Source organism: Nuphar pumila, chromosome 10 (assembly GCF_984573655.1).
Source record: "Nuphar pumila chromosome 10, dmNupPumi1.hap1.1, whole genome shotgun sequence".
NCBI classification, from domain to species: Eukaryota; Viridiplantae; Streptophyta; class Magnoliopsida; order Nymphaeales; family Nymphaeaceae; genus Nuphar; species Nuphar pumila.
Genome location: NC_143258.1, coordinates 91,111,298 through 91,255,476, shown reverse-complemented (window position 1 = coordinate 91,255,476; position 144,179 = coordinate 91,111,298). Strand labels below are relative to the sequence as shown.

At 38.7% G+C, this 144,179-nt stretch overlaps 4 protein-coding genes and 5 pseudogenes across 7 annotated transcripts; 3 read left to right on the top strand and 6 right to left on the bottom strand.

The window, feature by feature from the left end:
• The first annotated feature begins 31,623 nt into the window (after positions 1 to 31,623).
• Positions 31,624 to 34,628, top strand: LOC149827339 (membrane protein PM19L-like). Its single transcript, XM_090018493.1, has 4 exons — positions 31,624 to 31,750; positions 32,735 to 32,954; positions 33,065 to 33,110; positions 34,533 to 34,628. The coding sequence occupies exons 1-4, from the start codon at positions 31,624 to 31,626 to the stop codon at positions 34,626 to 34,628; spliced, it is 489 nt and encodes a 162-aa protein (XP_089874619.1).
• Positions 34,629 to 46,482: 11,854 nt separating this feature from the next.
• LOC149827338 (uncharacterized) lies at positions 46,483 to 52,869 on the bottom strand. 3 transcript variants are annotated; one of them, XM_090019291.1, is made up of 4 exons: positions 51,037 to 52,869; positions 50,728 to 50,879; positions 49,389 to 50,201; positions 46,483 to 48,183 (listed from the first exon to the last, which is right to left on the bottom strand). In XM_090019291.1, the coding sequence occupies exons 1-4, from the start codon at positions 51,107 to 51,109 to the stop codon at positions 46,615 to 46,617; spliced, it is 2,607 nt and encodes an 868-aa protein (XP_089875417.1). In that variant the 5' UTR covers positions 51,110 to 52,869; the 3' UTR covers positions 46,483 to 46,614. The 3 variants fall into 3 exon arrangements, with proteins under 3 accessions (XP_089875417.1, XP_089875416.1, XP_089875418.1); XM_090019290.1 differs by having other exon boundaries at positions 52,444 to 52,853; XM_090019292.1 differs by having other exon boundaries at positions 50,338 to 50,879; positions 51,037 to 51,079.
• Positions 52,870 to 55,200: 2,331 nt separating this feature from the next.
• LOC149827337 (uncharacterized) lies at positions 55,201 to 62,480 on the bottom strand. 2 transcript variants are annotated; one of them, XM_090019289.1, is made up of 5 exons: positions 62,383 to 62,480; positions 61,489 to 61,628; positions 60,846 to 60,975; positions 56,484 to 56,675; positions 55,201 to 55,634 (listed from the first exon to the last, which is right to left on the bottom strand). In XM_090019289.1, exons 1-5 carry the CDS (start codon positions 62,413 to 62,415, stop codon positions 55,425 to 55,427), a joined length of 705 nt encoding a protein of 234 aa, XP_089875415.1. In that variant the 5' UTR covers positions 62,416 to 62,480; the 3' UTR covers positions 55,201 to 55,424. The 2 variants fall into 2 exon arrangements, with proteins under 2 accessions (XP_089875415.1, XP_089875414.1); XM_090019288.1 differs by lacking the exon at positions 62,383 to 62,480 and adding an exon at positions 62,173 to 62,351.
• A 2,680-nt stretch (positions 62,481 to 65,160) lies between these two features.
• On the top strand, positions 65,161 to 65,697 carry LOC149827336 (dirigent protein 2 pseudogene; annotated as a pseudogene).
• Positions 65,698 to 72,290: 6,593 nt separating this feature from the next.
• On the bottom strand, positions 72,291 to 91,513 carry LOC149827335 (wall-associated receptor kinase galacturonan-binding protein). Its single transcript, XM_090020292.1, has 3 exons — positions 90,227 to 91,513; positions 72,891 to 72,929; positions 72,291 to 72,777 (listed from the first exon to the last, which is right to left on the bottom strand). Exons 1-3 carry the CDS (start codon positions 91,074 to 91,076, stop codon positions 72,653 to 72,655), a joined length of 1,014 nt encoding a protein of 337 aa, XP_089876418.1. The 5' UTR covers positions 91,077 to 91,513; the 3' UTR covers positions 72,291 to 72,652.
• An 11,908-nt stretch (positions 91,514 to 103,421) lies between these two features.
• On the top strand, positions 103,422 to 104,813 carry LOC149827334 (mogroside I-E synthase pseudogene; annotated as a pseudogene).
• Positions 104,814 to 117,529: 12,716 nt separating this feature from the next.
• LOC149827333 (mogroside I-E synthase pseudogene) lies at positions 117,530 to 118,945 on the bottom strand (annotated as a pseudogene).
• Positions 118,946 to 131,554: 12,609 nt separating this feature from the next.
• Positions 131,555 to 132,970, bottom strand: LOC149827332 (mogroside I-E synthase pseudogene; annotated as a pseudogene).
• Positions 132,971 to 135,388: 2,418 nt separating this feature from the next.
• On the bottom strand, positions 135,389 to 136,147 carry LOC149827331 (spliceosome-associated protein 130 A pseudogene; annotated as a pseudogene).
• Positions 136,148 to 144,179: the final 8,032 nt, after the last annotated feature.

Genomic DNA, 144,179 nt, shown 5'->3' with positions numbered 1-144,179 from the left:
TAAGAAATATAAAAATTATTTTTATAAGAAAATATTAATAAAAATTATTTTAAAATAAAAATATAGGATTTTTTCACGATAAATAGCCGTTTAAGACGTAAATATCGCGTTTAAATCACGATATTTATGTTTTTTCATAAATCTCATGATATTTTGAAAATCTCTCGAGAAATTGCCGTTTTAAACTTTCAGGCAATTTCTCGCAATATTATCGCAAGAATTTTTCATAAATCTCGCTATATTTGTCACACTGGTCAAGAATATCAGTTGGTTACATAAGCTGTTCATTTGTAATAACCATTTCTTCCAACGTTTGTCTTTGACTGCTGGCTGAACACTCATTGTCGTTTAAATGAAGTGTTTTTCTTCTTCCCAAAAACTGATCCCCAACCACAGGGTTGACAATATGATTTGAAATCACATGAGAAATAAAATAACCCTGACATGTGATCTATTTTAAATCTTAAACATGCACATAACTCCATTATCAAGGCACGGGAATTTATAAGATACAATCTAATACCCAATTTTATAAAAAGAAAAGAAAGAAAGAAAGAAATGACTCCTCTGCGAGGGCTCAACTTATAATATGGTAAAAGCAACTTATGAATATCACCCAAGTTGATGGAATGACATTGAAACCTACATGAATATAGGCCATTTGCTGCGAGGACAAAGCTGGGTTTACTCCTTGGTGGACAAGGTAAACCTAGAGTTTTATTCCAATAAACTCAATGAACAAGGCAGTTTTTCCTTGGTTATCTAATGAAAAAACTCTAAGGACCTTATAATCTTGTAATTAATAATTATTCACAATTAAAGAATGACATTGACCTTAGATACTAACCAAAATCTAGAATCAATAATAGCGATGGATTAGCATTGCAAGGTTTCCATTGAAAAACTCATCAAGAAATATCATCAATAAGGAAAAGTAAAAATATTTAAAGACTATAATCTTGTAATTAATAATCATTCAAAATCAAAGCCCACAAGGGCTCCCCTCATGTGGTGGTATCCCTTGCTGCAAGGTTGAAGTTGGGTGTACTCCCCAATGGGCAGGGAGAACTTCAAGGGTTTTGCCAACCAGAGGCCAGCTAATGTGGGGTTGGTGAATGAGGGTTATTTTCTCTTGGATTATCCCAAAAATATCATTTACAATTAAAGAATGACATTGACCTTAATTACTGCAGAAAATCTAGAATCAATAATTGAGATGGATGATCATTGTAAGGTTGCTGTTGAAAAAGACATCAGTAAGGAAATGTAATTAATGTATAGATCTAGTTGGAACAAATAAAAAAATTTGTAAAACTAAAGAACAACAAAGCCTTGAAGACACAGACTCTCTCTCTCTCTCTCTCTCTCTCTCTCTCTCTCTCTCTCTATCTATCTATCTATCTATCTATCTATATATATATATATATATATATATATCCCCCTGCAAAATCTCGGACCATGCAGGCCTCTGGTCGGTAAAACCCTTAAGGTTCCTCCCATTAGGGAGTACATCTAGCTTTGATGTTCTGGCAAGGGATAACCTCAATGGATTTATAGAGATAGTTTTCTCATGTAAAGTGACAAACTATGGTTGCCCCTAGCCATGAAGGCCGAGCCCTTGGAGGTAGATGTGCTGAAAAGTTGGCTGTAAATATTAATTATTTCTCTATAAAAAGGTTATTGAGTAGAGCACTGCAGTTACATCACCTTAACAATATTCTTTCCCATGATCCAACATGTTTGTTCACCATTTCTTTTTCTTTGGTAATTTGAAAATCGACAAGTTTTAAGCATAATTAAAAATTGTAACTATGTATCAAAAAATTTTAGAAATGCAGCTTAACTTTGTTATGGTTAATAAGAAAACTCAAGTGCAGCTTTGGCATTAAATTATAATAAAAACTTAAAATATGACTTTTAAAAATTATTAACCTTTTTTTTCTCTTTCAATAAGTTGAACCAATTTTTGCGGGTCTTAAGGCATGAGGATGATGATGAGCAACATATCAATATCTTTTTAGGATAAGTAGAAAATAAAATAAAAAAATCAGGGAGGAACATATCAAATCAAAACTCAATTAATTCATAAATCTTACAACCCAATTTGGCATATGAGCTTAAGAGCATATCTTGATTGTTGGAGGTTAACATAGTAATATCTTCATACTAATCCAAGGTAAGTTAATAGTAACTATATAATTTTGAAAAGGTCCGCTTTTGATCTACATAAACAAAACTTTACTCTCTTTGAAAATTTGTTAATGTTAGGTGTATATTTGAATTATACAAGAATCCTAGGCCCCATTTGAATTTTTTTATCAGATGGTGCACATGTAAAAGCTTGTCCAGTCACAATTCACAAATTAAGTCATCCCTACTTGGATCATCTTAGACACCAAACCCTGAAACCAAGACTTTCCCTAACTTATGCATTTGGATGTATATTTCTTTCTTTAAATAATTTTACTTTTTATCACGCAATTGAGTGACAAACATGTGGTGGGGGGCACAAAAGATAAGGGGAAAGATATGATGGTCACCACGTTATCCAATTGATTAAGAGAGGCCCCGGCCCTCTAGACTTAATTGCTCCCAACACATCCCTACCACACAAAACTTGGTGGGGGGGATGAAATTGACTTGGGTAAAAAATTTCTTCTCATGCACAAAGTCATCATGTTCTGTTTTTTCTATTTCTCGGGATGTTATCAATTCTCCGAATGCCAATCGATTGCAGCCAAAGCACAAGGGAGTGTCATGATACCGGTAACAGTGCTGTGACTTCCTCTCTATGAGTGCACGTGTCCGTTCTGTTGTATTAATTATCAGCAGTCATCATTTTGAGCCCTCATGGAGCACTGGCTCTTCTGAGGGGCTTTACTTAGCCTTAAGCATATCTGTCACACGCCAAATGTGAAGATTGTTGTTATTGTCATATTGTATATGATGTTGTATTCCATCACTGTCACACATCTCACTTGCGTGGTTACTCACATATCACAAGGTTCTCAAGCGAGATGTGCGGTGTGGAAATGATTGGTTGCTATGAGCATCCGTAGGCCTACTCTCAGTAGGGATGGCAGTGGGGGCGGGGCGGGGGACAAGGTCTCCATCCCCGCCCCGTCTCAAAATTTTATCCTCCACCCCGCCTTCATCCCCGTTTCATGTCCTCCATCCCCAGTTCAAACGGGGATGAGGCGGGGCAGGGCGGGGGAAAAGTGCACATTCATCCCTGCCTCCACCCCCGGACGGGAATGGATTTTAACCTTCGTCACCGCCTTCATCCCCGTTTCATACCCTTCATCCCCGGTCTAAATGGGGCGAGGCGGGGCGGGCCCCCGCTTTCCCCCGGTCCACTGCCATCCCTAACTCTCAGGTAGGGGTGTCAACGGGTCAAGTTTGGTTCGGATTCAGGTAGAATCAGACTTGCAATCAATTTTCAGGTATGGTATCGGGTTGAAACTCAGTTCTAATCAGGTTCACTATAAGAGAAACCATACCCAGACCCAATAAAATAATATTTTTATTATTATTTTTACATTGAAAATTTGTGGGTATTAATCAGAACTCAAGTCAGGCCCAAGTCTGGTATAAAATTTCACAAACTAAAATCAGATCCATGTATTAATAGGACCTTTTAGGTATGGATCGAGTCTTCTTATTTATCACCAAATTGAATCTTATAGGGTTTGGTCCAGGTTAGGGATGGCAGTAGATCCAAAGAAAACAGTCACGCCCTACCTTGCCCTTTTTTGGACCGAGATGAAAGACATGAAACAGATATGAAGGCGGGGATGAAGGTTAAAATCAAAACCTGTGCGGGGATGAATGCGAGGATGAACTTATGCTTTTTCCAGACCTGTCCCGCTCCGTCGTGCCCCACCACGATCTTTGTTAGTAAAACAACTAAAAATACCTTTAAGAATGATAGCATATGAGTTTCACCCCCACCTCACCTGGTTTGAACCGAGGATGAAAGCGGGGATGAAGGTTAAAATCAAAATCCATACGAGAATGAAGGGCAGAATTTTGAGATGAGGCAGGGGTGAAGACTTTGTCTCCCGCATCGGCCCCTATCAATTGTCATCTCTAGTTCAGGTAAACAAGATCCATCGACCCCTACTCTCAGGCCTTATAAATGTACACCAAAATCAACGGCCTGCTCTGAGGCTCGTGCAAAGATATTAGGGTTTCTACAAAGTCCAATGCCGTTCTATATTAGGGATGGCAGTGGACCGGGGTGGGGGACAAGGTCTCCAGCCCCGCCCCGTTTCAAAATTTGAACCTTCATCCCCGCCTCCATTCCCGTTTCATGTCCTCCATCCCCAGTCCAAACGGGGGTGAGGCGGGGCGGGGCCCCGTTTCCCCTCAGTCTATAGTCATTCTTTAAAGGATTGGGGACGGGTCGGGATGGGGAAAGGCGGGGAAGGGACGGGACAGGAGAAAGCGTAAGTCCATCCCCACCTCCATCCCAGCACGGGGATAGATTTTAACTTTCAGCCCCGCCTCCATCCCCATTTCATGCCTTTCATTCCCGGTCCAAACGGGGCAAGGCGGGGCGAAGCCCCCATATCCCCTGCTCCACTGCCATCCCTATTCTATATTCGGTTTTTCTCCTGTGTCTAGTTTAGAGATGTTGAGATTTTACTGTCACTTGGCCAGGGATGCCACGTGTGCTGAAAACTGGGCCCACCTCTCAGGCGACTGCCACATGTCTTGGTGTTGGGGCTCGCCCTTTATCAAGTGGGAGCACACTACCCAGATAACTGCCACATGGCTAGAATGGGCCCACTCACTCCCTGTGGTGAGGCCTTGATCCAATGGGTATGGAACCGGGGCTTGGAGCTTTCCCTTAGTTTAGTTTGAGTTCGTCCACGTTAGTGCTCAAACCTAGATGTGTGGTTTATAGCTTGGCCAAATGTCTCAGAATACAGGATTTGGATCTGAACTACGTTACAAAATGAGCCATACAAGGGTCCAAGTCCAACTCAGGGTCCAGGCTGAGATCCATTATTAACCTTCTGGTCTAAATATGTACTTAGTCCTAATTTAAGGACAGATGTGTGGTCTACATATAAACTACTTGCATCATCTATACATCTAGGTCTGTTTTAAATCTGAAGCACTGTCCGTCCGTGTGCGCGGATGCTCGAATACCATTTCTAGCTTTCTGTTACACTTTCAGTGATTTTCTGTGCAAAACGCAAACATGGTAAATGGTGATTTTTTGTGTAAATTACAAAACATTTTTTTGTGTAAACGCAAACGTGGTAAATGGTGATTTTTTGTGTAATATTTTTCTGTATTTTGTGTTGCCTGAGTGTACTCGGGTCCAATCACTGGATCTGCTCTGTCTCCTTAAGGCGTGTTTGATTGCTTGTCCAAGAATAGACAAAATAACAGAGAACATAACAGACAGAACACATGTTCTCTAACAATTGTATTACGTTCAGCATTTATTTAGGTTGGACAAGAAGTTTTTTTCATTGTGTCCAGTGTTTGATTTTTTTGCTGTGCGGATAACTTGGATACATGTTGATAATGGGTTGAATAACTTTGTTTTGGATGTTATGACACCATCAGCCCCACCATATGGGCGGTTTAAAATGTTTATTATGGATTTTAGCCTCCAATTGGATCTAAATACCAAACAATGTTCATATTTTGAGTAATTTAAGAAAAAATAAGAATTGATTTTTTTATATATATAAATGCTTTAATCAGTGTCATATTGGATCTAATTATGAAAGTTTATCAAAAAATTATGGATTTTATCATTGAAAATGGATTTCAAATTACATCCAAGTAACAAAAAATGTTTAAATTTTGGATAATTTGAGAAAAATAAGAATTCCTAATTTTTATATACACATAAAAAAGATAAATAAATCATAAAACCCTAAACAATACAAGAAAATAAACCAAAATCCCTAAACTATAAGAAAAATAAAGCATAAATAAACCATAAAAATCAAAGAACCCATAAATAAATCATAAAACCTAAAAAAGTGCAAGAAAATAAACAAAAAAAAACCTAAACTACAAAAAATAATCTATAAATAAACCATAAAATTAAATATAAAAAGCTTATTTCAAACCCTAATAAAAGAAAATAAAAAGAAACAAACTCTAATCAAATTAACTATAAGAAATACTAATTAAAGAAATTTAATTCAAAGTCCTAATTAAAAGAAAGCCCTAATGAAAACAAAGAAAACCCTAATCAAGTTAAATATCAAAACCCCTAATTAAAGAAATTTGATTCAATGCCCTAATCAAAGAAAAAAAATTCTAATCAAATAAAAAAATATTAATCAAATTAAATATCAAAAGTCTTAATTAAAAATATCTGATTCAAAGCCCTAATCAAAGAAAAACCTTAATCAAACTAAATATGAAAATCCTTAATCAAAGAAATTTGATTAATATCCCTAATTCAAATCTTAATAAAAGAAAAAAAGATTAATCTTAATCAAATACAATATAAACCCTAATCAAATTCGCTATAAATATCCCTAATTAAAAAAAATGATCCAAAGCCTTAAACAAATCAAAGAAAAAGCCTTAATCAAATCAAAGAAAAAGCCTTAATCAAATCAAAGAAAACCTTAAATCAAATCAAAGAAAGAGAGAGAGATTAGAGATCAGGGAGGGTGTCATCGCTGCACAAGGATGAGAGAGAGAGAGAGAGTCGTCGCCAGCCTCTCGTTGCACAGGGGAAAGAGATGGTCGGACATTTTTTTTATCCGTTCTCTCGTTCCTGTTCTTAGCGTAGGGGGGGGGTGTCCAACGGTGAATCACCGTTCTATGGACACGGTCGGTGCGAAGTTTGATTAGTGTGGCATCGCACGCTTTGCATTCTACAATTCAAGGAATGCCTAGATAAACATTAAAGTGGATTCTTATTTATTTGTTGGTGGGGAAGTTGGGGTCAGGCAGACCCCCACCAGTTACACAACATTGGGTTTTGAACTTGCAAAGTCCCAATACATGGTGAAGTGCACTAACAGCTCTTACCAAACAAGCAGAGCCCCATTTGGTATTAACGTGGATTCTGTTTGTCATTTTATCATGTTTTTCTTGTTGAAGTTTGCAGCCTGAAGCTAAGGCTACACATAGGCCAGATTGATATCAGACCTAGTCCAGTTCTAACGATTTGGACCCATTCTGGATCTGGTGTAACGACCCCAATCCAGACCCTGTAAAAATGCGGAATGTTTTTTTTTCTAAGAGTTGCGGAAACCTTCTCAGAGATCCGGGGTCCTCACAGTTCCACTTTCCATTGGATAACCCATCCACCACAAACGAAGTTGCAATTATCATCCATATCAACCAACTAAAACTCTTTTATTAATGAGTAAGAAAATTTCAAAGACAAGATTTTCTTCAACTGAAAGTAAAGTAACAATTGCAGAAATTAAAAGAACTAAAAGACAAAAGAAAGAGTCATTATGTCCTCTACTGAAGCTGACAAGCCCAAATATAACTCATCCATCCCCAGATGCATGTCCAACTTCATTGTTCACCATATCCTGTGAAAAACCAACAAAGTAGGGTGTCAGAACCGAAATTCTGAGTACAACTACTTCTAAAGAAAATAGGTGAGAGAAAGAACATGGATAAGATTTCATGCAGTGATTTGAGTGAGTACAAATATAAAATTTGCAACATTTAAATATCCATAACTACCAATAATTGCATATATTCACCAGTCAAGAACAGTAAACAGTGTCATAGATCAATAACTAAATAATCAAACCTTTCAGCATGATTTCACAAAGTAAGTCATATGCTACCACCAAAAGATGTCATGATATCAAGAATGATTTAAACATGCATGATCTAATGCATAACAAAAAAATGCATGATTATGTGCAATGCATGATTTCTTCTGTTATCCTTTATTTAAGTTCCATCTTTCCATATGCATGCCCTATTAGATGCACACATCTTTAAGTTCCTCTTTTTAATTACCGTGGCCCGCGGATACACCAAACGGGTACAAACCCCGAGGTCAAGTAGGTTCACAGGGTAGCTTAAGACACAATTTGTATTTTATTACTAGGTTTCAACTTAGCCCTCGACCGATATCATGAAACAACACCATCCATCGGAACATTAGACCTCCACATCTAATGTCGGGGACACAAGGGACACCCCACGCCCACAAGTGTCACTTCCTTGGTACCATAAACTCACAGTTGTGACTAACACACCACTCCCGGGTAAAGTGGTGGGCTCTCCCTAAAACCGTGGCCAGAAGAAGAACCTCAATATCGGGTTCAGGGGCAACAACGCACACGGAGTTTTTGTATCCTCACAGTCTCCCCAAGACCGAATATCCAAGATTCTCATACTCCAGATAAGATATCCCATAATGTATATTACACTATTTTTATTCATTATTTTTATTTAAAGTTCATTCTTTAAGTTTGCCACACATATGCAAAAGTAAAGTGAAAACCTCACATCCTCCCTTGCAGGGACCCATTCGGGACTCCAGCCCATGTAAACACATAGAACAGTGTAGTAAAGTGTCAAACCATCTTAGGTGGTTCAAGTGATGCTTTTAAAAACATATGTAAAAGAAAACCAAACCCACGTCTCTCCAGGCCGGTGATGGTCCAATTAGGCCATCGGTGCATCACGTAATAAAACCAAATTAGTGTTTCATTTATAACACTAGGCCAAAATGCCAAAAGCATATATATATTCATGCAAATATAACCCCAAACAGCATGTCATAATTCATTCATAAACATTTTCAATATGTGTGTGTTACCTACATCGCATATGGGTATTAACCAATCCATGGTTTCTTTAAGTGTATGAGTGTACATGTGCAATTTCACATATAAATCAAGTGTACATGTTCAGGAAGAATTAGTAATAATTGAATCATGCTCACACTCATAAATACCATAATCATAACAGTCAAGTGAAAACATAAATCTCCACGACAAGTGTTTCCAAATGCACATCCATATATGCCGATATAACCATGGACATAGAACAACAACATTCACAAGCACGGTTTCCAAGATTCAAGCACAAGGATTCACATATTTATATCAAATGTACGTTGTCATTCCTTGGTTAATTTTATTATATCATGTGAACACCCATGCATGTAAATTCCAGCAATAAATCACTAGTTTCATGATTGCTCATGCCCATGAAAACAACTAAACAACGATATCCCATCAAGCATATCAAATCAAGTTTAAGCCTACGAGCATTTTCATTCACCTGTATGCAAAAAGCCAGGTCTAACATGATTAGCTAGTATTCTGGAAACTTAAAGTGCTAAGCTAAGCTTCCATATGAGCTACCCTAAACATGAACAAGGATTCCATCGACCTGTCATTTGTCCACAAGCATGAACAGTTAAGGATATGGCATTAACCATATTTTCCTTTGTAAAAATATAGTCCAGCACCATTCGGCTGGGCTTGGCAGGGTCCCACACAACCCATGATCTTATGCTATCCTTCCACTTACTACTTATAACAGTTACATATAGTTAATCAAGTTTGAAAAGAACACATACATGCCCCAAGTTTGGTTGCTAAAAGAAAAATTGCAAATCATCTGACACTATTTACCTAATATTGTCACCTGATGATGTAGCCATACTAACATTTTCAACCCCCACACACACACACATACCTATATATATATCTTAAAGAATGATACATGACAGGCCATATGTCCTGATAAAACCAAACCATCCTCTTTCTGCTATTTATAATACAATAGCTAATAAAGGAAACGCAGAAGACACTCACTAGCATACAAGTAAATTTTTACTTAAACAATCATAGCTCAGTCACAGAATGAGTTCGGTCTTGTACTCAACCGAAAGGAACTCCTTGTATTCTTGAGCACTCCACAGAAACTAAATACATTCAATGTTTTTAACACTAAAATTTTTCAGTTTATAATTAAACTTAATCTATATTCACTATTGCTAATAACTATGTTGCAGTACTGTAGGTTTTAACATGTATGCCAACAGCCAAAACAAGTCTCAAGTATATTCATATTGATTTCCACCAGCTTATCTAGGCATATCAAAAGTGATTATACAACGCAACTCAGGGTTGCGTTAAAGGACTAATGCATTCAGCCAGACTGTGACTTAATAATAGATGATTGGCGGGCTATGTTCTGGATCTAGACATGTACCACCGATCTGTCTTTAACACACCAACAAAAACATTTCATAAATAACTTCAAAATAAGCATGTGAGTTCCACTCATGCATATAGTCTCTGGATCAGACATCGAAACCATAAAGTTGCAGTTCATTATATATATACCCTCACGATTTCAGATAAGGTCTTACTGCTATTCTGGGTTTGGGATTTCACCCAGAACGATAACCTCAAACAGGATTTAACATGTATCATGCCTAAATTCCAAATCAAGAAAACCCAAATCGGCTGAATTAGGGTTTTCGTCAAACATCCCCAAATCCCTCCTTCGTGACAACCGAAACCCCAAATCAAAGATTTTGGGGTTTCCATTGTGGGATTTACCAAACTTTGCCCAAAAATTTGAAAACTGAGAACCCCATAATAGGAAGATCCGAAACCCCCAAACCACATAGTTGGGGTTTTAGGTTTAGGGTTGATATAAACCCCAAATCCTACCCTTAAACCCCACATGGAATCGAACCCATGTTCGATTCCTCACCCCGATTCCAATGAGCACCGTACCTCGAGAAGACTTTTACGGCAATCGAAGGCTGGAGACGTGCAGACACAGACGGCTGGTGTTGCTCCCCGCGGCTGCCGTGAAAAAGGGAGCTTGCTGGAAGACTTTGGCGGCTGTTGGTGGCTACTGGTGGCTGCGGGTTGCCGCAGCCTTTTTCCGGCGACCCCTTCTTTCTTCGATGCGCGCACGCAGACAGGGAGAGAGAGACGGGGAGAGAGAGATTGAGTAGAGAGAGATGGGGCTGAGTGAAGAGGGCGAGAGCCCCTCTCCACTCCCCTCCTTTATCGGCCCCAGGCCTCCCCCTTCTCTGCCGAGATGGGCGCGGGGTTGTTACGCTCTGCGTAACCCCCCTGCCCCTGCGCCCCCCTTTCTGTTTGTGTTAGGTTTTATCGGGCAACCCTTATCGGGTTGCCCTTTTCATTTAACAGGGCAGAAAAATTATGGGGTGGGGCTCGGGTCCGAACCCGAGACCCGTAACCCGGCCCAAGTCAAATATGGATCCACAAGTGGATCCAAATGGATCCACTGTGGATCCTCGAATTAAATTAGATTTTTAAAATTTAAAAATTTTATTTATTCATTATTATCATTAAATCAAGGTTTCAAATGAATAAATCCTAATTACCCCCTTTATGGGTCCTAGATCCGTAATGTGGATCTAGGCCCAAATTGAAAAATTTGGACAATTTTATAATCAAAATTTTCGGGTTTTACATCTGGTCTGCATTTAGCTTATATCTATATAGAGCGTTTACATGGAGGTTGGACAAACTTGTGGATCCAGATCAAGTGCCCCGTTTTGACCAGGATACAGGCTTGGACCTGATTACGATTCAGCCACGATGATTTTGTTTATAGAATGGCTTGCAGGCTCAGTGGATGAACCAGGAGTCAGCTAGGTTCCATGTACATTTGAATCACTGAAAGGAAACAAAAAAAAGAGGGAGCCATGCCTTTGGTCTCTTGGGTTTCTATCACTAGGAAAAATAAACTGTGTTTGAGGGAAGATTCAATTTGAGCTCAATCGAGAAGCAATCAGTTCTTACCCTTGAATCAAAAGAACAAAAAAAAATGTGAAATGGTGACTCGATGTTGAAAGGGAAAAAAGAAGAAGAAAAAACAAGAAGACTGGAAAACAAGAAATACCTTGGATCTAGGGATATCAACGGGTCGGATTTACCCAGACCCACCTGACCAAACCATATAGGGTCCAGGTATGGTGATAAATAAGAAGACCCGATTAAGACCTGGGTCGGGAACTGAAGGTCTGATTAATACATGGACCCAGGTATAGTTTGTGGAATTTTATATTAGACCTGAGAGCCTGACCCGAGACCCACAAATTTTCAATGTAACAATGATAAAAAAAAATACTGTTTTACTGGGTATGGCCCTGGTCTGGTTCATGTAGTTCTTATCAGGTCCGGGTATAATTTCTCTTATAATGGGTCCGATTAGACTCAGGTTCGAACCCGATACCATACCCAAAAATCGGGGCCAGGTCTGGTTCCACCCGGCTCTGAATCAAACGCAACCCGTTGGCACCCCTACTTGGATCTGGTGATAGCTTTGATGGATGAAGAAAGAGCTCTGGCGATGGCATCCACACAGCAGCTAATGGCCATAGCAGCGACCATGCCCGAGATAATGGTCGGCTGGTGCAGCAAAAGGGGGGAAGACAAAAACCATAATGGAGAGAGAGAGAGAGAGAAAAAAAATTTGATTTTTTACTCAACAGGGAAAAAAATTAAATATAAATGTCGGCAAAAAAAATGCTTATCATGGTACAAATGGGATATAAAAAATGCAAAGATATATAAAAATATAAAGAAAAAAATTAACTGATTCAAGCAAAAAATCAGCCCACTTTTTTACCTTGCTGAATCAAAGCGGTTTGGGGTGGCTTAGCTTCGAGAGGTTTTTTTAACTCACAAATGAGGGGCCTAAATTGGGGTTGAGGCACTTTATAGGGACATTGTTATTTTTGGCCTCCATACTATGGTACAAATTAATGGGATGGCTGGTGACGCATCTTGTGCCTACTTGTTTGCGAAGACCAGAGAACCCCTTATTATGAGATCGTTATATATATATATATATATATATATATATATATATATATATATATATATATATATATATATGAATGAGTTTCACCTAGATAAAATCTATATGCATACACTAAGGATGTACATACTTACTAAACATTATTTAAAGATGTGGTTTTTATAAAAATATTGGTTCACATATGTTTTTAAGGACTGATCTTGCTTATTGAGATTTTTTAAAAGTTTGAACTATGAAATTTCATTAGCATATTTTTGTTTTGAAAGAAGCATCAAAATAAATTGTTATTTTATTTGATATAGCATAAGCTTAGATATTTATTGTAAAGACATGTAAATAGGATTAAAATTTTTTGTATTCATGAGTAGTCATGTTTTAATATTATCATTGATTGTTGATTAGTGGATATGTTATAAGTTTTGATATGATTGTTATGTTATTCTTATTTTTAACCCGATGGGTTTCAAAAAAAATTTGTATCTCTGAAAATATGAATAAAAAAATTGAATAAAAATAATGAGATAATCTAGGCATCTGAGACTTGATTTTAGAATCTTGTTGTGCTCAATTTGAATCAGATTTGAAGGAAAAATCTCCATTATAATATATCTCAATTTTTATGCTTTGGTTACAGGACTGTTTCAACGTGTTTTTTTTTTTTAAATTATAGAAACTTAACAAAAAAAATAGAGCTTTTCATTAGAAGATTTAGAGCTGACATGGGTAGCAGAAAAATTCTTTATATTTAAAGGTTTATTTGTTGTAAGGCACTATAGAAATTAGGAAATTCATAAACAAACAAACAAACAACAACTACGCCTTCATCCCAAAACAATTGGGGTCAGCGATATGAACCAAAAAAGAAATTCATTTTGGGTCTTCCACATGAATCCTTTTCCTCCAATCATTTCTATCCAACGCCATGTCCTCGGTGAGGTTCAAAGCATTCATATCCTTTCCTATCATCTCCATCCAAGTCTTCCTAGGCCTACCCCGACCTCTTTTAACTAATATATTTTCCCATTTCTCCAACCTTCTAACTGGAGCATCATTAGGCCTTCGCCGAATATGTCCAAACCACCGTAAACGATTCTCTCGCATCTTATTTTCAATGGGTGCAACACCTACCTTCTTACGTATCTCTTCGTTCCGAATCTTATCTTTTATTGTATTTCCACACATCCATCTAAGCATCCGCATCTCAGCTACACTCATTTTTTGAATATGATGTCTCTTGGCAGCCCAACATTCCGTACCATAAAGTAAAGCGGGTCTAATAGTCGTCCTATAAAACTTTCCCTTCAACCGCAATGGCATTCTACGATCGCGCAGCACTCCAGTAGCACTTTTCCATTTCATCCACCCAACCTTTATCCTATGATTTACATCTCCATCAATTTCTTCATACTTTTGAATGATGGATCCCAAATATTTGAAATAATCATTCACCGGTATATCTTGCTCACCAAGCTTCACTACACTCCCATCACTACTTCGTTGCTTACTAAACCGACATTCCATATATTCAGTCTTACTCTTACTCAACTTAAGACCTCTAGCTTCCAATGTCTGTCTCCATAATTCTAACTTAGCATTAACCCCAGCTCTAGACTCATCAATCAAAACAATATCATCAACAAACAACATACACCACGGTACATTTTCTTGAATTGATCTCGTAAGCTCATCCATCACTATCGCAAATAGGAAAGGGCTTAAAGCAGATCCTTGATGTAACCCAACCGTTATCGGAAAATTGGTTGTCACCCCTCCACAAGTGCGGACATTGGTTACTACTCCTTCATACATATCTTTAATTATACTAATGTACTTGAGAGAAACACCTTTCTTCATCATTGTCCACCAGAGAACGTCCCTAGGTACTCTATCGTATGCCTTCTCTAAATCAATAAAAACCATATGCAAATCTTTGTTCCTCTCTCTATATCTTTCAATAAGTTGTCTAAGAAGATGTATAGCTTCCATAGTTGATCTTCCAGGCATAAAACCAAATTGATTCTCCGATATCATGACAACCTTCCTCAACCTAGACTCAATCACCCTCTCCCAAAGTTTCATAGTATGACTCATGAGTTTTATACCACGATAGTTTGTGCAATCTTGTATATCACCCTTATTCTTATATAAAGGCACCAAAGTACTCTTCCTCCACTCATTAGGCATCTTATTTGTTCGCCAAATCAAGTTAAAAAGATTTGTCAACCATTCTAAACCTTTCTCTCCCAAGCATTTCCAAGCCTCGATAGGTATACCATCTGGGCCAACTGCCCTTCTTGATTTCATTTTCTTCAAAGCCTCTGCAATTTCTTTCTTTTGAATCTTGCGCATGAAGTCACGATTTATCTCATGAAAAGGAATGGAGAAGTCTCCAAGATCTTGAGCATGACTATCATTAAATAGCTTATCAAAATAATCTTTCCATCTCTTCTTAATCTCCTCATCTTTGACTAAAACCCTTTGCGTTTCATCTTTGATACATCTAACCATACCCAAATCCTTCGATTTCCTATCTCTCATCTTTGCAAGCCTATAAATATCCTTCTCGCCTTCTTTGGTATCCAACTTGTCATAAACCTCCTTAAATACCTTAGCCCTCGCGTTTCGAACAACTTTTTTAGCTTCGTTCTTTGCTATCATATACTTCTCCAAATTCTCATTATCACGACTCTTACTTAGATTTCTATAACACTCTCTTTTAACCTTAATAGCTAATTTGACATCCTCGTTCCACCATGATGTATCCTTACCTAGTGGTGCACCGCCTTTAGACTCACCCAATACCTCCTTAGCTACTTTTCTCATACCACCCGCTATCTTATTCCACATTGATTCTGAATCCTCCTCGAGACACCAATCAACTTCCTTAACTACCTGCTCTACAAACATTCCTTGTTGAGCTCCTTTCAGTGCCCACCACTTAATTCTAGGATCTATCCTATGTCTATCCCTTTTGCGGCATTGTCTAATTCTAAGATCTAAAATTAAGACTCTATGTTGTGTAGCTACACTTTCTCCTGGTATAACCTTACAATCGATGCAGCAACCCCTATCTCTCTTTCTAAGTAGGAAAAAATCTATCTGACTCGTATTAACCCCACTTTTAAATGTTACTAGGTGAGACTCCCTCTTCCTAAACCAAGTGTTTGCTAAGATCATATCATAGGACAAACAAAAATCTAAAATCCTTTCTCCACTTTCATTTCTTTCTCCTATACCATAGCCTCCATGGATATTCTCAAATCCATCCCTACTAATGCCTACATGTCCATTAAGGTCACCGCCGATGAAAAGCTTTTCTCCATAAGATGTCTCTTGTACTACTCCATCTAAATCTTCCCAAAATTGATGCTTAATGGAATCATCTAAACCTACTTGAGGTGCATAAACACTAATAATATTAATAATATCCGTACCTAATACTAATTTAATAAGTAAAATTCTATCACCCTTCCTACGGACCTCAACTACATTATCTATAAACTGACGACTCATAACAATCCCTACTCCATTCATATTCCTATTTATTCCTGTATACCAAATCTTATATCCCCAAGGTTCTATCACTTTAGCTTTCTCACCTACCCATTTGGTCTCTTGAAGACATAAAATATCAATCTTTCTCCTACACATAACATCTACTAACTCTACCAACTTACCAGTTAAAGACCCTATGTTCCAAGTGGCTAACCTAATTTTATGGTCTTGGACTAACTTCTTTACCCCCACCCGTCCAACAAAGCGAGGGAACCCTTGCCTATTTGACACCACACCCGGGCGCCGGTGTGACGCGTCGCTTCTGGGCGACGACCTAGCAACCCTTGCACATTTATCACTGCCTCCGGGCCTAGAGAGTACAGCGCGTCGCTCAGTAGGGAACGCCCCAACGAAATTCTCATATTGGTTCATTTTCATAGGATATGACAAAGTTTTTATGCTGGCTGTCACATGCCTACCGCAACCCTCCTCCTTTATCCGGGCTTGGGACCGGCAGTGTATAACTACACAGGCGGAGTTAAATTAGGAAATTCATGGAGGTGCATATATAAATAAATTAAGGAGTGTAGATTTTTTTAACATGTTTGGAAACTCCTACAACAAGTATTTTGTATTCAGCTAGGAATGCAATTGCCATTTTCCTAGTTATCTAGAAAATATTTGATGATAAAACTCAGATATTGCATTGCATTGATTGACATATCATAATATTTTGAATAGAATAAAAAAGTTTGTGTTACCTGAAAGCATGTTGAATAAGGAAATAGTCGATGCTGGTCTTCGACAAAACTCCAAGTCTTAGTTGTCAATCTCAATACTTATAATATCGCCACAACTCTGAAATGATATATCCCTCCTTAGCTTACCTTGAATACAAAAATAGCAGTCTATGCATTGTACTTTCTTAATTAAGTAAATCGCATTCAAACTAAAAGCAACTCAACGATAAAAACAATAAAACCAAATCCGATTGCATGAAGTAATAAACCGAGTATAAGGTTCAAATCTAAATATAACTAAAATTAAATATAAAAGAAATTCTATAAATCCTTTTGAAATTTAGAACTAGTGTTAGATTGGACCTTTTTAGATTTTTTATATCTTAAGCAATATTAAAATTGAATGAAAAATGAAGGAGTATAAATTTGCTTAATTTCTTAAATCTTCTCACTCCCATTCTCTCAGTGTGCAATTTTCTAATGTTTTGCTTGATTCCCATATATATATATATATATATATATATATATATATATATATATATATATATATATATATATATATATATATTGAAAGGCAAGCTGGAGTTACGCAGACCCCCACCAGTTATTAGTCAACGTACCACTGGGTTTTGAACCAGCAATGTTCCACCATAAGGAGACGTGGGTAGATTTTAATCAAGGTCCCTCCTCAATGCCTCAAAAAATCCAAATTTTCTAATTTCAAGAGCGGTAATCACTCTCAAAATTGACATTTGTTTGTTGCACTGTTTTTCTACTAGTGACTTTCACCATTGATTTTTTTTCGTGTCCTTAATCAATGTAGGTTTTTCTCTCCTTGTTCTTAATTAAAGACAATTTCCTATCTTACATTTATATGAACCCATAGTCTACATTCTTTTTATTAATACTCAAAATGGATCTTACAAGACACATTTTATAATTCAAAAAAAATTTAAAATCTATCTTTTTGAAATCAAAATTTCTTAAATTAAAAAAATTAAAAAAGTAAGATTGATTTTTTCTTCTTCTCTTGTTTACAAGTTATTATCATTATTTAAATTAATAAAATGGTAATTTTGCAAAAAGGTTGATTTGCATATATATTTTTTTCATTTTCATCTTCATAGTCACTCTTATTGTATTTTTTTGTTTAGGAATGTATTCTTTAATGGTTATAGATGTTATATTTTCCTTACATACTTTGCCAAATCAATATGTTGTATACGTCTTAATTTGATTTGGAATAGAAGTAAATTTTTTATCTTTTCTTAAATTAATTTAAAATGTAGAAAATAATTACATTTGGTATTAGTTTCAATTTGCTATAAGAAATATGATAATTTTGGTTTGCTTTACAAACTTGAGAAATGTAAATTGTTAGCTGAATTTTGTACGCCTTCATAGAATTCGATTATGACAAAATCTATGTCAAAAGTTAGATGCATACTTAATGCAACCATTTTAATCTCTCTACGTAATAATGAAACTTTATTAAGGAAAATCAAAATTTACTAATCATATAACACATTGAATAAATGTGATTCATACTTGTAGTTGATGTTACAAGAAATGTCCATTTTCAAACAATAATACCATTAGAAATGCAAAAAAAAAAAAAACAATCAAATCAAGCTAACAGTTTTGTTATATCATACTTAAATAATGATAAACTAGGTAAACACTAAAAGATATCTAATTTTTTAATGTAACACAATATCATTTTTGTTGAAAGTTTATGGCCTTAATTTGTAGTTTCTTTATCAATATATGAATTATATTTTTTTAAAGTGTTGCTTGATTAAGACTTAAATCTTATCTAATAATGTTTGATATGTTATTTATATGTTTCATGAATTGCAATAAGTAAAAAAAAATGTGTTAAATGTACATAATGGAGTCTATGATGATGTTATCAAAGAAAAGAGAAATCATAATGTGTCCAATCAAATAATATCTAATTCACTTCAGTATGTTACTATTACTTGACATGACACCACAATTTCTTTTATATGCCAATTGATGGTAGAAAATATGGAGGCCTACCTATTAAATAAAAATTAATCTTTTAAGTCATATAATTTAAATAAATTCAATGAGAATTTTTAAATACCCCACAAACTTTTTGGATTGTATTTAGAATTTAAGTTAACATAGAATGACACTTTTTTTATTGGCATAGAATGACATATTTATAATACATGTTAGTCATCATTTAATTTATCTTTTGCTTTGTGGTGGGTGGGCGCGTGCCTCTGTTTGTGTGTACCAATGGGGGCTTAGCTTGTCTGTCAGGAACAAGTAGTGCACATCACCATGTGTTGAGATGTTGCAAGTTTGAATCCCAATGATATATGGTTGTATAACCGGTAGGGGTCAGCCTAACCCCAGCTTTCTCCGTCAAAAAAAAAAATTTGCATGTATGTGGCTATTGTTTATACACTCTTGATGGAAAATCATAGCTTCAAGTTATATCGACTCAGTCTGAACTCATGGACATGCTCAACGTGGTTTGTTTTGCTGGAGAATGCACTTAGGATCATAATTTTTTTAATGTAAAACTATGACTTTTTTGTCATAAAATTTTGGTGCATTGTGGGTTGTTGAATTTTATCGTTGAATAACCAACCTACATGTTTCAAAAACATGATCTAAAACATGCTTTTTGTTAACACGATATAGATTAATTAATCTATAAGATTAAATCTAAAAAAAAGTGAAAAAAGTGAAAATGTTGAAATCTACTTTGCATGCACAAACTATAGCAGGACGTGGTTTTTAACCAAGTTTTGGGTATCAGCAGCTAGATGGAGCCTTATATTTTGGGTTAGGTTAGGGTTTGGATATGGAGCCAACCAAAACTTTGCCCATCTTAGCCAAGTACTGACCTTTTTTTCAATATCTAGGAGAAACCATCATTATGGTTCAGACATCATATTACACAGGAGAGGTGCCACTTTCACTTTGACTGTCTATGTTTATTGATGTAGACCAAATTTTGAAGACCTTGTTTCCAAATTCATTGCCCCAACACCTTGATATGGACCAAATGCTTAAAGATCCTGTTTCAATTATCTAAATCTTGCAAACGGATCCTGTTTCAAGTATGGCTGATCTGGATCTTAAATTCAAGCCACCTCGGCTAAGTAAGACCCAAGACAAGTGTTGCCACATGAGCCATGCAAATCACCTCAATCAGCAGCCAAATCAGCAATGTGGGACCTGGCCTTGGGCACCCTCTCTTGGAGCATTAAATGCAAGTGAGACCCACAGGGGCATCCCCTCTAAAAGGGCTTGGAAGGATGTATGGGCCCCACGCCTTGGGTATGGGCCCCACCCCTTGGGTGCCCCAACCATGGTTAATGGACTTGGTGAACTGTGTAGCTTTCTTAAAGGTTCTCTCCATAGAAATTGTGTAGCACTTTGGATTTTCTTCTTAATGGACGTTGAAAGCCCAAGTATACCTTGTTCTCCGACGTGTCCCCAACTTACCCTTCAAAAATTAATATTACCCCAACCCAGTTGTGCGATCCACATTTTATACCTGAACTTGTCTTAGTCAAAACACAGTCCTGACCCAGTCCAAAACTATAATCCTTGTCACCTATTCTCGAGCTCATATCTCCTTAATGCAGTGGAGTTAAGCCTTGATCTTGCCCTAAAGTTTGATAATTTTTTGTTCAGTAGTTTGAGAGAACTGAGTTTTCTCCTAAACTCTGTCAGAATTAAACTAAACCAAACCCTATCATGTTCTGTCCTCCCTGCCTGTCTCATTCCTAATTTTGTACAGACCTATCCTTGTGTTGTCTGACACTGAAACACTTGGTATGTACCTTCATTAAGGTATCTGAAACAATCGCTCCAAATTTGAGATTTTTTGTTCACATCGTTTGGATGTATGACTGAATCCTATTAATTTACCTATCATGTTTTACTTGGTTTTGACCTTGACCTAATCCTAAACCTAAGAGAGCCTACCTAAACTCTCAAACCTAAATTAGGCCAGTGAGTAACACCAGGGTTGTGAGAGGCGTACGCCTCAGTACCTGAAGCGTACGCCTCAGAGGCAAGGCGCACGCTCAAGGTACTGAGGCGTTGCTGTGATGCGCCCCTCATCAACTTCCAACCAGTTGTGACCACCGACCACCGGAGTTGCTGTGCTGCAGCTGCTGCTCAGTCTTCTCCGACCACCGGCATATCCCTCGCTTCCGTACCAGCTGGGCGGGTGGTCCTTCTCTTACTGCCTCCCCTCCCACCGCTTCACTTCCATTCCAGTTGTGAGAGGCGAGGCGAAGCACAGGCTCAACGCCTCGCTTCGCCTCATCGCATTTAACAACCTTGAGTAACACACTCAGCTGGTGTTAGAACACATCGTTTATGCATCAACAATCTAAAACTTTGTGAGTACTCCCCTTTTTTATATTTATGAGAAACCGCCCTCAAGATCATAGACTCAATCATGCTAGCTCAGCCTGTCATACTTACTATCATTGTCCTAACAACATAAAACTCAGTTGACTTACCCCTTTTTTTCAGAAAATCACCACGCTTCAGCTTGTGCAAGGGCTGATGCCCATAGGATTTGAACCTAGACCACCTGCCTAGTAGCCTAGGCTCCATCCCACTACGCCAAATCCCTTTGAGGTGCGATACTCCCCCTTGCTTACCAGGATAGTTTCTTGTTCCGATCAACCTTGTGGCAAGGAACACTCACCCTACAAATCATAATAAGATATAACCTTATAAGTATGCTTATGATTCTATACATAATACACAAAACAATAACGCTATGTGAGGCTTTATTGTAATATACATTTAAACATCAAGGTGCCAGACAACACCAATATATAATGAGATTGAACGTACAAGTTCTTTACCCCATATATATATATATATAGGGGTGGCAATTTCTGACCCGACCCGCCAACCCGCCTCTTAGGCGGGTTCGGGTTGGGCTTAAGCCAACCCGTTTAATAAATGGGTCGACCCGCGTAACCCGTTTATTAAACAGGTCGGGTTCGGGTTGGGGGTATGCCAACCCGGCTGACCCGTTTAATAAACGGGTTAGGCGGGTGGGTCAACCCGCCAACCCGACCCGCCAACCCGTCAACCCGACCCGTCAACCCGCCAACCCGACCCGTCAACCCGTCAACCCGACCCACCAACCTGCCTACCTGCCAACCCGATCCGTCAACCCGCCAACCCGACCCGCCAACCTGAAAACCCGTTTACCCGACCCAACCCATTTATTAAATGGGTTGGCGGGTCGTGTCGGGTTACCCGTTTATTAAACGGGTTGGGTTCATGTTTGCCACAGCCGACCCGTTTAATAAACGGGTCGGGTTCGGGTTGAGGTATGCTGACCCGCCAACCTGACCCGATTGCCACCCCTGTATATATATATATATATATTCTTCTCATCTAAGAAAGCTAAAGCACAGTTATTAGTTTTTCATTAATTTTGTACAGGTAACTTGTATTCCAAGTTTCATTAGGATCATTATGGCTCAGCTACTGTTTTTCCCTTTAGTTTTTGCTTTATCCTTTTTCTTCTTTTGTTCCAAAGTTAAAAGGAAATGCTACTTTCACCACCCACGGTAGGGAGGGAATGAGAGAAAGGGAAGATGCTTAGGAATTCGGATGATAGGAAAACGCTTCTCTCCCACCCTAACTTTTGGTTACCTACACTAGCCTATAGAATCAAAGACAGCCATCCATCTTTAGATCGATGGACACGTGGCTGTGCAGTTTTACCTTGCAGGCACTAAGTGACCCGATTCTGGGTGAGGGTTTTCCTTCATCATCAAAGAAAAAAAAATGAAAGTTCGATTTATGTGAGATAGTATACATTAATGAGATTATTTTAAGAATAAAAATATATAAATCAAGCTCCTCACCGTCTTACTGCCACCTGTACAACATAAATTGTGAAACAAACTTTGGAGAGGATAAAATTTAAAGTTTGGTAGCAGCTGACCCATCAGACTTGTTTTTCGAACTCACTATTAAGCTGATAATCGTTGTAGCAAAGAGCGGATGTCATCATCACACAAAGATGAAGGCCATGGATGGTTATGATTTCAAAACATAAATAAAAAATTTGTGTTTTGACATATCACCTGATCTGACCTCGCTCGTTGGTGTCAAAAGCCCGTCACCCCCCTTTCCAACCAACGAGCATACTTAGCTTCAGCCTCATGTTAAGGGACACATACACCCATGAGTTTCGAACTCATGACATCCCTTTAGCTTTGTGACATTCAAGAGTTGCCTCTACCAGATGACCAGATCCCTGGCGGACTCTGTGTTTTACACAATTTACACACCAACTAGATTCAACAGGACCTATACTTGCATCAACCCCAGGAGGAGTCAGGGATGTCAATTGGATTGGTCGAATATCCAACCAAATCCTGATCTGATTAGTTGGATTCGGTAAAGCTAGCAGGTATTATTTGATTAATGACTGGATTCGGGTCTCCTTTGCAGCCTTGGATCTGAACCAAATTGTTAGTCTGACATATAATCTGATCTGAATACGTACAAGTTCATTTAGCTAATTGGATCCAGATTGAGTTTTAACTTTTTCCCATTCAATTCCGGATTTGATTAGGTCCAGACTTGATAATGCTTAGATTCAAAACCAAGTTCAACTCCTTTACATTTATACTAAGTGGTCAAATGGCCTGATTAGCTTGTGTTAGTGATGGTCTTACATAGAGACTTGGTCCGGATATTCTTTTTTTTCGATGATGATGAAAACCCTTACCGAGAATCAGGTCACTTAATGAGACTGTTTCCCAGTTAGGTAAAACCTAAAACTCTAGGTTGAGGGTACGTACGAGCAACCAGTCTTAGGCTCCCCAACCGTGATAAAGCAACAGCAGCCCTCATGTGCCAGTAGGATTCGATCCTGGACCTTCAGCTTGACAGAGGACCCCGATGACCACATGGATAACCACTGCGGTGGTCCTGGTCCGGATATTCTAAATTCAAGTCTTGCTCAAAAACCAAGATCCAGTCAAAGTCCGAGTCCTTTTAATTATGCAGACAAAAGGTCCAAAGATGAACCTAACGTTAATTATTAGGGGTTCGACATTACTTCACTCCCCATTAGATGACAATTCGTAGGTCCAGTTAGACCCACCTAGTCCTCCGAAGCTCAGACCCTCAACCTAGACCCACCTTGGTCAGGTCCAAGTGCACACCATGTCGGGTCCGGTGGGGTTTTTCCGGCGAGGCGGCATACCAGACAGCGTCACTGTATGGCGGTGACCCTGCAAAAATCAAAAACAGAAAAACAAGAAATAGACAGCGTACCTGATGCTGCCATTTACGGAGGTTGGAGGTCGCCGGAGAAAGGGATTCTTCAACTCAGCCTGTCCGCAGCCACCACAAGCGTAGGCCTCCTTATGCAGACGGTGAGTCGACCTCTTCCCTCCTCAAATTTCTGTATTTTCGCTCTTGTAAAGGGTTGTTCATGAAACCCTTTTATAAGCCACGAAATGGGAACGGTTGAGTAACCGTTCCCTCTGTTTTCAGGTTTAACGGAAGGAATACTTCATGTGGGAAGCGTTACCCACATCGTGGGTAACCACCACCAACGTGGTGGTTTAACCCAACATTCTCCCACTTGTTCCGACGATAAATCTTTTAACTAGAAATCCTTATGGGAATAACTTGATGAATAGAATGACATTTATATTCTATTCTAAAGGTCCTTAGTTGAATCTCTAATCCTTTGGAGATTAACAACAACCATAATGAGAATCAAAAAACTGAAAGTGATCACTTTATTTATATGCATATGTCAAAAAGAGTTTAACAATCCCATCCTCATTACATATTCGGAATATAATCCCGGTGCTAGCCCTTTAGTAAGAGGATCAACGATCATCTCTTTGGTACCAATATTGACAATATGCACTAAATGATTCTTTGTCCTTTCTTTAACAACAAAATACTTCAATTCCATATGCTTGCATGACGTAGTACTTTTGTTGTTGTTCGAAAAGGACACTGCAGCTTCATTATCACAGTAGACCTTCAGTGGCTTCTCAATGGAATCGACCACCTTTAACTGTGATATGAAGTTATTTAACCATATAGCCTGCGAAGTAGTCTCGTACAATGCAATGAATTCTGCTTCCATGGTGTGGGCAGCAATGGTCGTCTGCTTTCCACTCCTCCAAGAGATCGCTCCCCGAGCAAGTAAGAAGACGTACCCAGTAGTAGACTTTCTACTATCAAGGCATCTTCCTAAATCCGCATCTGAGTAGCCAATGACCTCGAGGTGATCAACTTTATGATACGTTAACATATAGTCTTTTGTCCCTTGCAAGTACCGCAAGACTTTCTTGGCAGCCTTCCAATGGGGTAAACCTGGATTAGACTGAAATCTGTCAAGTACCCCTACTGCAAAAGAAATATCTGGTCGAGAACATGTCTGCGCATACTGCAAGCTGCCAACAACTGATGCATATGGATAAGCACTCATCTGTGCTTTGTCAATATCGTTCTATGGACAATCCTTTAGGCTCAGCTTGTCACCTTTTGATATGGGTGTAGAAGTAGGAGAACAATTCTCCATCCCATATCGCTTTAACACCTTTTCTATATATGATCTTTGGGAGAGGCCTAGAAACCCTTTTGCTCGGTCTCGACGAATCTCAATGCCAAGAACATAAGCAGCCTCACCCATATCTTTCATATCAAAATGTGATGCAAGAAACTGTTTTGTCTCTGAAAGTAACTTCATATCGTTGGTTGCAAGTAAGATGTCATCCACATACAACATCAATATAATGAACTTACTCCCATTTTCCTTAAGGTATATACAATGATCAATAATGTTTTCTGTAAACCCAAAAGTCACAATGACTTGGGAAAATTTAATATACCACTGTCGGGAGGCCTGTTTAAGTCCACATATTGATTTGTTAAGCTTACAAACCAAATGATCATTTTCAGAGAAACCAAGAGGTTGTTCTATGTATACCTCTTCATTCAGATCCCCGTTGAGGAACGCTGTTTTCACATCCATCTGATGTAGCTCTAAGTCATAATGAGCTACGAGGGCCAGAATAATCCTCATTGACTCCTTAGTTGAGACAGGAGAGAATGTCTCATTATAGTCAATGCCCTCCATCTGGGTGAATCCTTTAGCAACCAATCTTGCTTTATGTCTCTCTATGTTACCTTTGGAGTCCTTCTTGGTCTTAAAGACTCATTTACACCCTACGAGCTTTACTCCTTTAGGTAACGTGACAAGATCTCACACTTGATTTTTAGCCATAGAGTCTAACTCTTCTTTCATGGCTTCAATCCAGTGTGAAGATTGTTTGCTTTCAACAGCTTCCATAAAATTCAACGGGTCATCATCCATATCTATGAAACCACCAGGCTCCTGAAGGTACACCATATAATCAGGATGTATGGCAGATCTCCTAATCCTTGTGGATCTCCAAACAGGTCGTTTCTCAGGCTCAGATGAAACCTGATCATCCTGCTCGTGCTCTTCCACATTGTCCACAATAGGTTCACTTTGGATTTGTGCATTAACAATCGAATGATCAACCACACCATCATTAGGAATAACAATGTGGTATCTTTCGATGTTTTCCTTAACAGGTGATGAAACTGGATCCTGTATTTCCTCAAAACCAATGCTTTGAAGTGCACTCAATCCTACTGAACCATCTTCTAGGAATTTAGCCTTATCCGTTTCAACAATCTGTGGTGAGTGAGATGGGCAATAAAACCTGTACCCTTTTGATCTTTCTGGATAACCAATGAAATATTTACTGGTTGTTCTTGGATCAAAGGCTTTAATGTGAGAGTTATATAGTTTAGCCTTTGCAGGACATCCCCATATGTGCATATAAGACAGTGATGGTTTTCTACATGTCCACAACTCGTAAGGAGTTTTAGGCACAGATTTCGTAGGAACCTTATTCAAAATATGCACAGCAGTGCTTAAGGCTTCACCCCACAACTTTATGGGAAGTGTTGAATAATTCAACATAGCCTTGACCATTTCTTTAAGCGTACGATTTCTCCTTTCAGCTACATCATTCTGATAGGCACTACCAGGCATGGTATATTGAGGCACAATGCCTTCCTCTTTAAGAAATCGCGCTAATGGTCTTTCCCTTTGCCCCATCTCAGTAAACCTACCATAATATTCGCCACCTCTATCAGACCTGACTATTTTAATAACCTTATCGGTTTATTTCTCTACTTCTTTCTTAAATTCCTTAAACATCTGAAAAACATCAGATTTTTTGAAAATCAAGTAGAGATACATATACCAAGAATAGTCATCAATAAAGGTGACAAAATATTTTTCGCCTGTGTAACAGGGGGAAAATGGTCCACATACATCCGTATGGACTATTTCTAATATCTCACTACTGCGTTTGGCACCGTCTTTATATGTGTTTGTATGCTTAGCCTTTATGCAATCAACAAATGGTTCATTGTCAGTAAAATCTAGAGATTGCAAGATCCCTTCATTTACCAGTCTCTTTATTCTCTTTTCAGAGATATGACCCAACCTTCGATGCCAAAGCATGTAAGATTTATCATTCATCATGCTACGTTTATTTCTAACTAATGCGTATTCAGAAGTCAAAGACTCCTGAGTTTGGATCTTCATATTCAATCTATATAAACCATCATAAACTGATGCAGAACCAATTTCAATTGAATTTCTGAATATGAACAATTTGGAATTTTCAAACTTAAAACAATATCCAAATCTATCCAACTTTGAAATTGAAATTAAGTTTCTACTATATGATGGAATATAAAAGACATCATGAAGATCTAAAACTACGCCTGTATCCAGAGTAATCCTGCAGGTTCCAACACCCTTCACATGTGAACGCATCTTGTTTCCCGAATAGATGCTTTTCTCATGCATTGTTGGTTCCCTTCTGCTCAGAAACAGCTGTAGACAGTTGGAAATATGAACAGTAGCACCAGAATCAATCCACCAGCTATTTTCAGGAATTTGTAATAAATTACATTCATGAGAAACAAATGACAAATTACCTCTCTTTTCCAACCACTTCTTGTACTTTATGCAATCTGCCTTTATGTGTCCCTTCTTCTTACAAAATAAGCACTTTATGGGAGCAGAGTTGGATTGCTTATCTTGGGATGACTTATCCCCAGTTGGCTTCTTCCTAGCATTTCTCTTAAACGCATTCTTCCTTGGTCCTACCTTGGACGTATGAGAAGCCATATGTGCACTCTGTACCTTCTCACCTTTCATCCTCTCTTCTTCTTCAACACACTTCGACATGAGTTCATTAAATGTTCATTCATCATTATGTGTGTTGTACGAGATTTTAAAAGGTCCGTATTCCAAAGGTAAGGATGTTAGAACTAAATGCACTAGGAAAGAATTAGAGATAGTGAGCTTCATGTCATTCAGCTGAGACGCTATGTTTCTCATCTCCAAAATATGCTGGCGAATGTTTCCCCCTCCAGTATATTTCATAGATATCAGTTTTGACATCAGGGTACTGGCTCTGGCCTTGTTTGAACTCACAAACTGTGCCTCAATGGCATTCATGAATTCCCTCACTGTTCTGCATTGTGGGATAGCACTTCGAATGTTCTTAGCTACTTTAGATTGCAAAAGCAACAAGCTAAGTCTATTCGAGCACTCCTACTTCTCAAAAGCAATCTTTTGATCAGCAGTACTCTGATCAGTGAGGGCAGCGGGTTCATCTATCCTTAGGGCCAGATCTAGATCCATATACCCTAATGCAAATAAAACAGTTTCTTTCCAATCACTAAAATTGGATCCATCTAGAAAAGGTATAGAGCTAGTGCCATCTAAAATCACAGAACTAAAAACTGCATGACAAAAGACACGTATCAGGAAGCATTCATACGAGACTAAAACTTTAGTGGAAAAAGCAAAATAATAAAGGCCCTTGATATGCTTCTTTCCAGGCGAGTGAAGGGGGTCATCGGAGTCCTACTTTGGTAAGAGCTCCGACACGCGAAACCACTTCGCCTACCGACCATATTTGGTAAAACTAAGGTTCTTGTGAAGATAGACCATCAACACAAGGTATCTTTGGATACACATGTGTGATGTATCTCGACACATTTACCTTATTCTACCCTACTTAAATTTCAAACACGATAAAACTACCTTTGGGTCGTCTATCGTTTCATGAATATAAGTATAATGTGCATATCGGCTCAGGAACTATATGATAGTATAAAATTTATTTATGACTCACGTGTATTCAGTCACTTTGGTGACATGAAAACACTGATTCATCTAACTATCCTTAATGCTAATATGCAAAATTATATCTTAAAATGGTCCGTAAAATGAATGAATCAGACATATGACTCTTGAAATGGTTCCTAAACTGAATGAACCAGTCATATGTATCATGAACCGGTCTTAAAGCACTCTGAACCGGTCTTAAACAGCCCCAAACCGGTCATCCAAGGGTCCGAACCGGTTCTGAACCTTATGAACCGGGTCAAATATGAACAAAAGTTCATTAAAACCTTATAACTGTATGCCAAAACCCCTGTATTTTCTTATATTTAAGAAAACAGGGTCTTAGTATCTCGGAACCGGTGAGAAACTGGAAGGAACCGGCCAAAACGGCTCCGAACCGGTCCCGGAAGGGGACTGAGTCAGTCCCTGATCCGGTTCAGGCCAAATAGTGCCTGGACCCTTCTGGATCCGGGTCAGACCCGACTGCTAACTGGATCCGGGTCAGACCTGGGGTTATCCGGATCCGGGTCGGACCCGGTACAGTCCTGATTCGGGTCGGACCCGGTTACAACTGGATCCGGGTCGGACCCGGTTACAACTGGATCCGGGTCAGACCCGGTTAAGACCGGATCCGGGTCGGACCCGGTTAAGACATGATCCGGGTCTGACCCGGTACATACCGGATCTGGGTCAGACCCGGTACTAACCGGATCTGGGTCAGACCCGGTACTAACCGGATCTGGGTCTAACCCGACTCGAATTGGATCCGGACCGAAGCCGGTAATAACTGGATCCGGGTCAGACCCGGTAACCGCTGGATCCGGGTCTGACCCGGGGTTTACCTTATCCGGGTCGGACCCAAGCGGGTCCCCACCTGAATCCCTGATCCGATCTGGGTCACCTTATGGATCGGATTCGGGTGGGCGGGTCCGGTTCAGAAAATGAACCCAACCCGAAAAAACAAAAGATAAGGGTCGAATTAGGGTTTACAGAAACCCATTTCGCCCTTTTTCAAAAAATGCAGGGTGTTGCCGCCGCCTGCCGGCAACCAACGCCGACGCCTTCCGGCGACCAATGCCGCCATCCGCCGGTGACCAACGCCGCCATCAGATGGTGCTCCAACTCCGGCGAAAGCATCCATCCGCCGGCCAAAACCGATGCCGCAGAAGTCTTTTTGAAATCCGACGACTCAATAGTCGCCGACGACGGCTCCCGCAACCTCCTAATGGCAGATGAAGAAGAAGACGCCGATGGGATCCTCGCCGACAGGAAAAACCCCTCAAAAAACCAGAGGTAAGTATTTTTTTATTATTATTATACTATCGCCCAACGGCGACAGTCGCCGGTGCCGGCGACAGGCGCCGGTGACCAGCAGCAGGGTCACCCCACGGTGGCCTGCGTTTCTGGTCAAAACCGGAGCACACCCCGCAACGGAAGCGTGGTGGGCCCATAACCCAATGTCGGGTCCGGTGGGGTTTTTCCGGCGAGGCGGCATACCAGACGGCGTCACTGTATGGCGGTGACCATGCAAAAAACAAAAACAGAAAAACAAGAAATAGACAGCGTACCTGATGCTGCCATTTACGGAGGTTGGAGGTCGCCGGAGAAAGGGATTCTTCAACTCAGCCTGTCCGCAGCCACCACAAGCGCAGGCCTCCTTATGCAGAGGGTGAGTCAACCTCTTCCCTCCTCAAATTTCTGTATTTTCGCTCTTGTAAAGGGTTGCCCATGAAACCCTTTTATAAGCCACGAAATGGGAACGGTTGAGTAACCGTTCCCTCTGTTTTCAGGTTTAACGGAAGGAACACTTCATGTGGGAAGCGTTACCCACATCGTGGGTAACCACCACCAACGTGGTGGTTTAACCCAACACACCAAATAAGGTTTGCCAAGCCCTACATAACCAACTAGCTAGGTGGGTTATAATTTTTATTTCTTTAAGAAAAAAAAAAAACTAGCTAGGTGCATGGGTGCAGTACTCAAGTCTTATGTCAATTGGACCCTGTCAGTGTTCATGCCTGGACCTGGACCCACGGCTCTCTCTTTTCTTTGCTAGTAGTTCTGTTCAAGTATAGTTAAAAGAAAGAAGGAATATGTACAACTAGTAAAGCTTACGAATGCGACATCCCCTAAGAGTATATTTCATATTTGCTTGGATGTCAAGTATCCACTTTACATCCACGCCAACCCTAAATCCCTCAGACTCGAACAAGTAAAGAACATATGGTTGGTCCATATATATCCCTAGCTATAAATCCATCGACTATATTTTGTCATCTTGGCCAGCCATTCTCTCTCTCTCTCTCTCTCTCTCTCTCTCTCTCTCTCTCTCTCTCTCTCTCAACTAACATGGCAGAGGAAGAAAAAAAGGGAGTTGCAGGCATACTTATGTTCCTAAACTTCTGCATGTATGCGATTGTATGTTTAATTGGAGGATGGGCCGTTGATGAAGCTATAGAACATGGTTTCATTATAGGTATGCAATTGTGTGGCCTGCTGCTCTAGACTATTTTAGTTTTGTGGTCTCTACTGTTTCATGTTTTCCTTTAGGGCCTGTTTGTTTCATTCTCATGGAAAGTAACCACATGTTATGGGCCGGGTTGGCATGAGGGTACAATCACATTGCACACTTTTGAGTGTATCGCTACGCCTGATCGTGCATGCTCCACAGCCTACTGTCATCGCAGAGATGGAGGGTGGTCAGGTGCGGCCGCCCACTAGTGTGCATTGTGATTGCACCTGATCTGCCGTCAAAAACTCATGCCAAAAGGTTTGGTTTAGGCCCGGTTGTTTGTTCTCCTTGGAAATGAAGCACATACTCGCACTATCTTTAATTTAAAAAACTCATGTCAAGTGGTCTTTCCCATCAAATACCTTTTCCATGAGGGAAATCATAGATCGGTTTACACATTAAAAAGAGATACATGGGAAAAGCTGTAGCCCACAGACGCCCCCAACCACTAGATGCCACGTAGTGGCTGCCCCCCTTCGTTAAGAATGGGCCCCACGCTTCTCCCCCATTCAAAAGAACATGAATCCCATCATTTTGAAATAGGATGGGTTCCATCCTACATTCAATCCTAGCCATCCAATCAACCCATCCTATTTCAAATGATAGGATCCATGTTCTTTCAAAAAGGGCCCAACACGTTATAACTTATGTGTTTAGCCCGATCACACAACCACGCCTCCACCTATCATTTGTGTGTTTGTTTCACATGGAAAGGGAGTGCCATCATGGCAATTTTCCATGAAAGTAGCCTGAAACAAACTGGCTGTTATGTTAACGGGATAATTGTTAAACCCTTGTATCACCAAAGTTCTTATTATCTTTTTAATTGAACTTTATTCTTTCGGAAAAATTATTTGTAAGATACCTAGACTCTTTATGAGCCTTTATATATTGGTTGCAAATTTTGTACAAATAGTCTTACCATGTATGTAACTGTGGCATGTGCAGGTCCAGGCTTGGTTCTTCCTGCTCATTTCTCGCCAGTGTATTTTCCGATGGGAAACGCAGCGACTGGTTTCTTCGTGATATTTGCATTGATTGCTGGAGTCGTCGGAGTAGCTTCGGTGCTCGCCGGAATCAATCATTTTCGATCATGGAATTCGGTGACCTTGCCCTCTGCTGCATCACCTGCTCTTGTTGCATGGACTCTCACACTTTTAGCGATGGGGTAACCAACTTTACGCAATATCACTATAATTTCCCATGTTTTTTACCATCAACCCCACTAAATTAGCAACTCAAAGTTAACCGGATCGATTCTTAATCTCGATTTGTCAGGTTTGCCTGCAAGGAGATTGAACTACATGGGAGGAATGCATGTTTGGTAATCTCTCTCTCTCTCTCTCTCTCTCTCTCTCTCTCTTCTCTCTCTCTCTCTCTCTCTCTCTCTCTCTCTCTTCCTTGGGCACTTTTCTTTCTTAAAAAAAAACTCGGCACTTTTTTCAAATTAATTTCACAATACATCATGTGGATGTCAATTGATCGAGGGAGGCCCACACATGGGTTGCCCCCATCAGGTGGGCTCTCTCGAATCTGGTTTCAAGCTAGTTTACAGGTCCACAGCCAAATTTTTATGGTTCTGGGTCCAGTTTCAGGTTCTAAACTGGGTGGACCCTAAATCAGCTCTACAACCACCAAACTGGATTTAGACACCTTTTTGGTCCCAACAGTGAGCTTAAGACTGGACCAAATCGGACCCAAACGAAGCTCCAGTTCGGACGGGGTCAAGACTAGGCCCAACAAAATTTTGGGTTTGGATCAGGTGTTAGCCAGACCTTATACCGTCAAACCAGATGTAAAATCTGACCTACTCCATTCCGGGTTTGATGATTCAATATCCTCTTGACCCTGTCGCAATCCAAACGGATCCTTACCAATCCACTTAAACTCGAGCCTGGTTTTTGAACCAAACCTAGCCCAAATCTAAATGTTATCCTACCCATTTGACCTTTGATCCATCCAAGCCTACTTCAATCCATATAAGGTATACTTGAGTCCAATTGATTCTAAATACATCCAAGTGCTTCTTAAGTTAGATCTTCATAATTTGGTTCGTGTCCCAAGTGAAGACTCATTTTTTTTCCTGCTACATCCACTGGAGATCGAATCATCATTCTGTGATTGTTTGGACATTCTCATCAGCATCTGCGCCTCTTAAAAATTGCAATAGTTTGTTGTTTCCTATAAGTGAAGCAGAATGGAAAGAAACGTAAGCAAGATCCAGACTTTGTCAACCCAGAAAGAATGAAGCAGAAGCAGATCTGCATGCAGCTCGGGTCTAAGAGATCCATTTGGATCTAGTTCAAGTTTAGGTCTTTATTTGGGTTTTGTTTAACTTTAGATCTTTTTAATCTAATGGATCCGAAATAGACTTAGGTTTCTCATGTTTCCTTACAAATACTTATTATAGAGATTTTTCAGGGTTGATTAGATTGAAACTTGATTTTTTTAGTTTATGCTTTAATTATTTGTCTTATTTTCTATTAATCTTGCTTTGGTAGCATAAATATGTAGGAGTAGCGTAATTTAGTTGTTTCTCTGCGAATTGAACAACCGAGTTGCGTCAAAATGATCCAATCCCAGTTAGCCAACATTCGATAGTCGGATTTGGTATTCGCCGCATCCAAACCGAGTCCAAACCATCTGCATCTCTTTATGGATACCCATCTAATACTTGGTCATAATCCTTGAACGTAGCTATTTTTTCCGATCAGACATTTGATGAAATGATTTCACGGATATGCAGAGGACAATGGAAGCCTTTGTGATCATCCTGTCAGCAACTCAACTCATCTACATTGCTGTGATCCATGGAGCTTCAAGTGTGCCTTCTCGACAATGAGACCCTCCATTTCATGCCATGTTTGTGTTTTTCTAAAGGGATTGAGATTGGTTGCCATTTTTTTTTATATCTACAAGGAGAAACCGCCCACAGGATCAGAGACCTAGCCGCACTGGCTGTGCCTGCAGTAATTACGGTCACTGTCCTGCCAGCTTAAAACTCCATGAGATCGGTTGCTGTTTGTTTAATGTTGTGTGTTTATTAGATTTGTTTATTTGTCATTATTTTTTTTGGTGTATTGTGTTGTAATTTTTATTCTACATCAACAAATAAAGAAAGGGCGCTTTGTACACAGTTACCCACGAGGGTTCCTCATTGTATATATATATATAAAGAGAGAGAGAGATGGGTAGTTGCTAAATCCATAGGTATTAATCCGTGGTCTAATGCACTGATCGTCCATCACTCACGTTGATGGAGAGCCAGTGCAAAACAAAATAAAAAATCATGTTTTTGACGAGTTTTTTTGCCAAAAAAGGCATTAGTGGCGACAAAATTGTCGCCGCTAATGCTCTGGGCGAAAAAATGAGCATTAACAGCGGTAAAAATCACCGCTAATGACCTTTAACAGCGATGCAATGGACGGACAGCACAATTGACCATCGATTTAGTACCTATGCATTTCGCAGCTACCAATTCTCTCTCTCTCTCTCTCTCTCTCTCTCTCTCTCTCTCTCTCTCTCTCTCTCTCTATATATATATATATATATATATATATATATATATATATATATATATATATATATATATATATATGTGTGTGTGTGTGTGTGGTTAATCTACCATTATACTAGTTGTGTTTACCATTAGATTCAACTATATAAAAATGATTAATTAAAACATATTACATTTACAAATGCATGGCTAATTTTTATGCATTAGACTTCTTGAAAAATCAAATACTTTTTTCAAAAAAATATTTTAATGAATACATCAAATTTAGCTTTTTGACCTTAAATTTAAAAATACTATTTTTAAGATTATTTTATTTATTTTAATATGGATCTAATATTAAACACAACTAGTTTAATGTTGGATTAACTCATATATATATATATATATATCAAAAACAGTCTCCAAGAGAATGAAGAAAATGCTCAAATGTGTGAGCACATAGTTGGTTGATGTGGAATAGAATACTATTCTCTAAGCGGATTCTTTTTTTAGGCCAGTTTTTATAGAGGAGAATCTAATACTCAAAAATCAGGAGGAATCCCATACAAGAAAAAAATCATTGGTTGGGGAGATCCTATATTTGTCATACTTTCAACCGTGTTAGGCAAAAACACGATTGGCCTACTGGGATCAGGTGCAATCACATTGCACTATATATATATATATATATATATATATATATATATATATATATATATATATATATATATATATATATATATATATATAAAACTTACAAAATGGGCATGGTGCTAAATTAAACCTACCAATAGATTTTTAGTATTTTTTTTAAATTCTGGCCCCATAGATGTGTTCAACATGATTGATTTACTAGAAAATTGACACTTGGATCATGCATTTTGGATATAAAAAAATAGTATTTGTCGCATCAAAAATTTATAAAAATTGTAGGTCATTGATTTTCGAAACTTTATAAAAACAATTTATCCAATAAGTGATTCCTATAAAAACAAGCATATACATCACATATATACTATCAAAATTTCAAAAAAAAAAAATCAAAAATCCATTATCTTGTTTCATTTAGCAGATCACCCACGTCCTTAGGAAGGTCCCTTGTCATAAAAGAATTTAGGTAGCCTATTCTATCTTTCATCTCTTGTTACGGTCAGCAAAATAAATAAACAACGCTTATCTTATAGAGTCAATCAAACCTGTAGTCAGGGCTGCACCCGAGCCGAGCTTGGGTCATAAATATGGCTGTTCAAGCTTGAGCTGAGCTTGGACACTTCTTGTCTGAAACCGACTCTAGAGATCAAGCCAAGCTCGGCTCGGCTCGAGCTGAATAAGGTTCTTTTAAAATTTTGTTTAAAAGCTAAGAGATGGGTTGGGTCTGTTGGGAATCAAACTCATCACCACTCGTGTAAGGGCCCAACGCCTTAACCATGCATTAAGGAAACAATTGTTTTACTCAAGCTCTACTCATTTATTTTCTTGGACGAGTTCAAGCCGATCTTAAACTGGTTGAGCCTTAGCATTGCTCGACCTAGCCCAGCTGGTTGTGCAGTACTGGAGGGCTTTCTTTGAAAGCCTTGTTAAAGTGCTCTTTGAGTTTAGTCTTTTAATTTGCTAAATATCGAAAACTGCTATCTTCAGTGTTACTCCAAAAGGGGTACCATCAGGCCGGCCCAGCCCGATTACGGCCCAACAGATTCAACCCATATTTTGTCTTGACCCAGTTATAATTGGCTCATGTCTGGCTTAATTAGACCGGGCCCTTTAGGCCCGACCTTGTGAATGCGCTGGGCTTGTCGGAACCTGTGCATTTTGCACATGGGCCTGGCCCGACACAAGTTTAATTGGAACTGGGCTTCATTTTGCAGCCCGATCCCAACCCGAAATGGGCTGGGTACCCCATAGCCCGCCAGGCACCCGGCCCCATGGCCAACCCTAGGTTCCAGTAGTTCAGAGAAAAAAAATTTGTGTTGAAGAGAGAGAGAGAGAGATTGAATGTAATCTTTTTTACTTGAAAATTCAGTCAACAAAAGAGATCCCTTAGGGCGGTGTTTGTATGTCACGGAAAAGGAAGCTCTTCTGCAGATTCCTCTTCTTCAGAAATAGAATCATATTCCTCTCTCCTACCGGGAACACTTTCTGTGGAAAAGAGAGAACATTTATCATTCAACATTACCAAAATACATCCAACCGAATATTGGATGAGAGAGGAACATAAGAGTAAGACAGCCACCATCTAGATGGTGACTGTGCACGGTTCAGAGTACAAGTAGATCCAAACCCCCGTCTCTACTATGTAATTTAAGAGTCAGATACACATCAAACATAACCCGCTGACGTAGTCTTCCAAAATTGAATTTGATGCCCCTGAAAAAGATATCGTTTCTTTCAGTCCATATCACCCACCATGCTGAAAACAACCATACCCGCCACAATAATCTCCCTTTTTTTTGTTTCGTAAACTCATGGGACCAAACAAGAGGTCCCGAATAACAGAACTCGAACGCGTTTGAACTGGCGGTGCACCCCAAGTTTGAAAAAATAGGTCTAAAACTACCGGGCAAAACCAAAATAGGTGAGTCGTGTCCTCTACCGCCTTCTCGCAAAGAACACACATGCTTGGAAACTGAAGCCCCCGTTTCCGAACATTAATCTGGGTTTGAACACGATCCAAAGCCACTAACCACGCCAACGCCTTTGCCCTTGGAGCGGGCCCCTTACCCCATATACAATCAATGAAAAACCAATCCATCCCGGATGACAACAAGGAATAGTAAACTTGCATTTTGGCATGCCCGTTGAGGTAAATATATCTACGCTCCCACGTTTGTTTCAAAATTTTGAACCCCGCAGAAACGATGAGTTTTCTCAAAAAATGCTCATTTTTGGTGACAGGCAAACGCGCCCTTAATTTACGTCCTAATCTATAACAGTGTGGAACTGCTACATGCATGTTTTCCCGTGATAGATTAACTAATGAATGTGGATGTGCTCTCATGAAATAATTGTGCTGCACGCGTTTTTTTCTTTATTATTAGTATAATCCTTGTTACTATTTATAAATCATTGGCCACAGGGACATGCCATTTTAGTTACGTGTCCCCAGTGATATGATCAGACACGCTGAGATATGGATATTGATATGTCTTATTTTAATATTCTCATATTTTTATGCTTTTTACTTCAATAAAATTCATTTTTAATATTATAATGTCAAAAAAATTGTTGATTAAAATTTTTTAAAAAATGTATGCCCTCTTGTTCTATTTTCGAAAAAAAAAAAATCAAACTTGTGAGTTGATCGAACCCGTGCCATGCGTCCTCGGACGCGTGTATCTAGAAATTACTATTTCTGATGAGAGGGAATCGGGTGATTGGGCCTTCAGTATAGCTCGAGTATAATTGGCCAATGAGAATTCAACATGTGTCAGTGGGGAGGGGGGGGACGGTGGAGAACACAATCCCTCACAGTGACGTGTCATGGGCTCCCATTACTTTTATGGATGGAAATAAAGCCACCAAGTAGAATACTATTGAAGTTTGCATTATAGACACTAAAGTTTTGTGTATACAATAAGATCCTTCGAGATAGTTGTAAACCTTTTTTTATGTGCTCCATCGTGTTCCCATTGAACTAGAAAACGAGATAACATGTTTGAGAAGCATCCGATTAAAAATAGCAAACGTGACACCAATCAAAAGTAGGGTCGGGTTTACCCTGACCCCACTCGTACCAAACCCATTATGGTCTCCGTACGGTGATAAATAAGAAGACCCGGGTCTGGATCCCAAGGTCTGATTAATACATGGAGTCCCGTATAGTTTGTGAAATTTTATACCAGACCCGGGCCCACGACCCAAGTTTCGATTAAGACCCACAAATTTTTTATGTAAGATAAAAATATTATTTTATCGGGTACGACCCGGGTATGGTTCATGTAGTTTTTATTGGGTCTGGGTATGGTTACTCTTATAGTGAGTCCGATTAGAGCTGGGTCTGGACTTGATCGATATCATACCCGAAAATCGGGGTCAGGTTTGGTTTCACCCGAGTCCAAACCAAACTCGACCAGTTGACACTCCTAATCAAAAGTGTAAATTATTTTAAACTTTTATTATAATATCACAAGGCTAGATGTCACAAGTAGGGCTGAAAACCCAGAAGTCATTCATGATTTGGCTCATGTTTGGCTTATAAAGAGCTTGCTCGAACTAGTAAAATAGGCTCGGCAATCCAAAACATGAAAAGGATATAGGCGCACCGTGCATCACCTTGGCTCGACTCACTTATTAAGTAATCATAGATATATTCTAAATATACTTTGTATCACATAAGTGGTGGTAAATAGATAGTAGAAGTGTTTGGCTTGAAAACGACTTTGTAATAATATGTTTTTCTCAGGTAATATAATATTACAAACATTTGTATGTACAAATGCCTCTAGATCTCCAAAGCTCAAGCTGTTTTGATCCAATTGGACTTCATATATGGATTCAGCATATCAGAAATAGTGGGATCATCTATTGAATCATGCTTTTTTTATGAAAAAAAAAATGATATTTATGATCTAAGAATGTACCGCACATTTTAAGTCATTGATTTTTGGAGCCTTATAAAAAATCGGACAATCTAAGAGTTGATTCCCACCAATGTTGTGAAAAGCATTGAGGCCTAGTGAGGCGCTCCACCAAAAATTGAGGAGAGGGGTCGCGCAAAGCATAAGCCTTAAAAAAAACTTTGAAAACTTAAAAAAATTATAAAAAATATCTAAAAATATAAATAAATAAAAAATACTTTATTGATAAAGCAACAACCAATAAAAAATAAAAAAATCTCAAATAAATACTAAAAAATATGAGATTAACATATAAAAGTAACTCCTACTTAATATAACGGAGAAACTGATTATATAATTGAGAAAGTAATTATATAACTTAGAAACAAATTATATAGCTATAATAAAACAAATGATCATATAGCTGTAAAAAAAAAAATACACAGCATAACAGGATTAAAAAAACTATAGAAAAGTAAGTAAAAAATTCTTCTTCTTTGTTCGCACCTCATGCTGGCGCCTTGAGGCACAGAGGGCCTCGTCTCAAGGCAAGGCATGCCTTTTGCACCTCAAGGCATGCTTTTAACAACACTGATTCCCATTAAAAAAAGCATGTAGATCACATGTGTAGGGTTAGTTTAATGAAAAACAAAATGAAAAATGAAAAAAAAATAGCATTTGTTCCAACAAAAGACTATAGCAAACATGGTCCCTGTTTTCCCAGTGCATGAATAAGCTTGAGCTCAATAGGTCTAAAGTTCAAATCCTATTACTTTCAACTTTGAAAGAATGATTTTTTTTTTGTTAACGAGGCCGATAGAATTGGTCATGAGCTCGAACGAGCTGGTCTTGAACGCCTTTTGTTCATTGGGCTCTCGTTTACCTGACCTGGTTATAAGGTAGTTCACTGCTGCATATGTTTGCTTAGCTTATACGGTTGGAGGTCCCCATAATGATAGTGGAGAAAGAATCTATGTTTTTGGTCAAGGATATTTATTCATGACAAGCCTCTTTCTGAAAAATGGGAACGCATCCAAGAGAATCCCCCACAACGGCCTGTCATCTCCTATTTATTCATACACAATCCAAGTTGCATCCTAAAGATCATTAGAGAAGATCAGAGATGACTAAGAGTGATGAGGCAAGTCTCTCTGTTTGGGAGAAATCCATGTCCAGAATGGTTAACATCCTGAAGATATCAACCATTTCAATAAAACAGCTTGGAGTGCATAACAATGGCAAGGTAAGGCCAGTAAAGGGATTCAACGTCGAAGCACCCCCGACAAAACTTGTATGCACAAGCCGGAAGCTGCAGATCGACATCGTGCCATCGTACTTGATGGATCCCAACAAGGCCGAGCTTGTGAACAGTGTCGAGCCCACTGAGATTGATGTCAACAAGCGCTCAACTGATTATATTCAGGATATGAGAAATAGGCTTTCATCAGAGGAAAGTTGGAGTCCAGATGTATCAAGAAATCCATCTGCTTCTACATCCTCTCAGAAGGTGATCAAGTAGAAGTACCTTCTTCCTATATATTTCCCCTACTATAGGAGTTATTTTCCCTTCTTTTTCTTTTTATAATGTATAATTAAGAGTATACTGCCTTGACATAGCAAACATGCAGCTACAGAGAATCCTACTGAAATAAAGACATCATTCAGCGCATATGTCTATAATGACTATGCCCATAATGGCTCGGCCTTCCTGGTTATGGGCGACCATGATTTGTCACATGATATGGGATAAACCAGGGTTATCTGAAACTCTATAAGCACTCAAGAAAGCGCGTTTTTCTGAAATGTGTTTCGAAAGCGCGAAACACGTCATTTTCGGAACATACGAGAAAGCGACTCTTTTAAATGGGAAGTGTGCTTCCTGTTATGCGAAAGCACGCTTCTTATTTTGCTTCTCTGATCGCTTTCAACTTGCTTTTCAATATCAAAAAGTGTTTTTTTTTTTTGGAGGGGCTTGGAGCCTTTAACAAAAAAAAATTGCCTAATTAATATCGAAAAAACTTGATTTCCATTTGCTTTTCACTTGAATCCTACATTGTTTCTTTCTTCTTTTCCTCTTTGCTTCCGTTCGCTTCTTATGCCGCTTCTCATTTTTCTTTTGAGACGATTCCCAATTTGCTTTTAAGTTATCTCGCATTTTCCGCTTCTTAAAATTTTAGAAGTGCCCCGCTTTCAGCTTTCACTTCCTGAATTGCTTTTCGCTCTCGCTTCCTTGATTGGCAACTCTAGGAGAAATAGGATTCAAAACCTAAGGCAGCATCCTTTGTCGCAAGGTTAAAGTAGGATGTAGCCTCCCATGGGATGAGGATAGTCTGAGGCTTTAATTACTCAATTTCATTAAGCTGAAATTTTCAAGACTAATCCACTTTTAGCTTTCTTAATAAGCTGGAGAAGGACAAGACAGAAGTAATAAAAAAGCACGAGACTCACACGAGCAAATGAGAATTTCACCTTTGATGATTAGGCTTTGCACGAAAACATGTAACTTTGAGACAAAACTGTTATTACCATCTGCAATAAAATAATGACTAGGAAACAAAAAAAAATGGAAAAAAATGAGAGAGAAAATATATTGCTATTATTATTATTATTATTGGAAAAGAAAAAAAAAACTATCACCGACCACTGGGTGTAACAGTGGACGAAGGAGCGCAGCTGATTGCACCCACGATCAGCAGCACCCTTTTTTTCCGGCAAAAGTGTGATTTAGTTGACCTCAGATAAACACCTGAACAGAAAACAGTTCTTTACTGGCAGTCAAAGACCGCCACTGATGAGCAAGGGAGCGGTCAAGGGATTTTATCATCTTAGTGATGCTAAGAACAATGTTGGTTGCTTGGCAAGGAAGGTTACCTTTGAAATTATTTGTAGACCTAAACTCTTATTTTATTTTTAGATATATATAGTTTTCTTGTTAGACAGTGTCTATTAGTTTGAGATGTTTGTATATTGCCTTGAGGTTGGTGTATTCTGATTAGGGGTGTCAACGGGTCTCGTTTACCCAGACCCGAACCGAACCAAATCCTATAGGGTCCGAGTATGGTGATAAATAAGAAGACCTGATTAATATCAGGGTTCAGACCTGAATGTCCAATTAATACATGGACCTAGGTATAGTTTGTGAAATTTTATACCAGGCCCAGACTCGACCCGAGTTCTGATTAAGACCCACAATTTTCAATGTAAAAATGATAAAAAAAAATCGTTTTGCCGGGTTTGGTTCATGTAGTTCTTATCAGGTCCGAGTATGGTTTTTCTTATAGTAGATCCGATTAAACTTGGGTCTGAACCCGATACTATACCTAAAAATCTGGTCAAAGCCTGGTTCCACTTGGGTTCGAACCAAACCCAACCAGTTGTCCCCCCTAATTGTGATGACCCATGTTGTTTGCAATACATTAGGTTCGTTATCTATCAGTTTGAGATATTTTTACATCGGAAAATGATTGTTGTATGCAAAAAATGATGTGTTTTCTTAAATACCTTACAATTTTTCAAATTTGTCTGATGTTCGAATTTGCATATTTCTTGCTATAAAAGGACTTTTTTGCCCTTCATATAAGTGAATTTTTTTCAGATATGCAAACTTCTTTTCAATTATGTGAATTTTCTCTCACATATATGATTTTTCTTCTAAATATATGAATTTTCTCTCAAATATGAAAATATGTGAATTTTCTCTTAAAGGCTTTAGTGGCGCTTTACGAGCATTGCTAAAGTTTTTATACCTTTAGCGATACTTTTGTAAATATTAGGTAGGAGGTCCTTTGCTTGAAATTCGCAAATATAATACGACATTCACAACCATGAGTTGCAAAGTGTTCAAAATATGTGATCTCCTTTTACTAAAATCGCATGAGTGCAAGCAAGAGAACATTTGCAAATATGTGAGGACATTCGCAAATGTGAGTGTATTTAGTTAAAAAAGGTGTGCATATTTTAGGACCTTCGCAACTCAGGATTGTGAATGCCCCCAAAATGTGTGAGTTTTCTTTTAATAAAATCGCATAATGGGTACAGGCAGGAGAACATTTGCAAATGTGTGGGCAACTGCAAAAAAAATACAAAAATTGTATAATTTAGAAAATAATGTTTTTTGTCAAAAACCACAACACAATGAAAGAAAAATATATGTGGTTTAAGTTTGTCTCATTTTTTGGTCAATGAAGTTTACCATTTGACGACAAGTAGGATTTTGAGCAACATTTTCTAGGAGATTTTTAACATTTCTTTTAGTAAGCTAGTTACTTGTTTGAGTAGAATTCTATAAACAAAAGTGTACATAGCCACGTTATCTCAATCAATTAATTCTAAATTTATTCTTGGAAATTTTCAATCTTATTATAGATTCGGAGTGTCTTATTATAGATTCAGGGTCATCATCTTGTAACGGGAACATTGCCCTTCTTTGTACACTTGCTAACGTGAGGAAAATAACGTGAGGTAAAGTATTACTATCTATGAAAATTGTAATGCAGTTTTTGAATTTTTTTTTTGCATGACAAGCTTTTTTGTTATTATTTTCTGGTAGGAGGATGGCACGCATTGGTATGGGTGTCAATGGGTCAGGTTTGGTTCGGACCTAAGTAGAACCATACCCAAAACCTGATTTGAGATTATGGTTTCAGGTCCGGACCTGGGTCTAATCGGACCCATCATAGGAGAAAGCATACCCAGATCCTATAAGGATTACATATATGAACCAGACCCAGGTAAATAATATTTTCTATCAGTTTTACATTGAAACTTTGTGGATCTTAATTGAAACTCAGGTCTGATATGACACAAATCATACCCTACTCCATAGATTAATCAGGCCCTTCAGGTCCGACCCGGACTCTAATGGGGCCTTCTTATTGATCACCAAACCCTTACCCTATAGGGTTTGGTACGGGTTAGGTCTGGGTCAAACCCGACCCACCGCTACGCATAGGCATAGACACCAATAGAAACTTGATAATCACAAACAAATTATATCCTCTAACATTTATTAATCAATCTTTATTTCATCCAGAATATATTCATAGGTGCTTACGTGCTCAGATTTTGTTTCCTCAAAGTCTATTTGGTGTAGATTTTTTTTTTTTGCTTGTACTCGAAGAAACCACCCCAGGCGTAAAGACCTAGTTGTGCTGGCTCAGCCTTCCCTTTTATGATGTAATGCCCACTTTCCCTCCTCTATAATCACTTTGAATCTTTCCAGAGAATATGAGAAATTTCGCTCTCATTGGTTCGGAAAAGAGCACCTTCGTAACAAGGTCGTTAATCAATTTTTCAATTTATGATTCTCATTGGATAGGAAGGTCTTCTTGATTGTCGAATTGGCAAACCCTTCTATGAGTACAGCACCTTTCAAGAACATAGTGGTATCCTATAAATAGTTGATTCTTAGGTGAGAGGGATACTTAAACTTGCGTTCGTGTCATGTCTCATTATATACTATTTCTAATGAAAAACTGCCTGAAAGAGGCTTGTCATAGTGGGATGGGGTCTAGACACCCGGTCTAGCTTCAAAACCCATGAGTGTTGTCCATTGCGCAAGCCGAAGGCTGGTGACTCCCTGGGGGCAAGGGTAAGCCCACGGAGTTTTACGCTGTGAGGACAGTGATAGTATGGCAGCCAGAGCCAGCGCAGCTAGGTCTACTATGATCCTGATGATGGTTTCTCCGTGTAAATATAAAAAAAAAAATGAAAAACTGGACAAAAATGGCATGTCCGGTGTCCCTTTTTGGTAGATGCGTGGACATCAGGGCATGGTGGGCTTGACTTGCTTGTGCAGTCCGAAACCTGATAAGACCTGACCTGGCCCAGCTCGAACAGTAAAAAGTGTCAGGCTTGGGTTCGGTTAAGTGGCAATTTATTTGGTATTCGTTGAACCCCACCTCGAACCAGCCTGGTTAGATGTGCATATGAGCCTATGTACCCACCAAAGCCCCAGCCTTCCTACAAAGTTGGACTGCAAATTTTTTTTGATAGGCAGCCTGAGGGAAAACTCGTCAAATTCGAACCCAGTCTAAGACCCCTCGGTTATGATAGTGCAACCTAATCATCCAAAGGGTTTCTGGGTACTTCCATAATGGCAATATCGAAGAGCAATTTAGCTAAATGCCATAGTCCTGTTATTCACAAGCTGGTCATCTAAATGAAGCCTTTGCTGTCTTTGGATCAGATGAAGCTCAAATGACCAAATAGCATAATCAATCACAATTGTTTGGCCTTCTCCAAGCCCCTGCTACCGAGGGAAGCGGATTCACATATTTATAATCAGAAATAAACCAGAATCAGCCACATTGATGGATACTGGTCTGCTCTTATTAGCATGTACTTCAAATGTGGTGATATAGACAGAAATGAAATAGTCAAGTGCCACAAAAACTTCTCGTTCAGGTAGGTTAGGTTCTCAACTGAATCACATTATCTTTCTGGCTCTTCTCTCAGACTGTCATGAGGGATTGATTTGTCGGAGTGGTAATAATTACATGGACCATCAACACTATGTGCAGATCCTACCTCGCTTTCGCATTTTGAAGAAATTAAAACACTTCTTAGGGCTTTGGACGTGCAAATTAAAGAGAAACGTCAATGCAGAATAAATAGACCTCAGCACTAACACTGACAGTAGCCTCATGTAATACAAACAAGAATGACATCATTATAGAGAATCTGAAGTACATATTTATAATAGAGCTCTTCATCTACAACACAAAAACATAGAACACGGTCAACGTGGAAATAAAGTGATCATGCACAAGAGATGTGAATTACATGTTAGCCAACAACATGGCTCGGATCTTTTGCCTTAACTCATCAGGAACCTCTGAAACATTGGAGATGGGGGCATTGGGTGCCTTTAAATTATTTGACTGATTCAAAGAGAGCTCTTTATCATCATCATCAGTTGCAGTCACACTTTTAGCAGGCTGGTCTTTACCACTATCTACCTCTCCTTTGGCATGGGATCGGATATGCTTTTCAGACCTACTTCTTCCAGGTCTGCTTTCATGTCGGTGTCGATGCCTATGTTCAGAATGGCTGTGGTGCCTACTTTTATGTCGTGATTCGCTTTCCTTATCCTTGGATGAGGAATGGTTTCTATCCCACGCATCTTCTCCAGCATAATGTGATGACCCACTGTCCCGATGCCTCTTCCTTGAGTGCTTTCGATCATCTAAATCTTCATTTTCATGCTTTCTGGACGTTGATCTGTGTCTATCCCGTGACTTATTCTTCGACCTTGTGCTATCAGAATCTTCCTCTGACCCTTCCCAGTCATCCTCTTCATCATGTTGTGATAACCTCTTGCTTCGGTGTATCTTCCTGGAGTGCTTATGATCGCCAGAACCTTCAACGTGACTCTTGGACCTTGAATGGTGCTTCTCTGCCAGTCTCTCTTCAGACTGTTCATGGGAATCTTTTGGCTGTGATTCTTTCACTGACGAAGGATCAGCATTAACCAAAACTATGCTACCATCAAGTTCTTTATAGATGGTATCTACACGTTGAGCATCTGAAGGGTTTGAAGTAGCAGCAGCTTGTAAAAAATTGCATAATGTTGGAAGTTTACCAGAGGAACCCAGAATGTCAGAAACTCCTGAATTTGAAAGTGGTGTGGACAATGGCCCACCAGCTTGGTGGCTACCACTCTTTAGCATTGATGCAAACATTTTTGCCCTCCTCAACCTCTCTGCCTTCTGCTTTTGCTCCCTTGTCAAACATGCTTCAGAAGAGTCAGCCTCATTGGCTGCATCAAGAGCTGCAGTTTTTGCCATGGCCTTGGCAACCGCAACATCGCTGCTTCCACCAGCCCCCACAGCAGATGCATGCGCAGGCAGAATTTCTCCACACTCCAAGTTTGAATTTGGCTTAGAAATGGAATCATAACCATGAGATGAAATAGAAACGCTGCCAATACTTTTTGATGGATGTGTGATTTTGTTCGCAGTTTGACCAACATTTCCCATCACACTTGAACCTTCCAGCTTTTTGCTTATGGAAACATTTGATTTATGGTTCCTAAGACCCCTCGTTGCTGCCCAAACTATTTCAGCAGCTGCATCCACACTCATACCACATTGACGCTGCATAGGTTTAGAAGGTTGATCCTGCGCTTCTTTCTTAGGTCCACTGATTACCATCTTAAACTTCTCCTTCTTTTCTAAATCAGATACAGTGGATTGGCTTACAGTAGTTGATTCTCTTCCAATAGACCTACCAGTTTGCGAAACATCTGAATCCTTGGATCTACTAGCTTCTTTGACTCTTTTGGTACTACTTGAATGCCCTTCTGAGTCAGGTTTGCAAGTTTTTGAATTCTTTTCTGGTGTTTTGGACTGCAATAGGCAGACGAACTCTAAGATGAACAGACACAAATGGAACCACAAAATCAATCTGTAGTCAAGAAGTTCATTGACGGATTTAGGTAATTAATATTATATGAACCATATGCAAAACAAAATGCTCTAAGTCATCAGCAAAATTGAACAGACACATGCAAAATAAAATGCTCTAAACCATCAACTACAAAATCAATCCACGCTCTAAACTAAGCCATGATTTTAATAAGGAAACGGAAAAACACATGAAGTCAATGATGTTCATGATGAACAATTTAATTTGGTATCAAAATAATAAGCTACCATTTAATTGATTGAAAAGTAGTGTCACTTCCAAGCTGTTCAACTTGAAGCTCAAGTAGACATCATAAATCCAACAACCTTTATGTTAGTAGCCTCAAAGTAATTCCTTCTTGACATGATAGTCTGAACTTTACATTTAGCAAGTCAATATGACATCATCCAAAATCACAAAATCACAAAATATGCATTGCAGGCTGCTTATGAATCGTAATTACTGTGCAGACAAAATGAAACTCAAATCTAGTAAACTATGCATCCATTTGAAATCTCAAACTGCATATAAAACAAATTTCCTTTAACCCTACGAGATCTCAGTGCTTAAGTGACATTGCATTCTAGTTCCTCAGAAGATCAGGTTCTTGGGATTATTTCTACACTAACATTCACTCTACACCATTCCCCTCTCCTGATGAGAAACACTGCATCAGCTTGATGGAAGAAGACCCTTTAAAACTTCAAGCTCTACAGAATTCCTTGTAGGAATGAAAAAGTAAATTTCATACATGGATAACACTAGGAATAATGAAAATTCCATTTATGTACAGATTAACTGACTACTTGCATAAAGCAATCTAATTTTTCTTATCATTTGCTGGAAGGTAGGAGCAGCCTTTGGTTCCTTTTTAAGCCTTCAACAACTGATGTTCAGCACATACCCAGCAGCAGAAATTGCTACTAGAAGCATTAAATATAGAAAGCCAGTTATAAATATGAGTAATGAAACACAGGAAATGACACATGAATAGCTACAGACTACAGCATAGCAAAAAGGTAAGAGGCCATCAAGTTTGAAGGATAAAGAGCTGGCAAGACAAATAAGAAATGCACAGAAACCTGGATCAGTTGATATATCAAAACAGTTATATATGTATGATATAAAGCATTCAACGGCAACCCACCTCTTGTGCCTCTTGAAGAACCTTTAGATAATAAGGGTGAAAGGGGTTGGACTTCAGAAGAAATGGAAACCTTCCATGTGGTTTATCCTGCTCTACAAGGACTGCTTCAAATTGCTTTCCATTCCTGACAATGAACTCAACAATCTTGTCCACAGCACTTTTTAAGAAGTTCGGAGGCTTTAAAATTGGAAGGCTATCTTCCAAAACACTTGATGAAGTCAACGTCTGATTCTTATTCATGGAAGCAATGGCCGTTCTCGAGACTTCAGGCACTTGTTTTTTGCCATGTGCATCAGATGTCAAGTCTGCAGCAGTAGAAGTTTTCTTCTCGAGAGGGAGGGATTTTTCTTTCTCAACAGCAACAGATGCATCTGCTTCATCCTTCCTAGTGATTTGAGTAGAATGCTCCTGCACATCTGGTGCATCAGTATGGGTGCTTTCAACAGCATGATCAGCATGAGGAGACCCTGTCCTTTTAGAATCGGAGGAAACTTTTTGGGATCTATCCTCATCCTCCTCAGTGCCATAAAAAGATCCAAGCAATGAGAGAGCCCCTGATGTTGCAATATCTTCCACAGTATCTGCCTTGGTAGCATCCTCTTGGAGGTTAGTATTATCTGAGCCAGGTACCAACAGCTCTGGATGATCAACTAGGAATCTGAAGTATGGATGAAGATTGTGATCAGGCATCAAAAACCCAAATGTTGGATTGTCGCCTTGCTTCACCCTCAAGATGAATTCTGACTGTCCTCCAAGCTTTCTCACAAAGAGCGCTGTCCTAGAAATTATCTGATGTAACTTCTCTGAAGGAGGCTGCAACAACAGATGCAGAAACAAACATCATCTCAACTATTGCATAATTCATTAAGCAGAGCATAAGAAACAATTCAATTAGTGGAGCTGACAGAATATCTTAAAAAATAGAAGCACTAGATCTCATGTATTCTACATTTCGAATGAGCATGATGTAAAGATCTGCCTATCAAAAGGCAACCCAATGTTCATCTCTCCCTCAGATCAGCTGACATAAGTCACCTTGAAGCACCGAAATTCTATGATTCTAATCCCACCTGCAAAATGTTTCAGTCATGAATCACCAAAAATAAGGTGTCCGTGATGGCAACCATGTGTCAGAAAGAGATACTTCATTCCTGCTCCATGCATCTGAAACTTAGACACAGTAAGCCTTAGAATAGCATAAGCACTAACACAATAACAATCTTCATTTGGGCATCATGTGGATTTAGCAATTAGCCACGACATTCTTTTTTCCTCCTACATGTTTATAATGTAATGCTTAAAGCATGCAACTCAAAGAAGTAAACACGTCTTTACTTACTAGGCTAGTAAGTAGGCTTTGAGGTACAGGAAAAGGTGGGTGATAACCCGAATACCCCAATCCAGATTCGGAACTCCCTGGATCATTAGATGCATCATGATCATTTCCATATGAGAACGCAACTGCCCCATAAGTACCAGTTTTACTTGATTCTGTGCAAACAAATGAAAAGAAAGTGACAGGTTTTAGACAACAGGATGTGATTCAATCATTAGCATTTGAAAATGCATAATAAGGAACACCACAAGTAATTATATGCACAGCAAAAAAGAAATGAACAAAGTTAGGTATAGTTTAAAGCTTTCTTACCTGTCGCACTGAGAAGATGTGATGAAGTAAACAGACATCCTTCCTGCAAGCTTGAAATATGTATAACAAACATACTAACTTCATTTAAACCATGATCTCCCACCTCAGGAAAAAATAATAATAATAATAATAAATAAAAAATAAAAAGATAGAGAGGAGGGAAGGGAAAAAAGGAAGCAGAACCATATCCTAGGAAGCCTCCAAAGGTCAAACCAAAAAGCTTAACTGATCAAGAACAATGGTATGTTTATGGTATGAGAAAAAATGACCATGTATCATTGATCAATCATCTTAGACGTCCAAATCTAGCCTGCACTTAGATTGTCATACATGCAAAGCCAACCATTCATGCAACTGGTCCTGCAACCAGTCACACCCATTAGGTTAAAAAAAAGCACTCTGATTTGACGACTTTGTGCCTACTTTGCACTGCCAAAGTTTGGTTAGGTCATAGGACCGATTAGAGCACATCTATCACAAAATGAAGCTTCAAAGCTTAAAACGTTAGAAAATTTTAATTCCCAAATAATGAAGGTAGATACCCTGGGATCGCAAAAATAGATGTTCTCTAAGCAATAAAAGTGTATCAAACAACTGGGTCATTAGTCCAACTCCACTTATTCGATGCCCTGATTCTAATGACAACCACCAAAGCAAGACAAGGTCTCAAGCTTGGTACTTTGTGCAGTTCTATCGCATAATAAATCTCCAAAGCTTACAATGTTCAAAGAATTCCAATCCACCAACAATGAAGATACATACACTGAGCTTTGCAAGTATAGATGCGTTCTAAGCAAAAAACAGAATTACATCAATCCGCTGAATCATTAGTCAAACTCCATTCATTTGATGCCCGAATTCAAATGACAACCACCACAAGAAAACAAGGCATCAATCTGGATGACTTTAGACTATTATGCAAGATAACCACGAAGAAATGATAAACCTAGAAACTCGAAGTAAACCTAAAATAAAAACAAACGTAAAAAGAAATTCGAAACCTACACATACCCCAAAAACCCCAACAAAGACACAAAGAGCTACGAACCAAACAACTAAAATGAACAAAAGAAAAACCGATGCGCAATCCAGACAGGAAAGCCAGATTCACAACGGTTAGAAACCCTAAATCCCCTCTTATTCAATAGCTAATCGATCCATATGGGAAAGTTGAACCCACCAAAAGAAAAAGAAAAGAAAAGTGAAACTATAACCCTAGATCTATATTGTCAGTACATAACACATTGTCACTCGGAAAAATCAATTCTCAAAACAAGCAAAAGGTGAAAATCCACAACGGAGAATCTGAAATAATCAAAACCAGGAAAGCCCTAACCCTAGAAATCATTTGTACACACAAAGAGCGAAGGGAAAGAAGGAGAATTAGGCAAACGAACGGAGACGAACCTTGCGACTCCGCCGCGTCTTCGTCACCCTCGTCTTCGGGGAGATCCCGGTACCGCTCGTGGTTTAGGTCGCGCTCGGAGACGCCGGATTCCGCCGGCGAGGGGGGGCGAGGAGCAGGGCCGCCCTTCCGGCGAGGCGGAAGGTTGGTGAGGAGGTGGCGGACGTCGTAGCGGTCGAGGAGGTGGGAGGGGTAGGAGCTCCAAGGGAGGAGGGCATCGACGGAGTTGATGAAGGCGGCGGAGGCATCGTCGTCGAAGAGGAGGGCGTGGCGCCCGCAGACGAGGAGGTCCGCCACCGAGGAGGGCTCAGGGGAGAGGTTCCGCCGCCTCTCCCGGTTGCTCTTCGCCGAAAAATGCATCGTCCCCTTCACCGGAAATTTCTCAAACTCCTGTGGTCCTTGTAAGAAAATTACCCCCAATTATTAGGGTTGGATGATAATATAATATAATATAATATATATATATATATATATATATATATATATATATATATATGAGAGAGAGAGAACGTTGGAGTTCCCCTGGGTATATCCGGGTCGGGTTAAGTGAAATTGGTAGACCCATATGTACTAACGGGTCCGTATATTAATGGAGTCAGGCGAAACGGGCTGGGTCTTAAATAAACTGTTTTTTTTATCGGATTTAAAAATTAGACTCAAACCTGCCCCCATTTTGTTTTGGGTACGATTCCGAGTAGGAGTATAGTTGAAATTGGTGGATTCATATAGGATAACGGGGTCGGGTGTAAACCGGGTCAGGTATAATCAAGTTCAAGTCTAACTTGATTCTGTTTTTGCTTCAGGTTGGTGTAAGATTGTAAGTATATATCTGTTGGATATAAACAGGCCCAATTAGGGCTATCAATGGTGCAGGTCAATGCAGAGTCAGGGTTGACCCGATGCCGCCTATAATTAACATCCGGTTCAGGTTTTGCTGGGTCACAAAAATGTAATCTCAAACCCGGACCTGCATAATTTCATAAATTGTTAATTAAAAATAGATATAAAAAACTGGGTGCCGTTGGGTACTCAGCAAAAAAGTTGGGTCAGATCGGGTACCCTGCAAAAATCATGACTGAAACCCAACCCGCATATTGCTCAGGTCAGGTTTGGATCAGCATTTTGCATACCCAATTTGGGTTCAGGTCAGGTACCCAATACAAACCTGACCCATTGACAGCCCTAGGCCCAATGTTGTCACACTCATTTTTAATCGTCGGTTATTATCTTTTAACTAAATTAAAATAAAACAATAACTTATAAATCTGATGGGATCATGTGCATTAGTATCGGTATAATAACATTCTATTAAAAAAAGAAAGAGATGTGCCTGCGAGGCCAAACACAATGACTTCCCTGGAAATCATGTGTGATCTTAATGATCTTTTTCTTGTAAAAAAAAACACATGAATCAAAAAGCTTATTGGATTAATGCTAATGATTATACACAGGAATTATACATTGTATATAGTTAGAATTTAAAAATAAAACAAAAAAAACTTATAAAGCGCATTTAACATGTTTGCATCTCTCTCACAATATATATAAAAAATATATAAAGTATTGTCGGTAAGGAACCACCTAATCTAAAGCCATAGTGTATAGTAGTTTTGACCAAATCTAACCTCATAGATAAGGATGGGCATCAGGCAGGCCCACCAGGCTTTAAGTGCAGCCTGACCCGGCCCGAACCCAACTAATTAGTGCAACTTATTAGATAAATAATAAATAATTAACAAGTTCTCATATACTCAACTAATTTTTTTTCTAGTTTTCATGAAATTAATGCAACTAATTAGGTGAAATAATATTAGTTATCAAGTTACTATGCAATTAATTAATTTTTAAAATTTTAAATTATTAATAATTAATCAAATAGCTTAGGCTTGTCAGGCTGGCCCAATAGCCCACGGGCAGACCCAAACCCAGCCCTCGTATATAACAGGCTGGGATTCAGTCCAGTAGCTAACAGGCTCAGGCCCATACCTATGACCTTGACCCAACCCGTTGCCCATCCCTACCCATATATGTGGTGAACATGGTCCAAATAGTACAATTGTATACTTTCTCAACATACAAATATAATTTATTGAAGATTAAAAGTGCTGTTAATTTTTTAACAAAAATAACCATACTGCCATTGCAAAATGACATGTTTCCTGAACTGTCCCACAATTTGCACTATCCCCCCCCCCTCCATGTTAGGTGGCCCTTGTAAGAAAATTACCCCCAACTTTTTAAAACTGCTGGGATCTTAAAATAGAGATCAAATCCATTGTATTAAGAAAAAGTTATTTAATGGAAACCTATCTCACCCTGATTCAGTGAGGGAGAGACAAGAACAGTCTTGGACGTAAGCCATTGTTGGGGCCGAACCACATAAACCGTGTCTTCCTTACCGTGTCCTCATGTTCTTGCTCTTACAAAAGTCCCACATACTGTATTCAAACCAAACATAGACCAACTCTCTAGTTGATGGAGAAATTCATTTCTCATGTTTGGCCTGGACCAACCCTAAGAGTTTGTGGAGAGACATCAGCATTCAGTAGCGTGACTTATGGCGACCAAGTAAACATATGGTCGAGATGTCAAACTTGAAAATCAATGGCGTGGATCGACTGCTGTACTTAACTGTTTTGGTTGAACCAAAGATTAACATCGTCCCTGAACAGGAGAAGACTTTCAAGGAAAACCATGATCATTAATTTTCAACCCGAGTTTATCCTAATACTCATTTCATGGTTAAACTAGACCAGTAATTAGTAGTAAACATTTAAGAAAGATCTTATCAATGATACCACTAACACCAAACTTAAGTTCATAAGCTTGCCGCACCAGAATCCATACCTGATGGTGCTTTACAGAGTTCTCAGTAATACCCTAGAAAATCCATGGACACCAAAAAGGATAGAAAAGACTACCACCAACTTCATCATAACACTAATACTTATTCACGTTGACAGTCTGAGAAAGGACTCTTTAATCATGGACACAAGTACTTCTGCATCCAGGACCTGAAGCGAGACCAAGCAAGATCTACTGCTGAATCATCTGGATCTGTAAATCCCATTTTCTTCCCCCTTTCAATCCCTTCTTGAGAAGCATTCATGAACGCATGTCCATTGCCAGGATAAATATGAACCTCATGAGGAACTGCACTTGACTTGAGCTTTTCCTCTAGAGCCTTGGCAGCCTGAAAAATACACAAAAATAACAAATTACAAGATGCAAACATCGAGCGCGCATGGTATAACATCTTCAGTTGTTTTGTGTATGAACTACATGTTACACTTTCCTATTGACCACAGTGCAAAATTCAACAAATCACAAGTTTACACCATTTACACAGGCACTGTTTCAGAGATTGACATCACAGGGTGCCAAAAGGGATTTGTGGAATCCCTGATGTCCTAACCTATCTGAAATGAGAGATTTGACCAAGAATCCTGGAAATGGGATGGAATTTGGCATCACTGAGTTTAATATGGATAACTCTAAAGCTCTTCATGTCTGATGCATAAAGGCAGACATAAGGATCTGTCATACGAAAACCAAATTAAAAAAACAATAATAAAATAAGGTATCTCAGCGAGTTGAAATTTCATTATATATGCTAAAACCTTCATACAGACCAAAGCCTACAATAGCTCTGAGAAAGCAGCAAAATTATGGTAGACACCAGAGAGGACACTAACAATCTAAAGTGCCAATACATGCATATACCGACATGTCTTGAGCAATCACTGGACCCACCACAACCACTTTGCCTACGGTCAATTACATGCATATACGTTTAGGAGGCTCAAGGAATCCATCTATGAAAGGAGAAATTAAGGGAATTCAATAAAATTCCTACTTTCCTTTCTATCAATAGTTGTCATCTTACCCTTGACAATCTATGCAAACAAAAACAGCCTCAATAAATGAATATGAAATAAGCAGCCTTACTCAGAGAAAAGGAAAGGAAAAGATCAAAATTGAATTCAAGAGAAGGAAGCAAATGCCGCAGTTGTGGAAAGAGTCTCGACAGAAAGGACCATACAGTAACATCTGAAAAGCCAACAAAATTATCGAGCTCCCCAAAATGTGCTTGGACAGGGGCTTTAACCAATGAGGGATCTGCAAGCTCTGAAGAAGGAACACCATAGAATGCGACAGCAGCATCAACTTCTGGAACCAAAGCAGCACTTGCAATGGACAGCGCACCACCCATGCAAAAGCCTGTAACTCCTACCTGTGAAGAAAATTTTCTACCGTGATGTTAACAGAAAAAAGCAGTTCTAAAGTTGGTCAACAATGTGAAACTCATTATAATACAAAATTTTCACATCAAACGTGTCCAACCAGACACACAGGCTTCTTAAATGTTCGAAAGATAAAAGTTTCAAACTTTGGCTTAACATCTAGAATGCCATATCTGGAAGAATGAGCAGCATGATTGTTTATGCATTTCAGCAAGATACAATGCATATACATGCACAGAAATGCTCCAGCTTATGAAAGCAGAATCACTAGCAGAGACTGACACGTGCTGACACCATCATTAAGCACTTATGTATAAATGTGTGATATATAGGCAATCACTGAAGAAGTCAAAATAAAATCTGCTTAGGATTTATTTTGATTCTCCTTCAGGAGGCGCATGCCACTGTAGATCAAATATGACAAGCACTAAAAACAACCACCATGACTGATAACCACATTTACACAATTCCATGAAACCAAATCTAGTTTTTTTTCAGGACATAGTACACATACAAAAAATGAAAACAGGAATGAGGAAAGGGCAACTGCCACCTTTTTTTTATAACGCAGTGACGTGTTAGAAGAAAATGGACCACTTAAAATCATGTTCCTTTTCTTTTCACATTGTGAGGAAAGGAGGAAACAGAACTTTATTTTCTTAAATACATTCTGGTTACTGGAGCTGTTGCATGTGCTTGGAAAAGATGAAAAAGCCTACTTTAGTTTCAAGCTATGTCACATAGGTGCGGGTACCGGTGCGGATGCAGCACTTTAAAAAAACTTTGGTGAGGGGGTGCAGGGAGGGTATATATATATATATATATATATATATATATATATATATATATATATATATATATATATATATATATATATATATATATATATATATAGTTTTAAGTTAACACTACGTGTATGTGTGTGCATTTATGTATTTATATATATAATGTAGATAAAAATGGACTTGATTAGGGTTAACTGAATCTACTTTTGGATAGAAATGGACTTCAGTGTGGTTGACTTCACCTAACACAAAGGAAGTGGTGTCCAAGTGTCGCACCTGCCTGGGTGCGGTGCCCTGTTAGAAGAGTCCGTGTTACATAGGTTTCAAGCTTAGCTCAGTATATTTCACCAAACTTGCACATTTCATACTCACTACCATATGCTCCACCGTTTGATTCGGGCCAAAAAATCTTTTTTATCTATCATTTCAAACATTCAGGTTCCACAGATCCTATTGATACCCAACAGGGCGTCCCCTACACTATCTGTGAGTGACAGGAGCAAGAATGAGAGCACGATTTCTGAGATTTCTCATGATAAGACCAAGTTTTGAGCCAAAAGAAAACTTATCTACAAAAACAGATATCCACAAAAAGACCAGCTTTTGAACCACCCTTTCAAAGTGATCAATTTGCCACCATCCAATCATGATAAAAAGAGCCTACATGGACATCAAGGTTATTCACCTTTAACCCAACAAGAGAGACATTGTAATAAATTTGTCCACAAAAAATGCATGGCAGATGTTAAGAGTTAGACAAGTGAAGGTATTAAACAAGATATAGTAACTAGCATATGACAGAGACAAAAACACATGGTGGGAGGATCCAGGAAGAACAAGTAGGGGTGTCAATAAACTGGATCCTAGTCGGGATCCAAACAGATCACATCCAAATTTGTTTGATACAGGTTTATAGGTCATGACTGGGAATAGAAAAAGAAAAACAGGCCAGCTATGATTTCAAACTTTTTAGCCTGATTGGATTTTGATTCAGCATTTATTTATCCTGAAGATCTAACTGGTTAACAAATAGGATAGATATTCTCATCAACCAGTTACAAGGGAACCTAGACCATCTTGAATGTTCTTCATTTGCTGTTAGCTGGACTCAAACATGAGCCTACAGCAAGTGATGATTGAACCTAGCGTCTTGCTTGTAACAAGATGTGTGTTCAACAAATATCATGGATATAATGAACCCCTATTTCAGATTGTGGTGGGTATCCAACAAGGGAACCAAACTCTATCAGATACGTTCTGATATGTAACATTAACAAAGATTAGAGATCAAACTTTGTATCACAAGGAACCAAATTTTTATCAGATATGCTCATACATGGTCATACAAAAAGGATTAGGATTCAGATTTGTATAATAGATCATGCAACCGGTTTGATCTAAATATGAATTTAAACCTGAATCCACCCTATTAGAGGGTGAAGAATACGGTTGTCCATGATACTACAGCCAACCCATTGACAGCCCTAATAGCAAAATACAGAAACCAGACTACTGCATAAATGATTAATGAGGCAGACAAGTTACAGAACAGTGCATAAAAACTAGATTGACGTCCACCAATTGGACCATTAACATTGATTTTAACTTTAAACATCCAGTAACTTCCAGAAACCCACAACATGCTAAAAGACTCAATAAATCATTTCATAGATAGCATCAAGCTCTTCTAACATATGTTGTTGCCACTTTGGAGATATTTAATTAATCCTGAGGTCCTGAAGTTAAATGAACTGCTTGTAAGAAGGCTTATTATGGAGGAGAGAAGGCATAAAAAAATTACAGGAGGAACAAAAACAGTGTTACAATTAAGATTATGTGCATGCCAAAGATGAGCGTAGACTGTGAGGTTTCAAGGGAACACTGGAAAAATAGTCTAACTCATGGAGCGACTCTAAGGAGCTGCAATTAATTCTCAGAAGTATTTGAATTTTCATCTTGTTAAGTAGTCTGTCCTTTTTACCAGTTTTGATTTGCTAACTAACACACAACCCTTGACCTTCTATAGTGCTTCCCATCAGCTTCCATGAGACTTTCATCCACGGGTCACCTACTTCAAATTCATTTAACCAATTCATGGATGATCTTCAAGAATCTCAGCTTCTAGTGTTGTTACTTAGAGGCCCTCGTTTTGTATTTTCGCATATTCATTCTATGATATCAGAGCAATCTCACAAATCACAACCCATTAGGATTTATGCACACAACGTAGAATGGGTTTAGGCACAAAGGACCAGACATCAATCTTAAAATATATATATATATATATATATATATATATTAATGAAATGTACATAAGATGCATCAAATTTTATCAATAAGCATTTTTCCATACAAGTAAAAAAAGTTTAGAAATTTTATGGAGAGATTTTAAAAAATCCCACATAACAAAAAGAATGATATTTGCATATCTCAACAATAGTTCGACCACCACACACAATCACCTTACTAAACCTCCAAACCTCAAAATTCAAGTGTATCAGCTACTAGAACAAGAGCACAATCACAATGCTGCTTATCGGATTAACAAACACACAAAAAATGTGAAAAACCAATGGCTGCACATAACTCACTATATTGAAAAACATCTTTTGTCTACATAAAATGACAAGCAAAGCTATATTCAACATGCAATTAAAGCAACCTCAATGAAGTGTTTGTCAGTTGTCATGCATTTATTTCATAAGAGGCCCACTATTTCCAGTATGACTATGCCAATCTACAAGTGCATGAGGAACATATGACATTTGTTCAGAGGAACCATATACTACTATGATGGATTTGAAGCCCAACCATGCTTCCCCTACTTAAAATCATCTCTTCACCTGAAGTACCAAATGTGCTATTGATTTTGCATACTTATCCAAAAATTGCCCCCAATGGAAGAGGTTAACCCCAGCATGTTTCCCTTTTGGAGAAGTCAATAGAAACTTGGAACTTGCTGTTGTTTACTTATAACTTTCAAGCACCGAGTTCTAAGAAAGAGAAGCAGGAAGACCCAGGTAATTACTCAAGTCATTTATGGATCTTATCTGGAGGTCCGCGCAAATCCAGTCTAGTGCCTTTTTCACATATTCCATTTCATTTTGATAAACCCGTTCTTACCATAACATTAACACCATTATGGATATTACAATGAGGAGCAACAATCTCTATTGTTTGCATTCACGACCCAATTGCAGAATTGCATTAGTTTAAATTCTAAAACTTATCCAATAATCAAATAAACTAAATGAAAGCCATATTTGAAACAAAGTTCATTTTCTCCATACAAATAATCATTTATTATAGAACACATGAGAGGGTTCAAAGCAGTTTTTGTGATCTAGACAGAGAAACAATGCATCAGATAATAACCTTTTGTGATCCATTAGCCTTCAGCCAGTTAACTGAAGCACGTATATCCTTAACTGCACCTTGCCAATCAAGACCATCCATCAGATGCTGTGCTTCTGCAACATCCAGTCCAACCTTTCCACGGTACAAACTGGATTTAAAAATAAAAAGAAAATTACCATGGTCATCCGCAAAAAAAAAAAAGACAAACTGAATAATGGTTTATAACATGAATAATGCCATCTTTCATTAAGATTATTAATCGAAGCTACTTCTTTAAGGATAGGATTGGATGCACCAATTTATGCTGAAAACCAGGATAAGTTGGGATATTGCTTTGCACTCCATACACGATATCCCAGTTTAACTGATTTTCTGGATAAGTGGGATGTCTGCAAACATCCCTTTAATTAGGAAACACTAAGCATTGATCCCATTAAACTTTTACGCTCAAAACGTGAATACTGGTGTTCAAACTGCGCATTCTTTGGAGTTGAACACCACCGAGTCTCGCAAACTCGGTGGTGTTAGCCCCCAAAATATTTAGTTCACTCAGGCGATAAACGGATGCAGACACGCAAATGTGGACAGCAGGACGGATGATTGATCCCAAAAGTTTATCAAAAATTTCTTCAAAATGCCATAAATTTAAGGATGTTCTTACTCTGGGATAAGAGCCTTAAAACCAGGATCCATTTTAGCAATATGCTGAGCGTGGTTCTTGACCTCGAAATCAACACCCCACCACTCCTGCAACACCACTATCCCGGGGCCATCTTTGCCAATAACGTAAGCATCAAACGTCTGAGAAAACCAAAAGTGGCCTCAGAGAATCAATGCAACTAACCAGTGATACAAAACCAAGCAAGAATAAGTAGAAAAACCATGGCATGTTATCATGGTGTAGCACCAACAACAACTATCAAAATTATTCCTTCCTCTACAAACAAAATGGCACCAAATATCAAAATCACTAACTAGAAATCAAAAACTCATGAAGGGGGGCATATATAAACTATTTAATGGACTTTTTCAATACACCCACTTATCCAAATAATCCGATAACTTGGCAAATTGCATCATTGAAGCAAACTCTTAACTTTTCTCACATTTTTGGAGAAGAGGGTGCATCCAAACACCTAGAATGACCATTACCACGTAATGCAAATGAAAACGAAAGAAAAAAACAGCAGGAAATAAAGAAATAGGGACACCCGTCAAGAGGAAGCCAATCATGTTCGTGATCAAAAGAAAAACAAAAGAACAAAAAACAAAATAGGCATAGAAACCATGCAGAAATGAGAATTAAAAATAATGGAAATGGAGGGGTGAAGATGACGGTGCTGACGATGTCATCTCTTTGGATTTGTATTTTCTGGAATTGGGGAGATGCGGAGGTCGCCATTGATCGAACAGAGAGAGAATGGAAAGTAGAAGAAGCCACGCGAATGAGACGCCCAGGGAGAGTGGGGCTCAAGGGTTTAAAGAGGAGTGTCTTAGCAGCAAGTAAGACTAGTCCCATTTTGTCAAACAGCAATTTTTTGCAGTATCCCTTCACCTCTGATATTTTGGTAGGGGGGTAAAAGCACATTCGGAGGCCTGGTGGCTACGTGCAAAACCTCACAAACCAAGCCATTGTGAGTTGCTATGTGTCGGTGTGGTTACCCATGTCGTCAGCGGGATCCCGTTTCAAGTTGAAGGCCTAAGATCGAATCCTTATGGCACATAGAGATTCAAACGGTTCTAATTTGGGATCAGAAAATATATTGGGAAGTCGAATCTGTTTGGATCCGAGACAGCTAAAATTTGCAAATGCCCCTTCTAATCCGGCCAGTTTGCAACCCTAACGACACATGGAGGCTGCCATTGCTTATCACCATTATAGCACAGGGTGGTTGCGTGCTCAACCCGAAGTTTTAACTAGCAGGAAGAAGGAAGAGATCTGGTTTTTGATGAGATTCCTTTGTCCAAGAAAAACAAAGATACTTGAATACAATGACGTGATATGCAGTTTGGCTAGTTAATTTTTTTTTTCAACAGTAGGGCACGAGGACATTATTTTTTTTTATTTTTATAATTCAAGGGAAAACCCTTATCACCTACAGCACATTAGCTGACCTTCAACTGGTAAAACCCTTGAGGTTCCTCGAGCCCGCCAGAGAGTATCCTCAGCCTCGACCTTTCAGCAAGGAACGCTACCCATGGGTTTCACAACTTGGTGACGTTCACGAGTGAACCCCTTGTGGGTCAATGTTTTTAATTTTTTACCAATTAACAAACTATATTTTGAAATTTTAATAGTAAAATATGTATTTTATTAAAATAATATGAAAATATGAAAATATTAAAATAAAGGTTGTATGTGTTGCACCAAAGATGACGTGTAGTTGTCATATCTGCGGCAATTCTTGTAAAATTGTGGTAATTCTTGTGAAATTTTTTTGCTGCATTTCCATGAAGTTTTGATATCTTTCACATAAACTTTGTAAGTTAGGTTGAAAGGTGAATTGTATAGCCCCTTGTGTATTTGTGTTATTTCATTCTAAACTTTTTTTATATGAACATTTAATAGCTTTATGTATATTGGTGCTTGGTTGTTGTAGATTTTTTTTTATGTTTCTTTGTGTTTTATTTAATATTTATCATTAAATTTATCATTTAAGGTTTATATATATATATATATATATATGTTGTAGATAATTTATATTTATTTATTTGTTTTTTAGTTAATTAATATGTTGTATTTTTGTGTTAGTGTAACGAGACAAGGGTTTATTGTGCACAAGCATTGAGTAAGAGTTTTTAGAGTGGTTATTATAGGTAGTTATGTTAATTGAATATATGAAATATATATGAATAGTCTTTTTTCACACGCTATTTTCATTAGATAAATAATGTGTTATGAAATTGATTTTTAGTGTATATGAATGGTCTTTAGTTATATTCCAGTAGGTATGCTTTGCAAAATGTAAGAATTGTTAAGAGTTAAATAAATTATTTCTTTGTATTTATCTATTATTTTTTAATGAATTGCTTCAATGTCTTATGTCTTATATATATGACCAAATGAGAACTAAACATCCATTTCCAGCTCAAGTAATGAACCAATTATAGTACATGAGGTATAATCAATGTTCTGAGTTATATGTGTATATTTGTTCTATGATAAACATATGTGTTTATATATAATTTAAATTAGTGATGAAAACAAGTTAACGAGGAAGAAGATGTTGTGCAACAAGACACAATCTAGTATAAAATTTGACGAAGAAACTATATTGGCAAGTGATGCAAGTGTTAAGTTAGCTCATTTGTATAGTTATTATTTTGTTACATTTGTATACATATTTATTTGAATTTAACATAAATGTGTCATATACTTTTACTATATAGCATCTAGCAAGATTTATAAAAAGTTTTCAAGCAGCCCGCAACGAAGACATGAAAAAAAATTTATGAATGACCCATTACCTTACCTCGTATTTCTTTGTGAGTCTGAATAACAAAGTTTTTATTGTTTTTCTATCACTAATAAAAACTAATTGAGAAATCTTTTTTGTTTACAATAAATAATCGCAACTAAAAGGCAGCAAGATGGGACAACTGGGTGCTTGGAGAGCAGCCAATTGATTTATTAATTTTTTGAAGCTAACAAGATATTTGTTGGACAACTTTGCATACTTACAAAACTTATTTTTTTAGAAATGAACATTAAGTTATTTGAGAAATGAACATGAAGTGTTCAAGCTATACAATTTCATGAGGTTTACATGTTGTGTAAATTAGAATGTCATACAAATAGTATGATAATATTTTTTATTTAATAATGTAATTTTTTTTCATATATATGTTAACTTATTTTTTTTATAAGTTCATGATTTGGCTACAACTATTACAACAATTGAACAATTGAGATCAGGGTATTATTCAGTAACAAATAAGTAATTACTTAAAATATGTCTGTAACTCAATTCATAGCAAAAAAAAAAAAAAAACTTCAAAATTACTACAATACCATACATACACCAGAAAATGCCCTGCTCTTTGCATACAGGTCATAATTCTTAAAAAAAAAAAGCTTGAAAACATAAATAAAATTACAACTTTGCCATGGTAAAAGTAAACAGACAAGCCTTCACTTGCCCTCAGCGTTGCAACCCCTAGAATCTTTAACGTTTTGACAAATCCAAAAAAGACTTTCAGCCCCAAAAAAAGAACCTGTCATTTTTCCAGATGTTTACAAAGAAGAGTAAATTTGCACGGACCTGCCCCTCTTCCATTCTCAAGAAAGTGTATATATATAGAGAGAGATGTGGAAGCCATTGAAGCTCAGAAGATGGGTTGCCGTAACAAGCTGATATTGGTGCTCATGACATCAATGGTGATGGTGCTTGCCAATGCACGCCACCATAGGAAAATGGTAGAGACCAACATGGTGTTCTACATGCATGACTTGTTATCAGGTAGTAATGCGACCGTCGTCTCTGCAGCAGGCATCAACGGCTCAGATTCAAGCGCTGCAAGATTCGGCACGATCTTGGTGTTCGATGATCTACTGACAAAGGGTCCGGACCCTCGGTCTGAGCAACTGGGCAGGGCTCAAGGGATCACCACCAACTCTGCGTTGGATGGCTCAGGCTTCCATCTAACCTTCTCAATCATCTTTACTAAAGGAAAATATAAGGGCAGCACCCTAGAGTTACAGGGCGCCGATCAGGCCCTTCAGAAGCAAAACGAAGTCTCAGTGGTCTCTGGTACAGGTGCCTTTAGGTTTGCCAAGGGCTACGCCATATTGGAGGTTTCATCGGCTGACACCTCTTCCCTCAATAGTGTCTTCAAGTTTAGTGTTACTGTTCTTCATCTCAAAGCATAGCTTCCTAGCTTCATAAGACTTAATAAGTCTTGAACTTTATGATTGTATTGTTTGTTTGCTTTCTTTTGAGGAAGAATTTCATGATTGTATTGTTACTGTCATCTTTGTTTGTTCATCACATCAAATGGTTGAAGAAAATAGTTGGATTGGTCAATAGCTGTGTGCAGGGAATGAAAAGCCAGCAAAAGGCTTTTTTTTTGGATAATCTAAGCGAAAACCCCACCATCACATTGGCTGCCCCCCCCAGTTGATAAAAACCCTCGAGGTCCTCCCTGCCCACCCGGAGTACACCTTGCTTCGCCCTTGCAGACTCATCTTGGTGACATTCACAAGTCGCCCTTACCAGATGAGCATTTTTGTATGCATGTTTTGCAGAAGATTTTTTTTTTTTGGATAATTCAAAGAAAACCCCCAATCTCTTCAAATTGGTAAAACCCTTGAGGTGCCCTCTGCCCACCAGGGAGTACACCCAGCTTTGATCTTGCGGCAAGCGACACCACCCACAGATTTCTAACTTGTGATGTCCCGCCAACTTGGTGACATTCACAAGTCGCCCTTACCAGATGAGCAGAGCCCTTGTGGGCAGGGGAACAAAAGATTTATTACATAGAAAAGCAACAAAAAAGCTACCTAAACAGCCAGGAGAGGTTGGAACTGGCAAAGCAAAACTTGATGTATGTTTCAATTTTAGAAATTTCTGAGGATAAGTAATTGAATATCATTATTAATATGGCCGAGTAATTGAATATTATTCCATCTTTTTTTTTTTTGCTAACTGCACGCCCAACTTGATTGGCCAATCAGATATACCTTATGCCTATGATGGGATTAATAAGCATGTATCTACTTCACACCAGGCCAACCGAAGTAATATTTTTTCTAGGATAAGATAAGAGAGCATCATTCTTCAGTGCAATAATAGATGTCTATAAACTTTAATATGTGGTAAATCTATGAGTCTATTGAGAGCTATCCGCAATATATGATTGGCAATTAGACCTAGATCAACATTGAACAAGGCCCGAAAAATAGTTCCTTCCCGGGGTGAGTTGGCAACAAATCTAGACGGTTTAAATTATTTTGTTCATGATCATAATATTTTTTATTAAATGGTTTCTGCAACTAAACTTCATTTGAGTGGCCATAATCACTCCAACATATTGGAGCAAGGTGACCCAAAATGGGATTTTGAAAATTTTGAGTCTAACACCTTGATGCGTACCTAAACACACAATTTTTTTTTTATGACAAGAAACCTTCGCCGAAGCGAGAAAAACCCCAGGTGGAGCCCCACGACCAGGCCCAACTCTGAAAGCTATGCATTCTGGAAAACACACATTAATTTGAAACATCAATAATGACTAAGTTTTAATGATAAAATTAAAGACGAACTTCTTGGGAGCTTTTGCTTTAATATCATAGAAGAGCGGTCATATTTACAGTCCTTAGATGGAAGCCCCCACATCTAAAATTTTGCCTCCATAGCTGGTGATCCAACTCCCATTTAAAGAGGCAAACATCAGAAAATGAGTGGTGAGAAACCAACTCCCATTTAAAGAGGCAAACATCAGAAAATGAGTGGTGAGAAACCAACTCCCATTTGCAAAGGCAAGTGAAAGCTGTTTTCTCATTTATGTGAGAATCAGGACCACGAGGGGCCTCTCGTGACTCTGATTCACATAACTCCAAAATTTTGTTTCTAGTTTTTTTTTGGTTTTTTTCGACAGAGAAAGCATGGGTTAGGCAGACCTGCACCAGTTATACAACCATATACCATTGGGATTCGAACTTGAAACGTCCTATGATAAGGTGACGTGCACTAACTGCTCTTGCCAGACAAGCGGAGCCCTGTTGGTAAATTTTTTTTTGAGGATCCCAATGAGGATAACACAAGTCATCTGATGGCAATTCTCAACTGTCATATAACCTCATCTTTAAAACTGGAACTTAGGTCACTCTCCAATTTGCACCCATTGCCAAGCTCATGAGACCGTTACACGCACAAATTTAGTGTCTTTCCCTCATCTATCTTTCGTAGATTGTGTTTGCAAATTAAAAAGTTTATATACAAAAATGGATAAAAACCTTATTTTTTTAATTAACTAAAAGTCTTATTCTTGTTTCATTGTCATTTACATTTACAACAAGCATTAGCTCGCAATTCATTCCCAACCACAATCAATTTTCGGGCACTCCCAAATAGTTGGAATTTCATTTTGCTGAAATTAAAATGTTCTGATCACATATCCACATTCGCCAAGCAGCTTAGAAGAAGCTAATGTGAACTTGGTGCATTACAAATGAATTCCAACTTGTGGTAACATGGTAAATATCATAGTGACGATAACGGCAGTCAAATTCTCATGAAATGTATTTTTTTTTGTTTTTCTGACATTTTTATTGGTAAAAGTAAGGTAAACACAAACAATTCTTCTGGAGAAATAATTGACAAAAAAGTAATATCATAATAAAGGCATGATATTTTTGTTTAATATATCAACAATATTTTGAAAAATGGTACAAGCACTTAGGGATGCACACCAGCCAAGCTTGAACCCAGCTTGGCATGTTCAAGCTCAGCTCACCCAATTAACATGGTGCTCAGGCTCGGCTCGAGCCGAAACCATTGGTGTTCAAGCTCGACTCGTGTCAGACCAATATCTGTTAGTTTAAACCAGAGCTGATTCGTGAACCAGCAGAGTACAGGCTCGGCTCAAGTTCGGTTTGAGCCTGAACCGAGCTGAGCCTAAGCCAAGCTTGGGTTAGTGACTCAGTGTTCCACACTTCTAAGCACAAGAGATTGTGCTGGCCCAAACTCGATACAGACTCAGAGAAAGAGAGAGAGAGAGAGTCGAATCAAAGATATCAACATTATGACAGGTTCAACAGACGTTGAAACCGACAAACAAAATACACAGGACCCAGGCCGACAAAGAACGCATAAGCCAAAAAAGAGAGCACAAAATATAAATCAGAAACAAATGCGATCAGTCCGGATCCGGGGGAGGCCTCAGTGGCAAGTGGCACTGAAGATCAAGAAGACAAATGTGTAACGAGGCGTATATATCCGCCAGAATATAATTTACTAACTTGTTGAAATTAACCGGGATCTGCCTAAAAATAGCATTGTTGCGCGATATCCAAACAGCCCACCAGGAAGAAAGCAACCAAGTTCTCCAAATGATCCGCTAACTTTTACATCTATGAACTGGCTGGGGTCCCCACAAGAGGTCCACAGTGAAAGACTCCTGACGCACGCACACTACCAGCTTATTTCAGGTAACCTTAAAGATATTTTGAAAGACCTGACATTCCCAGAATATGTGCAACGCAGATTCTTCGACCCCCTCGTAGAGAGCACATTTACTCACAATACAGAAACCTATAGACTTGAGGAAGCTATTTGTCTACACCCGATCTTGCAAAATAAGCCAAGCAAGGAAGCACTCTCTCTCGGAGGACCTTTGCCCCAGATAATCCTCATATGGAACCGATTCACACTTGCCGGAAGGAGAGAAAGGTAGGTGTCTCTAGTGCGGAAGGAGTCGTTCTGGGTCATCGGTCTACAAAGAAACTGGCTCTGAGCGACGTTGTCGCCCTCACCACCCCACACAGCAGACCAAGCTTAAATCCACGATCTACGCAGATGCGAGAGGGGCGACCTAATTGTACGCTGACCACCAAACAAAGACTCCATTGATCCATACTTAGCCTGAAAGAGATTTGCACAAGAGGACCCCGGTTGGTGCTCAAGCCAACTTTGCTTAACAACTAGAACAATACTTCTTAACCTAGAGTTCGAAATCCCCAACCCCCCTCTATTCTGCTGCAGCCTTATAGTGTCCCAACCCACAAGGTGACGCTTTTTATTGTTACCTTGCCCAGACCACAGAAACCTGGTTAATAACCTAGAGAGCTTCTTATTGGTTCTCATAGGCATAAGGAACATAAACATAAGAAATTCTGGCATCGCATTTAAAACATGCTTGATGAGGGTAAATCTGCCTGCAATCGAAAAGTAGGAGGCTTGCCAGGTCGAGATCTTAGTCTGAACCTGAGCAGAAAATGTTACAAACTTGAACCGGTGGAAAAGATGGAGGCAATCATTGACAAAAGGGGTGGTGGTGGCTATCCTCGACGGCACCAGTGGAAGGGGTGATCCAGCCGGTGGTTGCCGACCGATCGAGGCTTCGAAGAGAGGGATTCGAGTAAAGAAACCCTCAGAGAGAGAGATAGATAGAGAGAGAGAGAGAGAGAGAGAGAGAGAGAGAGAGAGAGAGAGAGAGAGATCACCTTCGTCTCAAATGGGAAGTCGGGGAGAGATGGGTGAGGAGAGAGTCTCAGAGAGAGAAGGCCCGAAAGGGGATCAACTCGAGGGTTGATGCAGGGTGGGGGCCCGAGTGAGATGGGGGCTTGAGGCAGGGCGGGGGGCCCGAGCAAGTGGGAGACTCGAGGCTGGGAGACATTTTTTTAATTAATATATATTATATATTATATATTTTATAAAATATAAGTTGTGCCTTATCAAGCCTACTGAGCCTTATCAGCTTGGTAGGCCGATCAAGCTTGGCTCATTTACTCGATCGAGCCTCAGAGTTTAGTTTAAGCTTGACTCATTTATGGGATGAGCTGAGCTGAGGTTTACCGTGTCGAGCCCCAAGCCCAAGCAAGCTCGACTCGTTGTGCATCCCTATAAACACTAGTTAGCTAGCCTAGTTTGGGAGATCGGCCAGCCTGGGCAGGTCCATAGGGGTTTGGGTTGGAAAATTATGACACGTTCAACTATTACCATACCTCCATTTGGTCTGTAACAAAAATATATCTATAATGTTTGTTTTGTGAGTAAAATATCAACAACAGCCCGTTCGTTAGCTCGTGCTCAACCAAAGAGCTTATTCAGACTCGTAAATAGGTTCAACAAACAGAACATGAACAACAACTTAAAAGGTTAAAATCATATCACTTCTATCTTTGAAACAATGTATTTTATCTATAAAACAGCCAGGTTGAACTTAACAGGTCTAGAGTTCAAAACCTATTGTACTTCTAGCTTTGAAGAAATAATGTACTTTTTAGAAACGACCTAGCTCAAACTCAGTTCACTTAGCTCGGACTCATCATGGGCTCAAGCTCAGCTTGACTTGTCTTATAAGTAGCCAAGCTTGAACACCTCATGCTTGATTCGTTTGCTTCTTTACCAGCCCTACCAATCAGTTGTCTACGAACACAACTTCTCAAGCTATGCAAAGAAGATGCAGACAGCAAATCTACCTGGATTTACCTAACCCTAAGGTGCCCATACTGTTCAAATGTTAACCACATGTGTGTTCTCACCCTAATTCATTTGGCCACACATCAATGTTCACATCCATAAATCTATGGACCGCCAGCTTCCGTGCCATTGAAGAAAATGTACGTTTATGTCAGCAAATTACCCTTGTTTCAAACACGATGCAAAATCTAGACCACAACTTCCCAAGTAGGTCAGTAAACATTCATTGAGATCACGTGTTGTACTTTTAATTCAGCCACTGCTATTCAACCATTACCATTCATTGAGATCACATGCTGCTTTCAATCATGGGGAAATCCACGTCACCTATTAATGAAATTTTACTCTTTGAAAAAAAAAATCTCTACTGTATAAATCTTTCTCGACTTAATATATATATATATATATATATATATATATATATACTAGAAGCCCGTCCTTGCCGACAGGAAAAAAAGAGAGAGGTGAAATTACATGTGCAACACACACAAACACGCAAAACATAATAAATTATGGGGGTTACATTGTTGAAACGTGTACCTCCGAAGAAAGAATCTGATCAGTATAAAATGTGGAAATACATAATGCGATAAGAGTGACCAACTTGTAAATGTCCAATTTTTTCAAATCAATGTGATGGTAGAGTGGCTCATCATACGAAGCATTATTCTCTTATTCACAATAGATCCCAAAGGAAAATGCTTAAGAACTAATTGCCATTATAATGCTTAGATTCTTGCCATATATTTGGACACTTACCATAATCATGAAAACTGTTGCTGACTGCACCAAGCTTCTTTTGATATCAGTGTTGAACCTTGGAAACTTGGAATATCATAAAATTCCCAGCAACGGTGCTGCTGCCTAAGGGGTTCAGTACTTTATGGAAAAAAATGTAGGGGATCCCATCATATCATACTCTATCATCATAGAGATAGGATTGGATGCCGTTGATCTCAAGATGAACGGCATCAAAACCTGTGTGAATGAGATGCTCATGACTTGGATTACACATTTTTTATGGATGCCGTTCATGTTCGAGATGGACGAAATCTGAATAGTTTAAAATGAATGGCTCACAATGAGCCTTTTTCCCTGTTTGATAGGTGCCACTAATTTTTAAGACGAGCGACATCTAAGGCGTCTGAGGTGCCTCTGACCTGATCCTCTCTCATCATCATACCGTAACATCACTAATCAGATAAGCAATTTATAATTGAAAGCATACAGATAGTCCCTTCGAGTAGCTAGCAGCATTGCCATTACTGGGTTATGTTCACGAAAACTAGTTAATCAGATAAGCAATTTCAATGTACAAAACTCACTAATCAGATAAATGATTTATAATTGAAAATTACTTTTGTGTCAAACTTGGAATTCAGAGGACAATACCTATGCATTAGCTGTAAAAGAGGAAAAACGTGGAGAGAGAGAGAGAGAGAGAGAGAGAGAGTTATCTCACTTCAAGCAGTACCTACACTAAGATGGTCCTCTCACATTGATGTCCTGGTGAACACCAAGCACGAAAAAGCTTCGGTCATTGCTATGATCTGTGCAACCGAGTGCCACCCTTAGAACTTTAAGAAGCATTTGATGTTGTATGAAATCCAGTATCACCCTTACAACTACTGAGAAGTCATTGAGATGGACAACCAAACAAACTTGGTGGGCTGTGAACAATGTTTAGAAAAGCCGGTTTTCACTGCTCTGAACTCCACATGTCACAGTTCTATTTGGTCGTACTTTCTTTAAATACCATACGACCACACCGATCATCACCCCACCAATGAAAACAGAAGCCAGTGTTCCTGCTTAAAATATAAAAGAGCTAAGCATAACTGGCAATAGATAAGTGAGAAATCCAATAATGCAGGGAACAACATATTGAGAGCAAGTTAGTAGAGGACTATAGTGAGCTTACCTGCAATAAGACCAGGTCTATGATAAGAGAATGCATAATCTGCAGAAACAAAAATCTATGTAATTAGAAACCCTTGTGCTTCAAGAAGAAAATGAATTTATGCAACACCAAAACAAAAATTTTGATCTGACAATAATCTCAGTAAAAATTAACAGTGAACTGAAAAGTTGTATCTGGACAGGTTACTCTTCACATAACCAATGTAGCCCTCTCAAAATTAGGTCATGCAATCCTAAGGACACTCGATCTAACCAACTTGTAATTTTCCAGAAAAGAAGCCAATATAAAAATGTTTTACTTATCTTCTGCACCTACAGGATATTTGCACAAAGTAACAAATTGAGAGTTAACTAGCAAAAAGAGTTACATAAGCTAACCAGTGTAATAGAAAAGCGTGACAAGAAGATAAAAATTTTCAAGCACCACAAAGTTGCCCAAGTTAATATAATAATTAGTGCTTCTGTGTGAACAGAAGGCATGCCAGAATCCTGGAATCCCCAGAAACAGTGATAGGTCAACCATGCTATCATGAAATTTATCCACAGAGACAGATTTTCTTTTATATTCCCTCTTAACAGTTCTATATAAGATAAGCATTCTAGAAAAATTTCCCAATCTGATGAGACTTCTGGTTCAGCCAGGTTTATTCAACAAGAAACTCACAAAGAGATCACAGAAAAGGTGCATCAGCAGAATCTCTAAGTTTGTATAACATAAGGCTGCTTCCAAAGTCTCATAGATTCTTCCTAAATTGCCAGTAACAAGTGATTTCATAAGTAAAGAAATGAAGACCCAGAATTTAGGAAAATCACCCCATTTCTGATAAATGAGCATGAAATAAAGCATAGGTCCAAGATGTCACCTACAGCACATTTCTCTGCCATCCACTAAACAGATGATGGAAACAAAATAAAACGCCTCCAAAAGTCTTCCAAAAAGAAAAAAATTAATTGAATGAGGAACTCAAAGTAGCATAACAGATAACATAATGTATGTGGAATATGTTATTTTTCAGTATCTCTGAAAAAGATACAAGACGAAAGAATCAAGACAGATCGCACAACAAAGAGGATTCATCCAAAAGTAGATGAGATTAAAGCAAACTACATATTGGTCTGTAGTTCATGATACAAGCATCTCTTACCATATATAATTTTCTGTGACAGTGAAAAAGAAAACGTTGAAACTGGATGCTTATCTGGTGCCAAATTAGTTTCCGAGAAGAGCAAGATCATTCATACAAACCATTCCCTGAAAGCTGTATCAGCCATCAAGAGAATGGTATTTACATTTCATGTTAGCAAGTCTTTTCCAAAGGCAACATATGCATGGGCATTGCCTAAAAAGTGGCACCAATGCTTGATGGATCTATTGTGCGTACAAGGAAAGCAATATGGACTAATAAAATAGGAAATTGGGAATTATTAGTGATCTGAAAAGCATTTAAGCAGGAAAACTCTTCAGGTTTGATTAGTGATAAAAATATGACAAAATACAGGCTTCCTTTGTTTCAAGCAAACGTAAAACTAATAAATTGCAATAATACATGTCAACAAACCAAAACAAAAACAAAAACAACACCAACAACTATGCCTTCATCCCAAAACAATTGGGGTCGGCAATACGAACCAAAAAAGAAAATCATTCTGGGTCTTCCACATGAATCCTTCTCCTCCAATCATTTCTATCCAATGCCATGTCCTCGGTGAGGTTCAAAGCATTCATATCCTTTCCTATCATCTCCATCCAAGTCTTCTTAGGCCTACCCGACCTCTTTTAACTAATATATTTTCCCATTTCTCCATCCTTCTAACTGGAGCATCATTAGGCCTTTTAACATGTCAACAAACCAATTCCAAAAATTTGCCATTGACTAAACTTCCATACAATGATATCCAAATCATGAATTTCTTTTTCCATAATACAAATATAGATTGAAAATATTAGATTCAACTGTTAAAATGTATCTCTTATATATATATATATATATATATATATATATATATATATATATATATAATATAATATAATATTGCATCAATACCCGATAGGGGTATTTTTGTAAATTCACATAGTTGTTTTAGAAAACAACTATTTTCAGTTTTTTGTTAAAATGTATTTTTCTTTTCTTATTTTTTCATTTATTTTTTTTGTATTTTTTAAAGGCCAAAAGGGGCTCCAACCATAGAGTCGTTGGAGCCCCCAACGATCACAAATGTGACCGTTGGGGGCTCCCAACGACTCCATGGGAGCCCCCTTTTGAGGCATTTTGCCTCTCTTTCTCTCCTCCCCCTTTTGTATAAATAGGGGTGATCCCCTTGTATATTATTCATTCTTGAGAGCTCTCTCTCTTTTCAATAAGAGGCTTTTTATATTGTTGCCTTCTTAAAGGCTTGTGCTTGTATTGTCTCTTAGTGGATTTGTGATATTGTCTCTTTTATTCATTGTTGTAAGTGCTTGTATGCACTTTTTATATTTCCGCAATATCTCATTACATGGTATCAGAGCCACTCAATTCTTGAAGGAAAGGTGTGGTTCGTGTATTTCATATTTGGTGAATCTCTTCTCACTTCTTTGGCAACATCATGGAGGCAAAGATTGACCTATCCTTCAAGCTCAATGGAAAGAATTATATGATGTGGGCATCGACAATGGAAAATAATCTCAAAGGAAAGAAACTTTGGGGTTTTGTCATGGGCATCGTTCCGGAACCTAAGCTTATGCTCACAAAAGACGAAGAAGGTCAAGAAAAGGCTCTTGAAGGAGATGCTCGCCTCAAGGCCAATGAAAATCATCAAAAGGAAGTGGAAGATTGGAAAAGCAATCACGCAAAAATCCTTGCGTGGTTTATGAACAATGTTGAGCTTAAGGTATGTGCTAATATAGCTAAATTTCGTAGAGCCAATGAGGCTTGGTCCTTTATGAAGGGTATGTATACCCAAAAGGATCTTGCAAGAGCATATTTCTTGCAAGAAAAGATTAGAACCACCAAACAAGGTGATTCTAGCATTCAAGACTATTATAGTGCCCTAAACCCACTATGGGATGAATTGGCTCTCTTGGAGCCAAAATGGGTTTCTATGGAAGATATTGATTTAAGACAAAAACAAATGGAACAAGAACGATTATTTCAATTCCTTTTTGGGCTACGTCCCGAATTTGAGCAAGTGAGATCCTCACTTCTCCATAGATCTATTTTTCCTCCTATTGAGGATGCTATTGCCGAAATCACTCAAGAAGAGACAAGGCTTGGCATGAGTAAACATGTTGATGAAGTACTTGCCGTATCAAAACCAGGTAACAATGTTAGAACCTATAAACCTCCTCATTTTAGGAAACAAGGAAACTACAATGGAGGAAGAAAAATGATTGTTTGTCATCATTGCTATGAGTCGGGGCACATTAAACCCGCTTGTCCAAAGCTTAATGGAACTTTCAAGCCTAAGGTGGTCTCTCTTGAAGAAACTACCACCAAAGAAGATGAAGGCAAGAACAATGACATCAAAGAAACTCTTGAACAAATATCTATGGCTCTCCAACAAATTCTAAAAGTTTCTTCCTCCACATCGGGTGCGGCTATTGCTTCGTATTTTCATCCGGTACGTATTCTTGGATCCTTGACTCCAGAGCCTCTTTTCATATGAACCCCCATGAAAATGCACTTATTGATGTTTGCACCAATTCAAAGGGCTCTTGTGTCTCTACGGCCGATGAAACTTTTTTAAAAATTTTAAGTATTGGCTCTTTTAAAGATTCTCAAAATTTTTGTGTTCCAAAAGTAAGAGTTGTTCCCAAACTAAATTTAAACCTTTTTTCGGTCTCTCAAATTGCCGACCATGGATGTGAAATATCTTTCTCATCTAATGGTTGCTTTGTGCAGGATCTCCGGTTCGGGAAGCGGATTGGGCAAGGCCATAGAAAGGGAGACTTCTATTATATGGACCATCTCGATCTCCCTACAAATTATTTTTGTTCTTATGTCCAAGAAAAAAACATGGAAACTTGACATAAAAGACTTGGTCATCCAAGTTATTCCAAAATGTATCTCTTTCCTTTTGGAAACAAATTTTGTAAGGAAAAAGAAATTAATTGCAAAGATTGCATTTTTGGAAAAATGAAGTCTATTCCATTTCCAACTAGAACTTTTCTCTCATCAAGACCTTTTGAATTGGTGCATTCAGATGTTTGGGGGCCTTCTCCGGTTATGTCTAAAGGGGGTTATTCATATTATGTTACTTTTATTGATGACTTTACTCGGTATGTTTCGATTTATTTTCTTAGTCATAAATCAGAAGTATTTACTTCCTTTAAAGTTTTTCATAAAAAGATTCAAAATCAATTCCAAAATAACATATCTATTTTAAGATCCGATTCCGGTGGTGAATACTTATCCCACGAATTTCAAAACTATTTAACCCAAAATAGAATTTGCCATCAAAAGTCATGTCCTAGGACTCCTCAACAAAATGGCTTAGCGGAAAGGAAACATAGGCACATTATAGAAACCGCTAGAACGTTACTTGTCGCTAGGAATATTCCAAAGAAGTTTTGGGCCGAAGCCGTTCTAACCTCAACTTTTCTAATCAATAAAATGCCTTCTTCCAAATTAAAAAATGCTTCTCCCTATGAAAAACTCTTCAAATTTTCACCTGATTTCAATCGTCTTCGTATTTTTGGTTGCAAATGTTTTGTCTTATTACATAAAAGGGATAAGTTGTCTTCAAAAGCAATTGAATGTGTTTTTCTAGGATATAGTGAAAATAAAAAAGGGTATAGATGTTATGATTTTAAAAATGATAAACTATATGTTTCAAAAGATGTAACATTTCTAGAAGAAGAGAACGGTTTTGATAAAATAGAAGAAACAAATGAAATTGATTATATATTCTTATATGATCTTATTGATGACATACAAGAAGATTTTCTTGAAAACATAGAAGATACACGTGAAGTGTCCCATCTTGATATAACATCCTCAAATGATAGTGATTCAAATATAAATGATAGTGATACAAATATAAATGTTTACTCAAGAAGAAATCAAGAAAATCCTATTAGTGCCTTTGAAAAATACTCTCAAATTTCTGAATCTACTGAGGAACCACAAGTTAGACATTCTTCTAGAATATCAATACCCCCAAATAGGTTTGTATCCTATGATTCCTTAACCCTCAACTATCGGGCGTGTTTAATAACCTTACATTCTTATTTTGAACCCGCTCACTATAATCAAGCTAAATCTATACCACATTGGGTTGAAGCAATGCAAGTTGAACTAAATGCATTAAAAAAGGCTAATACTTGGGAAATAGTTAATCTGCCCTCACACAAAAAACCTATTGGGTGTCGCTGGGTCTTTAAAGTTAAAACTAAAAGCGATGGCTCTTTGGAACGATATAAAGCTAGATTAGTCGCTAAGGGATACTCCCAAGAATATGGCGTTGATTATGAAGAAACATTCGCTCACGTAGCCCGAATGACCAGTGTCAAAACCTTAATAGTTGTCGCATCAACAAAAAAATGGCCTATTTATCAACTTGACGTAAAAAATGCATTTTTAAATGGCAGTTTAAGTGAAGAAGTTTACATGGATCCGCCACCCGAAATTAATGTTAAGCAAGGTCAAACACTTCAGCTTTTGAAGGCATTATATGGCCTCAAACAAGCTCCTAAGGCTTGGTATGATCGTTTCAGTGATATCATGGTAAAGTTAGGATTTTACTCTTGTTATACTGACACTGCTCTTTTTGTTAAAAATGCAAGAACTAGTATCATAATATTGTTGCTTTATGTTGATGATATGATTATCACTGAGAATAATCAAAATAGTATTATTGATGTTAAAAATATGTTAAAAAATAATTTTGATATGTTTGATTTAGGTTTTCTTAGATATTTTCTTGGAATTGAAGTTGCATATTCTTCTCGAGGATATATTTTGTCACAGATGAAGCTTGTTGCAGATATCTGTTCTAAGTCTGGGATTTCTGATGACAAGAAAGTAGAGACTCCGGACGTTATTAATGCCAAATTACGGTTGGAGGATGGGGTTCTTCTGGAAGATCCCACACCTTACAGACAACTCATTGGGTCTCTTACCTATTTAACCATCACCAGACCAGATATCACCCATGCGGTTCACTCAGTTAACCAATTTCAGCATGCTCCTGCAACTGTGCATATGAGTGTTGTTCTCTGAATCATCCGCTACATTCGGAATACCATCAATAAAGGGCTATTTCTATCCTTCTCTTCTTCCTTGAATCTTCTTGCTTATACTGATGAAGATTGGGGAGGTAATCCCAATGATCGAGTCTCAACTACTGGTTTTTGTGTCTTTTTAGGGGACTCTTTGATTGTCTGGCGATGCAAGAAGCAGCAAAAAGTTTCACTGTCATCCACGGAAGCTGAGTATCGGGCTATGGCAACCACGACAATAGAACTTGTATGGCTTCGCAGTCTGCTTAAAGACATGGGGGTTGATATTACCGAAGCCTCAAAATTATGTTGCGACAACAAGAGTGCCATCTATATTGCGAGCAATCATTCATTCCATGAGCGTACAAAACATATCGAAATGGATTGCCACTATGTTCATGACGAATTCTTACGAGGAACAATTACCCTACCGTATGTCACTTCAGAATATCAGTTGGCGGACTTCTTCACTAAAGCTCTTCCGGCTCCTTGCTTCATGTTCCTTCTTGGCAAACTTTCCGTCATTTCCCCGTAAAGTTTGAGGGAGGGTGTTAAAATGTATCTCTTATATATATATATATAATATAATATTGCATCAATACCCGATAGGGGTATTTTTGTAAATTCACATAGTTGTTTACTCTGAATTCATCTAAGGGATAAAGTCTACCGCACAGTCTCAACCTCAAAATTGTTATATGAAAAAATGTGTAGGACAATTTATGTAAGAAGCATGAAAAGCCAAAAAACTTATAATTAGAGCAGCTAAACAGCTGCAAAAATGGGTCAGCAATGAATGGTTCACCATAACTCCGCCTGTGTATAACTGTTTAGTTATCCACTGCCGGTCCCAAGCCCGGATAAAGGAGGAGGGTTGCGGTAGGCCTGTGACAGCCAACATAAAAACTTAGTCATACCCTATGAATATGAACCAATATGAGAATTTCGTTGGGGTGTTCCCTACTGAGCGACGCGCTGTACTCTATACGCCCGGAGGCAGTGATAAATGGGCAAGGGTTGCTAGGTCGTCGCCCGGAAGCGACGCGTCACACCGACGCCCGGGTGTGGTGTCAAATAGGCAAGGGTTCCCTCACTTTGTTGGACGGGTGGGGGTAAAGAAGTTAGTCCAAGACCATAAATTAGGTTAGCCACTTGGAACATAGGATCTTTAACTGGTAAGTTGGTAGAGTTAGTAGATGTTATGTGTAGGAGAAAGATTGATATTTTATGTTTACAAGAGACCAAATGGGTAGGTGAGAAAGCAAAAGTGATAGAACCTTGGGGATATAAGATTTGGTATACAGGAATAAATAAGAATAGGAATGGAGTAGGGATTGTTATGAGTCGTGAGTTTATAGATAATGTAGTTGAGGTCCGTAGGAAGGGTGATAGGATTTTACTTATTAAATTAGTATTAGGTTCGGAGATTAATAATATTATTAGTGTTTATGCACCTCAAGTAGGTTTAGATGATTCCATTAAGCGTCAATTTTGGGAAGATTTAGATGGAGTAGTACAAGGGATATCTTATGGAGAAAGGCTTTTCATCGGCGGTGACCTTAATGGGCATGTAGGCATTAGTAGTGATGGATTTGAGAGTATCCATGGAGGCTATGGTATAGGAAAAAGAAACGAAAGTGGAGAAAGGATTTTAGATTTTGGTTTGTCCTATGATATGATCTTAGCAAACACTTGGTTTAGGAAGAGAGAGTCTCACCTAGTAACATTTAAAAGTGGGGTTAATACGAGTCAGATAGATTTTTTCCTACTTAGAAAAAGAGATAGGGGTTTTTGCATCGATTGTAAGGTTATACCGGGAGAAAGTGTAGCTACACAACATAGAGTCTTAATTTTAGATCTTAGAATTAGACAATGCCACAAAAGGGATAGACATAGGATAGATCCTAGAATTAAGTGGTGGGCACTGAAAGGAGTTAAACAAGGAATGTTTGTACAACATGTAGCTAAGGAAGCTAATTGGTGTCTCGAGGAGGATGCAGAATCAATTTGGAATAAGATAGCGGGTTGCATGCGAAATGTGGCTAAGGAGGTATTGGGTGAGTCTAAAGGCGGTGCACCGCTAGGTAAGGATACATCATGGTGGAACGAAGATGTCAAATTAGCTATTAAGGTTAAAATAGAGTGTTATAGAAATCTAAGTAAGAGTCGGGATAATGAGAATTTGGAGAAGTATATGGTAACAAAGAAGGAAGCTAAAAAAGTAGTTCGGCACGCAAGGGATAAGGTATATAACGAGGTCTATGACAAGTTGGATACCAAAGAGGGCGAGAAGGATATTTATAGGCTTGCAAAGATGAGAGATAGGAAATCGAGGGATCTGGGTATGGTTAGATGTATCAAAGATGAAACGCAAAGGGTTTTAGTCAAAGATGAGGAGATTAAGGAGAGATGGAAAGATTATTTTGATAAGCTATTTAATGAAAGTCATGCTCAAGATCTTGGAGACTTCTCCATTCCTTTTCATGAGATGAATCGTGACTTCATGCGCAAGATTCAAAAGAAAGAAATTGCAGAGGCTTTGAAGAAAATGAAATCAAGTAGGGCAGTTGGCCCAGATGGTATACCTATCGAGGCTTGGAAATGCTTGGGAGAGAAAGGTTTAGAATGGTTGACAAATCTTTTTAACAAGATTTGACGGACAAATAAGATGCCTAATGAGTGGAGGAAGAGTACTTTGGTGCCTCTATATAAGAATAAGGGTGATATACAAGATTGCACAAGCTATCGTGGTATAAAACTCATGAGTCATACTATGAAACTTTGGGAGAGGGTGATTGAGTCTAGGTTGAAGAAGATTGTCATGATATCGGAGAATCAATTTGGTTTTATGCCTGAAAGATCAACTATGGAAGCTATACATCTTCTTAGACAACTTATTGAGAGAAATAGAGGGAGGAACAAAGATTTGCATATGGTTTTTATTGATTTGGAGAAGGCATACGATAGAGTACCTAGGGACGTTCTCTGGTGGACAATGATGAAGAAAGGTGTTTCTCTCAAGTACATTAGTATAATTAAGGATATGTATGAAGGAGTAGTAACCAATGTCCGCACTTGTGGAGGGGTGACAACCAATTTTCCTATAACGGTTGGGTTACATCAAGGATCTGCTTTAAGCCCTTTCCTATTTGCTATAGTGATGGATGAACTTACGAGATCAATTCAAGAAAATGTGTCGTGGTGTATGTTGTTTGCTGATGATATTGTTTTGATTGATGAGTCTAGAGCTGGGGTTAATGCTAAGTTAGAATTATGGAGACAGACATTGGAAGCAAGAGGTTTTAAGTTGAGTAAGAGTAAGACAGAATACATGGAATGTCGGTTTAGTAAGCAACGAAGTAGTGATGGGTGTGTAGTGAAGCTTGGTGAGCAAGAAATACCGGTGGATGATTGTTTCAAATATTTGGGATCTATCATTCAAAAGTATGGAGAAATTGATGGAGATGTAAATCATAGGATAAAGGTTGGGTGGATGAAATGGAAAAGTGCAACTGGAGTTTTGTGCGATCGTAGAATGCCATTGCGGTTGAAGGGAAAGTTTTATAGGACGACTATTAGGCCGACTTTACTATATGGTACGGAATGTTGGGCTGTCAAGAGACATCATATTCAAAAAATGAGTGTAGCTGAGATGCGTATGCTGAGATGGATGTGTGGAAATACAATAAAAGATAAGATTCGGAACGAGGAGATACGTAAGAAGGTAGGCGTTGCACCCAATGAAAATAAGATGAGAGAGAATCGTTTACGGTGGTTTGGACATATTCGGTGAAGGCCTAATGATGCTCCAGTTAGAAGGATGGAGAAATGGGAAAATATATTAGTTAAAAGAGGTCGGGGTAGGCCTAGGAAGACATGGATGGAGGTGATAGGAAAGGATATGAATGCTTTGAACCTCACCGAGGACATGGCATTGGATAGAAATGATTGGAGGAGAAAGATTCATGTGGAAGACTCAAAATGATTTTCTTTTTTGGTTCATATCGCCGACCCCAATTGTTTTGGGATGAAGGCGTAGTTGTTGTTGTTGTTGTTGTTGTAATGAATGGTTCACCATAGACAATAGGCTTTTATCTTTTCCTCACATTTCATACTTTCTATAAATAGGCAGGTACTAGAAATAAACCCAAGATCCTGGGTGGTGAAAACAGCAACCACTTGCTGCAGCTCAATCTACAGTCAGAAAGTTGCATGCTTTCATGAGGAGTTATGTCAGCCGACTTTGTGGAATGATGAGAATACCAAAAAATTTCTATGCAAATTTCCGCAGAGAACATTGAAATATTAATCAATACGCTAGCATGATCAAATGTGACAAATCATGCATTTGATATCTAATTTACTCGGTTAAATTAACATGCTTGTATGCCAAGTGGGACATCTATAAGAAAAAGCACACTCAATAACTATGAAAGCATCATATTGAATTTTGGAATGGCAATCCTGAAAAAATACATATTTTTTAAAATTTCTGCTAAGAGTGAACACCATCAGAAACAAGCATTTGAAGATGCTGTAATCGTTATAGTGTACAAGAATGGAACACAAAATGGTTAATGCTTGGCTTGCTTTATAACATTATGTATTCTGCATCTATAGTTCCAAAAGAATATAAGGAATGGCTTCAAAGTTAAAAGGTATGTGACTGCACAATGAACATCCCTGCTAATTCGTTTGTATATGATTGTGATGCTTTCCATGATTATTTTATTTTGGGCAAGATTTATTTCAGTCTTTCTTTATGTTAAACTGGAATTAAAATGCATCAAGTTGAATATTAAATACTAGCTTCCAAGGACAAAAGGTGAAGTTCCTGTTAGATTTTGAATCTCCAGGTCCTTCCATGCGTGAGATCTGAAAAACAGAGAGAGAGAGAGAGAAAGGGAGAGAGAAGTTGGGAGAAACCGATACCCCTTCAGCAATAGGGTCGGCTGCTGTGTATTCCTTCATATTAACAAGTGATTACAAAATTTTAGGGTACTAAAATACCCCTCATTACAATAATCAATATTACATAATGCCATTAATGAAGAAGTGGATGTCACGGGTCCTGGATCTTCAGATCCATGACCCGTAACCAAGAAAACACTTCTTTTCACCCTCCCTCAAGTTGTACATGATCTTGAATCATGAACAACTTGCCTTTTAACATCCAAAATCTGTCTTTTGTCAATCCTTTTGTAAATATATCCGCCACTTGATCTGTAGTTCGAACAAATTCAGGCTCAATCTCTTTCTCTTCTACCTTTTGTCTCACAAAATGCTGGTCTATTTCAATATGTTTGGCACGACTGTGATGGATTGGATTAAAAGACATACTAATGGCGCTCTGGTTGTCACACAGAAGAAGTGATCGAGATATCGATTCTCCGACTTCTGTCAGTAGATGTCTAACCCAAGTAGCCTCAGCAGTGGCGGCTGCCATTGACCTGTATTCAGCCTCTGTACTGGATCTGGCAACAACCTTTTGTTTCTTACTACTCCAAGAAACCAAATTCATCCCAACAAATACACAATAGCCTGATACTGATCTGCGTTCATCTGGATCTCCCGCCCAGTCCGCGTCAGAATAAATAGTGATCTCATGTGCACTTTGCCCATTTGTCTTTCGCTTATATGTGAGACCATCCCCAACCGTTCCCTTCAGATATCGTAGTATCCGTTTAACTGCTTCCATATGCCCTTCACATGGGGCATGCATAAACTGAGAAACTTGATTCACCGAGTAGACTATATCAGGGCGAGTAAAAGTGAGGTATTGTAACATACCCACTATGCTATGGTACTGTGTGGGATTATCAAATGGATCTCCATCTTGAGAGCTAAGCCTTTGATGAAGAACGCTAGGAGTGCTCAAGGGCTTGCAGTCTTTCATACCCAATTTATTGAGAACATCAATGGTATACTTATGTTGAGTGAGAGTCATTTTTTCAGAGGAACTGTCGACTTCAATTCCAAGAAAGTACCGTAGTTTGCCAAGGTCCTTCATTTTGAACCTCTGATTCAAGAGATGTTTGACTTCTTCAATGTGCTCATTGGAACTGCCAGTGATGATAATATCATCCACATATATCAACAACAGAGTAATTGTGTCTTGATTCTTAAATATAAATAAGGAGTGGTCAAGAAGAGATTTCTTAAAACCATACTTTTGTATTTCAAGAGAAAAGCTGTCAAACCAAGATCGAGATGCCTGCTTCAATCCATATATCGCCCTTTTTAGTCTGCAGACATATTTTGTAGGATTACCTTCTGCGTAACCAGTGGGTTGTTCCATGTAAACTTCTTCTCTCAAATCCCCATGAAGAAAAGCATTCTTCACATCAAGTTGGCTAATGGTCCATTGGTGTTCAATGGCTAAAGAAAGTATGACTCGGATTGTCCCCATCCTCACAACTGGACTAAAGGTTTCATCATAATCCTGTCCTTAATCCTGTGTAAAACCTTTGGCTACAAGTCTCGCCTTGTATCGCTTTATAGTCCCATCCGGTTTATACTTTATTTTGTACACCCATTTCGAACCAACAACGTTTCTGTCAGGTGGTCTTGATACGACATCCCACGTACCACATTCATGTAGAGCTTTCATCTCCTCATTCATTGCTTCAATCCATCTTCTGGAATTTGATGCTTGAGAGAACGTTGTGGGTTCATCTTCTTTATTCAAGGCTGTTAGAAAGAGTTGAAAATCTAATGAGAAATTTTCATAACTGACCCACCTTTCAATTGGATGGCGAGAACGTGTGGATCTTCTAGTATCAACAATGTTGGATGTTGAGGATGCGTCCATGTCTGAATCAACTATGGTGGATGACTCTCTTCCTTGTCGAGTGTAGACAAGACCTTTATACCTTCCTGGATTCAAAGTTGAGTCTGTATTTTCATGATCAATCATTCCATCAGTAGACACAAGTTTCTTATCCTTTTGAATGCAATTTGAGCAAGCATCACTAGCTCCTGAGAGAAGTTCATAATTCAACCAAGGATAATAAGCCTCAACTCTATGTTTTGATTCTGAAGAACTAGTACATCGACAATTAAAATTCAATTCATCGAAGATGACATTTCTTGATATTTTGATGTGCTTGCTCACCGGATCATAGCACCTGTACCCTTTATAGTCATCAGCATAACCCACAAACCTGCACTTTAAAGCCTTGTCCTGAAACTTATGTCTCCTTGAACTATCAACATGAACATAACATAAACATCCAAAGACATGCAAATCATAGTAGTTGGGGTGTATACCAAAAAGAGACAAGTAAGGAGACTTGTTTTCCAAAATAGTCATGGGCAATCGATTTATCACATGAACTGCAGAATGAAAAGCCTCTATCCATAAAGTGATCGGAAGATTACTGTCATGCATCATGCTCATCGCACTCTCAACAATATGGCAATGCTTCCTTTCAGCAATCCCATTCTGCTGAGGTGTGTGTGGGCAAGACACCTTTTTTCTTATCCCATTACTTTGAAGAAAGTTAGTAAAGTCAATGGAAGAGAATTTACCTCCTCCGTCACATTGGAAACTTAGGATGTTTTCAGAAAATTGGTTTTTGATAAAGGAATGGAAGTTACGGAACAACTTGAAAGTCTCGGATTTATGTTTCATGAAAAATATCCAGGAATATCGAGAATAACTGTCAACAAATAAAAGATAATATCTAGTTCCAGACATGGAAGCAACTGGAGCAGGCCCCCAAACATCAGAACAGATAGTCTCAAAAGGTCTTGAAGCTCTTTTATTGATAGAATGAAATGGTAAAACATGACTCTTACATAAGAGACAACTAGAACATTTATTGTCATTGACATTTATTCCTAGACTTGACTTGGGAATAAGATTATTCGAAACAAGCTTTTCAATGAAACTACTACTGCAGTGACCTAGACGACCATGCCAAAGATTTGGCTTATTGATTTCAGAGACACTAAAAACGCAGGTAGGATTTTCAGAAGACAACGATGATTGGAGCTTCAAGTTTGGATCTGCAGAGCTAACATGTGCTGAAGGATCTTCTTGAAAAACATACATATTGCCTTGTCGTTTTCCTCTAGCGAACGTCTCCTTCGTGTAGAGATCCTTAACAAGAACAGAAGAAGGAGTAAATTCAACCGAGGCTTTGACATCATCAACAAGTTTAGAAACTGAAACAATGTTTTTCTTGATATTAGGAGCATAAAGAACATTTGAAAGATTGATGGAAGATTCGGGCAAGGGTATGATGGAGTTTCCAATATGCGAGACAGAGTGGTGTGATCCATCTCTAGTAACTATACTACTTCTACCAATGTAAGGAACAAGTTTTAGGAGCTTACCTGCATCACCAGTAACATGAGTCGCTGCGCCAGAGTCCACATACCAAGTACCTTGCTCATTCTGTTTCAGATTCAATTCTGCTAAGGCTGACAACAACAACTCTTTTACTTCTCCATTGGTCCTTGTACTGTCTGTGCCTCTTTTTGCTTCAGTTTGTGTTGATTTTCCTTTATTTAAGGGATTGAACCAGCAGTTGGCTTTGATGTGCCCCCTTTTATTACACAGAAAGCAAGTAGGGATTGGCCTCTGTCTTTGTGAGTTGGTATATGAGTTGGGTGTAGGCAATAATCCACGACCGCCATGGCTACTTCTCCCTTGTGCTCCTTTTCCCTTGATATCATAGCTTCATCGTCCTCGTGCATAAGTAACCCCTGTAGCAAGAACTTCTTGTGCCCCAGTTTGCATAGATGATTCTTCAGAAAATCCCTTTAGATTCATCTCATATTGTAACAATTTTGCGCGCAGATCTTCAAAGTTGGGCAGCTCAGGTAAACATAATAGAGAAGTGACAATCATATGATAGTCGTGTCCCAATCCACTGAGGGTTTGTTGTACCAAATCTTTATCAGAAACTGTACTTCCAACAACTGCTAACTGATCTGTGATAACCTTCATTTTGTTCAAATATTCCATGATGGATATGGAATCCTTTCTTAACATTTGAAATTCTCTTTTAAGAAACATAATCTTGGCCTGAGAAACCTGTGAGTATGTCTGAACTAGTCTGTTCCAAAGTTGCATGGCAGTGCAGTCATCTGGAATGGCTACAAGAACCTCTTGTGACAGTGTTGATGTAATATAAGCAACAAGCGCTTGGTCTCTTTTCATCCAAGCCACAAATTCAGGATTTCTAACATATACAGTAGTAGCTTCCCCTTTGCTGTCCCTTTCTTCTTGTGATAGGAACTCAGGAGGAACTGGAATAGATCCATCCAGGTGTCCAGAAAGATCCTGACTCCTAATGAAAGGTATGATTTGCCTCTTCCAAGTCAAGAAATTACCATTATTTAATTTTTCAGACACGAGTTGACTGAGAAAACTGGAAGAAAGAACTGATTGACTAGGAAGTGAATTCATGTTTCACAGAATTAAGAAAGTATTCAGCACAATCTGCTTACACCTGCAGTTTTTTTTTTGCAGGAACTAACTCAGATCGATGCTATCAGACTGCAGAAACTAATTCAGATTGCTGATATGAAACAGAAATTGAATGTCAATCAGATTTCTAATTTGATATGAATAAAACAGAAAATGAATGTATCGGCTTGATTAAGGATGCAGGTGAATCAAAATAGGACCCTGCGTGATTAGATCACGCTGCTACCAACAGCAATAAACTAGGTATGTGAGTGACAGAATGAGAAATAGGACCCTGCGTGATTAGATCACGCTGTTATCAACCGCGATAAACTAGGTATTTGGGTCGAAAATCTGGATTGAGTTATTCAAGGGATAGAAAGAAGGTTGTGGAGTCGAAAATCCAAATCTGGATTGAGTTACTCAGGGGATAGAAAGAAGGTTGTGGGGGAACCGAGGTTCAGCCACCACCGAGGTAAAAGAAAAATAGAAAGAGGCGAAAAGAAGACTGTGGGAAGAAGAAGTCAGATCTGATTATCTTCAGATCTGATTGATATCAGATCTGATAGAGAAGAAAGGAATGTGGGGAGACAAAAATGGGTCGTTCGTGAACCAAAAAAAAATGAAAATAGGGAACGGAGGGATATGTTCTTGACTTAGAAGAAGAAATCGAGAAGGATAGATCTATCGGACGTACCTTTGAGATCGATTCCAGTTTCAACTGAAGCGTGGCTCTGATACCATGTTAGATTTTGAATCTCCAGGTCCTTCCACGCGTGAGATCTGAAAAACAGAGAGAGAGAGAGAAAGGGAGAGAGAAGTTGGGAGAAACCGATACCCCTTCAGCAATAGGGTCGGCTGCTGTGTATTCCTTCATATTAACAAGTGATTACAAAATTTTAGGGTACTAAAATACCCCTCATTACAATAATCAATATTACATAATGCCATTAATGAAGAAGTGGATGTCACGGGTCCTGGATCTTCAGATCCATGACCCGTAACCGAGAAAACACTTCTTTTCAGTTCCATCAGCCATTGATGCATATAGGAAACCATCAAGTGTGAGGAGAGCTTCGCTGAAATCTGCCTGGCGTGGAGAAATTTCTTTAGATGAATCATTGGAAGTTTACAAATTCATGACCAAACACTGTACAGGAAACATAATGCTATTTTTGCATTTCACAGTCTCAGACTTTTATGAGAAAAAAGTACCAAGAAAAAGTCATACTGAACGTGGGTATAACTATAAGTAGCAGATACTGAAGATGCTAGAAATAATATTTTTCTAATTACTTTCGTGCTAAGTTACCGCCTGGTTATGAGCACTCAAAGCGAAGTCCAATCTACAAGAATAAATAGCATGTTCATCCTTCAAAACGACACCTTATTTTGTGTCAACTAAAGTAGGAATATAACTATCAAGTCATTCTCAATGTGGTAACATACTTGTAGACCCAAGAAGTTCTACGCCGATTTGTCTGCTATCAAATTTGGCATCCAAATGCAGTATGCATTCAAAGAAAACCAATTAGAATCTAATCAACTGATACAGTCAATCATCATGCTACAGACACAAAATCGAAGAGCAAGCACAAGCAAACACATCAGCTAGAATCTAATCAACAAATAAAACGTATACTAGGAAGCTCTACATCAAGCATGAACAAGAATGAAAATGAAGCAACCCAGAATTCGATTATAAATTCTGATTGAATACCATTGCAATATGCGGTACTATTCCCTTCATCACAGAGGCACAAGAATTGCCTTGATTGAACATCAAAACCACAGATACCATTGCCCTTTGCAGGATCCTGACACTGGAAGCAGTGAGTAGTCACAGGTATATCATAATCGACCCGAATTCCATAATTGGCAACCTGATTGTAAGGAGGGGTGGCTCCAACAAATCTCCAATACACACTAGTATAAGATGCACATTGCGCTAGCATCAAACGCAAAGATTCAGACGCCTTGGGGTAGTAAGAGCAGCACTGGCTCTGCCCAAGAACAGAGGGACAATCCGGCAAATTGCGACAGAGATAGCTGGAGCTATCGCACGAAGAATCGCACTGGTCTGGATTCCGTTCGCAGAAGCTCGGCCGAGGCCGAGCTATAACTGAATCACTGCAATTGAAGAAGAGGAAATTGTTCAATGGGGACAGGGAGAATGGGGTGCTCGAGTCGAGGCTGAACGGCCGGCTCGGAGGGAAGATGTTGATGTTCAAGCAAGTCCACATGAAGGGGTTGGAGATCACAATGTGGGGATCAGAGTAGCTGATGTTGGTCACCGGGAAAGTACCAGAAGGGGTGCGGAATTCAAGCCTTGTGTTGTTGGTGCAAACAAGGATGTTCCTGAAGTAGGGGTTGCCACAGCCATCATCTATCCCAAAGGGGTAGTTAATGGGCAGCTCACCACATTGTTTTCTGCAAAGAGTGGATTGAGAAACACCACTGTGGCTGAAGTAGTGAATGATGGTGACAATGAAGAGTGGGGTTGTAAACAGTACTCTGCTGTGAGTATGCTTAACAAGACATGGCTTGGTCGCAGTGAATAGAAGAACCATTTTGGATGACAAGGGGACAGAGAAGGAGAGTGGTAGTGTCTTTGGTTATGGGGTGAGATCATGGGGTTCAAGTGGAAAGCAGTTAAGGTTTGAAGGGGAGAAGAAAGCAGAGGCATGTTTTCGGCTTTCTTTTGTTCTTTTGCTTTAGCTTTAGCTTTAGCTTTTGTTTTCAAAAGAAAAAGGGAGGGTAAGGTAGACTCACAGCTCATGGAGCTCGTGTAGTGGGGTGTGATTTTAGGATGGTGGAATGAGAGATGCCTTGAGAGTAGAGGAAAGAATATAACCTGCGAGTATCCCCTTTAAAGGTTGAGAGAGAGAGAGAGAGATGGGTCTTGAGTAGGGATGGCAGTGGGGCGGGGGACAAGGTCTCCACCCCCGCCCCGCCTCAAGATTATAACCTCCATCCCCGCCTCCACCCCAGCCTTCATCCTCGTTTCATGTCCTCCATCCCCGGTTAAAACGGAGATGAGGCGGGGATCGTGACGGGGCGGGGAAAAGTGTACGTCCATCTCCGCCTCCATCCCCGAACGGGGATAGATTTTCACCTTCGTCCCCGCCTCCATCCCCGTTTCATACCCTTCATCCCCGGTCCAAACGGGGCGAGGCGGGGCGAGGCAGGGCCCCGCTTTCCCCCGGTCCACTGCCATCCCTAGTCTTGAGGATGAAATGGGTGGAAGAGTTGCAGGAAGCCACTTGACCAGAAGAGAGAGTAAGAAGGCACAGCTGCTAAGCGAGCCGGCCAACCCGAACAGAGCTCAAAGCAACCAGGGGATAACCCTCTGCGGGTCCCACTTTTACTGAGCTAAAGTACAAGTGGTGGGGTTTACTCTCCTCTGGTTTGGCCCCTTCAACACTAGACCCAGCTCCAGCTCATGGTGAGCTGAGTCGAACATAACCTGGCCTCTGCAAAAAAAAAAAATCTAATATTAAAAAAGAAGTGAAGGGAAAGTGAAAAGGATAAATTAAGAAAGCAAAAGAGAATCAATTTGAGAAACGAAGATCTCAACTTTATACTAAAAAAGAATCATGTTTCTTATATTCTAGAAGTGGGTTTCTCAAAGCTTCTCTAATGAGTTTCCTACTTTCTAAACGAGTTTAAGAACTTCTCATGTAGCAAGAAGCTTTTGATAACTATGGAGGCTTAGAAATGCTGCTTGTGGCTTGGCTTGAGTTTCAGTTTGTAAAGAGCTCACTCTATACTACCGTGTATTTTCGAACTTAGTCATTTTATGAGATTTTCGAAAATTTAGTTAGGTTTGAGAGAAAAATCGTTTAAGGCTCGATTCTTAGACTGATGTCTTTGAGTCTGGGCTTGGCCCAGGTTCCATCGATAAGGTCGTAACGAGCCAATCGAAGTGTGAGAAAGAATTTTATTTTTGACCATTAAATTCAAGCAAAATTCAAGTTATTTTAAAGCAAATTTTGGAATTTAATATTAGTGTAATATGTCGTTGGATGCGTCTCAGAATTTTGAGCGCAACGATATATTATTTTTATTGATTCGGGCTACGGTTGACCCAAAAATCATATTTTTTAAAAAATTGAGCAGTTTATCGAAATGGATCCGGAGTTGGATCAGGTTGGATCCGATGCATATGATCCAAATTATTATGGATCTGAATCTTATTTAAGACCTACTTTAATCTGGATTTAATCCAGATCTTGATCCGTTTTCGTTTTGGATATAGGTTTGGATTTGTGAATCCGGATCCAAATCCAAGTTCCACGTTTTTTCAGCTTTAAATTTAATATAAAGCTTTAATTTGGGGTTTAATAAGGTTAAGAAGTCTCTTAAGTCAATTTGGCTATTTTTGGAAACTCCTAGATAATTACTAATTATTCAATAATAAATAATTAATTAAATAATTACTTAATTTTAATTTATTTTGAATTTTATTTTTATGGCTGGTTGGGACTTCTTAATAGAGTCCTTACTTATGCCTAAAAAGGCTTGAAAAGTTTTAAGAAAGGACTTTTAAAAAATTAGGAAACTTTGAAAAAAAGTCAAAACAAGAGAGTTGAGAAATTTTTAAAAAGATTGGGAGAGAGTCTTAAGAAGGAAACTCTCCTTCTCTAGCCCATTTAAAGAGGGCTGGAGAAGGGAGAGGGCATAACCCCCCTTTTCTTTATAAATAGCTTTAAAAAAAAAAGAAGGAAAGAAAGAGAGAAGGAAAGAAAAGAGAGAAAAATAGAGGAAGTAGGAGGAAGAGAGGAGGAGGAGAGCTGCTCCAGCCCTCCACCCACTTTTTTCAACATTCACCCTTATTTTTTGTCACTTTTTTATTCAAGGTATGGGTTTTCTCTCTTGAATCAAGTGGAAAATTGATATAGATTGGATTTTCATGCAATAATTTGATGAAAATTCATGAAAAAGTGTTTAAAACTACGTTTTTGTAAATATACTTGAAAGAGGATGCATGGATCCTCGTCCATGGTAGAATTCTTGACGATCTCTATTCTTTCAAAAAATTAAAATTCTGTATATGTAAAAACAAAATTTTTATTGGTGGTAAAAGTATTTATTTAGATGTTTCTTTTATAGATATCAATTTTCATGGATGCGTTCTTAGTTCATTTCATCATTTCTTAAATAAAATCCTGTACATGTCTATTTTATGATAACTATAGTTTGTTACATGCTTGTTGATGTTTCATAAATATCCTCTTGAAGAAGCATTTGAATGCTGGTTTAATTGCTAGATTTAAATTCTGTTTATGCATGCATATCACTTGAAAAAAAATCTGAATATTTTCTTCTAATGTATTAGCATGCTCATGCTTGCATAATAGTTCTTGAACATGCATAATACATATGCTTGCAGGCATGTAACGAATGAATGCATTCATAGACTTTTAAATCTGAAATATGCATGCTTTCAAAAGCCCTGTAAAATTTCTGTTATTACTGACCATGCTTACTTCTTTTGATAGTCAATATTGGGCTCAATGATAGTTCGACCGAGTCATGCTCGGCTGGCCTGTCATAGCATGGCAGACCTGCACAGGTGCAGCTTGTGCAGGGCTGCTGCCATGATGTTTTGTAAAAAGGAAAGGGATAGTTCTGGAAAAAAAAAAAATTTTGCCTAGGGTTACGGTTTTTCCCTGTTGGGCTAGAACCATGTCGAGCCTCACAAGCAGGCTGGCAGGGCATGGCCAAGTCTGGCAGCACTCGTAGGGTGCTGCTAGACTAGGTTGGCTGGTTGCAGACCCTGCTGGCCCTGCCAGGCTTGACATAACCGGGCCTAGCAGGTCGGTTCTGTCAGGCCTGTTGGGCAACAAGTTAAAAAAAAGAAAGAGATTTTAAAACAGTTTTTTCCTGCAGTTCTGGACTGACTGGTAGCTGACTGCCAGGCCATGGTAAAACCCCTCATACAAGCTCGGGCTGAGGTCTGCCAGTTAGATGGGTCAATCACCTGATCCTACCTTCAATTTTGAATGTGGTCTCTAAAGCCTCATTTAGGTCTTTGCTAATTTATTTAAGATTGCCTGAATGACTAATAATTGAAGATAGAATGGCGAGTCCTTCACCCACCAATAACCAAGCTTAGACTTAATTCACTGTGCATTGACTATGGTCAGTAAGTGTCCATCCATCCAAATCCTTTAGTTTTATGCATAACTAGACTTGTAATGGTTTTAAGGAATTTGCGTAGTATACTAGCTGAGTTTAGGAATCACAAAATGTAAATCAGGTTGTATGAACATGAAGCCTGAATGTGTAACTGATTAGTTACTTAGGCCAAGCAGTTCTCGTTTGCAAATTAATTTCTGTATGTCCAGTACTTATGCTGTTGTGCATAAGCTATTGCATGCTCTTACTGACAATACTTTCATTATAGTTCGCCAACGATCGCATCTTTACAACTATGATGTCATTGTTCCAATGGGAGATATGGACACCTATAGATGCATTTTTGATTTTCTGAAGATGTTTATTGTGGTAAAGGTAGTAAAGTATATGTGATGTAGAGCATCCAAAGATAGAGGCAGATTTGAATTCCAATCCAAATATCCAACCCCATTCCGGACATTGCTACCCAAGGCGATCCACACGCTTGCAAGACATCCCTGGTCCTACTGGATCTCCCAGTTAGGCGATGCTCGTCGTGCTCCTTTTATTGTTTTGATTCCATTGTGGAATCATACTTTGGACTTTGTTTTAACAATAATTATTTCATGTATTTTTTTTATAAATTTTTTAGGAGCTGAATTCTACGGATCCGGATAGTTTTGGTACCCTGTAGGATCTTTTTGTGGTACTAGAGGGTGTATGGGGTCCAAGGATAGTTTTTATTTTTTCGCAAATTCGCTTCTCTCTTGGTGTTGGTGCAGAATCCAATTCGCAACCTATTTGGATCCGAATATTGATCCATCTTCATGAGAGGGGGTCCTAGGTGGCACCACTTTAGTGTGGTCCATCTTGGACCTCATTTGAATTCATGTTGATCAGCCCAGAGACACCTTCAAAGAAATGGTTGTATCGATCTCGATACGGATCCGATTTGGATGTTTTTTAGCTTCTTGGAAAGCTAAGAAGATTGTATCAAACTTTGTAGTTGAGACTATTTCATTATTCAATCATTTAAGGCCCTGAAAATTACTGTCAAAGTCTCTGACTGACAGCGACCCACTGTGATTAATTTGGTTCAAAACACTCCTAGTAGTGTTTGGTATTTTGCCGTTATCCGAAGATTCACTGCATGAAATTTAGAATTTTTTGATTATGTGAAAAGCTAAGATTGTAACCTACAACTTTTATGTTTAAAGATTTTGCTGATTCATTGTCGTTGTGCTATAAAAATATCAATTTCTGTTGTTATCGAATATTTGAATTTTTATTCCTGCAATATATTTCTATATCATTTTAGATATTCAAAAATTCGTAGAGTATTATAGAAAAATAATAAAATTGCGATCTTTAGTGTTATGGAAATGTCTGGATCTGACCTTTATTTCGTCAGTTGTGATTTTTTCCAAACTCCAATGTTTGAAGGGTCAAAAATCCCCTCAAACAGTCTGCCCTTGAATTTCGATAATCTGTGTTGGACTTGTTTAGCAGTCCCAGTGTCGAGTTCATGGAGCGGCCGATCTTGCTCCGAATCTGGTGTTTCTGGATTCGTTGGAAAGCTGTGCGAATCACACACAACTTTAATTTGGATCTCCTCTATCGAAACAGAGTGCATAGATCCCAAAAAACAGTTTCTAGAGTTCTATTCGGACTATGCATCATATCAGCTTCTGCATGCGTTTAGATCTGTTTGGATCTTGGATCGTAGATCGGTGTGTACCGAGTCCACCGTAACATTTCATCATTTTGGTATCAGAGTCAGGTTGTTGGATTTTTCAATCTGACTTGATTCTCGATGTTGTAGGGAGTCTATTTTTTTTAGGTACCATTCACCATGGCGGGTCGAATGGGCGGACGAGGTCAAAATAATTGTAATAGGGAAAACGATGATCGTGACCACCGATATAAGGTGCGTGATTTGCAAAGATAACTCACCGAGGCTAATCGTCGAGTTAAAGATTTAACTTGTTAAATGGCCAAAAATATTAGATTTAATGATCGGCGTGAGGAAAGGAGTTCACACAGTTCTCGAGAAAATCGTGAAACCCAATCATATGATTCTCATGATGACGTTGAGTCACATCGACAAAGTCTAGAGAAGAGAGATAACCTTGATCCTAGGAGATCCCATCGGGATTCAGGCTTACGATTTGATATCCCAGAATTCAAGGGGGTTGAAACTTCTGAAGAATTCTTAGATTGGATTAGCGAAGTTTGCAAAATTCTTGAATTTAAGGAAGTCCCGGAGGATCATCGTGTGGGATTGATATCCCTCAAATTAAAGGGTCGAGCTGCATCCTGGTGGCGACAACTCAAGCAAACACGCAGACATCAGGGTCATGCCCTGATTGAGCGTTGGGAGCACATGGAGCAGAAACTCCATGCTTAATTCTTACCATTGAACTATGACCGAGAACTTTATCAGAAATATCAAAGTCTGAAATAAGAAACTCGTTCGGTGGACCAATAAAGATTTTCATTATCTCATTGCTCAGAATGACATCCGTGAAAGCGAAGAACAGTTAGTATCAAAATATATTGGAGGTCTGAACTTTCAATTACAGAATATGTTTTACTTCGTTGAGTGTTGGACTGTATTCGAGGCTTATCAGAAAGCGCGTCAATGGGAAATGTCTACTCAATGAAAGACTTTGGCGAAATCTAGTCAGACTACTAGAACCCCAGTGCGGGCCCCAGTAGTCCCAAGTTGAAAAGTTGACCCACCCTATCGACACCCCAATGAGAATAACCCATCTAGAGTTACGAGTCAGAATGCTCAGTTAGGAACCCAAGCTCGAACTTCTAGTTTCAATAATCTCATCAAGTGCTATACTTTTGGGAAACCCGGTCATAAGTCCACAGAGTGTTGTGGCAAGGCCCTCTTCATCAAAGGATCGCAAATTGAGGATGATTCGAGATTCGATCCAGAGTCCAATCCTGTTTATGATGAAAAACTAGAAGATTTTGAGGGAGATATTGAAGAAGAGTTTGTGGAAGAGGATGCGTTGTTGCCTGATAAAGGTGATGCACTCATTTTTAGACGAGTTTGTTTAGCTCCGAGACAAGAAACGAATGGTCGATGGCTAAGAACACACATCTTTGAGTCTGCTTGTACCGTCAATGGGAAAGTATGCAGATTCATCATAGATTCCGGTTGTTGCGAAAACATGATTTTGATCAAAGCCATGACCAAGTTAAGTTTGAGTTATAAGACATCCTCATCCGTATCAGATATCTTGGCTCCAAAAGAGCATCGATATTCGTATCGATCGGCAATGCTTGGTCAAGTTTTCTATTGGAAATACCTACTTCGATCAAGTCTGGTGCAATGTGCTCCCTATGGATGCGAACCATCTTATTCTCGAAAGACCTTAGCAATATGACCGAAATGTCATATATCATGGTAAGTCCAATGTCTATTCCTTCACTTTTGAGGGTAGAAAAATCAAGTTGCTCCCTTCAAAAGATTTGCCTCCTTTGTCTTCCACTTTGTCATCTGTGGTCCAAACCACCAGTTCTGTTATGGTTCCTCCATCTTATGCTGTTACCCCCATTTTGCCTCATGAGTCCCTTAAGATCGTTGCATCTCAAATCAAGGGACCCAGTGTGTTCATAGTCAGACATGAACCTCAAGATTTATTTAAATCTCATGCTGTCGCAAAGGATTCCCTAGCAAATCCTTCTCTTAAAGTCGGTAGTGATCCTATTGTTGAAGTTAATGAGGAATCCATGATTGAACCCTCACCTCTATTTGAGAAAGTTTCAATGAGTGTGTACATTTCTGATTTAGTCTTTGAAAAGTTGAGTGAAAGACCCATGCTTGTTAGAGAGTCCGATGAATTGTCCGACCTTTCTTCACTTTTTGACATAGAAGATCATGAAGAACGATCTCACTTCATTTTTGACAACCCTTTATTCATAGGGAACCCCAAAGGTTGTCTAAGCTGATTCGAGGACAACTTCATCTTTGATAATCCACTCTATGGCGATGTTGATGAAGACATCAAAGATGAAGAAGCATTTGCGTGTGAGGATGTCATCGATGACTTCACACTTATCATTCATAATTCCATTTGTGAGGCTGATATCAAAATTGAAAAGCTCAATCCAAGCCTTGATGAGTTCATAGACATCCTTATCAATGAACCCAACATTTTTGAAAACTCTCATGGTGAACCAATGGATGTTACAATTTACCCCCGCGTTGCGTCTGTCATGATTGTTGACATTGTTCTGACAAGTCTCATTAGTATATCCATTGTCGAGTCAATGGTCAAAAAGGTATATTTAATTGATAAGAATCAACAAGACATGTGTGTCAATGAACGCTTAGATGTTGAAACTCCTTCTGTGGAGTTGAATTTAGAGTCTTATTTTAGTCATGAGGCAATAGGTCTAGTTGGCATAAAAACCCCAAATCTTGTTTATGACCACCAGGGTTTAATGGATAATGTTGATTTTGTCTCTTTGATAAATCCAAATAGTACATTTGGTATGTTGTTACTTTATGTTGCTTGTGACTCATCATATGATTTTCAAATTAATAGCTCAAATTTTGCAATTTTGAATCACATGCTATATAGTCAATTGATATCTGTTTCTGACCCAAATTTTGGTATTATCTGCAGAGCGTTGATGTAAGGTAAGGTCATTAAATATAATGTCTTAGATGCTTTTGAGATTCAATTTTATTGTTCTGCTTTGTATTTGTCTGAATTACATTTTATAGATCATATTGCATTGCATTGCATCAAATATTTTTGTCATTCCAATATGAATCTCTTGCCATGTTTACTTCACTTTTATTTGCCTTGAATAGTGTCTACGCTGTTTATATTTTGAACTTGTGCAAGGATTATAGAGTGACGCTTGAGCAGATACATGCTCCGAGGATGAAGCCTTTCGACCCAGGGAGGAATGATGCAGAACATCCAAAGATAGAAGCGGATTTGGATCCCAATCCAAATATCCAGACCCGTTCCAAACATTGCTACCCAAGGCAATCCACACGCTTGCAGGACATCCCTGGTCCTAGTGGATCTTCCAGTTAGGCGATGCTCGTCGTGCTCCTTTTATTGTTTTGATTTCATTGTGGAATCATACTTTAGACTTTGTTTTAGCAATAATTATTTCATATAATTTTTTTTTTATTTTTTAGGAGCCAGATTCTACGAATCCGGATAGTTCTGGTACCCTATAGGATTTTTTTGTGGTACTAGAGGGTGTATGGGGTCCAAGGGTAGTTTTTATTTTTTCGCAAATTCGCTTCTCTCTTGGTGTTGGTGTAGGATCCAATTCACAACCTATTTAGATCCAGATCTTGATTCGTCTTCATGAGTGGGGTCCTAGGTAGCGCCACTTTAGTGTGGTCCATCTTGGACCTCATTTGAATTCATGTTGACCAGCCCAAAGTAAAAAATGGACTATTGGTGAAGTTATTAGTTCGCTTCTCTCTTAGTGTTGGTGTAGGATCCAATTCACAACCTATTTAGATCCAGATCTTGATTCGTCTTCATGAGTGGGGTCCTAGGTAGCGCCACTTTAGTGTGGTCCATCTTGGACCTCATTTGAATTCATGTTGACCAGCCCAAAGTAAAAAATGGACTATTGGTGGAGTTATTAGCATTTGACAAAGTCTAGGCTTGCACACTCATTTTTGGTGCAAAGCTTGGGAAGGCCCAAGGTCTCCTTATTGTAGCTCTTCCCAAGCAACCTAAGCCCTTAACTAGGGAGGTCGACCAAGGGGTGAGGGGCTTCTTGTGTGGCTGGTGCTAGAGTGAGAAAAATCAAGTTTTTGGTGTGGTTGGTACTTGAATTCTCAAATGTAGAATACGTAAATTCATGGCTATTGTTTGTGTGGATCTAACCAACACATGTTTTAACATGGTTTATTTACTACATTAGAAGGCTCATCATTTGTTTTTTAGATGATAAAAAATTGACAGCTCACAATTCATTAAGATAAGGACCAAAGCAGGTTATATGTTCCCCCCCCGAACAGGGGAGTTAGCTATATCTCATGTTCGGGAGTCCCAAAGAGCACCACGTATGTAAGCATGTGCGTCTCGTATCCCCATGTTTGTCAACATTAATTAGCATTGGAGTTTGATGCGATTGCAAAGACTTAAGTACCCTCTCCTCCATTGGTGCAAAAAAAATGATGATTCTTGAAAAGGAGTGGTTGTAAAGACTTAAGTGCCCCGAAGATGATTATTTAAGACCCAGTCTCTGCACTGCAGGATTATCTGAGAAAGAAATCTCTCCTGGAGGAGGCCATGAACATCAACCCTCTCACTCTCTCTCTCTCCCTTCTCTTTCTGCTTCTATGCACATCCAACAGAAGATCTTACATTGCTCCATCAAGCACCGACTGACCTGCACATTGACTGTAGTGGAGCCTGATTCAAAGTTTTTACCCTTACAGGAGGAGGGTTTGGGGGCTCCTCCCAGCGTGGGTAGCATCATTCAACTAAATGAGTTGTAGATCCTGATTCAGAGTTTTTACCCTTACAGGAGGAGGGTTTGGGGGCTCCTCCCAACGTGGGTAGCATTATTCAACTTGAAGAGTTGTGGAGTTTGATTCATAATTTTTACCCTTACAGAAAGGGGGGTCTGAGGGCTCCTCTCAGCGTGGGTAGCATCATTCAACTTGATGAGTTATGGAGTCTGATTCAGAGTTTTTGCCCTTATAGGAGGAAGGTTTGGGGGCTCCTCCCAGCGTGGGTAGCATCGTTCAACTTGATTCGTTGTGCAGCCTGATTTCGAGTTTTTGCCCTTACAAGAGGGGGGGTCTGGGGGCTCCTCCCGGCACGGGTCCCGAGTGTCGTGGTCAAAAAATGCACAGGGTATCGTGGTGAGAAAGACATATTTTTGTTCCAAGAAAGGTTGGAAGAAATCAATGGAAAATCCAACAAGGAGCATGCCAGAATCAAGATGTGGATGTCAAGCGAGAATGGTGTTGTGCAACTCAAATAACACAAAATAATAGGGGTCTGGTTTTTAGTTAAAATGAAGAATGAAATGAAAATAGAAATCGATGAAAATTTACAGAAATAAACTAGATTCAATAACGAAGACACCACGTTTTACGGATTTGAAATATGACCTCCGGTTAGGGAGATATGACCCTAACAAGTTTGTCCTAATTCGGGTAGCGATTTGCTTACTGAATAACACTACAAATCGCTATAGTGATTTGCGGAAGACACTACAAATCGCTATAGCGATTTGCTGAAGAATCTACAAATCGCTATAGCGATTTGCGGAAGGCACTACAAATCGCTATAACGATTTTCGATTTGTAGTGTCTTCCGCAAATCACCCGAAAATACTACAAATTGTTGTAGAAAAGCCCGATAATACTACAAATCGTTGTTGGAAGGCCCAAAAAAAATTTGGTCCGGAGGGCGCTGCCTGGGGGGAACCCCCGGACCCCCTCCTGTAAGGCCAAAAACTCTAAATCATGCACAAAAGTAGAGAGAGAAGGGAGAGAGAGTGAGAGGGTTGATGTTCATGGCCTTCTCCAGGGGGAACTCTTTACCTCCCTTGATTTCTTCTCTAGAGAGAGAAAGAGAGGGTTTTACAGTGTTTTACGGAGAAGGAAGAAGAAAAAGATGACGATGGAGCAATGTAGGATCGTCTGTTGGATGTGCACAGAAGTAGAGAGAGAAGGGAGAGAGAGTGAGAGGGTTGATGTTCATGGCCTTCTCCAGGGAGAACTCTTTGCCTCCCTTGATTTCTTCTCTAGAGAGAGAGAGAGAGAGAGAGAGAGAGAGAGAGAGAGAGAGAGAGAGAGAGAGAGAGAGAGAGAGGGTTTTACAGTGTTTTACGGAGAAAGAAGAAGAAGACTTTGAAGAGTCAACATCATCCTCGACTTTCTGGATGGACGACATGTTTGTCCTTTTTTTGAACTGTTTGTTTTTTCTTTTTTGAATGAAGGGCATTTTTGTCATTTTCTCAAACCATCACTTTATAAGAAGAATACCAAGAAAGGGTACTTAAGTCTTTGCAACAACACCAGAGTCCGATGCAAAGTTATGTCAACATACACGAGAATACGAGCCCCATGTGCTTGTATACGTGGTGCTCATTCAAAGCCCCGAACACAGACGTGGGATTCAGTGAATCATCGGGGGCGAACATACACCACCCTCTCGATAAGGATGGTTAAAAAATGGTACAAACATGACGTACGAGTCAACTTTTAACACATGAAAATAGTACCTTCGAGTCTCACACTAGAAGATTTGCTTTTTGAGATGATAAAAAATTGACAGCTCACAATTCATTAAGATAAGGACGGTTTAAAAATGGTACAAACATCACCTTAGAGTCAACTTTTAACACATGAAAACAGTAAATAAAGTATGTAAACATGATCTAAAGGTTAGTTTTAAATCAACAAAGGTGAATAAAGTACGACTGGAACCAAGGAAAACAGGGTTCCATACCAACCCTTGAAAGGATAAATAGATAATAAATGCTTAGGATAAGGTTCCTCTCACATAAAGAGATGAAAAAATATCAAAAGTATAGGATGAAGTGTTTGCTTTCAATTGTTTGCAGCAAAAGTCAGGAGAAAGCAAGCCACTGATTTTGGTCAGCATGAACGAGGTCGATTCTAGCACCCAGCCAGAAGTCGTGAAAGAATGGCTTATCGAAAAAAGAAATCGTGAGAAATGAGTGGTCATCAGCAGCCTCGTCCCATCATGCTCTTGCTATACATAAAGGCTTGCAACTAGCAAACAAGAGAGAGATCGCAGAGATAACCCAAAGAGATGGCGAGAGGCAGAGTCACAACCCCACACATCTTCATTGTTACCTACCCTGCCCATGGCCACATCAACCCTTTGATCCAGCTAGCTAACCGTCTAGCTCACTCTTCCCTACTGGTCACCTTCATCTCTGCAGACCATGCCATAGATTCAATCCTCAGATCACAAACCAACAAACTTCCATACCTCAATTTTGAGTCCTTCTCTCTAGGCAATACCAACAAAGATTCATCCACCATAGAAGCCTACTTTGTACGTTTCCGTATTGAATCATCTCTCTTTCTCTCTAGCCTCATCAAGCAGCACAAGCCCACATGCATCATCTATGACTTTGGCATGCCTTGGGTGCTAGAAATTGCAAAGACACTAGGCATACTCTGTGCATCTTTCTTCACTCAATCTTGTGCAGTCTATGCCATATACTACCTCTACTACCATGGTCTTGTTTCAAACAAGGCCTTACTTGAATTGGGCAACTTGGCAAGCCATGACATCCCTTCTCCTCTGCAACCTACCAACAAGTACCCTGCTCTCACCCCACTGCTTCTTGATCGGTTCACCAATTCTAGTGAGCCCACTTGGGTGTTTGTCAACTCCTTTGATGAGCTTGAAGCTGAGGCAGTACAATTCATTCTTCCCAAGAGAGCTCTCAAGACTATTGGCCCTTTTCTCCCTCCTGGGTATTTCAACAAACACTTCAGTGAAACCAGCATCAATGCATATGATGGTGGTGATGAGAGGGTGAAAGATTGCATTCAGTGGTTGGAAGGGAAGGAAGAAGGCTCTGTGGTGTATGTTTCATTTGGGAGTATATTGGGTTTGTGTGATGAACAGATGGAGGAGTTGGCATGGGGTTTGAAGGATAGCAAGAAGAAATTCTTGTGGGTAGTGAATATCCCAAATGAGCACATAGAAGTGCAGGGGAAGAATAGGTTGCCTGAGGGGTTTTTGGAAGAAACAAGTGAGCAAGGATTGGTGGTGCCATGGTGTCCCCAATTGGATGTGTTGAGCCATCCCTCAGTAGGGTGCTTTGTGAGCCACTGTGGGTGGAACTCAACCCTTGAGAGCCTGTGCATGGGGGTGCCCTTGGTGGCCATGCCACAGTGGATGGACCAACTTACAAATGCAAAGTTTGTTGCTGACATTTGGAGGGTTGGAGTCAGGGCCTTGGCTGATGAGAGGGGTGTGGTGAGCAGGGAGGAACTGGTGAGGTGCCTGAGGGTTGTTATGGATGATGGGGAGAGGGGAAGATCAGAGGTGAAGGTGAATAGCAGTCAGTGGAGAGATACGGCAAGGGCTGCAGTCAACGAGGGTGGGTCCTCATGCAGAAATTTTGAGGAGTTTGTGAACCAGATTCGGAACCACGCGTCCAAGGTTCAAGCGTCTTCTGGATAGTGCAGTCTTTTCATAGGAAACCTCTCTCTCTCTCTCACAAAGATAAGTGGATAAGTACACTCTTCTTGTAGACAATCTATGTGGATAATGTAACCTTTTCATTGACAAAGTTGGTGGATCTCTCTCATACAGTGACAAATATAGACGATATTCTGAAAATATTTTAAAAATAATAATTCATGTAACCATTTTAATCAACCAAAATATCACCATATTTTCAAAATATTGTGATATTTTTGTTAAATATAAAATTTAAAATCTCTTTTTATTAGTTATTTTCATAAAAATAGGTGCTTTTATTTTTATATGTTACTGTCGGTCATGGGTGGTTTTTCCCTTGGATGATCTACAATATATATATTCATTTATTTTTTGATAAAAATACCAAAAAATGTGATATTTTTTTTAAAAAATTCTTATAAAAATTTGTTTGCAGTTGTTTTGTCGTTTTAAACGTTTGTCACTGTGCATACAAGTGCAACAAGATCCGATCATCAACAATGTCATAGGTAATATCATAACGACTGGCAGAATTACTATCAACCCAAATAATCAATAACATGTCTGCGATCGATATTAGGGAACTACTCATGTTTGGATTCAAACTCACCACAAATAGACTTATGGAAGCCACAAGTAATCTCTCTTCAGCACCTTCAGACTGGCCTATCGAGCTCATCATGCTTTTTGAGAAACTCAATTGGGTTTCTGTCAAGAAAAAGGAAACCAATTGGGTGGATACGGGAATTAAAGAGACGTTATCCTCAACTAGGGGTGATAAACCAGATGAGCTCCTCATGGCTAGGCTTGTGTTAATTTGGCTGTGTCACATGGATACGGGATAGGGCCGTTTTTAGTAAAGTACCTAATGTGATTAATATATAGGAGGATATGTGTGACATAGGTCTTCGGCTGGTAAAGAGCTCGTATGAGATCTAGGGATGTCAATGGGTTGGGTTTGACCCAGACCTGACCGGCACCAAACCCTATATGGTCAAGGTTTGGTCCTAAAAGGGAGGTCCGATTAGAATCCAGATCAGACATAAAGTGTCCGATTAGTATATATATGGAGCTGGATATGGTTTGTGAAATTTCGTATCCGACCCAGACCTGATTTGAATTCCGATTAAAACCTGTGAATTTTCAATGTAAAAATGTATTTTAGTGGGTATATATGGGCCAGGTCTGGTTCATGTAATCCATATAGGACCTAGGTATGGTTTCTTGTATGTCAGATCCGATCAGACCTGATCTAGAACCAGTATCCGCACCTCAATGTCACATTCAGGTTTGCATCCACCCTGGTCCGATCCAGCTTTGACCTGAACACACCCTTATGAAATAGGCTCGGCATGCCAAACATGAATAATGGATGCTGGATTGAGCTCAGTTTGTATTGACATGTTAACTAGTAATAGAGATATTTTATATGGATGGTAGAAGTGTTTGACTTGCAAGCAATAAGTTGAGTTCAAATCCTATTGCTTACAGCTTTGGAAAAATGCATTTATCTATAAATAAGTTAGTTTGAGTTTTCCCAAGTTTAGAGTTCAATTTTGAAGAATATTTTTTTTTTGTATATGAGCCAACTTGAGCTCCTCTCTTGTAAGTCCTGTTTGCCATGAGATCAAGCTCAGCTTGGCTTGCCACAAGAATGAGCCAAGCTTGAACACCTTATGTTCGGCCCATTACCAGCCTTATCTCCCACTAAACTAAGTTCACCGGCTACATTTGGTATTTCCAAATAGTTTGTTAGTGTTAGAACTGCACTTTTTTATTCCAAACTTCAAAAAACCCAATAATTTCAAAATCAAGATTTTACTATCCAATTTTTTGAAATATTGACAAAAGCCAACTAAGTTATGTTGGGATAAACCACCAGCTAGTGGTGGTGGTTACCCACGATGTGGATACCCTCCACGGAAGATGCTCCTTCGGATAAACTCACACAGAATCAGGGAAACAATTACGCAAACCGTTCCCACCCTGTGCCTATAAAAGGGGTATCATGAGCGACCCTCGAAAATAGAGAAATACAATAAAAATACAGAGGAAAAACAGAAAGGGAAAAATAGGTCAAAAGCCTTACCTTTCATCCAGTGTTTTCTATCCGGTGAGGGAACAAATCCTGCTCACCGACTGCATCCAGCAGCCTGTGCTTGTGGAGGGCAGCTAGCAGTCCGACTGAGGAGAAGCTTTTCCCTGTTCAACCACCAGCAGCAGCTTCCCTTGCTCCAGCCACCGTCAGCCATCGATCCCAATTCACCGATGGCGGCATCAGGTACGCATTCCTTCTATTTTTTGTTTATGCGCAGGCTGAACCCAACAAATTAACCTTATTAATCATGATAAAAGTGTCTCTTTACTCCTTTAACTAATAAGGTTGATACTATTTTTTTTAAACGAAGATAAATTTTATTCAAATGGTAATCTTTTTTTTTAGTTTTTAAAGCCAATTGGACTTGGATATAAAGTTCTTTTAAAGACGAGTATGACCACGGGCTTTGTTATGGTGGAAAATGGTATTCAAGCATACTTCGATTTTTGTGTACTTCCATGCAATCTTGGAATTGGAATATCATAGGAAAGGCAAGTATTCCAAAGGAAATTGACAAGCCCCATTGGAGAAAATATTTAAAAGCAAAATTTCAATGAGCAACCTTTAATCTGACTGGGACAGGTGCTGAAAGGTTGAGATTTAATTAATTTTTTTTAACAAAAGTGTAATTTTCATAGTTGAAAATAATAGAATTTGGACATAAACCTACTAAGCCAAGCTCAAACTGACTAATTTACAAAATAAATAATTATTTCAAACTTGTTAGCAATAGGATATTGTTTGCAAGCCAAACACTTTTACCTTCACTTTATGATATAAAACGTATGTAATATATAGTTGATAGCCTATACAAGCTAAGCCGATCGGACATTGGTTGTTTATGCTCGAGCTTGCTAAGCCTATTTCATGAGTTTGAACAAGCTATTTATGAGCTGAACATGAACTGAGCCACGAGTGGCTTTTCATCTCGTTTGCTGGCCCTACCTACCTCTAGATAACTCTTACTATTGATAGTTTTAACCCTTCTTTAGAAATGGTCCAACCTCTCTCTCTCTCTCTCTCTCTCTCTCTCTCTAAAAGAAAAGCAGTTTAAAGGTAATGTTTATTGTTGGATTTCATAAAAAAAGTTGCTTATGATTTAAAATTATATAAAATAGTGATGATTTAATATGAAGAACCGATAAGATCGGAATCATGGACTAACGTATGTGCAACTTATCATATAAAAAACAATACCTAACAAAATAGACATATGCTTGTCCTGCATCATATCTTCCACAAGGAGTTTTTTAAAGGTAGAGGACATAAAGTTGAGCATAATGCTGGGCATGAGATGGTGGACCTCTCAATTATCCATTACAAAATAGCGCAGCACTATGCTGGAACAGGAGCTTATGGAAGTGGGTGAGGTTTCCTTTTTTTTTCCTATTTTATAATCAACTATGACAAGAGCAATTGGCTATCCCCTATTTTTTTTTTTTGAAAGGCAAGCTGGGGTTAGGCAGACCCCCTACCAGTTATACAACTATACCATTGGGTTTTGAACCTGCAACGTCCCAACACAAGCTTATGGTATCAGATCCAGATCCACATGTGTGTGGCTGATTACCTTCACATAAGGTGGTGTTCTTCAACGTCACGATGTGTTCAGCATTAAGACAGGCCTGAAATCAGGTCGTGCCTCTCAAGCGGTGGTAGTTCACCACCGTGCAGCATCAAGTTTGGCGCGGTTTGAGTCAACCTTCTTTGCTGCCTATTGACACTGTTTTTTTTTGCTGCTGCTGGACCATTTATCAGCCTGCGGTTACCTAGCTGAGCATGCTTCTCACTTGGTCTGTCTCAGTTCAGTGTTCACTAATCAGCAATGGAGTTCAGAAAAATGACAATGGTGGAGTTGGTATGTCGTCCTTGATTCCATCAGCTACCAATCTTCAATATTTTTCGTCGACTAAGTTGTCTAGTGACAACTACTTATTGTGGGAATCTCAATTTGTTTCCCTTTCCTGCTAAATAAAAAAATGAATTAAATACAGAGCCAAAATTATGCAACTCAAAGGACAGTTGCAAGATCTTAAAAAGGAAAATAACAATGTAGATGATTTTTTTGAGCGAGCAAAGTTGATGGAGCATTAGCTGGCCGTGGCCTCTAGACTTGTTTTCGAAGAAGAGATGGTTATGCATTTGATTAGAGGACAGACAAGTGAATATGTAGCCTTTTAAGACTTCAATTTCTTCTCGGCTAGATCCCATATCTGTACCTGAGTTACATAGTTTGTTACTCAATAAAGCGGTGCTAATGAAAGATCAAGATAACAAAGAAGCTATAAATCCATCAGACAATGTCACCCAGTTTCAAAATCAGAGAAACAAAAAATAATTACCAAAATTAGAGAAATTTTAGAGAGAACAATAACAATTATTGTTCTTGGGGTTGTGGTAGGTCTCAAGGTCGGTCAAATTATCAGCAAAAATCAGGAAATCTCCAATGTCAAAACAAAGGTGGTTCTCCTTTCGATAAGGTGATATGTCAAGCCTATGGCACACCTAAGCATAGTTCTAGGCAATGCAGTACTTTTAGTGACGATGGTTGATTCAGGTGCAACACATCATGTCACCAAACACCTGAGCAACTTATCATTGTATTAAAAAGATTAGTGTAAAAGTTGGCAATGGGGCAGGTTTGCAAATTCAACACACTAGATCTTCTATTATTTGTTTTTCAGATTCTTTTAATATTTTACACATTCTCAAACTAACTCAAAAGTTACTTTATGTGAGCAAGTTTACTGAATATAATAATGTTTTCACACATTGAAGAGGTTTTCACTCAAAAGGAAACTGCTCAAGTTGAGAAAGATAGAAAGAGAGGAGATCAACTTGGAAACAAAGAGAATAACATGTTTCCTAAGAAAGAAGACTTATTAGTTATTAAGAAATCCTCTTGTGAAAAGGATTCTAATTGTGAAAAAATATTTTTTCTTAGATGAGAAAGTTTTCATGCCCAATATGTACCTCTAAAATCTATATAATGGAACCTCCTCTTTTTAGAAATCAATGAGAGAGAGAGAGAGAGAGAGAGAGAGAGAGAGAGAGAGAGAGAGAGAGAGAGAACTTCACTCGTGGACGTAGGCCTAAAGAGCCACACCACGTTATATTTGCTCAGAGAGAGAGAGAGAGAGAGAGAGAGAGAGAGAGAGAGAACTTCACTCGTGGACGTAGGCCTAAAGAGCCACACCACGTTATATTTGCTCTTCTTGTGAGTGTGCGTGCACTTTTAGATTTCTATGGGTATGTTTGATGGCTTAAGACAGATTGGATGAAACAAATGAGCAAAACAGAAAGAACACGTTCTGTCTATTCTGTAACAACTGTACTCAACCCTATGTTTCGACTATACACGAAAGTTGTGTTCTTTATGTGTGTTATTTGATTTACACTGTACTGACAACTTATACACATGGATAATGAGTCATAGGACCCCATCCACCCCACCGTTATCCATGTTTATTATAGATTTTAGCCCTGTATATGGATCTCAAATTAGATCTAAAAACTAAAAAATATTTAAAATTTGGGTAATTTGAGAAAAAAATAAGAAATGCTATTTTTGTGATATATAAATGCTTTAATTGGCGTTATGTTGGATCTAACTATGAAAGTTTATAAAAAAATTGCAGAACTTAAACCCAAATATGGATCTCAAACTGGATTCAAGTATGAAAAACAATGTTTAAATTTCAGGTAATTTAAGAAAAAAATAAGAACTCATAAATTGTTATATACAAATTCAAAAACACAAAAACAAATCATAAATAAATTATAAACCCATAAAATGCAAGAAAATAAATTAAAAATAAACCAAAAAATCCTAAACTACAAGAAAAATAAACTATAAATAAGCAATAAAATCAAAGAAATCATAAATAAACCATAATAAAAAATATGTAAAACCCTAATTCAAACCCTAACAAAAAAAAATCAAAGAAAAATAACCCTAATCAAATACAAGAAAAGCCTTAATCAAATTAACTATAAGAAGCCATAAATAAACCAAAAAATTATAAATTACAAGAAAAATAAATATAAATTCAAACCCTAATAGAAAAAACAACAACAACCCTAATCAAATACAAAAAAAGCCATAATCAAATTAACTATAAAAAGCCATAAATATACCCAAAACCCTAAATTACATGAAAAATAAAGCATAAATTCAAACCCTAATCAAATAAATCCAAAGAAAAACAACCCTAATCAAAATACAAGAAACACTACAAGAAAAATGTTAATTAGCGACAAACATTTGCGACAATTTTTTTCCGTCAACGACAGATTGGCGAGAGAAAACAATCCATCGTTAAACTCCGAAATATTTACAAAATTAGCAACAGAAAATTTTTTGTCACGATTTCGTCGCTAATTAGCGACGGACTCACGACGGGAAAATTTTGTCGCAAAGGTCCATCGCTAGCTAGCGAAGAAATCGCAACAGAATTGCGACGTAATATTTTTGTCGCTAAGTCCGTCACTAGTTTTTGATAAAAACTGAGCACGAAATTCTCCCCTGCCTCTTTCTCTCTCTGATTAACCCCAAATTCGTGACGCCTCGCCGTAACCACCACCGACCTGCAAATGTCTGTCGCCCTCAGCTCGCGATTCTCCTCTCAGTTTTTTGCCAGAAGGCAGATCTTTTCGATGGCACTCCACCGAATGGAGACCGACGGCGATCCGGGAGCTGAGATGAACAGGTTGATCATCGACTCAAGCTCCTCTGCATCCATGCTCTTCAGAAACCCTAGAATCTCTTCCTCCTCCTCTTCCGACGATCGTTCCTCAAACACCAACCCTACCTCCAGCTCCAGCGGAGAGGCAGCGGTGTCCCGATCGGCCTTGTCAGATCCAACCAGAATCGAGGCGAAGCGTTGGAGCTCTCGGACGACCCAACAAGAAGAAGAAGAAGAAGAAGAAGAAGAAGAAGAAGAAGAAGAAAGAGAAGAAAGAGAAGAAAGAGAAGAAAAGAGGGCAATTTTCCTCCTCTTCCTTTCATACTCCTTGCCTCCAGAGATGCTCAAGCTCCATGCTAGGATATTCCAAAAAACTCATCAATCCTTCACGTCGTTCTCTCCAAAATCGATGCCGCAACAAGTAGTTTTTTTATCAAATCTCTGCTCTCTTCTTGCTTTTTTGCACTCACTCGTTTGTTGCCCTTTGTTCTCTTGTTCTAGTGTTCTGCACAACCGTTTCATCTTTGTTGATCATTTATAGTGCTCTCAGTGTGATGGATAACATGTGTTTGTTTGTTTTGTTGTTTGGATTTTTCTTTTCATTTTATGTACAGGTGAGAGAGAAATCCAAAAGACTTACTGGATCGAGCACTCTGTAGATCTGACGGTCCAAATGATGATGCTAGACTCCAAGGTTGTCGATCTTGACAAAGAAGAGTGGCCTGAGGTCTTCCTTCCCTTCTTTTTCTTGTCTTTGCTGATTTTTCTTTGTTATGTATTTGATACTTTTGGTAATGTTTTCAAAATTTGAGTTTGACGAGTCTGGTAGTTTTTATTTTTTTGAAGCTCAGATGCTGTAATGTTAAGGCCTGAACTTCAAGTCCTGTATATAGCATATCAGCTATTCTGCATTTGATTTATCTTCTCGCACTTGCTTACAGAGAAGTGTATTATTTTGTAGTATTGCACAACTACCTCTCAGTTTGGTATTAAGTATTTCATGATGGTGAGTTGAAATTTAATTTAATTCGTGGGCATCACGGAATGAGGTAGGGGAGCCCACGAGCCGGGCGAGGTCGATGTCTCCAGAGTCGGCGAGCGACAAGGCATAGGAAGGCGAGAGATCGGCGTGGAGGAAGAACTTGGAGCGCAGGGTCCGCATGGATCGAGCTCCGGTGGCTTTGGACTTTGCCAAATCGACGACGGAGCATGCTGAAATCTGCGATAGGGAAACCATGGTCTCAGAGAAAATGTGAGCTCAGTCACCCAGTTTCGGACTCGAACAAGTGATCTCTCGATTGTTTGGTACACCCTCCTCCTCTTCCTCTAGCGACTCGGACTCGACCTTGTGAATCTGCTCGCTCGATTGTAGTTGCAGGTAGACCTTTGCTTTTGCTTTTTAAGGTGCCTAAGGTGTGAAACTGTAACATATGAGCATACACTATTAGTATTCTCCGATTCCATGGCCATGTATAGTGTGTTATTCTTTGTTTTTTATTGGTTTGGTATCTAAGATTGTTGTATATTTGTGAAGACTTGTTTTAGAATCTATAATTTACCAACATATATGTTAGTAATGATCGGTAGAATGGATTATTTCTATCATGTTCTAAGTAATTGCCTTTTTCTTCTCCTATTTTCTTATTTTTCTCTTCTCTTCTCCTATCTTCTTATCAATAAGGAATTGATTTTGAATGGAACATTTTTTGTTACCCAATTTTGTCCCACCAAATTCCTGATTTTTGCTTTCCTTTACGGCTATACCCTGGCATTATAGTATTAAGATAAAACTTTAGTTAATTTTTTATGTTAAAAAAAAACTTCAATTCTTTTCCTAAGAGATTTTGTTGTATAGGTCCTGATTTCCAATCAATCTTTTTTAACATAGTTATATTCATATTGCAGATGGTATCTAGTCGTAGTTTTTTGTTTCTTGTCTGATCAGAGGCAATTGTTTGGCAAAAATTAAAAAAAGAAATAAGCTGAAAGACATAATATGCAATGGAAAAGGAAATGGCAAAGACATTTAATTAAAAGGATTGAATTGTTAGGATGAGATAACTTTCTATACGATCTTTAGCCAGTGGTGACATGAAACATATCGAATCATGGGTGTTTGCTCAGTTTTTTTATTTCTCAAAATTTTAAATGATGATATTTCCTGTTAGTGGAGAAACACAACCTTTTTGTCTCCCCTCTGAAGTTGGACTATGCAAATCAAATTTGCTTGTTTAAAGTTGGATCAATATTTTGAAGTCATATGAGCATGATGAAATCATATATAAGGTTTTTTTACTGCCTTAGAACACATATTTGCATGATAGAATCACATATAAAGTTTTTTTACTGTCTTAGAACACATATGAGCATGATTGAATTAATATGCAAGTTTTTGACTGTTTTATAACACATATGAGCATTTTGTTTATATTTTGTTTATAAATATTAACAGTTTGGTTCTCTTGTAGGATGTTGGAAATGATCAGCGTAGGATGGATGTATGGAGGGAGGGGTAGATCGAGAAAATGAAGAGGATGATGCCCCGAATCTTGACGACGATTAGTTTTATGTATTTAATTTGTTTGACGTACTTGTAATTAATTATAACTTCGCAAAGACTGTATTTGATTGTTTAACTTAGAACCTGTGTTAATTTTGTTTCACCTGTATATGTATTCTGTTTTTTATAAGCAGGTTATATGAATTGTATTACGAGAAATTTTTCTTGAGTTTCATAATTCAATTTTTTTTTAAATTAGCGACAGATTAGCGATGGATTATTTCCGTCGCCAAGCCGTCGCCAATTTCAATCAAGCGATGGTTTGCGACGAACTTTAATCTGTCGCTAACTTGCACACAAAAAGTTAGCGATGAAGTTTATCCGGATATAGTTAGTCGCCAACCCATCGCTATTTAGCGACTGATTAAAGTTCGTCGCTAATCCGTCGCTAAATAGCGACAGATTGGAGACAGATAAATTTTGGCATAATTTAGCGACTAAGATTATGCGACGGACACTATCCGTCGTGAATCCATCGCTAATCCGTCGCTAAACACATTAGCGACGGAATTTGTGACGAATAGCGTCCATCGCGAATTGGCGTTTTTCTTGTAGTGAAAAGCCATTATCAAATTAATTATTAAAAGCCATAAATAAACCAAAAAAACATAAATTACAAGAAAAATAAAGCATAAATTCAAACCCTAATCAAAGAAATTCAAAGAAAAGCAATCCTAATCAAATACAAGAAAAATCATAATAAAATTAACTATAAGAATCCCTAATTAAAGAAATTTGATTCAAACTTAATCAAAGAAAAAAACCCTAATCAAAGAAAATCTTTGATTCAGATCGATCCCTAATAAAAAAGAAAGAAGAAGAAGAAGAAAGAGAGGAATGAAGAAGATGAGAGACAAAGAGAGAGAAACCTTTCACCGCTAACCTTATCGTCAGACTCTCATTGCCCGACTGCTGCACAAGAGAGAGAGTCAGGGTTAGACCCCCCCTCCCCCCATCATTTTTTTTATGTTGTTTCCCCGTCCTGTTCTCAACATAACTGGGAGGGGGGGGGGGAGTGGCTACTAGATCAATGAAAAATGGATGCGATAAATGGTTTTCTGCGCATCCGTCGTTTGATGGCTCCCCCGTTCCCAATGGCCGCACTGTCTGAAAATGTGCGTGGGATGGGGGATCAAACCACCCCTATGGGAACCCCTGCACAAGCCAATGCCTAGCATAGGGCTGGTGGCGAGGGTTCAAACCTTGGAGCTTTATGCATCTAGGATGACGACCACCATAAGTATGGCAAACTGAGCTAGCACGACCATGTATTTGATCCTAGATGTGGTTTATTGGAGTAATAAAAAAAAATGCCTCATTAAGTTCCTCTTGTCCACCAGGAGTACACTTATTTAGTGGTTCTTAAATTGTTATAGTAAAAAACGTGAAAGAGAGCTATGCCGCATGTAGGGGTGGCAAAATCTGACACGACCCGCCAACCCGCTTCTTAGCCGGGTTCGAGTTTGGCTTAAACGGGTTCATGTCGTAAACGGGTCGACCCGCCTAACCCGTTTATTAAACGGGTCGAGTTTGTGTTAGGGGTATGCCAACCCGCCAACCCGGCTGACCCGTTTAATAATTGGGTTAGGCGGGCGGGTCAACCCGTTTACCCAAATCTGACCCACCAACCCGTTTACCCGACCCCGACCCGCCTGCCAACACGAACCTGACCTGCCAACCCGCCCGCTAACCCGCCAACCCGCCAACCCATTTATTAAACGGGTTAACCGTGTCGTGTTGGGTTACCCGCTTAATAAATGGGTCGGGTTAGTGTTTGCCACAGCCGACCCGTTTAATAAACGGGTCGGGTTCGTGTTGAGGTATACTGACCCACCAACCCGCCGACCCGACCCACCAACCTGACCCGATTGCCACCCCTAGCCGCATGCCATATGTGAGACCCGCCTAAGTCAATGGGTCCGAACAAGATTTCATCCACCCAATTTTTGTTGGCCCAAACTTGACCTAAACTTGAAACGAAGCAGTCCGGACCATGATCCTAAGATCGAACCATCACCGGCTTCATGCATATGAAAAATAACGACGATGACATCCAAAATTTTGGTTTTTATAAAAAGGCATGATGAGCTTTCAAAGGATACACAATGAATGAAATGCTAGACACTGGTGGTGGAAAGAAATCCATGGCTGGTTTTCAAAATAAGCTCCTGAGGCCATATGCAAGGTCAAGGTGTATTTGGAAAATCATAGTTGCAATTGTATCCTCTCAATCTGATCTCATAGATCGGTTAAGCATGGTTTGTTTAGTAGGGATCACACCTTGTAGAGAGAGAGAGAGAGAGAGAGAGAGAGAGAGACAGAGAGAGAGAGAGAGAGAGAGAGAGAGAGAGAGAGAGGAGTCCGATCCAGATCTAAAATATATTCTAATGCTAGGTCCAAAACTGATTCAATAAGAAAGTTTTTGCTTGCCTCAAACCGTTCACAAACATGCGAAGGTGAATCACATGTGAGAATGAGAAATACAGCCCAAAAATCACAATAAAAAAAAACATGAGAAAGTTATACTTGTGAATGTTTATCATGTGAAACACTTATCCAAGGAGAAAACTATCACAGCTGAAAATCCCTGTGATCAAAACAAACATGCCCTTGTACTTGGTACTTCGGTTCTCAGAACCAATGTTGTCAGAATCAAATGGGATTAGCTTTTCACAGATTTTCTTAAAGATTGCCGGAATCTGTTTTCTTTTTACTTTTCAGTTTTTCTTGATAATTATTGGTTATTATATTGTTTAGGTATTAAATGCTTATTTTAGAATTTGATCGGTTCCTCCGTTTTTAGATTATTTTTGTTAAAACTGTGTTTTTTATTTTTTGATTAAGAAAACAAAATTTTCAAAAAGGTCCATTCAGAGCCACAAAGGGGTTGGCGTAGTGGTATCTGGCCTAGGCAGCTATGCAGGCAGTTAAGGTTCAAATCCCATGGACGTCATCTCTTGCGCAAGCCGAAGAGTGGCGACTCCTTGGAGGCAAGTATTAAGCTTAGAGAGTGTTTCAGGCAGAGCACGGCTAAGTCTCTGATGGCAGTTTCTCCATGTAAATATAAAAAAAAGGTCGATTCAGAACGTCTCAATTGGATGCTTATAAATTCAACAACGATGTAACTAAAGCTTTGGAAAAGAGTAAAGCCAGCCACCGGATCAAGATGCACAAACACCGACTTTCGCATTGTGTTAGTTGAGCACTATATCTTACTAAAAGAAAACGAGAGAAGATGGAAACAGAAAAAGGAGCCGCGTTATGGCAGGGTCCAATGTCGACTCCTTATTTAGAAAAAAATCATGCCTAAACCCTACGAACCACAGCACCGAGGTATCACAAGTTCCACGAACACTGATGCCACACAGGGGTACTAGACGGATGAAGCTTGAACCATGGCTGCACGGGCACGAATTTCCTTAACAAAATCTTCCAAGTTTCTTGAGGACGACCCTCCCTCTCTAACTGCCATTCTTGCCAACTCTCTCCACTTTGCAGCCTTGCTTCTGACCTCCAAGCTCTTCTCCCCACCATCCATAACAGCCCCTAGACATCTAACCAACTCCCCCCTACACACCACCCCCTTCTCATCCACCCTAGCCCTCACCCCAACCTTCCAAACATCAGCAATAAGCTTTGCATTGGTAGGTTGGTCAGTCCACTGTGGCATAGCCACCACTGGCACACCCATGCAGAGGCTCTCCAAGGTTGAGTTCCACCCACAGTGACTCACAAAGCACCCCACTGAGGGATGGCTCAACACATCCAATTGGGGACACCATGGCACCACCAATCCTTGCTCCCTTGTTTCTTTCACAAACCCTTCAGGCAGCCTATTGATCCCCTGCCTCTCTGACCCCTCCTCTGGCCTTTTCACCACCCACAAGAATGCCTTCTTGCTCTCCTTTAAGCCCCAAGCCAATTCCTCCATTTGTTCTTTGGACAGCCCCCACTGACTCCCAAATGATACATACACTACATAACCTTCTTCTTTCCCATCCAACCACTGCATGCAATAATCATTTGATGTCTCATCTGCAGCATTTCTACTTGTGCTTTTTTCATCACCATCATGATTCAAATAAGCAGGAGGCAGCAATGGGCCAAGAGTTTTTATAGGTTGCAAAGGGAGCATGAATTGTATTGCCTCTGCTTCAAGCTCCTCAAATGAGTTGCTGAAAACCCAATTGGTGTCACTCAATCTGTAGTATCTATCCATAATCACTGTTGTCAGAGAAGGGTAGGGGTTAGAAGGGTGCAAAAGTGAAGGTATATCATGAGTTCCAAAGCCCCCCGACCCAAGCAACTCTTTTTGAACATCGTCATTTTTGCCAACCATGCCATGGCAGTAGAGGTAATATATGGCATACACAACACATGATTGAGTCAAGAAGGAGACAGAAAGTATGCCTGAGGCCTTTGCAATTTCTAACACCCAAGGCATGCCAAAGTCATACAGGATGCATGTTGGGTGGTGTTTCTGGGTGAGGTGGGAGAGGCAATGGGAGGACTCCATTTGGAAACGAGCCAAGTAGGCTTCAATGTTTGATGCATCTCCCTTCATGGTCAGGTGGTTGGTCCCCAATGAGAAGGACTCAAATTGGAGGTGGGAAAGCTCACTGGGATCTTTCTTGAGGGTTGGTTCTATGGCATGGTCTGCGGAGATGAAGGTGACCAGAAGAGAGGAAGAAGCAAGGAGCCTTGCTAGTTGGATCAAAGGATTGATGTGGCCTTGTGCAGGGTAGGCTACAATGAAGATGTGTGGTGTTGCAGATCCCTCCTTGGCCATCTTCTCCTTTGTTGTTTGTTTCTCTTCTGGTTTGTTATGGCAGGGCTTTATGCGGAGAGAAGATGATGCCAAGGGTAATTGTTATGGAAACGTGTTTGGTTAAACTTGGCATGATTTTTGGGTATGTGAACCAAAACCAACAGCATCCATTTAGACAAAAGAGCCATGTTTCCTTTTTACAGGGAAAACTTTGATTGTGATCTTATCCTAACCTCGAAGGTGATGTACTTTCCGGATACACCATTTATGAGCCTTGGTCAGGTTATTATCCTACCTATCTCCTAAATATGTTAAAATGAAAATTGATATACATTACAATTAATTTGTCTTTTAGGTATTCCATTTTAGAAAACGCAGATAGTGCAAATGTGCCATTAATCTGAGAACCCATTCAGGTGTAACTAGGACTGGTAAACAAGCTCAATGAACCGAACAGGGGCAGTTCACGCTGGGATTGTTTAAAGACAGGTAGTGTTTGGGCTCAGCTCAACTGACTTTTGCAAGCCAAGCTTAAGCTTACTCATTCAAGTAAAAAGGGCTTTTATTGTCAGAGTCCACAGTGAGCATGAAACCATTGACTTGGTGGTTGCAAGTATATGCATATGCCTAATGTTGAGCAATCATGAGTAAGATTGAAATAAACCACAGCAATAAGGATAATAATCAAATAAGAACACAAAATATACATGATTGGGTCTATGACCTACATCCAAGGGCAAACAGAAGCAAAGTTGCATTATGATGAACCAATAGGAAATAACATCCATAACCTTCAATGCCAAAGACCCAAAGAAGCTCTCTAACCTCCCACCGAAAGTCCCTTCTTTATAACTCTTAGACGAGGCAGCAAAGTTTAATTAAGACTCTCTCATCTCATATGGGTGACACTCTCACATAAGGAATCTAAAAAAACCACAAAAAATGACTTTTACAAGTGCTACTTAAGAATGACACAACTTCCTGTGATTAGAAAAATCAATCTCCTTGCTAGATTAGGTCTTCATATGAGTTTAGGAAGCTTGAGTTGTCATGGGTTTTCTATCTTAACATTCTCCAAAATTATATCAAAATGAGGCATGGAACGAAGATGAAAATTCATGGCACACAAAACACCATCTAACCCAATTGAGCTATCATGCTTACTTCTTTTAACATGTACAATACACAAATACTATAAAACCTATATAAATGAGCCCATATGAGTTGATCTGAGATGAACACCATGTCCATGCACAACTCATTTTTTTTTTGAAAGGCAAGCTGTGGTTAGGCAGACCCCCACCAGTTATTATTCAACCTGCCACTGGGTTTTGAGCCTGCAACGTCCCACCACAAGGATACGTGAACTGACAACTCCTACCAACCACGCAGAGCCCCGTTGGTAGTCCATGCTCAACTCATTTATCTATAACAAATGAGCTCATTCTCAGGTTGCCATCTAAATAAACCTAATACAAATGAGCTTGTACAAACTGAACAGACTCAAGCCATGACATGCTCAGTTCGTTTTCCCAGTCCTACTTGGTAAACAATGGAATTTTTACTTGAAAAGTTAGGTTTAGATATGGACATTCAAGCTAAGTGTATCTCAATCTATTTCCCACCTAACGGTTGATTTACTATGCCAAGGGATCTCCCCCAATATAATTCTGGCTGTGTTAAAAAGAGTAGGCACTGATTTTAATTAGGGCCCGTCCCTTCTCTTTGTGGCACTATACCCGCACCATGGGAACTGAAAACCGGCATGGTTTTTGGTCAACAATATGTTCGCAACAGCTCGCGCTTGTGCTAGACCATATTCTTTGCAGCATTAATTTTCAATGAATCCGGCATCAGCGAATGAAAATTTGGTTATCAGATTTTCTTGGCATGATTTTTTTTTTATTGAGAAAGTATTGATAAGATATAAAAAATGAAGGATAGTTCTTTTAATATAATGGTATATTCAAAGTAGGGAATGGAAATTCTATTTTTGAAAATTCTGCTATATATATATATATATATATATATATATATATATATATATATATATATATATATATATATATATATATATATATATATATATATATATATATATATATATATATATATAGAGAGAGAGAGAGAGAGAGAGAGAGAGAGAGAGAGAGAGAGCTGTGCAACCCTTAGGTGAGCAGCTACCTACGCGACCCTGCTGAGCATCCATCACGGCCATGATGGACGCTCATCATTTTTAACGTGAAAAAATGCTGAAACAGCATAAAAAAATGCCAAAAAGGCAGTTTCACTGGGACCTTAAGCACCACTAAAGTTCTTTTTAAAAAGAAAGAGTGCATCCTTTATAGGCTTTAACGGCAGTTTCGAGTGCCACTAATTCTTTTTTAATGCAAAAAAAACTTGTTTTTCAGCATTTTTGTGCTAGCCATCTATCACGCTTGCGTTGGACGGCCAACGTGATCCCATAGGTAGCTGCGCACCAAACGGTTGCACAACTACCACTCTCTCTCTCTCTTTATATATATATATATATATATATATATATATATATATATATATATATATATATATATATATATATATATATATATATATAGAGAGAGAGAGAGAGAGAGAGAGAGAGAGAGAGAGAGAGAGAGAGTATTGCTACGGTGCTCTAGGAGCACCTACTCCCACATGCTAGAAATCATAGTTGTAGGTTGTATTTTCTCAATCAAACCTTATAGATGTATTTAATACAATTTATTTGATAAGAATCATATTTTGGATCATGTTTTTTGGACATCAAAATAGGTTTTTTTAAGTCATGAAATTTTGGTACATTGTGGGCCAATGATTTTTGAAGATCTTAAAAAACTTACATATATGCCATAATCACAATCCAAAACATGTTCAATGGAAAAAGCACTCAAAATTTGAAAAATTGAAGCTCCTATTAGGTGGGAGTAGGTGAGCACCCTATCATTACTAATATATATACTTCTGTACATATTAACATCCGAAAAAAAATGTATCAAAACTCAAATGATCTTTCACAAAACCCACATCTCTCCTCCCCCACCCCACAACTGCATGCTCCATCCATTCCTTTACCTGCAAAGCTAATTAATGAAACCATACACTACAACAAACCAGCGGATTGGCGACAACCTAAATCCGTCGCTAATCCGTCATTAACCTATTTAGAGACAGATTAGCATCGAATTAGCGACGAATATCTTTCATCATAAATTTTTTGACGCTAATAAGCGACAACATATATCTGTCGCCAATTCTGTCACTAAGTAGCGGCAGACTCTATCTGTCGCCCGTTCCGTCGCTAAATTTTGACGGAATAACAAATGACAAAATTCATCACAAATCCGTCTTTGCTAAACGACGGCTTCAGTTTCGCAACAGATTTATCAACGTCGCTAATAAGTTGCTGAATTCAATGCCCATACTAATTGGCGACAGATATATCCATCACAAAAAAAGAAAAAAATTTTAAAAAAAAAATTTGAAAATTAAATATCGAGAAAAAATTTCTCGTGATACAATTTATATCTCCTGTACAATTTTTATTTCCTGTGAATAAAAAGCAAAGTACACATCAAAATACATATACAAGGAAACTAAAACAATTAATCGATCCACTTTAAAATTTGCAAGTTTTAATTATTTACAATTCAACATTTACATTTTTGAAACAAAAAGAAGGTAGAACAAATTCAACATATAAATCTAATTATCGCCAAGATTTTGTGCGTCCTCTTGTTCAATGTCTCTATCTGTCCCTTCAGTTCCACTACGCTGATTATCGCCATCAACCTACACGAGAAAAGAAATGTCAGTATTGATAAACAAAATATACTGAAATATAGCCTACTCTATATGTGATTCTATCATGCACATATGTATTCTAAGGCAGTAAAAAAACTTTATACATGATTCTATCATGCTCATATGTGTTATAAAGCAGTAAAAAAACTTCATATGTGATTTTATCATGCTCATATGTGTTCTAAGGCAGTTAAAAAATCGTATATGTGATTCTACCATGCTCATAAGTGCACTAAGGCGTTCTAAGGCAAGCAAAAAACTGCATATGTGATTTTATCATGCTCATGTATACTCTAAGACAGTAAAAAAACTTTATATGTGATTCTACTATGCTCATATGTGCTTTAAGGCAGTAAAAAAACTGTATATGTGATTCTACCATGCTCATATGTGTTTTAAGGTAGACAAAAAACTATATATGTGATTTTATCATGCTCATATGTACTCTAAGACTGTAAAAAAACTGTATATGTGATTCTACTATGCTAATATGTGCTCTAAGGTAGTAAAAAAACTGTATATGTGATTCTATCATGCTTATATGTGTTATAAGGTAGTAAAAAAACTTTATATGTGATTCTATCATGCTCATATGTGCTCTAAAGCAGTAAAAAAACTGTATATGTGATTCTATCATTCTAATATGTGTTCTAAGGCAGTAAAATAACTTTATACATGATTCTATCATACTCATATTTGTTATAAAGTAGTAAAAAAACTTTATATGTGATTCTATCATGCTCATATGTGCTCTAAGGCAATAAAAAAACTGTATATGTGATTCTATCATGCTTATATGTGCTCTAAGGTAGTAAAAAAACTTTAGATGTGATTCTATCATGCTCATATGTACTCTAAGGCAGTAAAAAAACTGTATATGTGATTCTATCATGCTAACATGTGTTCTAAGGTAGTAAAATAACTTTATACATGATTCTATCATGCTAGTATGTGTTATAAAACAGTAAAACAACTTTATATGTGATTCTATCATGCTCATATGTGTTCTAAGGCAGTAAAAAAACTGTATACTTTTCGGGCACCAGAGCTCATGTTGAATGCAGACGAAGTTTCTCTGTTCTGAAAAAGTTGCACAACTCTTTATGGACAATGTTGGGAATGTCTTCATCTAAAAAGTACTACAGTTTGTTCTCAAGACGCTAACAGACACCATCCCAAGACATAGCAGGGTCATTTGAACGTTAAGAGTTGATGCTAGCGGGAGAACTCTATGGGCCTGGGCTGCAGGAGGCAACGACTGGTGTGGTGTTCATATGACTCTCAAACCCGAACACACGACCCTTTTTGAGTTCTCCGGTTGCAGTCACCCATGCTGCACGATCAAAAGGCGAATGTTGAGTGGAGTCATCGCCATATCGCTGTATCATTTGTTGCTCGTATGACTCCTATAATGTAATGATTAGAATATGAATTAATAATTAGGAATTACAATATTTGTGATAATGTAATTCATAGTAACTTGTCTATTATAATGTTTATTTATAAAATAAATACATACCGCTGTCGCTCTCGCCTTCTCTGATACAAACTCTCGCGTGATCTTATGTTTATGTGTTTCAACAAACACATCCTTGTATGACACAATGCGTCCTTTTTCTGCTTCCTGCAAAGTGAAGTGATAAAAGATTTAGTTAATAAGTATGCAACAATACTTATAAAATTAACTATATATATTGATGAGTTACCATTTTCTTCTGGTGGCTCCCAAAAGTCCTAGATCCAACTGTGTGTAGATGGGCTTCGGGCATTTTGCTCGATTTTGTGCAGCTTTCGCTGAGCGGTTTCGAAATGCATCATCTGCCCACTTGTCGCACATTCCCTCCCAATAATCTCTCCTGATAGTAATAGGGCCATGACCCTTCCACTGTAATGGATCATCTATTCTACCAGATGCTTTTTTGGCTGCAGTCTTCATATTGTGCAACATGTCTGCAAATCGATTGGCAACCACCTTCTCCCACACCTTTCTTGCATCATGTTCCTCCACCATAGTCGCGAAGCGATTCAAAACCTATATATTTTTAGAAAGTTAGTAGACATGACTACAACAAAAAATTAATTATGAAACACATTAACTATGACAAACAACTATATATCGTGAATGAGGACCACAATCTGTCTATCACCTCTTTTGAATACTCTTTTCATTGAGCGATCGATCCTGGTAGATGTTGAAGTAGTGAATTTCTAATATCGCGTACTACTTCTTGTGGCTCAAACCTCGTGTTGTACACAATAGATATCAATATACAATATTTATAAGATATGCAATAAGTGAAAATAAAATATTTATGGTCGATTATCGATATACACTATTCAAATGAGTCTTCTTGTGCCAGATTGAGAAGACCCTACATCATGTGTTGGCTCCTGACTTGTATGATCAACTGGTGTAGGTGGGTCATGTACAAGCGCAACATCATCTGTAAAAAAATATGTTAGAAATTCTCAGAATGCACATTTCAACTAATCAAGTATTCAATTAGTTAAATGATATACCTATCAAAGGAGCCCGTGAAGATGAAGACTGAGACTGGCTAACACTGGGTGATCGACCACTGTAACCTTGATGAACCATATTCTAATAAATATAAAATGTTAAAATATACATTCAAACTGTTTCAAATCAATCACATGAAGTATTTCAATACATTCAAATAATTCAAATCAAGTATTGCAATACATTCAAATCATTCACATCAAGTATTGCAATAATACATTCAAAATATTTAAATCATTCACATCATGTATTGCAATAATACATTCACAACATTCAAATCATTCAAATCTAGTATTATAATAATACATTCAAATACAGGTTTGTATTACAAGATTTTGCTCACTAGCTCGATAATTCTTCCTCATCACTTGTTTGCCTTTCATATTCTTCTTCATCATCATCTTCTTCTTCATTGTTTGCCCATACACTTGGTATATTATTTGGATCACATTCTTTTATGAATGTTTCATCGACCAATGGCGATATGACATGCATATCATGCGCAACATTGTGACCATAAGAGAAGTCTTAGATATCATCTGATTGATAGTAATCACTCTCTTCAGTTAACTTGTCTTCTTGTAATTGATCATACTCAGGGTATAGTTTGGACTTCACATTGCAAACTGCGCATCATTCATTTGTATTTGACTTTTTTGTACTCAGATACGAAGTATAATAAACTTCTTGAGCTTGCGAGGCTAATATGAATGATTCATATGTTTCAAACCTTGATTTGTGATTCACTTCCACAATGCCTGAGGCTTTGTCGACTCTTGTTGCAGCTGGATCAAAACAATGACACTTGAATAAATTTACCCTATTATTTATGCTTAAGTAATTCAACTCCATTATTTCCTCTATAACACCATAGTAATCATGTTCATTTTCACCGTAGCTGCTACCCTTGACACACACGCTACTATTTATCATTGATTTGTTTATACCATAGTCTTTTGTATGAAATCAATAACTATTTGCGATGTACTCATTGTAACATTGCACAACTTTGGTTGGACCATTTTGTAAATCACATATTCTTTCATCTTTAACATCACCATGGCGGACCTACACACAAACATAAATAATGATTGTGATCATGACTAATTAAGTAACTTAGTGTTGTTTACAAGTACATAATTTATGTGAGCATCCTTACCAACTCTTTCAACCACTCCACAAACTTAGTTTCACGTTCTTTTTGTACTTCTGCATCAGTGAGATGTGAAACTTCTCTTCGTAACTCCATATTAAATCGTCTGCAAACCACAAATACTTATATTACCGAACCATGTATGCATGTATAACACATAAAAGGATTTAGAATTATGTTGCGTTTACATATACTTACTCGATGTATGGGTCTATCGTTGAGCAATTAAAAAGAATATAGATGTGTGCTGCGTCTTGCTCTCGATCGATCTGTCAAGAGTCTTGATCGACAACTACCAAATGAATGCCCAAGTGGTTAAAATATCGACAGTTTGTCAACTACAGTTACTTGTTCTCCATCATCGTTACGAGGCGGGCATGTGTAACGTGAGGTTCAAAGTACATAGATGAGAAATTTGAAATCTCTTCTAAAGTGTACGCCTCACAAATAGAGCCTTCTACTCTTGCTTTATTACGAACTTTTTTTTTGAGGTCAAACATGCATCTGTAAAAAATATATATTTCAAATTTGAAATATCTGTCATTAAAGACACAAATATAAGAAAACATATTCCTTTCAAATAAGTATATCCACCGATATTGCATAGGACCACCAACCCTTAGTTCATATGAAAAATATATGATCAAATGTTTCATAACATCGAAAAATACTGGCAGAAAAATCTTTTCTAGCAGACAAACAGTAGTGATGACAGAGTCCTCAAGATTCTTTACATCAGATACTACGACTACCAATGTACACAATGTTCTAAAAAATTTGCTCAACTTAGACAATACCCCCTATATAGGTTTGTCTAACATATCATGGAATGCTAGGGGTATCAATTATTGCATAAAGATATGACAATCATGGCTCCTCCACCCATATAACTGTCCATCGTTAATCTTCACAACACGAGCAATGTTAGAGACATATCCATCTAGAAATCTCAACTGCCTCAACCATTGACATACCTGCTTTATTTGATCAAGTCCAAGCACATACCTTGCCTTTGGTTTCATTACTTTGCCTTTATACTCTTTGAGTTCCAATTCTGGTCATTTACATATTACTTTTAAATCCATACGTGCCTTCAGATTATCTTTTGTTTTTCTTTTAACATTCATTACTGTATTGAACACATTATCAAACACATTTTCTCCATATATATCACATCCAAATTATGTCGTATCAATTGGGTCGACCAATATGATAGTTCCCAAAAAATAGATTTCTTTATCCAATTGTGATCATTTCCAAATCCAAGGAAGGGCGTCGGACTACGGGCATCTGTTAATACATCTGAAAACTATCACAATCTTCTTAAAATCTCTATGTCAGACAATCTTGTGGTTGGACCTTTCATTTCAGTTGTGCCTGCTCGAAACACATTCCTTTGTCATCGTAATGGATGGTCGCTGGGTAGAAATCGATGATGACACTCAAACCAGCAATGCTTCCTTTCATGTGTCAATCTAAAAGTTTTTGTATCCTCCATGTAGTACGGACATGCCAACCTCCCATGTGTGCTCCAACCAGATAACATACCATATGCATGGAAGTTACTGATTGTCCATAGAACAACGACCTTCATATTGAAATTTTGTTTTTTGTGGGCATCATACATGGTAACACCGTCATCCCACAATACTTTTAGTTTATTAATTAATAGCCTTAAATATACATCAAGATTTTGGCCTGGTGAGGTCGGACCAATGATCAATAGAGATAAGAAAAGATTTGGACGCTTCATACACAAGCTTGGTGGAAGGTTGTATGGAGTTACAAATACTGGCCAACATTAGTATGGAGTTGATCTACCCCCAAATGGATTAAATCCATCTGTACATAGACCGAGTCTAACATTTGTCACCTCCATTGCGAAGTTCTGATGAGTACGATCAAAGTGCTTCCAAGCTTCAACGTCAACCGGATGCGTGATCTTGTCTTCATCATGTCGAACTTTATTTGCATGTCATATCATGTGTTTAGCTGTCCTTAAAGACATATACAATCGTTGCAATCTAGGAGTGATAAAAAAATAGCGGAGTGACTTGTATGCAACTTCTTTTGATCTCGTGTTACCATTGCCTCTTGTCTTTGACTTGAACCAAGAATGGCCACATGACAGACATGATATATTATTTTTCTGATCCTTGAAATACAACATACAGTGATTTGGACAAGCATCTATCTTTTTATACCCCATACCTAAAGCATTGACCATAACTTTCACATGATATAAATTTTGTGACAATTTCTCATCTTTGGGCAACATAGCACAAACAGTCAAAACATGATTGACTCAAATTATACTCAGACTTCAAATTCATTAGTTGAAGAACTGCAAACAAGATAGTGTGACTCTTGCAACCGTTCCAAAGTGGTTCATTAGCATATTTAAGTAAATCATAAAATCTACTAGCTGCATCGTTTGATGATTCTTCATCTACTGCACTTCTTACATCACTAGGACCCATAGCAGAACCAAGTTTTGTTCTTGCGACATCAAATATCAAATCCATATATAGATTATCGTGCACCACATTCACTCGTGCATCAAAATTGTTTCTAAATTTTTCTCCATGAAATATCCAATTCTGATAATCACTCACAAAACCCTTCCTGTATAGGTGATGTCTAATGCCATGAGGTTCTACAAATCGATTATTCATACAAATCTTGCAGGGACACCTAATCCGACTTGTGAGATCCACTATACTGACATTTGCAGTTGCAAATTTAATAAAACTTTCAATACCATCCATATATTCATGCGATAACTCATTGTCAACTACCCTACAATAAATTCATTCATGGTTTGCAGTCATTTTGTCGCATGATGTTACAAAATATATCCTAACCAGTTAAAAAAAAACCATCAAAATGCTATGATGAAGAAAATATTAAATTTATCATGCAATATATGAAGTCATACAATCACAAGAATTATGATGCATGCATTGATAACTTAATATTTTCATATGCAAAACTATTCATAACACAATGTATTAATTCGAAGCATACTATCATTATACAATTTCACATGGAAGTCATAATTAAATTGAAATTAACTACATGCAAGCATGAATATAATCACATCAAATATTGTAATACATAAAAATTATTCATATAAAAAAATGTCAAACATGTACCTGCAGCAAACACACTTCAATATATTGCTAACTACTACCATGCCTAGCATGAAATCCGCACTCCAAAAATAAGAACACTTCTATTCTTGTACATTAAAATCATGCTCAACATGATTTCCAAACTCCAACAAAGCAGTCCTAGATATCAACAACTAAGTGAGTGTGTGAACAATAAAGTGTTGCATCCAATAAATTAAATAACATGTGAAGCGCTTGCATCACTTACTAACTACGGGTATTTACCTGATTTGCATAGTTTTTGTCAATTACTTACCACGGGTGGCGGAGCACAAGCAGAATACGTTGAGAAATCTGCAAGAGATACTGTGTTAAAATGAAATCACATTGTGTTAAAATGAAGACACTCCAGAGGCAGTGATCATCTCTCGAAGTGGCAGGCACAGGGTGATGATGTGGTTTAGGAACCCGACGAGCGTCGGGTTCCAGAACCACGACCCGTCGCCCCCTGCTGAAAAAAACACAGAGGCCGGAGGGGGGGACCACCTACCGCAAAAAAAAAAAGAGGCAGGGTCGTCCCCCTCCACCCTACCAGAGGATCACCGGGGCGACCCCCTGCCCGAATAAAAAAATGAGGCAAGGGGCGACCTCCTGGTAGAGAAAACAAACGAGGCAGGGGTCGCCCCACTGTCGAAAAAAAAAGAGGCACGGGGGCGACCCCTTGATCGAATAAAAAAATTAGGCAGAGGGCGACCCCCAGCCTGAAAAAAAAAGGAGGGGGTCGCGCCACAGCCTGAAAAAAAGGGGCAAGGGGCGACCCTCTGCCGAAAAAAAAAGCAGGCAGGGGGTCGCCCCACATGCCGAAAAAAAAAATGGTAGGGGGCGACCCCATGCCAGAAACAAAAAAATAAACGGCAAAAAAAAGGGGCAGGGGGGCGACCCCCTGCCAGAATAAAACAACGAGGCAAGGGGGTCGCCCCCCTGCCAGAAAACAGAAAATGCGGCAAGGGGTCACCCCCTGCCTCGGTTATTTTTTCGGTAGGGGGGTGCCCCCTCTGCTGGAAAACAAAAAATGCGGCAGGGGGGCGACCCCCTTGCCAGAAAACACAACACGCGATAGGGGGTCGGCCCCTCTGCCGAAAAATACTAACAAGGCAGGGAGACCGACCCTGTGCCGGAAAACAAAAAATGCGGCAGGGGGGTTGCCCCCTTACCAAAAAACACAACACGTGGCAGGGGGTTGTCTCCCCTGCCGAAAAACACAACACGTGGTAGGGGGTCGGCCCCTCTGCCGAAAAATACTAATGAGGTAGGGGGGCCAGCCCCCTGCCAAAAAAACTAAAAGGGGCATCCTCCCCTTTTATCAGAAAAAAATGTGTCTTTTATCGGAAAAACCTGGGAGATGCCGGTCGGGGGGCGGCGGACCAGGGGCAACAGGTAGGGCTGCAGGCTGACAGGCCGGGGAGCGACGAGCGACGGGCGGTGGGGGTCGGGGAGAAGCCGAAAGGCAAGATATGGGGCGGCAGGAGGGAGAGGACGGCCAACGGGAACAGCGGAACAGAAAAGAGAAAGAGGGTTCTGATTAGGGATTTATGCGATATTTAGCGACGGATGTAGCGAAGGCGACTCCTTGGAGGCAAGGATTAAGCCTAGAGAGTGTTTCAGGCAGAGCACGGCTAAGTCACTGATGGCAGTTTCTCCATGTAAATATAAAAAAAAGGGTCGATTCAGAACGTCTCAATTGGATGCTTATAGATTCAACAACGATGTAACTAAAGCTTTGGAAAAGAGTAAAAGCCAGCCACCGGACCAAGATGCACAAACACGGACTTTCGCATTGTGTTAGTTGAGCACTATATCTTACTAAAAGAAAACAAGGGAAGATAGAAACAGAAAAAGGAGCCGCGTTATGGCAGGGTCCAATGTCGATTCCTTGTTTAGAAAAAAATCATGCCTAAACCCTACGAACCACAGCACCGAGGTATCACAAGTTCCACGAACACTGCTGCCACACAAGGTTACTAGACGGATGAAGCTTGAACCATGACTGCACGGGCACGAATTTCCTTAACAAAATCTTCCAAGTTTCTTGAGGACGACCCTCCCTCTCTAACTGCCATTCTTGCCAACTCTCTCCACTTTGCAGCCTTGCTTCTGACCTCCAAGCTCTTCTCCCCACCATCCATAACAGTCCCCAGACATCTAACCAACTCCCCCCTACACACCACCCCCTTCTCATCCACCCTAGCCCTCACCCCAACCTTCCAAACATCAGCAACAAGCTTTGCATTGGTAGGTTGGTCAGTCCACTGTGGCATAGCCACCACTGGCACACCCATGCAGAGGCTCTCCAAGGTTGAGTTCCACCCACAGTGACTCACAAAGCACCCCACTGAGGGATGGCTCAACACATCCAATTGGGGACACCATGGCACCACCAATCCTTGCTCCCTTGTTTCTTTCACAAACCCTTCAGGCAGCCTATTGATCCCCTGCCTCTCTGACCCCTCCTCTGGCCTTTTCACCACCCACAAGAATGCCTTCTTGCTCTCCTTTAAGCCCCAAGCCAATTCCTCCATTTGTTCTTTGGACAGCCCCCACTGACTCCCAAATGATACATACACTACATAACCTTCTTCTTTCCCATCCAACCACTGCATGCAATAATCATTTGATGTCTCATCTGCAGCATTTCTACTTGTGCTTTTTTCATCACCATCATGATTCAAATAAGCAGGAGGCAGCAATGGGCCAAGAGTTTTTATAGGTTGCAAAGGGAGCATGAATTGTATTGCCTCTGCTTCAAGCTCCTCAAATGAGTTGCTGAAAACCCAATTGGTGTCACTCAATCTGTAGTATCTATCCATAATCACTGTTGTCAGAGAAGGGTAGGGGTTAGAAGGGTGCAAAAGTGAAGGTATATCATGAGTTCCAAAGCCCCCCGACCCAAGCAACTCTTTTTGAACATCGTCATTTTTGCCAACCATGCCATGGCAGTAGAGGTAATATATGGCATACACAACACATGATTGAGTCAAGAAGGAGACAGAAAGTATGCCTGAGGCCTTTGCAATTTCTAACACCCAAGGCATGCCAAAGTCATACAGGATGCATGTTGGGTGGTGTTTCTGGGTGAGGTGGGAGAGGCAATGGGAGGACTCCATTTGGAAACGAGCCAAGTAGGCTTCAATGTTTGATGCATCTCCCTTCATGGTCAGGTGGTTGGTCCCCAATGAGAAGGACTCAAATTGGAGGTGGGAAAGCTCACTGGGATCTTTCTTGAGGGTTGGTTCTATGGCATGGTCTGCGGAGATGAAGGTGACCAGAAGAGAGGAAGAAGCAAGGAGCCTTGCTAGTTGGATCAAAGGATTGATGTGGCCTTGTGCAGGGTAGGCTACAATGAAGATGTGTGGTGTTGCAGATCCCTCCTTGGCCATCTTCTCTTTTGTTGTTTGTTTCTCTTCTGGTTTGTTATGGCAGGGCTTTATGCGGAGAGAAGATGATGCCAAGGGTAATTGTTATGGAAACGTGTTTGGTTAAACTTGGCATGATTTTTGGGTATGTGAACCAAAACCAACTAGAGCAGGTTGTATGTTACCCCCTGAAGAGGGGGCCGCGTGTTGGGGGTCCGAATGAGTGCCACGTGGCACTTATACGGCTGTATGGGTGTGTACGAAAGAATATTGGGATCTTCCTCTGTACATAAACAAACCCCCAAACACGCAGCCCCATGCTCAGGAGGTAACATACAACCTGCTGGGCAGCATCCATTTAGACAAAAGAGCCATGTTTCCTTTTTACAGGAAAAACTTTGATTGTGATCTTATCCTAACCTCGAAGGTGATGTACTTTCCGGGCACACCATTTATGAGCCTTGGCCAGGTTATTATCCTACCTATCTCCTAAATATGTTAAAATGAAAATTGATATACATTACAATTAATTTGTCTTTAGGTATCCCATTTTAGAAAACGCAGATAGTACAAATGTGACATTAATCTGACTTTAACCCATTCAGGTGTAACTAGGACTGGTAAACAAGCTCAATGAACCGAACGGGGGCAGTTCAGGCTAGGCTTGTTTAAAGACAGGTAGTGTTTGGGCTCAGCTCAACTGACTTTTGCGAGCCAAGCTCAAGCTTACTCATTCAAGTAAAAAGGGCTTTTATTGTTAGAGTCCACAGTGAGCATGAAACCATTGACTTGGTGGTTGCAAGTATATGCATATTTCTAATGTTGAGCAATCATGAGTAAGATTGAAATAAACCACAGCAATAAGGATAATAATCAAATAAGAACACAAAATATACATGATTGGGTCTATGACCTACATCCAAGGGCAAACAGAAGCAAAGTTGCATTATGATGAACCAATAGGAAATAACATCCATAACCTTCAATGCCAAAGACCCAAAGAAGCTCTCTAACCTCCCACCGAAAGTCCCTTCTTTATAACTCTTAGACGAGGCAGCAAAGTTTAATTAAGACTCTCTCATCTCATATGGGTGACACTCTCACATAAGGAATCTAAAAAAACCACAAAAAATGACTTTTAAAAGTGCTACTTAAGAATGACACAACTTCCTGTGATTAGAAAAATCAATTTCCTTGCTAGATTAGGTCTTCATATGAGTTTAGGAAGCTTGAGTTGTCATGGGTTTTCTATCTTAACATTCTCCAAAATTATATCAAAATGAGGCATGGAACGAAGATGAAAATTCATGGCACACAAAACACCATCTAACCCAATTGAGCTATCATGCTTACTTCTTTTAACATGTACAATACACAAATACTATAAAACCTATATAAATGAGCCCATATGAGTTGATCTGAGATGAACACCATGTCCATGCACAACTCATTTTTTTTTTGAAAGGCAAGCTGGGGTTAGGCAGACCCCCACCAGTTATTATTCAACCTGCCACTGGGTTTTGAGCCTGCAACGTCCCACCACAAGGATACGTGAACTGACAACTCCTACCAACCACGCAGAGCCCCGTTGGTAGTCCATGCTCAACTCATTTATCTATAACAAATGAGCTCATTCTCAGGTTGCCATCTAAATAAACCTAATACAAATGAGCTTGTACAAACTGAACAGACTCAAGCCATGACATGCTCAGTTCGTTTTCCCAGTCCTACTTGGTAAACAATGGAATTTTTACTTGAAAAGTTAGGTTTAGATATGGACATTCAAGCTAAGTGTATCTCAATCTATTTCCCACCTAACGGTTGATTTACTATGCCAAGGGATCTCCCCCAATATAATTCTGGCTGTGTTAAAAAGAGTAGGCACTGATTTTAATTAGGGCCCGTCCCTTCTCTTTGTGGCACTATACCCGCACCATGGGAACTGAAAACCGGCATGGTTTTTGGTCAACAATATGTTCGCAACAGCTCGCGCTTGTGCTAGACCATATTCTTTGCAGCATTAATTTTCAATTAATCCGGCATCAGCGTACGAAAATCTGGTCATCAAATTTTCTTGACATGAAATTTTTTTATTGAGAAAGTATTGATAAGATATAAAAAATGAAGGATAGTTCTTTTAATATAATGGTATATTCAAAGTAGGGAATGGAAATTCTATTTTTGAAAATTCTGCTATATATATATATATATATATATATATATATATATATATATAGAGAGAGAGAGAGAGAGAGCTCATGATGGACGCTCATTGTTTTTAACAGTGTTGTGAGAGGCGTACACCTCAGTACCTGAAGCGTACGCCTCAGAGGCGAAACACACGCACAAGGTACTTAGGCGTTGCAGTGAGGCGTTTCAGGGTTGAAACACACTCTTCACTCATGTGAAGCGCACACCTCAAGTCGAAACACGCTTCGCTTCTTAAGCGTACGCATCTGTGTAGTACCTACAAACTGCCACTTTCCTGCCAAAATCCGCCGCCGGGGATGGTGACAAGTAGGTTGGCGCCATTGTCAATGGGCTCGAACCACTTGCGGTTGAGCCGAGGTCAAGTTCGTAGAAGGTGAGATGCTTCTGAGCGTCAATGGCAGCATGGCCGGAGAGGTCCTGGTCGACTTCAGAGTAGTCAAGCTCGATGGCGGCAAAGGCGGAGTTGTCGCAGTCGACGACAGCGATGGAGTAGACGAGGGTGTGGGACTTGTGAGCCTCGAGAGGGGAGGAGATGGTGAGGCGGGCAACAGTGTCGTGGTTGAGGACGTAGACGAGCTTCTGCTTCTCGCAGGCGCTGATCATGACGGCGCGACCCTTGGGGTTGGCGGCGAGGAATTGGCCAGGGACTATTCGGCGGCAGCCGGACTTGCCGAAGGTCTCCTGGTGGACCTTGTCGAAGGCGTTGCACTCCTTGTTGTACTCGAAGATGACGATGCGGTCGGAGTCGGACCCAACAACGATGTAGTCCTTCTAGGAGCCGGTGAGGCAGAACTGGGCGAGGGAGCGGCCGCCGCCGAAGACCTCGATGGAGAGGAGGGTCTAGAGCTTGCCAGTGTCGTCAGGGCGGAGGAGCTCCAACATCTTTCTTCGCGCCACCACAATCTCCTGCATCTTTTCACCCACGAAGCTGCCATGCATCGCGCACACCATCCCAGTCACCCGCTGCAGCGTCAGGCTATACAGATACATCCTTCCTTGAGCCCCTCTACCCTCCCAAGACCACCTTCACTTTACTCCCTCCTTTTCTTCTTCTTCGTTCTTTGTTTCTTTCTAGGGTTTCTTTTTTCTTTTCTTTAGGGAAGAAGAGGATTTTGCCGTTGCTTCCTATGAGTTGTTCAGAGAGAGAGAGAGAGAGAGAGAGAGAGAGAGAGAGAGAGAGAGAGAGAGAGAGAGAGAGAGAGATGAGGATGCCCTAGGGGTCGGGGACTCGGGGGTGAAAATGGATCGGGTTGGATTGGACCCCGATTGATCATGAAGCTTACGCTCCAACGCCTCGAGGCTTACGCCTCGCTTCATAACATGCTCAACGCCTCGCTTCGCCTCATCGCATTTAACAACCTTGGTTTTTAACGTGAAAAAAATGTTGAAACAACATAAAAAATGCCAAAAGGCAGTTTCACTGGGACCTTTAGCGTGCTCGAAAACACCACTAAAGTTCTTTTTTAAAAAGAAAGAGTGCATTCTTTATAGGCTTTAATGGCAGTTTCGAGTGCCACTAATTCTTTTTCAATGAAAAAAAAACTTGCTTTTCAGCATTTTTTGTGCTAGCCAACTATCACGCCTTGCGTTGGACGGCCAACGTGATCCCATAGGTAGATGTACACCAAACGGTTGCACAACTGCCACTTTCTCTCTCTCTCTCTCTCTCTCTCTCTCTCTCTCTATATATATATATATATATATATATATATATATATATATATATAGAGAGAGAGAGAGAGAGAGAGTAATGCTACGGTGCTCTAGGAGCACCTACTCCCACATGCTAGAAATCATAGTTGTAGGTTGTATCTTCTCAATCAAACCTTATAGATGTACTTAATAGAGTTTATTTGATAAGAATCATATTTTGGATCATGTTTTTTGGACATCAAAATGGATTTTTTTAAGTCATGAAATTTTGGTACATTGTGGGCCAATGATTTTTGAAGATCTTCAAAAACTTACATCTATGACAAAATCACGATCCAAAACATGTTTTCTACTAAATAATGATAGTAGATCATATCTATAGGATCTGATCAATGAAAAAAGCACTCAAAAATTTGAAAAATTGAAGCTCCTATTAGGTGGGAGTAGGTGCTCCGGGAGCACCCAATCATTACTAATATATATACTTGTGTACATATTTACATCTGAAAAAAAATGTATCGAAACTCAAATGATCTTTCACAAAATCCACATCTCTCCTACCCCACCCCACAACTGCATGCTCCATCCCTTCCTTTACCTGCAAAGCTAATTAATGAAACCATAGCAACATAAGAGGGATCCACTAGAAAAATGGTAAGTTTGCACCACAATAGGGGTGCCATTTCTCACAGTTACAGCTTGCATAACACTTGTATGCTCAAAGAAGAGTCGTCACTCATAGTCAGTCGTAGCTCTTAATTATGTTTCAAGGTTCCTCAGTCTGCTTGTCAAAAAACTCTCTCTTACATTTTTCTTTGAACATGTTTAAGGTGCAAGGAAATCAAAAGAAAGAGTTGCCCAAACTTAGGAAATTTTTATGCAAAGATAGGAAATATTTTCTTTATTTAAAAATGCTCATTGAAATGTTTTTCAACCCTGTGCTCCATCACAATGTTGTCAGTATCGGAATAGACCCTGTATCGTTTGCCCAACGATTCAGGTGAATCGTTCTGAATCGGCCAAAAAATAATAAAAAAATATTACATATCAATCAGGACATGACACATGTTAAATCCATTAAAATAATGTCAAAAAATATTTTTAAATTTTTTTTTACATTTATTAAAAAATAACCGATTCAGGGGTGAAGGGTATCGATTTTCTTCCTATACACACCGATACTGACAACATTGCTCTCCATCACATACATGCATTTAGAAATATCTTTTGTTATACTATTTATTTTTGTAATATATTGAGTTTCTAATAAATTATAAGTTTTACTTGTATTTTGAACAATCGATCTGCTTCAATCGTCTTTTGGTTGAAGGGAGACCAAGTAAATTTGGCATTCCTCTCACGATTGAAAAAGTGGCTGTCCATGACTTTGAAACCAACTTTTACAAAATTATAATGAAACTAAAAATCTCTCCATATGCCGTAGAATTACAACACATGATTCATATAGAAAGCCATCTTGCAACTTAAACTTGATTCTAAAGGCATATATTTTTTCCTACAGTGAGATATCTTCAAAAGAATGATGTGTATTCAACTTAAACTTTCCATATGTAGCTTAAATTTCTTTTTTTGTTAGTTTAGGGCCAAATTTGCATTTCGAGTGGATAGGAAGTTCGCTTTAGGTAATAATGATAAAGAACAAATCATGAAAATGGTATAGATATGGTATCCTTGTTAATTGGTCTGTGTTAAAAGGACTAGTAAAAGGAAAAGTTTGGTCAAAGCCAAAAAGTAAGATGCAAAAAGTGTTCTCACAGACTATGCTATTGTTGTTGAAGATCACAAAAAAATAAAGTATAGGAACCACAGTATCCAATAAGGGTTCTGACTCGAAACACGACGTTCACTTCTTTAAAGTAGTAAATGTCCTTCATAATGGTACAAGAGGTTTTGGCCTCTACCTTAGGGATTCAATGAGCCAGTCCTACCTACTTTTAGACTTGCACGAATATTTATAGAAGTATTATGATATATCAAAACACTTTGATATTGTGTTGTTTATGACGATTTATCAGACACCCTTAAAGACAACCTCTTTACTGCAAATTAGAGGTTAAGCTTTAATAAATCTAATGCAAAAAAAAAAAAAAACTAATTTGAATTTGAGTAGGAAACAAGGGAGTCATCATAGAAAGAAGGTGACAAATACAAGTCTTGTTAACTTACTTCATTATGTTGTGTTTATATAGAAATGCACAACAATAATGTCAATGGGTGTTGACACCCAATTAATCACGATGAGTGTCATAATCTTTTATGCTATATGGACGGTAAAGAGACACCAACCGTCGCTTTATTTTAAATTTGACACATATCATCATAACAATTGATTCTCAAAATTTTAAGTCAAATTTCAGGAGACACAATTTGAGGAAGCACCACATGAATCACACTTGACAAAAAGTTTTAATTATCACTTTACCCTTCTTGTGCAGAGGTTTCAATAATGAACAAGTTTAACTCTACACTCGTGCAAAAGTCTATAGTCATAAGACTTGAACAACTATGACACATGCTACAAATGAACAAATTACAAGTGTTTTTTTAAATAATTTTTAGAAATTATATTTAACCTCTAATCAATATTAGAAACCACTGGTGAATGTTTTTATAAATGATTTTGAAACTATTTTTATAATATTTTTCTGTAGTTTTAAAATAATGAAAAATAAATGTCATTGGAGGCATAAAATAAAATAGCATGCATAAAAGAAGGCACTTGGAAGGTTTGAACCTTAATGTAAATATGTTAAAATTCATAAAGTGAACCATCTTGAACTTCAGAACCTTATATGATGAACTCAGATATCACACACATACTATTTTTCAATGTTCATTAAGGCATTTGTTAAACTCCATACATTATGGCCTTGTGCTAATCCTTATTTAATTGACACTCTAGAGATTTCACAAGTCTCATAAAGAAGCGTCCCCACTTTCACATCTACGCACGTAAATTTATCAAAAGAATCATCAACCATGCAGGCCTATAGACTTATTAAGAGAAATAATTTTCAAGCTACTTTTCTAGTTAGAGTCACATGAAACACTTTCTTTCATTGACAAGGTTTGAAAGTTCTCTATATTTTTTTAAGAAACTCTTTAATTTTCTGATAATAAGTGATTAATTTTTCAATCACCCAATCACTTGTTTTTCCCTTTAAACCTGCGCTTTGAGGTCTTCAAAAACTCTAAGGTTGCCATTATATCCATCCAGAAATATGAATTAAATTTCTATTAAGGCATTTTGTTAGTGGATAAGCCATGTTTTGGCTCGATTTCACATAATTCAAACTAATTACTCGAGAGATTTTTTAAATAGTTTTTGGAAATTATATTTAACCTCAAATCAATATTTAAAACAACTCGTAAATGATCCTATAAATTATTTTGAAACTATTTTGACAACAGCTAAACAACCAAATGGGACTCAAACTCCGACACTATGGGATCCTTTGATGTGTGGGTCGTGCATCATGAGGCACACCCGTGTTGTACGAGTATGTACCTCGAACAATGGAGTCACAACCCTAGGAGTGCGATTATTTTGTCCTGCCAAAATGGTGTGGAACCCACACTTGTACGTGTCTCATTTTGGTAGGAGGTGTTTGCTAGAATTGGTTGGGTTTTCGTTGGGGCTAGGGATGTAAATGGTTTGGATTCAGATGGGATGTGGAAAACACCATATCCAACTAATAAGATGTGAGCTAAAGGATTTGAATTTGGGTTTGAATTTGGATGGTGAAAAGCTCATACTAGATCCACTTTTTTGCATGTAAATGGATTCAGATATCCATCAAATCTGGATATTTTATGATTCCGTAGCAAAAAATCAAAACCACATCTGCATCCAATTATAATGAGATATGGTTTTGGCTTACCAAATGCAACTAAATGGAATCGATTTATAGGATATAAGATAAAATCCCATTAATGACAACCTTGGGGAGTTGGGATCAATGTAGGACAGACACAATGGTTCCAGTAGACCCTCGTGTCCCGTGTATCAAAGGCACCTATATGTATGGGTGACATTCATAGTGGAAGTTAGTAAATTTTTAAGATTTTATGTTATGACTGGAATTAAAGATCCATTCCCCTCATGAAAGTTGAGAGCCATTCTCCTTCTAATGTAGAGGGGAAATCAAGTAACGTGTTACATTTTACAAGATTTTACGGTTGAAAGAAGTATAAACCTTAAAATGAAAAAATTCACCCCTGCTAATCCAATTTGGTGTATGGCAGGTGTTAGCATATGGCTTCTGCTTTAGATTCTAGGAAGCTTCATCTAAACTAATTATAATTTAGATATTTTTTTTTTGAACTAGAACCTTTTTATCAAATGCAAAGTTTGCTTATCCAAAAAAATGCAAAGTTGGAGTTCTTTCTTTTCCATGAAAATCCAGCATTCAGTATATGCGCCCAGCATAGTCCCTGGGGGTGAGGGTCCTCACCTCAGAGTTTTATGCCTCTAGGATGATGACCGTAGGTATAGCAGGATGAGCCAGCATGACCCGGTCTTCAATCCCAGATGGGGTTTCTTAGAGTAATAAAAAAAAGTGTGCTTTATTTGGTGAGAACAATGTTGTGAAAAGCGTTGAGGCGTAGCGAGGTGCTCCACCAAAAACTGAGGCGAGGCGTAAGCCTCAATTTTTTTTAAAACTTAAAAAAACTATAAAAATATATAAAAATACAAATAAATAAAAAAATATTTTATTGATGAAGCAACAACCAATAAAAAATAAAAAACCTCAAATAAATACTAAAAAATATGAGATTAACATGTAAAAGTAATTGAGAAACTGATTATATAATTGAGAAAGTAATTATATAATTGAGAAACTAATTATATAACTTAGAAACAAATTCTATATCTTTGAAAAAAATTATATACTTCTTCTTCTTTCTTCATCTACGCCTTAGGCTGGCGCCTTGAGGAGTAGAGGGCCTCGCCTCAAGGCGAGGCACGCCTTTTGTGCCTCAAGGTGCGCTTTTAACGACACTGGGTGAGAAGAATCGACCATAGTCCTTTGGAGATTGTAATTCTTTCAAATATATATATATATATATATATATATATATATATATATATATATATATATATATATATATATATATATATATATATATATATATATATATATATAATGACTGATCCAGAAGCTCAACTAAAAATTTATTTCCCCCCACTAGTCTCATTATTAATTAATGGCAAAACTTTTGTACAAAATGATTCAATATCTACGATACTAAATTATGCAACGAGGCAACACTATAGAAATGTTGTCGGTATCTGAATCAAATTTCAAGTTTATTCAAAGAGTTGGCCAATTCGGACTTGAACCAAATTGAGCTGAACTGTTTTTAAAATATTAAACCATCTTAAGAATATTAAAATATTAAAAATCAGCTGAGGGCTGAATCAGCCCTTATCGAATTGATTTTGGACCGATACCATGCAAATAAGCCAATTTGCATTGATACTAACAACACTGCCCTATAGTATCATCCATTGCACAAATATAAAATGATTCATTACCCTAGTTGATAAAAGTCGCATATTTCTACAACCACTAGAAATAATAACATTTTATGTTTCTCAAGGAGGGATCTCATAAAAGAATAAAAAGCTCTAAGGGTGTTGAGACTTGTACTCAAGCCAACATAAGAAGCAACAAAGAGAGAGAGAGAGAGAGAGAGAGAGAGAGAGAGAGAGAGAGAGGGGAACATAGAGAGAGAGAGAGAGGACGCTGATGGTGGTGACAGGTGAACAAAAAGCGATGAAGAGAAGAGATTTTTATCATGAGAGAGAGCCCAAAAAAGAGTGAAAATGGGCCTTTTTTTATCTTCTTTTCTCGTGCACTTTTTTTGTGCATAAGAAAAAACTCTCTTTACAGGTGCACCTCTTTGTTGCGCCAGTAAAAAATAATTATACTGGTGCAATACATAAGTGCCACTATAACTCACTTGACACGGCACTAGTACAAGAGCTTTTTTTTATAGCGCCAAGTATCCATATATCCATTTGTGTTGGCAAATTTGATTAAACTCAGTTATTGACTTTACCTACTTGTTTAACCATGTGAACAACTTAGAGACATGATGGTATAGCAGATTAAACGAGCATCCAACATAATTAATTGAAGTATGATACGCTTCCAATAATAGCTTATCTAGATGCCTCGTGCCATTTGCGTAATTTTTTTTCATGAAAGGCTTCTCGAACAAAATTTATTTTGTGTTGAAAACTAGAAAAATTAATTTTTTTTCTACAGTAATTTCCAAAAAGCGAATACAATGTTTGGTTATTACATTCAACTGCTTAATTTTTTAAAATCCATTTCGAATGCCCAACTTAAGGTCTAAAATGACTCAACCTATGTCATCTTAGCTGATAAGTTAGGTGAGCTTTTGAAAAACTCTTTTTTTTTTTTTTTGTCTTTAAGAATATGTTGTTTCAACTTTCTATAGGAAAACTAAGAGAGGCTGGCTGCTTCTATCACACACTCAAGTTTTGACTCATTTTACCATGTCTTCCACCGACAATCGACACTGATCTTGCACACGACCAACATCACTAATTTTGTCTGTTGGTTTGGCAACTCCACTCCAAATTCATTGTGTGCATTACCAGCGTCATGTATATATAATTGAAGTTCTATAACTTGGTCACTTGTTCAGGCAAGTCCAAATTTATTGCATGCATTATCAGTACTTTATTATTATTAGGGTAATGGATTGGTAATGGTGCCATTACGTACAAACGAGCTTGGATCTCAGTATGTGCAAGTTGTTTTGATCCAAACTGATCTCATGGATGGGTTCAGCATGTTCAAAATAGTGAGAACTGGCTTTTTGAATCATGTTTTTGGATACAAAACATGATTTTATGACCTGGGAAAGTATTGCACGTTGTAGGCCATCGATTTTTTTAAGCCTTATAAAATCTCACCTACGTGTCATAATCGGACTATTCAAAAGCCGATCTCCACTAAGTGAAACATTTAGATCACACATCTGTAAGGTTGGTTTTATGAAAAACAACAACAAAAAATCAAAAAATGCAAAAAAAGGAACGTTTGTAGGTCATGGCAGCATGACCAAATGAGGCCCGTTGTTATTATTATTATAATACGATGAGGATCCCTCACCGAGAACCGGGTTACTTAATGGGTCCGCCCCCTGTGAGGTAAAAACCCTAGGTGGGTCACCGACAAATACAATCAAGCCCTTATAGAATCCACCATTTAAAGGCACCTGCACACATGACCTTCTCCCCAGGCTCGCTGCCACTCAGGCAACCAGGGCGGGTGTGCACAAATTATCAGTGTTTTTTATTTGAATTTAT

What these genes read in the sequence shown, in the direction of transcription:
- LOC149827339 (XM_090018493.1), top strand. Translation starts at nt 31,624, where the DNA reads ATGGCAGAGGAAGAAAAAAAGGGAGTTGCAGGCATACTTATGTTCCTA. An exon ending in AGAACATGGTTTCATTATAG is followed by an intron (nt 31,751 to 32,734) that starts GTATGCAATTGT and finishes TGGCATGTGCAG; the next exon opens with GTCCAGGCTTGGTTCTTCCT. An exon ending in ATGGGAGGAATGCATGTTTG is followed by an intron (nt 33,111 to 34,532) that starts GTAATCTCTCTC and finishes ACGGATATGCAG; the next exon opens with AGGACAATGGAAGCCTTTGT.
- LOC149827338 (XM_090019290.1), bottom strand. Translation starts at nt 52,801, where the DNA reads ATGCATTTTTCGGCGAAGAGCAACCGGGAGAGGCGGCGGAACCTCTCC. An exon ending in AGACGCGGCGGAGTCGCAAG is followed by an intron (nt 50,880 to 52,443) that starts GTTCGTCTCCGT and finishes TTGTTTGCACAG; the next exon opens with AATCAAGTAAAACTGGTACT. An exon ending in TTCTTCAAGAGGCACAAGAG is followed by an intron (nt 48,184 to 49,388) that starts GTGGGTTGCCGT and finishes TGCCTATTGCAG; the next exon opens with TCCAAAACACCAGAAAAGAA.
- LOC149827335 (XM_090020292.1), bottom strand. Translation starts at nt 91,076, where the DNA reads ATGGTTCTTCTATTCACTGCGACCAAGCCATGTCTTGTTAAGCATACT. An exon ending in TAGTACCGCATATTGCAATG is followed by an intron (nt 72,930 to 90,226) that starts GTATTCAATCAG and finishes TTGTTTCTGCAG; the next exon opens with ATTATGCATTCTCTTATCAT. An exon ending in TAGACCTGGTCTTATTGCAG is followed by an intron (nt 72,778 to 72,890) that starts GTAAGCTCACTA and finishes TATTTTAAGCAG; the next exon opens with GAACACTGGCTTCTGTTTTC.
- LOC149827337 (XM_090019288.1), bottom strand. Translation starts at nt 62,346, where the DNA reads ATGGGACTAGTCTTACTTGCTGCTAAGACACTCCTCTTTAAACCCTTG. An exon ending in TTTAAGGCTCTTATCCCAGA is followed by an intron (nt 60,976 to 61,488) that starts GTAAGAACATCC and finishes TTTTAAATCCAG; the next exon opens with TTTGTACCGTGGAAAGGTTG. An exon ending in TTGGCTTTTCAGATGTTACT is followed by an intron (nt 55,635 to 56,483) that starts GTATGGTCCTTT and finishes TGTATTTTTCAG; the next exon opens with GCTGCCAAGGCTCTAGAGGA.